This window comes from Clavelina lepadiformis, chromosome 5 (genome assembly GCF_947623445.1).
Source record: "Clavelina lepadiformis chromosome 5, kaClaLepa1.1, whole genome shotgun sequence".
Taxonomy (NCBI): domain Eukaryota; kingdom Metazoa; phylum Chordata; class Ascidiacea; order Aplousobranchia; family Clavelinidae; genus Clavelina; species Clavelina lepadiformis.
In genome coordinates this window covers 11,535,739-11,679,917 of record NC_135244.1, presented here as the reverse complement: position 1 = coordinate 11,679,917, position 144,179 = coordinate 11,535,739, and positions in this window count along the sequence as shown.

Sequence of the window (144,179 nt, the reverse complement as noted above, 5' to 3'; positions counted from 1 at the left end):
ACTATACATTAGTTATATAGGTCCGAAAAACTTCCTTGTGAAGAATATGGTGCAATATGTTTAATTCACATTACAAAAAGTTCTAACGTGTCTCAAGATGTTTATTAGAGTCTAATAAGAAAATAATAAAAGTATAACAGTCAACCAATAAAAGGTTTGTCTGTTATCGTTAGAAGAACTTAACTGAAACATTTGCACTATACATTAGTTATATAGGCCGAAAAAACTTCCTTGTAAACTATATCGTGCAAAATGTTTAATTCACATTACAAAAAGTTCTAACGGGTCTCAAAATGTTTATTAGAGTTTAATAAGTAAATAATAAAAATATAACAGTCAACCAATGAAAGGTTTGTCTGTTATCTTCTAAAGAACTTAACTAAAACATTTGCAATAAACATTAGTTTTATAGGTCCTAAAACGTGCCTTGTAGACTACTATATATAGTGCAAAATGTTTAATTCACATTGCAAAAAGTTCTAACGGGTCTCAAAATGTTTATTAGAGTCTAATAAGTAAATAATAAAATTATAACAGTTAACCAATAAAAGGTTTGTCTGTTATCGTTAAAAGAACTTAACTAAAATATTTGCACTATACATTAGTTATATAGGTCCTAAAAAGTGCCTTGTGAACTATATGGTGCAAAATGTTTAATTCACATTGCAAAACGTTCTAACGGGTCTCAAAATGTTTATTTGAGTCTACTAAGTAAATAATAAAAGTATAACAGCTAACCAATAAAATATTTCTCTGTTATCGTTAAAAGAACTTAACTAAAACATTTGCACTATACATTAGTTTTATAGGTCCTAAAACGTACCTTATGTACTACTTTATATGGTGCAAAATGTTTAATTTACATTGCAAAACGTTCTTACGGGTCTCAAAATGTTTATTAGAGTCCAATAAGTAAATAATAAAAGTATAACAGTTACCTAATGAAAGGTTTCTTTGTTATCGTTAAAAGAACTTAACTAAAACATTTGCACTATACATTAGTTATATAGGTCCTAAAACGTGCATTGTGAAAGATATGGTGCAAAATGTTTAATTCACCTTGCAAAACGTTTATTTGAGTCTAATAAGTAAATAATAAAAGTATAACAGTTAACCAATAAAAGTTTTGTCTGTTATCGTTAAACGAACTTAACTAAAACATTTGCACTATACATTAGTTATATAGGTCCAACAAACTGCCTTATAAACTATATGGTGCAAAATGTTTAATTCACATTGCAAAAAGTTCTAACGGGTCTCAAAATGTTTATTAGAGTCTAATAAGTAAATAATTAAAGTATAACAGTCAACCAATGAAAGGGTTCTCTGTTATTTTCTAAAGAACTTAACTAAAACATTTGCACTATACATTAGTTTTATAGGTCATAAAACGTGCCTTGTACACTACTCTATATGGTGCAAAATGTTTAATTCACATTACAAAAAGTTCTAACGGGTCTCAAAATGTTTATTAGAGTCTAATAAGTAAATAATAAAAGTATAACAGTTAACCAATAAAAGGTTTCTTTGTTATCGTTAAAAGAACTTAACTAAAACATTTGCACTATACATTAGTTATATAGGTCCTAAAACGTGCATTGTGAACGATATGGTGCAAAATGTTTAATTCACCTTGCAAAACGTTTATTTGAGTCTAATAAGTAAATAATACAAGTATAACAGTTAACCAATAAAAGTTTTGTCTGTTATCGTTAAAAGGACTTAACTAAAACATTTGCACTATACATTAGTTATATAGGTCCAAAAAATTCCTTGTAAACTATATCGTGCAAAATGTTTAATTCACATTACAAAACGTTCTAACGGGTCTCAAAATGTTTATTAGAGTCTAATAAGTAATTAATAAAAGTATAACAGTCAACCAATGAAAGGTTTGTCTGTTATCTTCATAAGAACTTAACTAAAACATTTGCACTATACATTAGTTAATAGGTCCTAAAAAATGCCTTGTGAACTATATGGTGCAAAATATTTAATTCACATTGCAAAACGTTCTAACGGGTCTCAAAAGGTTTATTAGAGTCTAATAAGTAAATAATAAAAGTATAACAGTCAACCAATGAAAGGTTTGTCTGTTATCTACTAAAGAACTTAACTAAAACATTTGCACTATACATTAGTTTTATAGGTCCTAAAACGTGCCTTGTGAACTACTGTATATGGTGCAAACTGTTTAGTTCACATTGCAAAACGTTCTTACGGGTCTCAATATTTTTATTAGAGTCTAATAAGTAAATAATAAAAGTATAACAGTCAACCAATGAAAGGTTTGTCTGTTATCTTCTAAAGAACTTAACTTAAACATTTGCATTATACATTAGTTATATAGGTCCTAAAAAGTGCTATGTGAACTATATGGTGCAAAATGTGTAATTCACATTGCAAAAAGGTCTAACGGGTTTCTAAATGTTTATTTGAGTCTAATAAGTAAATAATAAAAGTATAACAGCTAACCAATAAAAGATTTGTCTGTTATCATTAAAAGAACTTAACTAAAACATTTGCACTATACATTAGTTATATAGGTCCTATAAAGTGCCTTGTGAACTATATGGTGCAAAATGTTTAATTCACATTGCAAAAAGTTCTAACTTGTCTCAAGATGTTTATTAGAGTCTAATAAGGAAATAATAAAAGTATAACAGTTAACCAATAAAAGGTTTGTCTGTTATCGTTAAAAGAACTTAACTAAAACATTTGCACTATACATTAGTTATATAGGTCCAAAAAACTTCCTTGTAAACTATATCGTGCAAAATGTTTAATTCACATTACAAAAAGTTCTAACGGGTCTCAAAATGTTTATTAGAGTCTAATAAGTAAATAATAAAAGTATAACAGTCAACCAATGAAAGGTTTGTCTGTTATCTTCTAAAGAATTTAACTAAAACATTTGCACTATACATTAGTTTTATAGGTCATAAAACGTGCCTTGTACACTACTCTATATGGTGCAAAATGTTTAATTCACATTACAAAAAGTTCTAACGGGTCTCAAAATGTTTATTAGAGTCTAATAAGTAAATAATAAAAGTATAACAGTTAACCAATAAAAGGGTTCTCTGTTATCGTTAAAATAACTTTACTAAAACATTTGCACTATACATTAGTTTTACAGGTCCTAAAACGTACCTTATGTACTACTTTATATGGTGCAAAATGTTTAATTCACATTGCAAAACGTTCTTACGGGTCTCAAAATGTTTATTTGAGTCTAAAAAGTAAATAATAAAAGTATAACAGCTAACCAATAAAAGATTTGTCTGTTATCATTAAAAGAACTTAACTAAAACATTTGCACTATACATTAGTTATATAGGTCCTAAAAAGTGCCTTGTGAACTATATGGTGCAAAATGTTTAATTCACATTGCAAAACGTTCTAACGGGTCTCAAAATGTTTATTTGAGTCTACTAAGTAAATAATAAAAGTATAACAGCTAACCAATAAAAGATTTTTCTGTTATCGTTAAAAGAACTTAACTAAAACATTTGCACTATACATTAGTTTTATAGGTCCTAAAACGTACCTTATGTACTACTTTATATGGTGCAAAATGTTTAATTCACATTGCAAAACGTTCTTACGGGTCTCAAAATGTTTATTAGAGTCCAATAAGTAAATAATAAAAGTATAACAGTTACTTAATGAAAGGTTTCTTTGTTATCGTTAAAAGAACTTAACTAAAACATTTGCACTATACATTAGTTATATAGGTCCTAAAACGTGCATTGTGAACGATATGGTGCAAAATGTTTAATTCACCTTGCAAAACGTTTATTTGAGTCTAATAAGTAAATAATAAAAGTATAACAGTTAACCAATAAAAGTTTTGTCTGTTACACTGGTCAACAGCCAATTTGCTTCTGAAACGAATGAGGTCAATCTTGGCTAATTTGGGGTCACTGATCTCGAATATCAACTTTAAATTTGTTGATTAGCTCTAGTTTTTGAGATATGGCACCATGCCAAAATGTGCTTTACTTGCTAACGCGGAAAGAAGTGTGCGTTTATCTGTTGTAGCTTGCATCTGCCAGATAGAGTTGGGCACTTAATATATTTGTTTGAAGGTAGATGACGTTTCTATTCATATTATTTTTATTTTGACGTATGTTTGAGTTGGGTTGTTTGCTTGCTTCATGTGTGTAGTCTGAACTGCTCTTTCTGCAGATGCCTCGTAAATGCATAAAAAATGCAGACAATTTCTACTAGATTTGTGGTTAAATAACTTTTTCTTCACAAAAGCGAAGTATAACGGCTGTGGTCAGGAAAGCAAACCTTGTATTCAACTTGTATTTTGGATGTAAAGTTGGTGATCAGGACAAGAGTTGGGCCCCTCACATATGCTGTAACTCCAGTGGTGCAAATCTTTGGCAATGGCTAAACGGAAAAAGAAAATGTATGCCCTTTGCTGTTCCAATGGTTTTGAGAGAACCTACTGACCACATTAGCGATTACTACCTTTGCACGACCCCCCCCCCCCCGGTTTGTAAAGGTTTGTCGAGAAAGAAGAAGCAAAGTATTCAATACACAAATATTCCATCAGCAATTCGTCCCGTACCGCATGGAGAATTACTTCCTGTTCCTGAGGTACCTAAAGAATTCACGTTACGTTGAAACACTATCTTCCAAAGAACCACACCTTATAACTCAAAATGAATTGCACAATCTTATCCGGGATTTGGAACTACCAAAAGTTAAATCAGAAATTTAGACTTCAGCTCTAGACTACAGCAATGGAATCTTCTGGCAGAATCATCATCTTCGAAGACGGTAAATTTGATCAAGTGTTATTTGACAAAGAGAAAATTGCATGGGAAGCGTTTAAGTTGCAGGCCACAAAATTCTTGGGGAACAAAAGAGCTGACAACTACACGGAATTGGTGTAAATCTCATTAAAGCATACAGATGCATGGAGTGCAATATGTCACTGAAGATACACTTTTTGGACTCGCACCTGGATCTTTCCACCAAACTGTGGAGATGTTAGTGATTAGTATGGTGAGCGATTTCACCAATGCATATCTTCAATGCAAAAGAGGTACCATGGAAAACAGAATCAATCAATGCTTGCTCACTTTTGCTGGATGATATCTAGGGATGCTCCATTAACCGTATACGAGTTACAGGCCAAAAGGAATATAACAGATAAAATAGATTAGAAATTTATATTTGGAAAGTGGCAGTTATTTGTTGCATATGCTATGCTGAAATATAAACACATGCAATTATTACACTGTTTGTAGATTTTTACTGTTATGTTCAATAAAGTGCACCAAGGCTTGCCATCTTATAGATCAACATACAAAAATGAAAAAAAATTTTATCTTTTAAACTAGAGCTAATCAGCAATTTTAACCGACATTTTTGGATTCAGCGTCCAAAAATACATAAGAATCAATTGTTTTCTTAACAGAAGCAAAACATTTTTGAAAAATTGTTGACCAGTGTTATCGTTAAAAGGACTTAACTAAAACATTTGCACTATACATTAGTTATATAGGTCCAAAAAATTTCCTTGTAAACTATATGGTGCAAAATGTTTAATTCACATTACAAAAAGTTCTAACGGGTCTCAAAATGTTTATTAGAATCTAATAAGTAATTAATAAAAGTATAACAGTCAACCAATGAAAGGTTTGTCTGTTATCTTCATAAGAACTTAACTAAAACATTTGCACTATACATTAGTTTTATAGGTCCTAAAACGTGCCTTGTGAACTACTCTATATGGTGCAAAATGTTTAATTCACATTGCAAAAAGTTCTAACGGGTCTCAAAATGTTTATTAGAGTCTAATAAGTAAATAATAAAAGTATAACAGTTAACCAATTAAAGGGCTGTCTGTTGTCGTTAAAAGAACTTAACTAAAACATTTGCACTATACATTAGTTATATAGGTCCTAAAATATGCTTAGTGAACTATATGGTGCAAAATGTTTAATTCACATTGCAAAAAGTTCTAACGGGTCTCAAAATGTTTATTAGAGTCTAATAAGTAAATAATAAAAGTACAACAGTCAACCAATGAAAGGTTTGTCTGTTATCTTCTAAAGAACTTAACTAAAACATTTGCACTATACATTAGTTTTATAGGTCCTAAAACGTGTCTTGTGAACTACTGTATATGGTGCAAAATGTTTAATTCACATTGCAAAAAGTTCTAATGAGTCTCAAAACGTTTATTAGAGTCTAATACGTAAGTAATGAAAGTATAACAGTTAACCAATGAAAGGTTTTTTTGTTATCGTTAAAAGAATTTAACTAAAACATTTGCACTATACATTAGTTAATAGGTCCTAAAAAATGCCTTGTGAACTATATGGTGCAAAATATTTAATTCACATTGCAAAACGTTCTAACGGGTCTCAAAAGGTTTATTAGAGTCTAATAAGTAAATAATAAAAGTATAACAGTCAACCAATGAAAGGTTTGTCTGTTATCTACTAAAGAACTTAACTAAAACATTTGCACTATACATTAGTTTTATAGGTCCTAAAACGTGCCTTGTGAACTACTGTATATGGTGCAAACTGTTTAGTTCACATTGCAAAACGTTCTTACGGGTCTCAATATTTTTATTAGAGTCTAATAAGTAAATAATAAAAGTATAACAGTCAACCAATGAAAGGTTTGTCTGTTATCTTCTAAAGAACTTAACTTAAACATTTGCATTATACATTAGTTATATAGGTCCTAAAAAGTGCTATGTGAACTATATGGTGCAAAATGTGTAATTCACATTGCAAAAAGGTCTAACGGGTTTCTAAATGTTTATTTGAGTCTAATAAGTAAATAATAAAAGTATAACAGCTAACCAATAAAAGATTTGTCTGTTATCATTAAAAGAACTTAACTAAAACATTTGCACTATACATTAGTTATATAGGTCCTATAAAGTGCCTTGTGAACTATATGGTGCAAAATGTTTAATTCACATTGCAAAAAGTTCTAACTTGTCTCAAGATGTTTATTAGAGTCTAATAAGGAAATAATAAAAGTATAACAGTTAACCAATAAAAGGTTTGTCTGTTATCGTTAAAAGAACTTAACTAAAACATTTGCACTATACATTAGTTATATAGGTCCAAAAAACTTCCTTGTAAACTATATCGTGCAAAATGTTTAATTCACATTACAAAAAGTTCTAACGGGTCTCAAAATGTTTATTAGAGTCTAATAAGTAAATAATAAAAGTATAACAGTCAACCAATGAAAGGTTTGTCTGTTATCTTCTAAAGAACTTAACTAAAACATTTGCACTATACATTAGTTTTATAGGTCATAAAACGTGCCTTGTACACTACTCTATATGGTGCAAAATGTTTAATTCACATTACAAAAAGTTCTAACGGGTCTCAAAATGTTTATTAGAGTCTAATAAGTAAATAATAAAAGTATAACAGTTAACCAATAAAAGGGTTCTCTGTTATCGTTAAAATAACTTTACTAAAACATTTGCACTATACATTAGTTTTACAGGTCCTAAAACGTACCTTATGTACTACTTTATATGGTGCAAAATGTTTAATTCACATTGCAAAACGTTCTTACGGGTCTCAAAATGTTTATTTGAGTCTAAAAAGTAAATAATAAAAGTATAACAGCTAACCAATAAAAGATTTGTCTGTTATCATTAAAAGAACTTAACTAAAACATTTGCACTATACATTAGTTATATAGGTCCTAAAAAGTGCCTTGTGAACTATATGGTGCAAAATGTTTAATTCACATTGCAAAACGTTCTAACGGGTCTCAAAATGTTTATTTGAGTCTACTAAGTAAATAATAAAAGTATAACAGCTAACCAATAAAAGATTTTTCTGTTATCGTTAAAAGAACTTAACTAAAACATTTGCACTATACATTAGTTTTATAGGTCCTAAAACGTACCTTATGTACTACTTTATATGGTGCAAAATGTTTAATTCACATTGCAAAACGTTCTTACGGGTCTCAAAATGTTTATTAGAGTCCAATAAGTAAATAATAAAAGTATAACAGTTACTTAATGAAAGGTTTCTTTGTTATCGTTAAAAGAACTTAACTAAAACATTTGCACTATACATTAGTTATATAGGTCCTAAAACGTGCATTGTGAACGATATGGTGCAAAATGTTTAATTCACCTTGCAAAACGTTTATTTGAGTCTAATAAGTAAATAATAAAAGTATAACAGTTAACCAATAAAAGTTTTGTCTGTTACACTGGTCAACAGCCAATTTGCTTCTGAAACGAATGAGGTCAATCTTGGCTAATTTGGGGTCACTGATCTCGAATATCAACTTTAAATTTGTTGATTAGCTCTAGTTTTTGAGATATGGCACCATGCCAAAATGTGCTTTACTTGCTAACGCGGAAAGAAGTGTGCGTTTATCTGTTGTAGCTTGCATCTGCCAGATAGAGTTGGGCACTTAATATATTTGTTTGAAGGTAGATGACGTTTCTATTCATATTATTTTTATTTTGACGTATGTTTGAGTTGGATTGTTTGCTTGCTTCATGTGTGTAGTCTGAACTGCTCTTTCTGCAGATGCCTCGTAAATGCATAAAAAATGCAGACAATTTCTACTAGATTTGTGGTTAAATAACTTTTTCTTCACAAAAGCGAAGTATAACGGCTGTGGTCAGGAAAGCAAACCTTGTATTCAACTTGTATTTTGGATGTAAAGTTGGTGATCAGGACAAGAGTTGGGCCCCTCACATATGCTGTAACTCCAGTGGTGCAAATCTTTGGCAATGGCTAAACGGAAAAAGAAAATGTATGCCCTTTGCTGTTCCAATGGTTTTGAGAGAACCTACTGACCACATTAGCGATTACTACCTTTGCACGACCCCCCCCCCCCCCCCGGTTTGTAAAGGTTTGTCGAGAAAGAAGAAGCAAAGTATTCAATACACAAATATTCCATCAGCAATTCGTCCCGTACCGCATGGAGAATTACTTCCTGTTCCTGAGGTACCTAAAGAATTCACGTTACGTTGAAACACTATCTTCCAAAGAACCACACCTTATAACTCAAAATGAATTGCACAATCTTATCCGGGATTTGGAACTACCAAAAGTTAAATCAGAAATTTAGACTTCAGCTCTAGACTACAGCAATGGAATCTTCTGGCAGAATCATCATCTTCGAAGACGGTAAATTTGATCAAGTGTTATTTGACAAAGAGAAAATTGCATGGGAAGCGTTTAAGTTGCAGGCCACAAAATTCTTGGGGAACAAAAGAGCTGACAACTACACGGAATTGGTGTAAATCTCATTAAAGCATACAGATGCATGGAGTGCAATATGTCACTGAAGATACACTTTTTGGACTCGCACCTGGATCTTTCCACCAAACTGTGGAGATGTTAGTGATTAGTATGGTGAGCGATTTCACCAATGCATATCTTCAATGCAAAAGAGGTACCATGGAAAACAGAATCAATCAATGCTTGCTCACTTTTGCTGGATGATATCTAGGGATGCTCCATTAACCGTATACGAGTTACAGGCCAAAAGGAATATAACAGATAAAATAGATTAGAAATTTATATTTGGAAAGTGGCAGTTATTTGTTGCATATGCTATGCTGAAATATAAACACATGCAATTATTACACTGTTTGTAGATTTTTACTGTTATGTTCAATAAAGTGCACCAAGGCTTGCCATCTTATAGATCAACATACAAAAATGAAAAAAAATTTTATCTTTTAAACTAGAGCTAATCAGCAATTTTAACCGACATTTTTGGATTCAGCGTCCAAAAATACATAAGAATCAATTGTTTTCTTAACAGAAGCAAAACATTTTTGAAAAATTGTTGACCAGTGTTATCGTTAAAAGGACTTAACTAAAACATTTGCACTATACATTAGTTATATAGGTCCAAAAAATTTCCTTGTAAACTATATGGTGCAAAATGTTTAATTCACATTACAAAAAGTTCTAACGGGTCTCAAAATGTTTATTAGAATCTAATAAGTAATTAATAAAAGTATAACAGTCAACCAATGAAAGGTTTGTCTGTTATCTTCATAAGAACTTAACTAAAACATTTGCACTATACATTAGTTTTATAGGTCCTAAAACGTGCCTTGTGAACTACTCTATATGGTGCAAAATGTTTAATTCACATTGCAAAAAGTTCTAACGGGTCTCAAAATGTTTATTAGAGTCTAATAAGTAAATAATAAAAGTATAACAGTTAACCAATTAAAGGGCTGTCTGTTGTCGTTAAAAGAACTTAACTAAAACATTTGCACTATACATTAGTTATATAGGTCCTAAAATATGCTTAGTGAACTATATGGTGCAAAATGTTTAATTCACATTGCAAAAAGTTTTAACGGGTCTCAAAATGTTTATTAGAGTCTAATAAGTAAATAATAAAAGTACAACAGTCAACCAATGAAAGGTTTGTCTGTTATCTTCTAAAGAACTTAACTAAAACATTTGCACTATACATTAGTTTTATAGGTCCTAAAACGTGTCTTGTGAACTACTGTATATGGTGCAAAATGTTTAATTCACATTGCAAAAAGTTCTAATGAGTCTCAAAACGTTTATTAGAGTCTAATACGTAAGTAATGAAAGTATAACAGTTAACCAATGAAAGGTTTTTTTGTTATCGTTAAAAGAATTTAACTAAAACATTTGCACTATACATTAGTTAATAGGTCCTAAAAAATGCCTTGTGAACTATATGGTGCAAAATATTTAATTCACATTGCAAAACGTTCTAACGGGTCTCAAAAGGTTTATTAGAGTCTAATAAGTAAATAATAAAAGTATAACAGTCAACCAATGAAAGGTTTGTCTGTTATCTACTAAAGAACTTAACTAAAACATTTGCACTATACATTAGTTTTATAGGTCCTAAAACGTGCCTTGTGAACTACTGTATATGGTGCAAACTGTTTAGTTCACATTGCAAAACGTTCTTACGGGTCTCAATATTTTTATTAGAGTCTAATAAGTAAATAATAAAAGTATAACAGTCAACCAATGAAAGGTTTGTCTGTTATCTTCTAAAGAACTTATCTTAAACATTTGCATTATACATTAGTTATATAGGTCCTAAAAAGTGCTATGTGAACTATATGGTGCAAAATGTGTAATTCACATTGCAAAAAGGTCTAACGGGTTTCTAAATGTTTATTTGAGTCTAATAAGTAAATAATAAAAGTATAACAGCTAACCAATAAAAGATTTGTCTGTTATCATTAAAAGAACTTAACTAAAACATTTGCACTATACATTAGTTATATAGGTCCGAAAAACTTCCTTGTGAACTATATGGTGCAAAATGTTTAATTCACATTGCAATAAGTTCTAACTTGTCTCAAGATGTTTATTAGAGTCTAATAAGGAAATAATAAAAGTATAACAGTTAACCAATAAAAAGTTTGTCTGTTATCGTTAAAAGAACTTAACTAAAACATTTGCACTATACATTAGTTATATAGGTCCAAAAAACTTCCTTGTAAACTATATGGTGCAAAATGTTTAATTCACATTACAAAAAGTTCTAATGGGTCTCAAAATGTTTATTAGAGTCTAATAAGTAAATAATAAAAGTATAACAGTCAACCAATGAAAGGTTTTTCTGTTATCTTCTAAAGAACTTAACTAAAACATTTGCACTATACATTAGTTTTATAGGTCATAAAACGTGCCTTGTACACTACTCTATATGGTGCAAAATGTTTAATTCACATTACAAAAAGTTCTAACGGGTCTCAAAATGTTTATTAGAGTCTAATAAGTAAATAATAAAAGTATAACAGTTAACCAATAAAAGGGTTCTCTGTTATCGTTAAAATAACTTTACTAAAACATTTGCACTATACATTAGTTTTATAGGTCCTAAAACGTACCTTATGTACTACTTTATATGGTGCAAAATGTTTAATTCACATTGCAAAACGTTCTTACGGGTCTCAATATGTTTATTTGAGTCTAAAAAGTAAATAATAAAAGTATAACAGCTAACCAATAAAAGATTTGTCTGTTATCATTAACAGAACTTAACTAAAACATTTGCACTATACATTAGTTATATAGGTCCTAAAAAGTGCCTTGTGAACGATATGTTGCAAAATGTTTAATTCACATTGCAAAATGTTTATTAGAGTCTAACAAGTAAATAATAAAAGTATAACATCTAACCAATAAAAGATTTGTCTGTTATCATTAAAAGAACTTAACTAAAACATTTGCACTATACATTAGTTATATAGGTCCGAAAAACTTCCTTGTGAAGTATATGGTGCAAAATGTTTAATTCACATTGCAAAAAGTTCTAACTTGTCTCAAGATGTTTATTCGAGTCTAATAAGGAAATAATAAAAGTATAACAGTTAACCAATAAAAGGTTTGTCTGTTATGGTTAAAAGAACTTAACTAAAACATTTGCACTATACATTAGTTATGTAGGTCCAAAAAACGTCCTTGTAAACTATATGGTGCAAAATGTTTAATTTACATTGCAAAAAGTTCTAATGGGTCTCAAAATGTTTATTAGAGTCTAATAAGTAAATAATAAAAGTATAACAGTCAACCAATGAAAGGTTTGTCTGTTATCTTCAAAAGAACTTAACTAAAACATTTGCACTATACATTAGTTAATAGGTCCTAAAAAATGCCTTGTGAACTATATGGTGCAAAATATTTAATTCACATTGCAAAACGTTCTAACGGGTCTCAAAAGGTTTATTAGAGTCTAATAAGTAAATAATAAAAGTATAACAGTCAACCAATGAAAGGTTTGTCTGTTATCTACTAAAGAACTTAACTAAAACATTTGCACTATACATTAGTTTTATAGGTCCTAAAACGTGCCTTGTGAACTACTGTATATGGTGCAAACTGTTTAGTTCACATTGCAAAACGTTCTTACGGGTCTCAATATTTTTATTAGAGTCTAATAAGTAAATAATAAAAGTATAACAGTCAACCAATGAAAGGTTTGTCTGTTATCTTCTAAAGAACTTAACTTAAACATTTGCATTATACATTAGTTATATAGGTCCTAAAAAGTGCTATGTGAACTATATGGTGCAAAATGTGTAATTCACATTGCAAAAAGGTCTAACGGGTTTCTAAATGTTTATTTGAGTCTAATAAGTAAATAATAAAAGTATAACAGCTAACCAATAAAAGATTTGTCTGTTATCATTAAAAGAACTTAACTAAAACATTTGCACTATACATTAGTTATATAGGTCCGAAAAACTTCCTTGTGAACTATATGGTGCAAAATGTTTAATTCACATTGCAAAAAGTTCTAACTTGTCTCAAGATGTTTATTAGAGTCTAATAAGGAAATAATAAAAGTATAACAGTTAACCAATAAAAGGTTTGTCTGTTATCGTTAAAAGAACTTAACTAAAACATTTGCACTATACATTAGTTATATAGGTCCAAAAAACTTCCTTGTAAACTATATGGTGCAAAATGTTTAATTCACATTACAAAAAGTTCTAATGGGTCTCAAAATGTTTATTAGAGTCTAATAAGTAAATAATAAAAGTATAACAGTCAACCAATGAAAGGTTTTTCTGTTATCTTCTAAAGAACTTAACTAAAACATTTGCACTATACATTAGTTTTATAGGTCATAAAACGTGCCTTGTACACTACTCTATATGGTGCAAAATGTTTAATTCACATTACAAAAAGTTCTAACGGGTCTCAAAATGTTTATTAGAGTCTAATAAGTAAATAATAAAAGTATAACAGTTAACCAATAAAAGGGTTCTCTGTTATCGTTAAAATAACTTTACTAAAACATTTGCACTATACATTAGTTTTATAGGTCCTAAAACGTACCTTATGTACTACTTTATATGGTGCAAAATGTTTAATTCACATTGCAAAACGTTCTTACGGGTCTCAATATGTTTATTTGAGTCTAAAAAGTAAATAATAAAAGTATAACAGCTAACCAATAAAAGATTTGTCTGTTATCATTAACAGAACTTAACTAAAACATTTGCACTATACATTAGTTATATAGGTCCTAAAACGTGCCTTGTGAACTACAGTATATGGTGCAAAATGTTTAATTCACATTGCAAAAAGTTCTAACGAGTTTTAAAACGTTTATTAGAGTCTAATACGTAAATAATAAAATTATAACAGTCAACCAATGAAAGGTTTGTCTGTTATGGTTAAAATGACTTAACTAAAACATTTGCACTAAACATTAGTTATATAGCTCTTAAAAAGTGCCTTGTGAACTATATGGTGCAAAATGTGTAATTCACAATGCAAAAAGTTCTAACGTGTCTTAAAATGTTTATTAGAGTCTAATACGCATATAATAAATGTGTAACAGTTAACCAATGAAAGGTTTGTCTGTTATCTTTAAAATAATTTAACTAAAACATTTGCACTAAACATTAGTTATATAGGTCCTAAAACGTGCTTTGTGAACTACTGTATATGTTGCAAAATGTTTAATTCACATTGCAAAAAGTTCTAACGGGTTTCAAAATTTTTATTAGAGTCTAATAAGTAAATATTAAAAGTATAACAGCTAACCAATGAAAAGTTTCTCTGTTATCGTTAAAAGAACTTTAGTAAAACATTTGCACTATACATTAGTTATATAGGTCCTAAAAACAGTCTTGTGAACTATATATTGAAAAATGTTTAATTCACATTGCAAAAAGTTCTAACAAGTCTCAAAATGTTTATTAGAGTCTAATAAGTAAATAATAAAAGTATAACAGTTAACCAATGAAAAGTTTTTCTGTTATCGTTAAAAGAACTTTACTAAAACATTTGCACTATACATTAGTTATATAGGTCCTAAAAACAGTCTTGTGAACTATATAGTGCAAAATGTTTAATTCACATTGCAAAACGTTCTAACAAGTCTCAAAATGTTTATTAGATTCTAATAAGTAAATAATAAAAGTATAACAGTTAACCAATGAAAGGTTTTTTTGTTATCGTTAAAAGAATTTAACTAAAACATTTGCACTATACATTAGTTAATAGGGCCTAAAAAATGCCTTGTGAACTATATGGTGCAAAATATTTAATTCACATTGCAAAAAGTTTTAACGGGTCTCAAAAGGTTTATTAGAGTCTAATAAGTAAATAATAAAAGTATATCAGTCAACCAATGAAAGGTTTGTCTGTTATCTTCAAAAGAACTTAACTAAAACATTTGCAATAAACATTAGTTTTATAGGTTCTAAAACGTGCCTTGTAGACTACTCTATATGGTGCAAAATGTTTAATTCACATTGCAAAAAGTTCTAACGGGTCTCAAAATGTTTATTAGAGTCTAATAAGTAAATAATAAAAGTATAACAGTTAACCAATAAAAGGGTTCTCTGTTATCGTTAAAATAACTTTACTAAAACATTTGCACTATTTATTAGTTTTATAGGTCCTAAAACGTACCTTATGTACTACTTTATATGGTGCAAAATGTTTAATTCACATTGCAAAACGTTCTTACGGGTCTCAAAATGTTTATTTGAGTCTAAAAAGTAAATAATAAAAGTATAACAGCTAACCAATAAAAGATTTGTCTATTATCATTAAAAGAACTTAACTAAAACATTTGCACTATACATTAGTTATATAGGTCCTAAAAAGTGACTTGTGAACGATATGTTGCAAAATGTTTAATTCACATTGCAAAATGTTTATTTGAGTCTAACAAGTAAATAATAAAAGTATAACATCTAACCAATAAAAGATTTGTCTGTTATCATTAAAAGAACTTAACTAAAACATTTGCACTATACATTAGTTATATAGGTCCAAAAAACTTCCTTGTAAACTATATGGTGCAAAATGTTTAATTCACATTGCAAAAAGTTCTAACGGGTCTCAAAATGTTTATTAGAGTCTAATAAGTAAATAATAAAAGTATAACAATCAACCAATGAAAGGTTTGTCTGTTATCTTCAAAAGAACTTAACTAAAACATTTGCAATAAACATTAGTTATATAGGTCCTAAAAAGTGCCTTGTGAACTATATGGTGCAAAATGTTTAATTCACATTGCAAAAAGGTCTAACGGGTCTCAAAATGTTTATTAGAGTCTAATAAGTAAACAATAAAAGTATAACAGTTACCTAATGAAAGGTTTTTTTGTTATCGTTAGAAGAACTTAACTGAAACATTTGCACTATACATTAGTTATATAGGCCCAAAAAACTTCCTTGTAAACTATATGGTGCAAAATGTTTAATTCACATTACAAAAAGTTCTAACGGGTCTCAAAATGTTTATTAGAGTCTAATAAGTAAATAATAAAAGTATAACAGTCAACCAATGAAAGGTTTGTCTGTTATCTTCTAAAGAACTTAACTAAAACATTTGCAATAAACATTAGTTTTATAGGTCCTAAAACGTGCCTTGTAGACTACTCTATATGGTGCAAAATGTTTAATTCACATTGCAAAAAGTTCTAACGGGTCTCAAAATGTTTATTAGAGTCTAATAAGTAAATAATAAAATTATAACAGTTAACCAATAAAAGGTTTGTCTGTTATCGTTAAAAGAACTTAACTAAAATATTTGCACTATACATTAGTTATATAGGTCCTAAAAAGTGCCTTGTGAACTATATGGTGCAAAATGTTTAATTCACATTGCACAACGTTCTAACGGGTCTCAAAATGTTTATTTGAGTCTACTAAGTAAATAATAAAAGTATAACAGCTAACCAATAAAAGATTTCTCTGTTATCGTTAAAAGAACTTAACTAAAACATTTGCACTATACATTAGTTTTATAGGTCCTAAAACGTACCTTATGTACTACTTTATATGGTGCAAAATGTTTAATTCACATTGCAAAACGTTCTTACGGGTCTCAAAATGTTTATTAGAGTCCAATAAGTAAATAATAAAAGTATAACAGTTACCTAATGAAAGGTTTCTTTGTTATCGTTAAAAGAACTTAACTAAAACATTTGCACTATACATTAGTTATATAGGTCCTAAAACGTGCCTTGTGAACGATATGGTGCAAAATGTTTAATTCACCTTGCAAAACGTTTATTTGAGTCTAATAAGTAAATAATAAAAGTATAACAGTTAACCAATAAAAGTTTTGTCTGTTATCGTTAAAAGGACTTAACTAAAACATTTGCACTTTACATTAGTTATATAGGTCCAACAAACTGCCTTATAAACTATATGGTGCAAAATGTTTAATTCACATTACAAAAAGTTCTAACGGGTCTCAAAATGTTTATTAGAGTCTAATAAGTAAATAATTAAAGTATAACAGTCAACCAATGAAAGGTTTGTCTGTTATCTTCTAAAGAACTTAACTAAAACATTTGCTATAAACATTAGTTTTATAGGTCCGAAAACGTGCCTTGTAAACTACTGTATATGGTGCAAAATGTTTAATTCACATTGCAAAAAGTTCTAACGGGTCTCAAAATGTTTATTAGAGTCTAATAAGTAAATAATAAAAGTATAACAGTTAACCAATAAAAGGCTTGTCTGTTATCGTTAAAAGAACTTAACTAAAACATTTGCACTATACATTAGTTATATAGGTCCAAAAAACTTCCTTGTAAACTATATAGTGCAAAATGTTTAATTCACATTACAAAAAGTTTTAACGGGTCTCAAAATGTTTATTAGAGTCTAATAAGTAAATAATAAAAGTATAACAGTCAACCAATGAAAGGTTTGTCTGTTATCTTCTAAAGAACTTAACTAAAACATTTGCAATAAACATTAGTTTTATAGGTCCTAAAACGTGCCTTGTAGACTACTCTATATGGTGCAAAATGTTTAATTCACATTGCAAAAAGTTCTAACGGGTCTCAAAATGTTTATTAGAGTCTAATAAGTAAATAATAAAATTATAACAGTTAACCAATAAAAGGTTTGTCTGTTATCGTTAAAAGAACTTAACTAAAATATTTGCACTATACATTAGTTATATAGGTCCTAAAAAGTGCCTTGTGAACTATATGGTGCAAAATGTTTAATTCACATTGCACAACGTTCTAACGGGTCTCAAAATGTTTATTTGAGTCTACTAAGTAAATAATAAAAGTATAACAGCTAACCAATAAAAGATTTCTCTGTTATCGTTAAAAGAACTTAACTAAAACATTTGCACTATACATTAGTTTTATAGGTCCTAAAACGTACCTTATGTACTACTTTATATGGTGCAAAATGTTTAATTCACATTGCAAAACGTTCTTACGGGTCTCAAAATGTTTATTAGAGTCCAATAAGTAAATAATAAAAGTATAACAGTTACCTAATGAAAGGTTTCTTTGTTATCGTTAAAAGAACTTAACTAAAACATTTGCACTATACATTAGTTATATAGGTCCTAAAACGTGCCTTGTGAACGATATGGTGCAAAATGTTTAATTCACCTTGCAAAACGTTTATTTGAGTCTAATAAGTAAATAATAAAAGTATAACAGTTAACCAATAAAAGTTTTGTCTGTTATCGTTAAAAGGACTTAACTAAAACATTTGCACTTTACATTAGTTATATAGGTCCAACAAACTGCCTTATAAACTATATGGTGCAAAATGTTTAATTCACATTACAAAAAGTTCTAACGGGTCTCAAAATGTTTATTAGAGTCTAATAAGTAAATAATTAAAGTATAACAGTCAACCAATGAAAGGTTTGTCTGTTATCTTCTAAAGAACTTAACTAAAACATTTGCTATAAACATTAGTTTTATAGGTCCGAAAACGTGCCTTGTAAACTACTGTATATGGTGCAAAATGTTTAATTCACATTGCAAAAAGTTCTAACGGGTCTCAAAATGTTTATTAGAGTCTAATAAGTAAATAATAAAAGTATAACAGTTAACCAATAAAAGGCTTGTCTGTTATCGTTAAAAGAACTTAACTAAAACATTTGCACTATACATTAGTTATATAGGTCCAAAAAACTTCCTTGTAAACTATATAGTGCAAAATGTTTAATTCACATTACAAAAAGTTTTAACGGGTCTCAAAATGTTTATTAGAGTCTAATAAGTAAATAATAAAAATATAATAGTCAACCAATGAAAGATTTGTCTTTTATCTTCTAAAGAACTTAACTAAAATATTTGCAATAAACATTAGTTTTATAGGTCCTAAAACATGCCTTGTGCACTACTCTATATGGTGAAAAATGTTTAATTCACATTGCAAAAAGTTCTTACGGGTCTCAAAATGTTTATTAGAGTCTAATAAGTAAATAATAAAAGTATAACAGTTACCTAAAGAAAGGTTTCTTTGTTATCGTTAAAAGAACTTAACTAAAACATTTGCACTATACATTAGTTATATAGGTCCTAAAAAGTGCCTTGTGAACGATATGGTGCAAAATGTTTAATTCACATTGCAAAATGTTTATTTGAGTCTAATAAGTAAATAATAAAAGTATAACATCTAACCAATAAAAGATTTGTCTGTTATCATTAAAAGAACTTAACTAAAACATTTGCACTATACATTAGTTATATAGGTCCGAAAAATTTCCTTGTGAAGTATATGGTGCAAAATGTTTAATTCACATTGCAAAAAGATTTAACGTGTCTCAAGATGTTTATTAGAGTCTAATAAGGAAATAATAAAAGTATAACAGTTAACCAATAAAAGGTTTGTCTGTTATGGTTAAAAGAACTTAACTAAAACATTTGCACTATACATTAGTTATATAGGTCCAAAAAACTTCCTTGTAAACTATATGGTGCAAAATGTTTAATTCACATTGCAAAAAGTTCTAACGGGTCTCAAAATGTTTATTAGAGTCTAATAAGTAAATAATAAAAGTATAACAGTCAACCAATGAAAGGTTTGTCTGTTATGGTCAAAAGAACTTAACTAAAACATTTGCAATAAACATTAGTTTTATAGGTCCTAAAACGTGCCCTGTAGACTACTCTATATGGTGCAAAATGTTTAATTCACATTGCAAAAAGTTCTAACGGGTCTCAAAATGTTTATTAGAGTCTAATAAGTAAATAATAAAAGTATAACAGTTACCTAATGAAAGGTTTTTTTGTTATCGTTAAAAGAACTTAACTAAAACATTTGCACTATACATTAGTTATATAGGTCCTAAAAAGTGCCTTGTGAACTATATAGTGCAAAATGTTTAATTCACATTGCAAAAAGGTCTAACGGGTCTCAAAATGTTTATTTGAGTCTAATAAGTAAATAATAAAAGTATAACAGCTAACCAATAAAATATTTCTTTGTTATCGTTAAAAGAACTTAACTAAAACATTTGCACTATACATTAGTTTTATAGGTCCTAAAACATACCTTATGTACTACTTTATATGGTGCAAAATGTTTAATTCACATTGCAAAACGTTCTTACGGGTCTCAAAATGTTTATTTGAGTCTAATAAGTAAATAATAAAAGTATAACAGTTACCTAATGAAATGTTTGTCTGTTATCGTTAAAAGAACTTAACTAAAACATTTGCACTATACATTAGTTATATAGGTCCTAAAAAGTGCATTGTGAACGATATGGTGCAAAAAGTTTAATTCACATTGCAAAAGGGTTATTTGAGTCTAATAAGTAAATAATAAAAGTATAACAGCTAACCAATTAAAGATTTGTCTGTTATCATTAAAATAACTTAACTAAAACATTTGCACTATACATTAGTTATATAGGTCCGAAAAACTCCCGTGTGAAGTATATGGTGCAAAATGTTTAATTCACATTGCAAAAAGTTCTAACGTGTCTCAAGATGTTTATTTGAGTCTAATAAGTAAATAATAAAAGTATAACAGCTACCCAATAAAATATTTGTCTGTTATCGTTAAAAGAACTTAACTAAAACATTTGCACTATACATTAGTTATATAGGTCCAAAAAACTTCCTTGTAAACTATATGGTGCAAAATGTTTAATTCAGATTACAAAAAGTTCTAACGGGTCTCAAAATGTTTATTAGAGTCTAATAAGTAAATAATAAAAGTATAACAGTCAACCAATGAAAGGTTTGTCTGTTATCTTCTAAAGAACTTAACTAAAACATTTGCAATAAACATTAATTTTATAGGTCCAAAAAGTGCCTTGTACACTACTCTATATGGTGCAAAATGTTTAATTCACATTGCAAAAAGTTCTAACGGGTCTCAAAATGTTTATTAGAGTCTAATAAGTAAATAATAAAAGTATAACAGTTAACCAATGAAAGGTTTGTCTGTTATCGTTAAAAGAACTTAACTAAAACATTTGCACTATACATTAGTTATATAGGTCCAAAAAACTTCCTTGTAAACTATATGATGCAAAATATTTAATTCACATTACAAAAAGTTCTAACGGGTCTCAAAATGTTTATTAGAGTCTAATAAGTAAATAATAAAAGTATAACAGTCAACCAATGAAAGGTTTGTCTGTTATCTTCTAAAGAACTTAACTAACACATTTGCACTAAACATTAGTTTTATAAGTCCTAAAACGTGCCTTGTACACTACTCTATATGGTGCAAAATGTTTAATTCACATTGCAAAAAGTTCTAACGGGTCTCAAAAGGTTTATTAGAGTCTAATAAGTAAATAATAAAAGTATAACAGTCAACCAATGAAAGGTTTGTCTGTTATCTTCAAAAGAACTTAACTAAAACATTTGCACTATACATTAGTTTTATAGGTCCTAAAACGTGCCTTGTGAACTACAGTATATGGTGCAAAATGTTTAATTCACATTGCAAAAAGTTCTAACGAGTTTTAAAACGTTTATTAGAGTCTAATACGTAAATAATAAAATTATAACAGTCAACCAATGAAAGGTTGTCTGTTATGGTTAAAATGACTTAACTAAAACATTTGCACTAAACATTAGTTATATAGCTCTTAAAAAGTGCCTTGTGAACTATATGGTGCAAAATGTGTAATTCACAATGCAAAAAGTTCTAACGTGTCTTAAAATGTTTATTAGAGTCTAATACGCATATAATAAATGTGTAACAGTTAACCAATGAAAGGTTTGTCTGTTATCTTTAAAATAATTTAACTAAAACATTTGCACTAAACATTAGTTATATAGGTCCTAAAACGTGCTTTGTGAACTACTGTATATGTTGCAAAATGTTTAATTCACATTGCAAAAAGTTCTAACGGGTCTCAAAATTTTTATTAGAGTCTAATAAGTAAATATTAAAAGTATAACAGCTAACCAATGAAAAGTTTCTCTGTTATCGTTAAAAGAACTTAACTAAAATATTTGCACTATACATTAGTTATATAGGTCCTAAAAAAGTCTTGTGAACTATATATTGAAAAATGTTTAATTCACATTGCAAAAAGTTCTAACAAGTCTCAAAATGTTTATTAGAGTCTAATAAGTAAATAATAAAAGTATAACAGTTAACCAATGAAAAGTTTTTCTGTTATCGTTAAAAGAACTTTACTAAAACATTTGCACTATACATTAGTTATATAGGTCCTAAAAACAGTCTTGTGAACTATATAGTGCAAAATGTTTAATTCACATTGCAAAACGTTCTAACAAGTCTCAAAATGTTTATTAGAATCTAATAAGTAAATAATAAAAGTATAACAGTTAACCAATGAAAGGTTTTTTTGTTATCGTTAAAAGAATTTAACTAAAACATTTTCACTATACATTAGTTAATAGGGCCTAAAAAATGCCTTGTGAACTATATGGTGCAAAATATTTAATTCACATTGCAAAACGTTTTAACGGGTCTCAAAAGGTTTATTAGAGTCTAATAAGTAAATAATAAAAGTATATCAGTCAACCAATGAAAGGTTTGTCTGTTATCTTCAAAAGAACTTAACTAAAACATTTGCAATAAACATTAGTTTTATAGGTTCTAAAACGTGCCTTGTAGACTACTCTATATGGTGCAAAATGTTTAATTCACATTGCAAAAAGTTCTAACGGGTCTCAAAATGTTTATTAGAGTCTAATAAGTAAATAATAAAAGTATAACAGTTAACCAATAAAAGGGTTCTCTGTTATCGTTAAAATAACTTTACTAAAACATTTGCACTATACATTAGTTTTATAGGTCCTAAAACGTACCTTATGTACTACTTTATATGGTGCAAAATGTTTAATTCACATTGCAAAACGTTCTTACGGGTCTCAAAATGTTTATTTGAGTCTAAAAAGTAAATAATAAAAGTATAACAGCTAACCAATAAAATATTTGTCTATTATCTGTAAAAGAACTTAACTAAAACATTTGCACTATACATTAGTTATATAGGTCCTAAAAAGTGACTTGTGAACGATATGTTGCAAAATGTTTAATTCACATTGCAAAATGTTTATTTGAGTCTAACAAGTAAATAATAAAAGTATAACATCTAACCAATAAAAGATTTGTCTGTTATCATTAAAAGAACTTAACTAAAACATTTGCACTATACATTAGTTATATAGGTCCAAAAAACTTCCTTGTAAACTATATGGTGCAAAATGTTTAATTCACATTGCAAAAAGTTCTAACGGGTCTCAAAATGTTTATTAGAGTCTAATAAGTAAATAATAAAAGTATAACAATCAACCAATGAAAGGTTTGTCTGTTATCTTCGAAAGAACTTAACTAAAACATTTGCAATAAACATTAGTTATATAGGTCCTAAAAAGTGCCTTGTGAACTATATGGTGCAAAATGTTTAATTCACATTGCAAAAAGGTCTAACGGGTCTCAAAATGTTTATTAGAGTCTAATAAGTAAACAATAAAAGTATAACAGTTACCTAATGAAAGGTTTTTTTGTTATCGTTAGAAGAACTTAACTGAAACATTTGCACTATACATTAGTTATATAGGCCCAAAAAACTTCCTTGTAAACTATATGGTGCAAAATGTTTAATTCACATTACAAAAAGTTCTAACGGGTCTCAAAATGTTTATTAGAGTCTAATAAGTAAATAATAAAAGTATAACAGTCAACCAATGAAAGGTTTGTCTGTTATCTTCTAAAGAACTTAACTAAAACATTTGCAATAAACATTAGTTTTATAGGTCCTAAAACGTGCCTTGTAGACAACTCTATATGGTGCAAAATGTTTAATTCACATTGCAAAAAGTTCTAACGGGTCTCAAAATGTTTATTAGAGTCTAATAAGTAAATAATAAAATTATAACAGTTAACCAATAAAAGGTTTGTCTGTTATCGTTAAAAGAACTTAACTAAAATATTTGCACTATACATTAGTTATATAGGTCCTAAAAAGTGCCTTGTGAACTATATGGTGCAAAATGTTTAATTCACATTGCACAACGTTCTAACGGGTCTCAAAATGTTTATTTGAGTCTACTAAGTAAATAATAAAAGTATAACAGCTAACCAATAAAAGATTTCTCTGTTATCGTTAAAAGAACTTAACTAAAACATTTGCACTATACATTAGTTTTATAGGTCCTAAAACGTACCTTATGTACTACTTTATATGGTGCAAAATGTTTAATTCACATTGCAAAACGTTCTTACGGGTCTCAAAATGTTTATTAGAGTCCAATAAGTAAATAATAAAAGTATAACAGTTACCTAATGAAAGGTTTCTTTGTTATCGTTAAAAGAACTTAACTAAAACATTTGCACTATACATTAGTTATATAGGTCCTAAAACGTGCCTTGTGAACGATATGGTGCAAAATGTTTAATTCACCTTGCAAAACGTTTATTTGAGTCTAATAAGTAAATAATAAAAGTATAACAGTTAACCAATAAAAGTTTTGTCTGTTATCGTTAAAAGGACTTAACTAAAACATTTGCACTTTACATTAGTTATATAGGTCCAACAAACTGCCTTATAAACTATATGGTGCAAAATGTTTAATTCACATTACAAAAAGTTCTAACGGGTCTCAAAATGTTTATTAGAGTCTAATAAGTAAATAATTAAAGTATAACAGTCAACCAATGAAAGGTTTGTCTGTTATCTTCTAAAGAACTTAACTAAAACATTTGCTATAAACATTAGTTTTATAGGTCCGAAAACGTGCCTTGTAAACTACTGTATATGGTGCAAAATGTTTAATTCACATTGCAAAAAGTTCTAACGGGTCTCAAAATGTTTATTAGAGTCTAATAAGTAAATAATAAAAGTATAACAGTTAACCAATAAAAGGCTTGTCTGTTATCGTTAAAAGAACTTAACTAAAACATTTGCACTATACATTAGTTATATAGGTCCAAAAAACTTCCTTGTAAACTATATAGTGCAAAATGTTTAATTCACATTACAAAAATTTTTAACGGGTCTCAAAATGTTTATTAGAGTCTAATAAGTAAATAATAAAAGTATAACAGTCAACCAATGAAAGGTTTGTCTGTTATCTTCTAAAGAACTTAACTAAAACATTTGCAATAAACATTAGTTTTATAGGTCCTAAAACGTGCCTTGTAGACTACTCTATATGGTGCAAAATGTTTAATTCACATTGCAAAAAGTTCTAACGGGTCTCAAAATGTTTATTAGAGTCTAATAAGTAAATAATAAAATTATAACAGTTAACCAATAAAAGGTTTGTCTGTTATCGTTAAAAGAACTTAACTAAAATATTTGCACTATACATTAGTTATATAGGTCCTAAAAAGTGCCTTGTGAACTATATGGTGCAAAATGTTTAATTCACATTGCACAACGTTCTAACGGGTCTCAAAATGTTTATTTGAGTCTACTAAGTAAATAATAAAAGTATAACAGCTAACCAATAAAAGATTTCTCTGTTATCGTTAAAAGAACTTAACTAAAACATTTGCACTATACATTAGTTTTATAGGTCCTAAAACGTACCTTATGTACTACTTTATATGGTGCAAAATGTTTAATTCACATTGCAAAACGTTCTTACGGGTCTCAAAATGTTTATTAGAGTCCAATAAGTAAATAATAAAAGTATAACAGTTACCTAATGAAAGGTTTCTTTGTTATCGTTAAAAGAACTTAACTAAAACATTTGCACTATACATTAGTTATATAGGTCCTAAAACGTGCCTTGTGAACGATATGGTGCAAAATGTTTAATTCACCTTGCAAAACGTTTATTTGAGTCTAATAAGTAAATAATAAAAGTATAACAGTTAACCAATAAAAGTTTTGTCTGTTATCGTTAAAAGGACTTAACTAAAACATTTGCACTTTACATTAGTTATATAGGTCCAACAAACTGCCTTATAAACTATATGGTGCAAAATGTTTAATTCACATTACAAAAAGTTCTAACGGGTCTCAAAATGTTTATTAGAGTCTAATAAGTAAATAATTAAAGTATAACAGTCAACCAATGAAAGGTTTGTCTGTTATCTTCTAAAGAACTTAACTAAAACATTTGCTATAAACATTAGTTTTATAGGTCCGAAAACGTGCCTTGTAAACTACTGTATATGGTGCAAAATGTTTAATTCACATTGCAAAAAGTTCTAACGGGTCTCAAAATGTTTATTAGAGTCTAATAAGTAAATAATAAAAGTATAACAGTTAACCAATAAAAGGCTTGTCTGTTATCGTTAAAAGAACTTAACTAAAACATTTGCACTATACATTAGTTATATAGGTCCAAAAAACTTCCTTGTAAACTATATAGTGCAAAATGTTTAATTCACATTACAAAAAGTTTTAACGGGTCTCAAAATGTTTATTAGAGTCTAATAAGTAAATAATAAAAATATAATAGTCAACCAATGAAAGATTTGTCTTTTATCTTCTAAAGAACTTAACTAAAATATTTGCAATAAACATTAGTTTTATAGGTCCTAAAACATGCCTTGTGCACTACTCTATATGGTGAAAAATGTTTAATTCACATTGCAAAAAGTTCTTACGGGTCTCAAAATGTTTATTAGAGTCTAATAAGTAAATAATAAAAGTATAACAGTTACCTAAAGAAAGGTTTCTTTGTTATCGTTAAAAGAACTTAACTAAAACATTTGCACTATACATTAGTTATATAGGTCCTAAAAAGTGCCTTGTGAACTATATAGTGCAAAATGTTTAATTCACATTGCAAAAAGGTCTAACGGGTCTCAAAATGTTTATTTGAGTCTAATAAGTAAATAATAAAAGTATAACAGCTAACCAATAAAATATTTCTTTGTTATCGTTAAAAGAACTTAACTAAAACATTTGCACTATACATTAGTTTTATAGGTCCTAAAACATACCTTATGTACTACTTTATATGGTGCAAAATGTTTAATTCACATTGCAAAACGTTCTTACGGGTCTCAAAATGTTTATTTGAGTCTAATAAGTAAATAATAAAAGTATAACAGTTACCTAATGAAATGTTTGTCTGTTATCGTTAAAAGAACTTAACTAAAACATTTGCACTATACATTAGTTATATAGGTCCTAAAAAGTGCATTGTGAACGATATGGTGCAAAAAGTTTAATTCACATTGCAAAAGGGTTATTTGAGTCTAATAAGTAAATAATAAAAGTATAACAGCTAACCAATTAAAGATTTGTCTGTTATCATTAAAAGAACTTAACTAAAACATTTGCACTATACATTAGTTATATAGGTCCGAAAAACTCCCGTGTGAAGTATATGGTGCAAAATGTTTAATTCACATTGCAAAAAGTTCTAACGTGTCTCAAGATGTTTATTTGAGTCTAATAAGTAAATAATAAAAGTATAACAGCTACCCAATAAAATATTTGTCTGTTATCGTTAAAAGAACTTAACTAAAACATTTGCACTATACATTAGTTATATAGGTCCAAAAAACTTCCTTGTAAACTATATGGTGCAAAATGTTTAATTCAGATTACAAAAAGTTCTAACGTGTCTCAAAATGTTTATTAGAGTCTAATAAGTAAATAATAAAAGTATAACAGTCAACCAATGAAAGGTTTGTCTGTTATCTTCTAAAGAACTTAACTTAAACATTTGCAATAAACATTAATTTTATAGGTCCAAAAAGTGCCTTGTACACTACTCTATATGGTGCAAAATGTTTAATTCACATTGCAAAAAGTTCTAACGGGTCTCAAAATGTTTATTAGAGTCTAATAAGTAAATAATAAAAGTATAACAGTTAACCAATGAAAGGTTTGTCTGTTATCGTTAAAAGAACTTAACTAAAACATTTGCACTATACATTAGTTATATAGGTCCAAAAAACTTCCTTGTAAACTATATGATGCAAAATATTTAATTCACATTACAAAAAGTTCTAACGGGTCTCAAAATGTTTATTAGAGTCTAATAAGTAAATAATAAAAGTATAACAGTCAACCAATGAAAGGTTTGTCTGTTATCTTCTAAAGAACTTAACTAACACATTTGCACTAAACATTAGTTTTATAAGTCCTAAAACGTGCCTTGTACACTACTCTATATGGTGCAAAATGTTTAATTCACATTGCAAAAAGTTCTAACGGGTCTCAAAAGGTTTATTAGAGTCTAATAAGTAAATAATAAAAGTATAACAGTCAACCAATGAAAGGTTTGTCTGTTATCGTCAAAAGAACTTAACTAAAACATTTGCACTATACATTAGTTTTATAGGTCCTAAAACGTGCCTTGTGAACTACAGTATATGGTGCAAAATGTTTAATTCACATTGCAAAAAGTTCTAACGAGTTTTAAAACGTTTATTAGAGTCTAATACGTAAATAATAAAATTATAACAGTCAACCAATGAAAGGTTTGTCTGTTATGGTTAAAATGACTTAACTAAAACATTTGCACTAAACATTAGTTATATAGCTCTTAAAAAGTGCCTTGTGAACTATATGGTGCAAAATGTGTAATTCACAATGCAAAAAGTTCTAACGTGTCTTAAAATGTTTATTAGAGTCTAATACGCATATAATAAATGTGTAACAGTTAACCAATGAAAGGTTTGTCTGTTATCTTTAAAATAATTTAACTAAAACATTTGCACTAAACATTAGTTATATAGGTCCTAAAACGTGCTTTGTGAACTACTGTATATGTTGCAAAATGTTTAATTCACATTGAAAAAAGTTCTAACGGGTCTCAAAATTTTTATTAGAGTCTAATAAGTAAATATTAAAAGTATAACAGCTAACCAATGAAAAGTTTCTCTGTTATCGTTAAAAGAACTTTAGTAAAACATTTGCACTATACATTAGTTATATAGGTCCTAAAAACAGTCTTGTGAACTATATATTGAAAAATGTTTAATTCACATTGCAAAAAGTTCTAACAAGTCTCAAAATGTTTATTAGAGTCTAATAAGTAAATAATAAAAGTATAACAGTTAACCAATGAAAAGTTTTTCTGTTATCGTTAAAAGAACTTTACTAAAACATTTGCACTATACATTAGTTATATAGGTCCTAAAAACAGTCTTGTGAACTATATAGTGCAAAATGTTTAATTCACATTGCAAAACGTTCTAACAAGTCTCAAAATGTTTATTAGAATCTAATAAGTAAATAATAAAAGTATAACAGTTAACCAATGAAAGGTTTTTTTGTTATCGTTAAAAGAATTTAACTAAAACATTTGCACTATACATTAGTTAATAGGGCCTAAAAAATGCCTTGTGAACTATATGGTGCAAAATATTTAATTCACATTGCAAAACGTTTTAACGGGTCTCAAAAGGTTTATTAGAGTCTAATAAGTAAATAATAAAAGTATATCAGTCAACCAATGAAAGGTTTGTCTGTTATCTTCAAAAGAACTTAACTAAAACATTTGCAATAAACATTAGTTTTATAGGTTCTAAAACGTGCCTTGTAGACTACTCTATATGGTGCAAAATGTTTAATTCACATTGCAAAAAGTTTTAACGGGTCTCAAAATGTTTATTAGAGTCTAATAAGTAAATAATAAAAGTATAACAGTTAACCAATAAAAGGGTTCTCTGTTATCGTTAAAATAACTTTACTAAAACATTTGCACTATACATTAGTTTTATAGGTCCTAAAACGTACCTTATGTACTACTTTATATGGTGCAAAATGTTTATATCACATTGCAAAACGTTCTTACGGGTCTCAAAATGTTTATTTGAGTCTAAAAAGTAAATAATAAAAGTATAACAGCTAACCAATAAAAGATTTGTCTATTATCTGTAAAAGAACTTAACTAAAACATTTGCACTATACATTAGTTATATAGGTCCTAAAAAGTGACTTGTGAACGATATGTTGCAAAATGTTTAATTCACATTGCAAAATGTTTATTTGAGTCTAACAAGTAAATAATAAAAGTATAACATCTAACCAATAAAAGATTTGTCTGTTATCATTAAAAGAACTTAACTAAAACATTTGCACTATACATTAGTTATATAGGTCCAAAAAACTTCCTTGTAAACTATATGGTGCAAAATGTTTAATTCACATTGCAAAAAGTTCTAACGGGTCTCAAAATGTTTATTAGAGTCTAATAAGTAAATAATAAAAGTATAACAATCAACCAATGAAAGGTTTGTCTGTTATCTTCAAAAGAACTTAACTAAAACATTTGCAATAAACATTAGTTATATAGGTCCTAAAAAGTGCCTTGTGAACTATATGGTGCAAAATGTTTAATTCACATTGCAAAAAGGTCTAACGGGTCTCAAAATGTTTATTAGAGTCTAATAAGTAAACAATAAAAGTATAACAGTTACCTAATGAAAGGTTTTTTTGTTATCGTTAAAAGAACTTAACTAAAACATTTGCACTATACATTAGTTATATAGGTCCTAAAAAGTGCCTTGTGAACTATATGGTGCAAAATGTTTAATTCACATTGCAAAAAGGTCTAACGGGTCTCAAAATGTTTATTTGAGTCTAATAAGTAAATAATAAAAGTATAACAGCTAACCAATAAAATATTTCTCTGTTATCGTTAAAAGAACTTAACTAAAACATTTGCACTATACATTACTTTTATAGGTCCTAAAACATACCTTATGTACTACTTTATATGGTGCAAAATGTTTAATTCACATTGCAAAACGTTCTTACGGGTGTCAAAATGTTTATTTGAGTCTAATAAGTAAATAATAAAAGTATAACAGTTACCTAATGAAATGTTTGTCTGTTATCGTTAAAAGAACTTAACTAAAACATTTGCACTATACATTAGTTATATAGGTCCTAAAAAGTGCATTGTGAACGATATGGTGCAAAAAGTTTAATTCACATTGCAAAAGGGCTATTTGAGTCTAATAAGTAAATAATAAAAGTATAACAGCTAACCAATTAAAGATTTGTCTGTTATCATTAAAAGAACTTAACTAAAACATTTGCACTATACATTAGTTATATAGGTCCGAAAAACTCCCGTGTGAAGTATATGGTGCAAAATGTTTAATTCACATTGCAAAAAGTTCTAACGGGTCTCAAGATGTTTATTATAGTCTAATAAGTAAATAATAAAAGTATAACAGCTACCCAATAAAATATTTGTCTGTTATCGTTAAAAGAACTTAACTAAAACATTTGCATTATACATTAGTTATATAGGCCCAAAAAACTTCCTTGTAAACTATATGGTGCAAAATGTTTAATTCAGATTACAAAAAGTTCTAACGGGTCTCAAAATGTTTATTAGAGTCTAATAAGTAAATAATAAAAGTATAACAGTCAACCAATGAAAGGTTTGTCTGTTATCTTCTAAAGAACTTAACTAAAATATTTGCAATAAACATTAATTTTATAGGTCCAAAAAGTGCCTTGTACACTACTCTATATGGTGCAAAATGTTTAATTCACATTGCAAAAAGTTCTAACGGGTCTCAAAAGGTTTATTAGAGTCTAATAAGTAAATAATAAAAGTATAACAGTCAACCAATGAAAGGTTTGTCTGTTATCTTCAAAAGAACTTAACTAAAACATTTGCACTATACATTAGTTATATAGGTCCTAAAAACAGTCTTGTGAACTATATAGTGCAAAATGTTTAATTCACATTGCAAAACGTTCTAACAAGTCTCAAAATGTTTATTAGATTCTAATAAGTAAATAATAAAAGTATAACAGTTAACCAATGAAAGGTTTTTTTGTTATCGTTAAAAGAATTTAACTAAAACATTTGCACTATACATTAGTTAAAAGGGCCTAAAAAATGCCTTGTGAACTATATGGTGCAAAATATTTAATTCACATTGCAAAACGTTTTAACGGGTCTCAAAAGGTTTATTAGAGTCTAATAAGTAAATAATAAAAGTATAACAGTCAACCAATGAAAGGTTTGTCTGTTATCTTCAAAAGAACTTAACTAAAACATTTGCACTATACATTAGTTTTATAGGTCCTAAAACGTGCCTTGTGAACTACTGTATATGGTGCAAAATGTTTAATTCACATTGCAAAAAGTTCTAACGAGTTTTAAAACGTTTATTAGAGTCTAATACGTAAATAATAAAATTATAACAGTCAACCAATGAAAGGTTTGTCTTTTATGGTTAAAATGACTTAACTAAAACATTTGCACTAAACATTAGTTATATAGCTCTTAAAAAGTGCCTTGTGAACTATATGGTGCAAAATGTGTAATTCAAAATGCAAAAAGTTCTAACGTGTCTTAAAATGTTTATTAGAGTCTAATACGCATATAATAAATGTATAACAGTTAACCAATGAAAGGTTTGTCTGTTATCTTTAAAATAATTTAACTAAAACATTTGCACTAAACATTAGTTATATAGGTCCTAAAACGTGCTTTGTGAACTACTGTATATGTTGCAAAATGTTTAATTCACATTGCAAAAAGTTCTAACGGGTTTCAAAATTTTTATTAGAGTCTAATAAGTAAATATTAAAAGTATAACAGCTAACCAATGAAAAGTTTCTCTGTTATCGTTAAAAGAACTTTAGTAAAACATTTGCACTATACATTAGTTATATAGGTCCTAAAAACAGTCTTGTGAACTATATATTGAAAAATGTTTAATTCACATTGCAATAAGTTCTAACAAGTCTCAAAATGTTTATTAGATTCTAATAAGTAAATAATAAATATATAACAGTTACCTAATGAAAGGTTTTTTTGTTATCGTTAAAAGAACTTAACTAAAACATTTGCACTATACATTAGTTATATAGGTCCTAAAAAGTGCCTTGTGAACTATATGGTGCAAAATGTTTAATTCACATTGCAAAAAGGTCTAACGGGTCTCAAAATGTTTATTTGAGTCTAATAAGTAAATAATAAAAGTATAACAGCTAACCAATAAAATATTTCTCTGTTATCGTTAAAAGAACTTAACTAAAACATTTGCACTATACATTACTTTTATAGGTCCTAAAACATACCTTATGTACTACTTTATATGGTGCAAAATGTTTAATTCACATTGCAAAACGTTCTTACGGGTGTCAAAATGTTTATTTGAGTCTAATAAGTAAATAATAAAAGTATAACAGTTACCTAATGAAATGTTTGTCTGTTATCGTTAAAAGAACTTAACTAAAACATTTGCACTATACATTAGTTATATAGGTCCTAAAAAGTGCATTGTGAACGATATGGTGCAAAAAGTTTAATTCACATTGCAAAAGGGCTATTTGAGTCTAATAAGTAAATAATAAAAGTATAACAGCTAACCAATTAAAGATTTGTCTGTTATCATTAAAAGAACTTAACTAAAACATTTGCACTATACATTAGTTATATAGGTCCGAAAAACTCCCGTGTGAAGTATATGGTGCAAAATGTTTAATTCACATTGCAAAAAGTTCTAACGGGTCTCAAGATGTTTATTATAGTCTAATAAGTAAATAATAAAAGTATAACAGCTACCCAATAAAATATTTGTCTGTTATCGTTAAAAGAACTTAACTAAAACATTTGCATTATACATTAGTTATATAGGCCCAAAAAACTTCCTTGTAAACTATATGGTGCAAAATGTTTAATTCAGATTACAAAAAGTTCTAACGGGTCTCAAAATGTTTATTAGAGTCTAATAAGTAAATAATAAAAGTATAACAGTCAACCAATGAAAGGTTTGTCTGTTATCTTCTAAAGAACTTAACTAAAATATTTGCAATAAACATTAATTTTATAGGTCCAAAAAGTGCCTTGTACACTACTCTATATGGTGCAAAATGTTTAATTCACATTGCAAAAAGTTCTAACGGGTCTCAAAAGGTTTATTAGAGTCTAATAAGTAAATAATAAAAGTATAACAGTCAACCAATGAAAGGTTTGTCTGTTATCTTCAAAAGAACTTAACTAAAACATTTGCACTATACATTAGTTATATAGGTCCTAAAAACAGTCTTGTGAACTATATAGTGCAAAATGTTTAATTCACATTGCAAAACGTTCTAACAAGTCTCAAAATGTTTATTAGATTCTAATAAGTAAATAATAAAAGTATAACAGTTAACCAATGAAAGGTTTTTTTGTTATCGTTAAAAGAATTTAACTAAAACATTTGCACTATACATTAGTTAAAAGGGCCTAAAAAATGCCTTGTGAACTATATGGTGCAAAATATTTAATTCACATTGCAAAACGTTTTAACGGGTCTCAAAAGGTTTATTAGAGTCTAATAAGTAAATAATAAAAGTATAACAGTCAACCAATGAAAGGTTTGTCTGTTATCTTCAAAAGAACTTAACTAAAACATTTGCACTATACATTAGTTTTATAGGTCCTAAAACGTGCCTTGTGAACTACTGTATATGGTGCAAAATGTTTAATTCACATTGCAAAAAGTTCTAACGAGTTTTAAAACGTTTATTAGAGTCTAATACGTAAATAATAAAATTATAACAGTCAACCAATGAAAGGTTTGTCTTTTATGGTTAAAATGACTTAACTAAAACATTTGCACTAAACATTAGTTATATAGCTCTTAAAAAGTGCCTTGTGAACTATATGGTGCAAAATGTGTAATTCAAAATGCAAAAAGTTCTAACGTGTCTTAAAATGTTTATTAGAGTCTAATACGCATATAATAAATGTATAACAGTTAACCAATGAAAGGTTTGTCTGTTATCTTTAAAATAATTTAACTAAAACATTTGCACTAAACATTAGTTATATAGGTCCTAAAACGTGCTTTGTGAACTACTGTATATGTTGCAAAATGTTTAATTCACATTGCAAAAAGTTCTAACGGGTTTCAAAATTTTTATTAGAGTCTAATAAGTAAATATTAAAAGTATAACAGCTAACCAATGAAAAGTTTCTCTGTTATCGTTAAAAGAACTTTAGTAAAACATTTGCACTATACATTAGTTATATAGGTCCTAAAAACAGTCTTGTGAACTATATATTGAAAAATGTTTAATTCACATTGCAATAAGTTCTAACAAGTCTCAAAATGTTTATTAGATTCTAATAAGTAAATAATAAATATATAACAGTTAACCAATGAAAGGTTTTTCTGTTATCGTTAAAAGAACTTAACTAAAACATTTGCACTATACATTAGTTATATAGGTCATAAAAAGTGATTTGTGAACTACTGTATATGGTGCAAAATGATTAATTCACATTGAAAAAAGTTCTAAAGGGTCTCAAAATGTATATTAGAGTCTAATAAGTAAATAATATAAGTATAACAGTCAACCAATGAAAAATTTCTCTGTTATCGTTAAAAGAACTTAACTAAAACATTTGCACTTTACATTAGTTATATAGGTCCTAAAAAGTGACTTGTGAACTACTGTATATGGTGCAAAATGTTTAATTCACATTGAAAAAAGTTTTAACGGGTCACAAAATGTTTATTAGAATCTAATAAGTAAATAATAAAAGTATAACAGTCAACCAATAAAAGATTTGTCTGTTATCGTTAAAAAAACTTAACTAAACATTTGCACTATACATTAGTTTTATAGGACTTAAAAAGTGACTTGTGAACTACTGTATATGGTTCAAAATGTTTAATTCACATTGCAAAAACGTTCTAACGGGTCTCAAAATGTTTATTAGAGTCTAATAAGTAAATAATAAAAGTATAACAGTTAACCAATGAAAGGTTTGTCTGTTATCGTTAAAAGAACTTTACTAAAACATTTGCACTATACATTAGTTATATAGGTCCTAAAAAGTGCCTTATGAACTATATGGGACAAAATCTTTAATTCACATTGCAAAAAGTTCTAACGGGTCTCGAAATGTTTATTAGAGTCTAATAAGTAAATAATAAAAGTATAACAGTTAACCAATGAAAGGTTTGTCTGTTATTTTCAAAAGAACTTAACTAAAACATTTGCACTATACATTAGTTTTATAGGTCTTAAAACGTGACTTGTGAACTTGTATATGGTGCAAAATGTTTAATTCACATTGCAACAAGTTTTAACGTGTCTCAAAATGTTTATTAGAATCTAATAAGTAAATAATAAAAGTATAACAGTGAACCAATGAAAAGTTTGTCTGTTATCGTTAAAAGAACTTTAGTAAAACATTTGCACTTTACATTAGTTATATAGGTCCTAAAAAGTGACTTGTGAACTACTGTATATGGTGCAAAATGTTTAATTCACATTGAAAAAAGTTCTAACGGGTCACAAAATGTTTATTAGAATCTAATAAGTAAATAATAAAAGTATAACAGTCAACCAATAAAAGATTTGTCTGTTATCGTTAAAAGAACTTAACTAAAACATTTGCACTATACATTAGTTTTTTAGGACTTAAAAAGTGACTTGTGAACTACTGTATATGGTGCAAAATGTTTAATTCACATTGCAAAAAGTTCTAACGGGTCTCAAAATGTTTATTAGAATCTAATAAGTAAATAATAAAAGTATAACAGTTAACCAATGAAAGGTTTGTCTGTTATCGTTAAAAGAACTTTACTAAAACATTTGCACTATACATTAGTTATATAGGTCCTAAAAAGTGCCTTATGAACTATATGGGACAAAATCTTTAATTCACATTGCAAAAAGTTCTAACAGGTCTCAAATTGTTTATTAGAGTCTAATAAGTAAATAATTAAAGTATAACAGTCAACCAATGAAAGGTTTGTCTGTTATCTTCTAAAGAACTTAACTAAAACATTTGCAATAAACATTAGTTTTATAGGTCCGAAAACGTGCCTTGTAAACTACTCTATATGGTGCAAAATGTTTAATTCACATTGCAAAAAGTTCTAACGGGTCTCAAAATTTTTATTAGAGTCTAATAAGTAAATAATAAAAGTATAACAGTTAACCAATAAAAGGCTTGTCTGTTATCGTTAAAATAACTTAACTAAAACATTTGCGCTATACATTAGTTATATAGGTCCAAAAAACTTCCTTGTAAACTATATGGTGCAAAATGTTTAATTCACATTACAAAAAGTTTTAACGGGTCTCAAAATGTTTATTAAAGTCTAATAAGTAAATAATAAAAATATAATAGTCAACCAATGAAAGATTTGTCTGTTATCTTCTAAAGAACTTAACTGAAATATTAGCAATAAACATTAGTTTTATAGGTCCTAAAACATGCCTTGTGCACTACTCTATATGGTGCAAAATGTTTAATTCACATTGCAAAAAGTTCTTACGGGTCTCAAAATGTTTATTAGAGTCTAATAAGTAAATAATAAAAGTATAACAGTTACCTAATGAAAGGTTTTTTTGTTATCGTTAAAAGAACTTAACTAAAACATTTGCACTATACATTAGTTATATAGGTCCTAAAAAGTGCCTTGTGAACGATATGGTGCAAAATGTTTAATTCACATTGCAAAATGTTTATTTGAGTCTAATAAGTAAATAATAAAAGTATAACATCTAACCAATATAAGATTTGTCTGTTATCATTAAAAGAACTTAACTAAAACATTTGCACTATACATTAGTTATATAGGTCCAAAAAACTTCCTTGTAAATTATATGGTGCAAAATGTTTAATTCACATTACAAAAAGTTCTAACGGGTCTCAAAATGTTTATTAGAGTCTAATAAGTAAATAATAAAAGTATAACAGTCAACCAATAAAAGGTTTGTCTGTTATGGTTAAAAGAACTTAACTAAAACATTTGCACTATACATTAGTTATATAGGTCCAAAAAACTTCCTTGTAAACTATATGGTGCAAAATGTTTAATTCACATTACAAAAAGTTTTAACGGGTCTCAAAATGTTTATTAGAGTCTAATAAGTAAATAATAAAAGTATAACAGTCAACCAATGAAAGGTTTGTCTGTTATCTTCAAAAGAACTTAATTAAAACATTTGCAATAAACATTAGTTTTATAGGTCCTAAAATATGCCTTGTAGACTACTCTATATGGTGCAAAATGTTTAATTCACATTGCAAAAAGTTCTAACGGGTCTCAAAATGTTTATTAGAGTCTAATAAGTAAATAATAAAAGTATAACAGTTACCTAATGAAAGGTTTTTTTGTTATCGTTAAAAGAACTTAACTAAAACATTTGCACTATACATTAGTTATATAGGTCCAAAAAACTTCCTTGTAAACTATATGGTGCAAAATGTTTAATTCACATTACAAAAAGGTCTAACGGGTCTCAAAATGTTTATTTGAGTTTATAAGTAAATAATAAAAGTATAACAGTTACCTAATGAAATGTTTGTCTGTTATCGTTAAAAGAACTTAACTAAAACATTTGCACTATACATTAGTTATATAGGTCCTAAAAAGTGCATTGTGAACGATATGGTGCAAAATGTTTAATTCACATTGCAAAAGGGTTATTTGAGTCTAATAAGTAAATAATAAAAGTATAACAGCTAACCAATTAAAGATTTGTCTGTTATCATTAAAAGAACTTAACTAAAACATTTGCACTATACATTAGTTATATAGGTCCGAAAAACTCCCTTGTGAAGTATATGGTGCAAAATGTTTAATTCACATTGCAAAAAGTTCTAACGTGTCTCAAAATGTTTATTTGAGTCTAATAAGTAAATAATAAAAGTATAACAGCTAACCAATAAAAGATTTGTCTGTTATCTTCTAAAGAACTTAACTAAAACATTTGCAATAAACATTAGTTTTATAGGTCCTAAAACGTGCCTTGTGCACTACTCTATATGGTGCAAAATGTTTAATTCACATTGCAAAAAGTTCTAACGGGTCTCAAAATGTTTATTAGAGTCTAATAAGTAAATAATAAAAGTATAACAGTTAACCAATAAAAGGGCTGTCTGTTGTCGTTAAAAGAACTTAACTAAAACATTTGCACTATACATTAGTTATATAGGTCCTAAAAAGTGCTTTGTGAACTATATGGTGCAAAATGTTTAATTCACATTGCAAAAAGGTCTAATGGGTCTCAAAATGTTTATTAGAGTCTAATAAGTAAATAATAAAAGTATAACAGTTAACCAATAAAAGGTTTGTCTGTTATCGTTAAAAGAACTTAACTAAAACATTTGCACTATACATTAGTTACATAGGTCCGAAAAACTCCCGTGTGAAGTATATGGTGCAAAATGTTTAATTCACATTGCAAAAAGTTCTAACGTGTCTCAAGATGTTTATTTGAGTCTAATAAGTAAATAATAAAAGTATAACAGCTACCCAATAAAATATTTGTCTGTTATCGTTAAAAGAACTTAACTAAAACATTTGCACTATACATTAGTTATATAGGTCCAAAAAACTTCCTTGTAAACTATATGATGCAAAATATTTAATTCACATTACAAAAAGTTCTAACGGGTCTCAAAATGTTTATTAGAGTCTAATAAGTAAATAATAAAAGTATAACAGTCAACCAATGAAAGGTTTGTCTGTTATCTTCTAAAGAACTTAACTAACACATTTGCACTAAACATTAGTTTTATAAGTCCTAAAACGTGCCTTGTACACTACTCTATATGGTGCAAAATGTTTAATTCACATTGCAAAAAGTTCTAACGGGTCTCAAAATGTTTATTAGAGTCTAATAAGTAAATAATAAAAGTATAACAGTTAACCAATGAAAAGTTTCTCTGTTATCGTTAAAAGAACTTTACTAAAACATTTGCACTATACATTAGTTATATAGGTCCTAAAAACAGTCTTGTGAACTATATGGTGCAAAATGTTTAATTCACATTGCAAAACGTTCTAACAAGTCTCAAAATGTTTATTAGATTCTAATAAGTAAATAATAAAAGTATAACAGTTAACCAATGAAAGGTTTTTTTGTTATCGTTAAAAGAATTTAACTAAAACATTTGCACTATACATTAGTTAATAGGGCCTAAAAAATGCCTTGTGAACTATATGGTGCAAAATATTTAATTCACATTGCAAAACGTTTTAACGGGTCTCAAAAGGTTTATTAGAGTCTAATAAGTAAATAATAAAAGTATAACAGTCAACCAATGAAAGATTTGTCTGTTATCTTCAAAAGAACTTAACTAAAACATTTGCACTATACATTAGTTTTATAGGTCCTAAAACGTGCCTTGTGAACTACAGTATATGGTGCAAAATGTTTAATTCACATTGCAAAAAGTTCTAACGAGTTTTAAAACGTTTATTAGAGTCTAATACGTAAATAATAAAATTATAACAGTCAACCAATGAAAGGTTTGTCTGTTATGGTTAAAATGACTTAACTAAAACATTTGCACTAAACATTAGTTATATAGCTCTTAAAAAGTGCCTTGTGAACTATATGGTGCAAAATGTGTAATTCACAATGCAAAAAGTTCTAACGTGTCTTAAAATGTTTATTAGAGTCTAATACGCATATAATAAATGTATAACAGTTAACCAATGAAAGGTTTGTCTGTTATCTTTAAAATAATTTAACTAAAACATTTGCACTAAACATTAGTTACATAGGTCCTAAAACGTGCTTTGTGAACTACTGTATATGTTGCAAAATGTTTAATTCACATTGCAAAAAGTTCTAACGGGTTTCAAAATTTTTATTAGAGTCTAATAAGTAAATCTTAAAAGTATAACAGCTAACCAATGAAAAGTTTCTCTGTTATCGTTAAAAGAACTTTAGTAAAACATTTGCACTATACACTAGTTATATAGGTCCTAAAAACAGTCTTGTGAACTAAATATTGAAAAATGTTTAATTCACATTGCAAAAAGTTCTAACAAGTCTCAAAATGTTTATTAGATTCTAATAAGTAAATAATAAAAGTATAACAGTTAACCAATGAAAGGTTTTTTGTTATCGTTAAAAGAATTTAACTAAAACATTTGCACTATACATTAGTTAATAGGGCCTAAAAAATGCCTTGTGAACTATATGGTGCAAAATATTTAATTCACATTGCAAAACGTTTTAACGGGTCTCAAAAAGTTTATTAGAGTCTAATAAGTAAATAATAAAAGTATAACAGTCAACCAATGAAAGGTTTGTCTGTTATCTTCAAAAGAACTTAACTAAAATATTAGCAATAAACATTAGTTTTATAGGTCCTAAAACATGCCTTGTGCACTACTCTATATGGTGCAAAATGTTTAATTCACATTGCAAAACGTTCTTACGGGTCTCAAAATGTTTATTAGAGTCTAATAAGTAAATAATAAAAGTATAACAGTTACCTAATCAAAGGTTTCTTTGTTATCGTTAAAAGAACTTAACTAAAACATTTGCACTATACATTAGTTATATAGGTCCAAAAAATTTCCTTGTAAACTATATGGTGCAAAATGTTTAATTCACATTACAAAAAGGTCTAACGGGTCTCAAAATGCTTATTTGAGTCTAATAAGTAAATAATAAAAGTATAACAGTTACCTAATGAAATGTTTTCCTGTTATCGTTAAAAGAACTTAACTAAAACATTTGCACTATACATTAGTTATATAGGTCCTAAAAAGTGCATTGTGAACGATATGGTGCAAAATGTTTAATTCACATTGCAAAAGGGTTATTTGAGTCTAATAAGTAAATAATAAAAGTATAACAGCTAACCAATTAAAGATTTGTCTGTTATCATTAAAAGAACTTAACTAAAACATTTGCACTATACATTAGTTATATAGGTCCGAAAAACTCCCTTGTGAAGTATATGGTGCAAAATGTTTAATTCACATTGCAAAAAGTTCTAACGTGTCTCAAAATGTTTATTTGAGTCTAATAAGTAAATAATAAAAGTATAACAGCTAACCAAAAAAAGATTTGTCTGTTATCTTCTAAAGAACTTAACTAAAACATTTGCAATAAACATTAGTTTTATAGGTCCTAAAACGTGCCTTGTGCACTACTCTATATGGTGCAAAATGTTTAATTCACATTGCAAAAAGTTCTAACGGGTCTCAAAATGTTTATTAGAGTCTAATAAGTAAATAATAAAAGTATAACAGTTAACCAATAAAAGGGCTGTCTGTTGTCGTTAAAAGAACTTAACTAAAACATTTGCACTATACATTAGTTATATAGGTCCTAAAAAGTGCTTTGTGAACTATATGGTGCAAAATGTTTAATTCACATTGCAAAAAGTTCTAATGGGTCTCAAATTGTTTATTAGAGTCTAATAAGTAAATAATAAAAGTATAACAGTTAACCAATAAAAGGTTTGTCTGTTATCGTTAAAAGAACTTAACTAAAACATTTGCACTATACATTAGTTATATAGGTCCGAAAAACTCCCGTGTGAAGTATATGGTGCAAAAAGTTTAATTCACATTGCAAAAAGTTCTAACGTGTCTCAAGATGTTTATTTGAGTCTAATAAGTAAATAATAAAAGTATAACAGCTACCCAATAAAATATTTGTCTGTTATCGTTAAAAGAACTTAACTAAAACATTTGCACTATACATTAGTTATATAGGTCCAAAAAACTTCCTTGTAAACTATATGGTGCAAAATGTTTAATTCAGATTACAAAAAGTTCTAACGGGTCTCAAAATGTTTATTAGAGTCTAATAAGTAAATAATAAAAGTATAACAGTCAACCAATGAAAGGTTTGTCTGTTATCTTCCAAAGAACTTAACTAACACATTTGCACTAAACATTAGTTTTATAAGTCCTAAAACGTGCCTTGTACACTACTCTATATGGTGCAAAATGTTTAATTCACATTGCAAAAAGTTCTAACGGGTCTCAAAATGTTTATTAGAGTCTAATAAGTAAATAATAAAAGTATAACAGTTAACCAATGAAAAGTTTCTCTGTTATCGTTAAAAGAACTTTACTAAAACATTTGCACTATACATTAGTTATATAGGTCCTAAAAACAGTCTTGTGAACTATATGGTGCAAAATGTTTAATTCACATTGCAAAACGTTCTAACAAGTCTCAAAATGTTTATTAGATTCTAATAAGTAAATAATAAAAGTATAACAGTTAACCAATGAAAGGTTTTTTTGTTATCGTTAAAAGAATTTAACTAAAACATTTGCACTATACATTAGTTAATAGGGCCTAAAAAATGCCTTGTGAACTATATGGTGCAAAATATTTAATTCACATTGCAAAACGTTTTAACGGGTCTCAAAAGGTTTATTAGAGTCTAATAAGTAAATAATAAAAGTATAACAGTCAACCAATGAAAGATTTGTCTGTTATCTTCAAAAGAACTTAACTAAAACATTTGCACTATACATTAGTTTTATAGGTCCTAAAACGTGCCTTGTGAACTACAGTATATGGTGCAAAATGTTTAATTCACATTGCAAAAAGTTCTAACGAGTTTTAAAACGTTTATTAGAGTCTAATACGTAAATAATAAAATTATAACAGTCAACCAATGAAAGGTTTGTCTGTTATGGTTAAAATGACTTAACTAAAACATTTGCACTAAACATTAGTTATATAGCTCTTAAAAAGTGCCTTGTGAACTATATGGTGCAAAATGTGTAATTCACAATGCAAAAAGTTCTAACGTGTCTTAAAATGTTTATTAGAGTCTAATACGCATATAATAAATGTATAACAGTTAACCAATGAAAGGTTTGTCTGTTATCTTTAAAATAATTTAACTAAAACATTTGCACTAAACATTAGTTACATAGGTCCTAAAACGTGCTTTGTGAACTACTGTATATGTTGCAAAATGTTTAATTCACATTGCAAAAAGTTCTAACGGGTTTCAAAATTTTTATTAGAGTCTAATAAGTAAATCTTAAAAGTATAACAGCTAACCAATGAAAAGTTTCTCTGTTATCGTTAAAAGAACTTTAGTAAAACATTTGCACTATACATTAGTTATATAGGTCCTAAAAACAGTCTTGTGAACTAAATATTGAAAAATGTTTAATTCACATTGCAAAAAGTTCTAACAAGTCTCAAAATGTTTATTAGATTCTAATAAGTAAATAATAAAAGTATAACAGTTAACCAATGAAAGGTTTTTTTGTTATCGTTAAAAGAATTTAACTAAAACATTTGCACTATACATTAGTTAATAGGGCCTAAAAAATGCCTTGTGAACTATATGGTGCAAAATATTTAATTCACATTGCAAAACGTTTTAACGGGTCTCAAAAAGTTTATTAGAGTCTAATAAGTAAATAATAAAAGTATAACAGTCAACCAATGAAAGGTTTGTCTGTTATCTTCAAAAGAACTTAACTAAAATATTAGCAATAAACATTAGTTTTATAGGTCCTAAAACATGCCTTGTGCACTACTCTATGTGGTGCAAAATGTTTAATTCACATTGCAAAACGTTCTTACGGGTCTCAAAATGTTTATTAGAGTCTAATAAGTAAATAATAAAAGTATAACAGTTACCTAATCAAAGGTTTCTTTGTTATCGTTAAAAGAACTTAACTAAAACATTTGCACTATACATTAGTTATATAGGTCCAAAAAATTTCCTTGTAAACTATATGGTGCAAAATGTTTAATTCACATTACAAAAAGGTCTAACGGGTCTCAAAATGCTTATTTGAGTCTAATAAGTAAATAATAAAAGTATAACAGTTACCTAATGAAATGTTTTCCTGTTATCGTTAAAAGAACTTAACTAAAACATTTGCACTATACATTAGTTATATAGGTCCTAAAAAGTGCATTGTGAACGATATGGTGCAAAATGTTTAATTCACATTGCAAAAGGGTTATTTGAGTCTAATAAGTAAATAATAAAAGTATAACAGCTAACCAATTAAAGATTTGTCTTTTATCATTAAAAGAACTTAACTAAAACATTTGCACTATACATTAGTTATATAGGTCCGAAAAACTCCCTTGTGAAGTATATGGTGCAAAATGTTTAATTCACATTGCAAAAAGTTCTAACGTGTCTCAAAATGTTTATTTGAGTCTAATAAGTAAATAATAAAAGTATAACAGCTAACCAAAAAAAGATTTGTCTGTTATCTTCTAAAGAACTTAACTAAAACATTTGCAATAAACATTAGTTTTATAGGTCCTAAAACGTGCCTTGTGCACTACTCTATATGGTGCAAAATGTTTAATTCACATTGCAAAAAGTTCTAACGGGTCTCAAAATGTTTATTAGAGTCTAATAAGTAAATAATAAAAGTATAACAGTTAACCAATAAAAGGGCTGTCTGTTGTCGTTAAAAGAACTTAACTAAAACATTTGCACTATACATTAGTTATATAGGTCCTAAAAAGTGCTTTGTGAACTATATGGTGCAAAATGTTTAATTCACATTGCAAAAAGTTCTAATGGGTCTCAAATTGTTTATTAGAGTCTAATAAGTAAATAATAAAAGTATAACAGTTAACCAATAAAAGGTTTGTCTGTTATCGTTAAAAGAACTTAACTAAAACATTTGCACTATACATTAGTTATATAGGTCCGAAAAACTCCCGTGTGAAGTATATGGTGCAAAAAGTTTAATTCACATTGCAAAAAGTTCTAACGTGTCTCAAGATGTTTATTTGAGTCTAATAAGTAAATAATAAAAGTATAACAGCTACCCAATAAAATATTTGTCTGTTATCGTTAAAAGAACTTAACTAAAACATTTGCACTATACATTAGTTATATAGGTCCAAAAAACTTCCTTGTAAACTATATGGTGCAAAATGTTTAATTCAGATTACAAAAAGTTCTAACGGGTCTCAAAATGTTTATTAGAGTCTAATAAGTAAATAATAAAAGTATAACAGTCAACCAATGAAAGGTTTGTCTGTTATCTTCCAAAGAACTTAACTAACACATTTGCACTAAACATTAGTTTTATAAGTCCTAAAACGTGCCTTGTACACTACTCTATATGGTGCAAAATGTTTAATTCACATTGCAAAAAGTTCTAACGGGTCTCAAAATGTTTATTAGAGTCTAATAAGTAAATAATAAAAGTATAACAGTTAACCAATGAAAAGTTTCTCTGTTATCGTTAAAAGAACTTTACTAAAACATTTGCACTATACATTAGTTATATAGGTCCTAAAAACAGTCTTGTGAACTATATGGTGCAAAATGTTTAATTCACATTGCAAAACGTTCTAACAAGTCTCAAAATGTTTATTAGATTCTAATAAGTAAATAATAAAAGTATAACAGTTAACCAATGAAAGGTTTTTTTGTTATCGTTAAAAGAATTTAACTAAAACATTTGCACTATACATTAGTTAATAGGGCCTAAAAAATGCCTTGTGAACTATATGGTGCAAAATATTTAATTCACATTGCAAAACGTTTTAACGGGTCTCAAAAGGTTTATTAGAGTCTAATAAGTAAATAATAAAAGTATAACAGTCAACCAATGAAAGGTTTGTCTGTTATCTTCAAAAGAACTTAACTAAAACATTTGCACTATACATTAGTTTTATAGGTCCTAAAACGTGCCTTGTGAACTACTGTATATGGTGCAAAATGTTTAATTCACTTTGCAAAAAGTTGTTACGGGTCTCAAAATTTTTATTAGAGTCTAATAAGTAAATAATAAAAGTATAACAGTTACCTAATGAAAGGTTTCTTTGTTATCGTTAAAAGAACTTAACTAAAACATTTGCACTATACATTAGTTATATAGGTCCTAAAAAGTGCCTTGTGAACGATATGGTGCAAAATGTTTAATTCACATTGCAAAATGTTTATTTGAGTCTAATAAGTAAATAATAAAAGTATAACATCTAACCAATAAAAGATTTGTCTGTTATCATTAAAAGAACTTAACTAAAACATTTGCACTATACATTAGTTATATAGGTCCGAAAAATTTCCTTGTGAAGTATATGGTGCAAAATGTTTAATTCACATTGCAAAAAGTTCTAACGGGTCTCAAGATGTTTATTAGAGTCTAATAAGGAAATAATAAAAGTATAACAGTTAACCAATAAAAGGTTTGTCTGTTATGGTTAAAAGAACTTAACTAAAACATTTGCACTATACATTAGTTATATAGGTCCAAAAAACTTCCTTGTAAACTATATGGTGCAAAATGTTTAATTCACATTGCAAAAAGTTCTAACGGGTCTCAAAATGTTTATTAGAGTCTAATAAGTAAATAATAAAAGTATAACAGTCAACCAATGAAAGGTTTGTCTGTTATCTTCAAAAGAACTTAACTAAAACATTTGCAATAAACATTAGTTTTATAGGTCATAAAACGTGCCCTGTAGACTACTCTATATGGTGCAAAATGTTTAATTCACATTGCAAAAAGTTCTAACGGGTCTCAAAATGTTTATTAGAGTCTAATAAGTAAATAATAAAAGTATAACAGTTAACCAATGAAAGGTTTGTCTGTTATCGTTAAAAGAACTTAACTAAAACATTTGCACAATACATTAGTTATATAGGTCCAAAAAACTTCCTTGTAAACTATATGATGCAAAATATTTAATTCACATTACAAAAAGTTCTAACGGGTCTCAAAATGTTTATTAGAGTCTAATAAGTAAATAATAAAAGTATAACAGTCAACCAATGAAAGGTTTGTCTGTTATCTTCTAAAGAACTTAACTAACACATTTGCACTAAACATTAGTTTTATAAATCCTAAAACGTGCCTTGTACACTACTCTATATGGTGCAAAATGTTTAATTCACATTGCAAAAAGTTCTAACGGGTCTCAAAAGGTTTATTAGAGTCTAATAAGTAAATAATAAAAGTATAACAGTCAACCAATGAAAGGTTTGTCTGTTATCTTCAAAAGAACTTAACTAAAATATTAGCAATAAACATTAGTTTTATAGGTCCTAAAACATGCCTTGTGCACTACTCTATATGGTGCAAAATGTTTAATTCACATTGCAAAACGTTCTTACGGGTCTCAAAATGTTTATTAGAGTCTAATAAGTAAATAATAAAAGTATAACAGTTACCTAATCAAAGGTTTCTTTGTTATCGTTAAAAGAACTTAACTAAAACATTTGCACTATACATTAGTTATATAGGTCCAAAAAACTTCCTTGTAAACTATATGGTGCAAAATGTTTAATTCACATTACAAAAAGGTCTAACGGGTCTCAAAATGCTTATTTGAGTCTAATAAGTAAATAATAAAAGTATAACAGTTACCTAATGAAATGTTTTCCTGTTATCGTTAAAAGAACTTAACTAAAACATTTGCACTATACATTAGTTATATAGGTCCTAAAAAGTGCATTGTGAACGATATGGTGCAAAATGTTTAATTCACATTGCAAAAGGGTTATTTGAGTCTAATAAGTAAATAATAAAAGTATAACAGCTAACCAATTAAAGATTTGTCTGTTATCATTAAAAGAACTTAACTAAAACATTTGCACTATACATTAGTTATATAGGTCCGAAAAACTCCCTTGTGAAGTATATGGTGCAAAATGTTTAATTCACATTGCAAAAAGTTCTAACGTGTCTCAAAATGTTTATTTGAGTCTAATAAGTAAATAATAAAAGTATAACAGCTAACCAAAAAAAGATTTGTCTGTTATCTTCTAAAGAACTTAACTAAAACATTTGCAATAAACATTAGTTTTATAGGTCCTAAAACGTGCCTTGTGCACTACTCTATATGGTGCAAAATGTTTAATTCACATTGCAAAAAGTTCTAACGGGTCTCAAAATGTTTATTAGAGTCTAATAAGTAAATAATAAAAGTATAACAGTTAACCAATAAAAGGGCTGTCTGTTGTCGTTAAAAGAACTTAACTAAAACATTTGCACTATACATTAGTTATATAGGTCCTAAAAAGTGCTTTGTGAACTATATGGTGCAAAATGTTTAATTCACATTGCAAAAAGTTCTAATGGGTCTCAAATTGTTTATTAGAGTCTAATAAGTAAATAATAAAAGTATAACAGTTAACCAATAAAAGGTTTGTCTGTTATCGTTAAAAGAACTTAACTAAAACATTTGCACTATACATTAGTTATATAGGTCCGAAAAACTCCCGTGTGAAGTATATGGTGCAAAAAGTTTAATTCACATTGCAAAAAGTTCTAACGTGTCTCAAGATGTTTATTTGAGTCTAATAAGTAAATAATAAAAGTATAACAGCTACCCAATAAAATATTTGTCTGTTATCGTTAAAAGAACTTAACTAAAACATTTGCACTATACATTAGTTATATAGGTCCAAAAAACTTCCTTGTAAACTATATGGTGCAAAATGTTTAATTCAGATTACAAAAAGTTCTAACGGGTCTCAAAATGTTTATTAGAGTCTAATAAGTAAATAATAAAAGTATAACAGTCAACCAATGAAAGGTTTGTCTGTTATCTTCCAAAGAACTTAACTAACACATTTGCACTAAACATTAGTTTTATAAGTCCTAAAACGTGCCTTGTACACTACTCTATATGGTGCAAAATGTTTAATTCACATTGCAAAAAGTTCTAACGGGTCTCAAAATGTTTATTAGAGTCTAATAAGTAAATAATAAAAGTATAACAGTTAACCAATGAAAAGTTTCTCTGTTATCGTTAAAAGAACTTTACTAAAACATTTGCACTATACATTAGTTATATAGGTCCTAAAAACAGTCTTGTGAACTATATGGTGCAAAATGTTTAATTCACATTGCAAAACGTTCTAACAAGTCTCAAAATGTTTATTAGATTCTAATAAGTAAATAATAAAAGTATAACAGTTAACCAATGAAAGGTTTTTTTGTTATCGTTAAAAGAATTTAACTAAAACATTTGCACTATACATTAGTTAATAGGGCCTAAAAAATGCCTTGTGAACTATATGGTGCAAAATATTTAATTCACATTGCAAAACGTTTTAACGGGTCTCAAAAGGTTTATTAGAGTCTAATAAGTAAATAATAAAAGTATAACAGTCAACCAATGAAAGGTTTGTCTGTTATCTTCAAAAGAACTTAACTAAAACATTTGCACTATACATTAGTTTTATAGGTCCTAAAACGTGCCTTGTGAACTACTGTATATGGTGCAAAATGTTTAATTCACTTTGCAAAAAGTTGTTACGGGTCTCAAAATTTTTATTAGAGTCTAATAAGTAAATAATAAAAGTATAACAGTTACCTAATGAAAGGTTTCTTTGTTATCGTTAAAAGAACTTAACTAAAACATTTGCACTATACATTAGTTATATAGGTCCTAAAAAGTGCCTTGTGAACGATATGGTGCAAAATGTTTAATTCACATTGCAAAATGTTTATTTGAGTCTAATAAGTAAATAATAAAAGTATAACATCTAACCAATAAAAGATTTGTCTGTTATCATTAAAAGAACTTAACTAAAACATTTGCACTATACATTAGTTATATAGGTCCGAAAAATTTCCTTGTGAAGTATATGGTGCAAAATGTTTAATTCACATTGCAAAAAGTTCTAACGGGTCTCAAGATGTTTATTAGAGTCTAATAAGGAAATAATAAAAGTATAACAGTTAACCAATAAAAGGTTTGTCTGTTATGGTTAAAAGAACTTAACTAAAACATTTGCACTATACATTAGTTATATAGGTCCAAAAAACTTCCTTGTAAACTATATGGTGCAAAATGTTTAATTCACATTGCAAAAAGTTCTAACGGGTCTCAAAATGTTTATTAGAGTCTAATAAGTAAATAATAAAAGTATAACAGTCAACCAATGAAAGGTTTGTCTGTTATCTTCAAAAGAACTTAACTAAAACATTTGCAATAAACATTAGTTTTATAGGTCATAAAACGTGCCCTGTAGACTACTCTATATGGTGCAAAATGTTTAATTCACATTGCAAAAAGTTCTAACGGGTCTCAAAATGTTTATTAGAGTCTAATAAGTAAATAATAAAAGTATAACAGTTAACCAATGAAAGGTTTGTCTGTTATCGTTAAAAGAACTTAACTAAAACATTTGCACAATACATTAGTTATATAGGTCCAAAAAACTTCCTTGTAAACTATATGATGCAAAATATTTAATTCACATTACAAAAAGTTCTAACGGGTCTCAAAATGTTTATTAGAGTCTAATAAGTAAATAATAAAAGTATAACAGTCAACCAATGAAAGGTTTGTCTGTTATCTTCTAAAGAACTTAACTAACACATTTGCACTAAACATTAGTTTTATAAATCCTAAAACGTGCCTTGTACACTACTCTATATGGTGCAAAATGTTTAATTCACATTGCAAAAAGTTCTAACGGGTCTCAAAAGGTTTATTAGAGTCTAATAAGTAAATAATAAAAGTATAACAGTCAACCAATGAAAGGTTTGTCTGTTATCTTCAAAAGAACTTAACTAAAATATTAGCAATAAACATTAGTTTTATAGGTCCTAAAACATGCCTTGTGCACTACTCTATATGGTGCAAAATGTTTAATTCACATTGCAAAACGTTCTTACGGGTCTCAAAATGTTTATTAGAGTCTAATAAGTAAATAATAAAAGTATAACAGTTACCTAATCAAAGGTTTCTTTGTTATCGTTAAAAGAACTTAACTAAAACATTTGCACTATACATTAGTTATATAGGTCCAAAAAACTTCCTTGTAAACTATATGGTGCAAAATGTTTAATTCACATTACAAAAAGGTCTAACGGGTCTCAAAATGCTTATTTGAGTCTAATAAGTAAATAATAAAAGTATAACAGTTACCTAATGAAATGTTTTCCTGTTATCGTTAAAAGAACTTAACTAAAACATTTGCACTATACATTAGTTATATAGGTCCTAAAAAGTGCATTGTGAACGATATGGTGCAAAATGTTTAATTCACATTGCAAAAGGGTTATTTGAGTCTAATAAGTAAATAATAAAAGTATAACAGCTAACCAATTAAAGATTTGTCTGTTATCATTAAAAGAACTTAACTAAAACATTTGCACTATACATTAGTTATATAGGTCCGAAAAACTCCCTTGTGAAGTATATGGTGCAAAATGTTTAATTCACATTGCAAAAAGTTCTAACGTGTCTCAAAATGTTTATTTGAGTCTAATAAGTAAATAATAAAAGTATAACAGCTAACCAAAAAAAGATTTGTCTGTTATCTTCTAAAGAACTTAACTAAAACATTTGCAATAAACATTAGTTTTATAGGTCCTAAAACGTGCCTTGTGCACTACTCTATATGGTGCAAAATGTTTAATTCACATTGCAAAAAGTTCTAACGGGTCTCAAAATGTTTATTAGAGTCTAATAAGTAAATAATAAAAGTATAACAGTTAACCAATAAAAGGGCTGTCTGTTGTCGTTAAAAGAACTTAACTAAAACATTTGCACTATACATTAGTTATATAGGTCCTAAAAAGTGCTTTGTGAACTATATGGTGCAAAATGTTTAATTCACATTGCAAAAAGTTCTAATGGGTCTCAAATTGTTTATTAGAGTCTAATAAGTAAATAATAAAAGTATAACAGTTAACCAATAAAAGGTTTGTCTGTTATCGTTAAAAGAACTTAACTAAAACATTTGCACTATACATTAGTTATATAGGTCCGAAAAACTCCCGTGTGAAGTATATGGTGCAAAAAGTTTAATTCACATTGCAAAAAGTTCTAACGTGTCTCAAGATGTTTATTTGAGTCTAATAAGTAAATAATAAAAGTATAACAGCTACCCAATAAAATATTTGTCTGTTATCGTTAAAAGAACTTAACTAAAACATTTGCACTATACATTAGTTATATAGGTCCAAAAAACTTCCTTGTAAACTATATGGTGCAAAATGTTTAATTCAGATTACAAAAAGTTCTAACGGGTCTCAAAATGTTTATTAGAGTCTAATAAGTAAATAATAAAAGTATAACAGTCAACCAATGAAAGGTTTGTCTGTTATCTTCTAAAGAACTTAACTAAAACATTTGCAATAAACATTAATTTTATAGGTCCAAAAAGTGCCTTGTACACTACTCTATATGGTGCAAAATGTTTAATTCACATTGCAAAAAGTTCTAACGGGTCTCAAAATGTTTATTAGAGTCTAATAAGGAAATAATAAAAGTATAACAGTTAACCAACACAAGGTTTGTCTGTTATGGTTAAAAGAACTTAACTAAAACATTTGCACTATACATTAGTTATATAGGTCCAAAAAACTTCCTTGTAAACTATATGGTGCAAAATGTTTAATTCACATTGCAAAAAGTTCTAACGGGTCTCAAAATGTTTATTAGAGTCTAATAAGTAAATAATAAAAGTATAACAGTCAACCAATGAAAGGTTTGTCTGTTATCTTCAAAAGAACTTAACTAAAACATTTGCAATAAACATTAGTTTTATAGGTCTTAAAACGTGCCTTGTAGACTACTCTTTATGGTGCAAAATGTTTAATTCACATTGCAAAAAGTTCTAACGGGTCTCAAAATGTTTATTAGAGTCTAATAAGGAAATAATAAAAGTATAACAGTTACCTAATGAAAGGTTTTTTTGTTATCGTTAAAAGAACTTAACTAAAACATTTGCACTATACATTAGTTATATAGGTCCTAAAAAGTGCCTTGTGAACTATATGGTGCAAAATGTTTAATTCACATTGCAAAAAGGTCTAACGGGTCTCAAAATGTTTATTTGAATCTAATAAGTAAATAATAAAAGTATAACAGGTAACCAATAAAAGATTTGTCTGTTATCGTTAAAAGAACTTAACTAAAACATTTGCACTATACATTAGTAATATAGGTCCTAAAAAATGCCTTGTGAACGATATGGTGCAAAATGTTTAATTCACATTGCAAAAGGGTTATTTGAGTCTAATAAGTAAATAATAAAAGTATAACAGCTAACCAATTAAAGATTTGTCTGTTATCGTTGAAAGAACTTAACTAAAACATTTGCACTATACATTAGTTATATAGGTCCAAAAAACTTCCTTGTAAACTATATGATGCAAAATGTTTAATTCAGATTACAAAAAGTTCTAACGGGTCTCAAAATGTTTATTAGAGTCTAATAAGTAAATAATAAAAGTATAACAGTCAACCAATGAAAGGTTTGTCTGTTATCTTCTAAAGAACTTAACTAAAACATTTGCAATAAACATTAATTTTATAGGTCCAAAAAGTGCCTTGTAGACTACTCTATATGGTGCAAAATTTTTAATTCACATTGCAAAAAATTCTAAGGGGTCTCAAAATGTTTATTAGAGTCTAATAAGTAAATAATAAAAGTATAACAGTTAACCAATGAAAGGTTTGTCTGTTATCATTAAAAGAACTTAACTAAAACATTTGCACTATACATTAGTTATATAGGTCCTAAAAACAGCCTTGTGAACTATATAGTGCAAAATGTTTAATTCACATTGCAAAACGTTCTAACAAGTCTCAAAATGTTTATTAGGTTCTAATAAGTAAAAAATAAAAGTATAACAGTTAACCAATGAAAGGTTTTTTTGTTATCGTTAAAAGAATTTAACTAAAACATTTGCACTATACATTAGTTAATAGGTCCTAAAAAATGCCTTGTGAACTATATGGTGCAAAATATTTAATTCACATTGCAAAACGTTTTATTGGGTCTCAAAAGGTTTATTAGAGTCTAATAAGTAAATAATAAAAGTATAACAGTCAACCAATGAAAGGTTTGTCTGTTATCTTCAAAAGAACTTAACTAAAACATTTGCAATAAACATTAGTTTTATAGGTCTTAAAACGTGCCTTGTAGACTACTCTATATGGTGCAAAATGTTTAATTCACATTGCAAAAAGTTCTAACGGGTCTCAAAATGTTTATTAGAGTCTAATAAGGAAATAATAAAAGTATAACAGTTAACCAACACAAGGTTTGTCTGTTATGGTTAAAAGAACTTAACTAAAACATTTGCACTATACATTAGTTATATAGGTCCAAAAAACTTCCTTGTAAACTATATGGTGCAAAATGTTTAATTCACATTGCAAAAAGTTCTAACGGGTCTCAAAATGTTTATTAGAGTCTAATAAGTAAATAATAAAAGTATAACAGTCAACCAATGAAAGGTTTGTCTGTTATCTTCAAAAGAACTTAACTAAAACATTTGCAATAAACATTAGTTTTATAGGTCTTAAAACGTGCCTTGTAGACTACTCTTTATGGTGCAAAATGTTTAATTCACATTGCAAAAAGTTCTAACGGGTCTCAAAATGTTTATTAGAGTCTAATAAGGAAATAATAAAAGTATAACAGTTACCTAATGAAAGGTTTTTTTGTTATCGTTAAAAGAACTTAACTAAAACATTTGCACTATACATTAGTTATATAGGTCCTAAAAAGTGCCTTGTGAACTATATGGTGCAAAATGTTTAATTCACATTGCAAAAAGGTCTAACGGGTCTCAAAATGTTTATTTGAATCTAATAAGTAAATAATAAAAGTATAACAGCTAACCAATAAAAGATTTGTCTGTTATCGTTAAAAGAACTTAACTAAAACATTTGCACTATACATTAGTAATATAGGTCCTAAAAAATGCCTTGTGAACGATATGGTGCAAAATGTTTAATTCAAATTGCAAAAGGGTTATTTGAGTCTAATAAGTAAATAATAAAAGTATAACAGCTAACCAATTAAAGATTTGTCTGTTATCGTTGAAAGAACTTAACTAAAACATTTGCACTATACATTAGTTATATAGGTCCAAAAAACTTCCTTGTAAACTATATGATGCAAAATGTTTAATTCAGATTACAAAAAGTTCTAACGGGTCTCAAAATGTTTATTAGAGTCTAATAAGTAAATAATAAAAGTATAACAGTCAACCAATGAAAGGTTTGTCTGTTATCTTCTAAAGAACTTAACTAAAACATTTGCAATAAACATTAATTTTATAGGTCCAAAAAGTGCCTCGTAGACTACTCTATATGGTGCAAAATTTTTAATTCACATTGCAAAAAATTCTAAGGGGTCTCAAAATGTTTATTAGAGTCTAATAAGTAAATAATAAAAGTATAACAGTTAACCAATGAAAGGTTTGTCTGTTATCATTAAAAGAACTTAACTAAAACATTTGCACTATACATTAGTTATATAGGTCCAAAAAACTTCCTTGTAAACTATATGATGCAAAATATTTAATTCACATTGCAAAAAGTTCTAACGGGTCTCAAAATGTTTATTAGAGTCTAATAAGTAAATAATGAAAGTATAACAGTCAACCAATGAAAGGTTTGTCTGTTATCTTCTAAAGAACTTAACTAACACATTTGCACTAAACATTAGTTTTATAAGTCCTAAAACGTGCCTTGTACACTACTCTATATGGTGCAAAATGTTTAATTCACATTGCAAAAAGTTCTAACGGGTCTCAAAATGTTTATTAGAGTCTAATAAGTAAATAATAAAAGTATAACAGTTAACCAATGAAAAGTTTCTCTGTTATCGTTAAAAGAACTTTACTAAAACATTTGCACTATACATTAGTTATATAGGTCCTAAAAAGTGCTTAGTGAACTATATGGTGCAAAATGTTTAATTCACATTGCAAAAAGTTCTAACGGGTCTCAAAATGTTTATTAGAGTCTAATAAGTAAATAATAAAAGTATAACAGTCAACCAATGAAAGGTTTGTCTGTTATCTCCTAAAGAACTTAACTAAAACATTTGCACTATACATTAGTTTTATAGGTCCTAAAACGTGCCTTGTGAACTACTGTATATGGTGCAAAATGTTTAATTCACATTGCAAAAAGTTCTAATGAGTCTTAAAACGTTTATTAGAGTCTAATACGTAAATAATGAAAGTATAACAGTTAACCAATGAAAGGTTTTTTTGTTATCGTTAAAAGAATTTAACTAAAACATTTCACTATACATTAGTTAATAGGTCCTAAAAATTGCCTTGTGAACTATATGGTGCAAAATGTTTAATTCACATTGCAAAACGTTCTAACGGGTCTCAAAAGGTTTATTAGAGTCTAATAAGTAAATAATAAAAGTATAACAGTCAACCAATGAAAGGTTTGTCTGTTATCTTCTAAAGAACTTAACTAAAACATTTGCACTATACATTAGTTTTATAGGTCCTAAAACGTGCCTTGTGAACTACTGTATATGGTGCAAACTGTTTAGTTCACATTGCAAAACGTTCTTACGGGTCTCAATATTTTTATTAGAGTCTAATAAGTAAATAATAAAAGTATAACAGTCAACCAATGAAATGTTTGTTTGTTATCTTCATAAGAACTTAACTAAAACATTTGCACTATACATTAGTTATATAGGTCCTAAAAAGTGCCTTGTAAACTATATGGTGCAAAATGTGTAATTTACATTGCAAAAAGGTCTAACGGGTTTCAAAATGTTTATTTGAGTCTAATAAGTAAATAATAAAATTATAACAGCTAACCAATAAAATATTTGTCTGTTATCATTAAAAGAACTTAACTAAAACATTTGCACTATACATTAGTTATATAGGTCCGAAAAACTTCCTTGTGAAGTATATGGTGCAAAATGTTTTATTCACATTACAAAAAGTTCTAACGTGTCTCAAGATGTTTATTAGAGTTTAATAAGAAAATAATAAAAGTATAACAGTCAACCAATAAAAAGTTTGTCTGTTATCGTTAGAAGAACTTAACTAAAACATTTGCACTATACATTAGATTTATAGGTCCTAAAACGTGCCTTGTAGACTACTCTATATGGTGCAAAATGTTTAATTCACATTGCAAAAAGTTCTAACGGGTCCCAAAATGTTTATTAGAGTCTAATAAGAAAATAATAAAAGTATAACAGTTAACCAATAAAAGGTTTGTCTGTTATCGTTAAAAGAACTTAACTAAAATATTTGCACTATACATTAGTTATATAGGTCCTAAAAAGTGCCTTGTGAACTATATGGTGCAAAATGTTTAATTCACATTGCAAAACGTTCTAACGGGTCTCAAAATGTTTATTTGAGTCTACTAAGTAAATAATAAAAGTATAACAGCTAACCAATAAAATGTTTGTCTGTTATCGTTAAAAGAACTTAACTAAAACATTTGCACTATACATTAGTTTTATAGGTCCTAAAACGTGCCTTGTAGACTACTCTATATGGTGCAAAATGTTTAATTCACATTGCAAAACGTTCTTACGGGTCTCAAAATGTTTATTTGAGTCTAATAAGTAAATAATAAAAGTTTAACAGTTAACTAATGAAAGGTTTGTCTGTTATCGTTAAAATAACTTAACTAAAACATTTGCACTATACATTAGTTATATAGGTCCTAAAAAGTGCATTGTGAACGATATGGTGCAAAATGTTTAATTCACATTGCAAAAGGGTTATTTGAGTCTAATAAGTAAATAATAAAAGTATAACAGCTAACCAATTAAAGATTTGTCTGTTATCATTAAAAGAACTTAACTAAAACATTTGCACTATACATTAGTTATAAAGGTCCGAAAAACTCCCTTGTGAAGTATATGGTGCAAAATGTTTAATTCACATTGCAAAAAGTTCTAACTTGTCTCAAGATGTTTATTAGAGTCTAATAAGTAAATAATAAAAGTATAACAGCTAACCAATAAAATATTTGTCTGTTATCGTTAAAAGAACTTAACTAAAACATTTGCACTATACATTAGTTATATAGGTCCAAAAAACTTCCTTGTAAACTATATGGTGCAAAATGTTTAATTCACATTACAAAAAGTTCTAACGGGTCTCAAAATGTTTATTAGAGTCTAATAAGTAAATAATAAAAGTATAACAGTCAACCAATGAAAGGTTTGTCTGTTATCTTCTAAAGAACTTAACTAAAACATTTGCAATAAACATTAATTTTATAGGTCCAAAAAACAGTCTTGTGAACTATATAGTGCAAAATGTTTAATTCACATTGCAAAACGTTCTAACAAGTCTCAAAATGTTTATTAGATTCTAATAAGTAAATAATAAAAGTATAACAGTTAACCAATGAAAGGTTTTTTTGTTATCGTTAAAAAAATTTAACTAAAACATTTGCACTATACATTAGTTAATAGGGCCTAAAAAATGCCTTGTGAACTATATGGTGCAAAATATTTAATTCACATTGCAAAACGTTTTAACGGGTCTCAAAAGGTTTTTTGAGTCTAATAAGTAAATAATAAAAGTATAACAGTCAACCAATGAAATTTTTCCCTGTTATCTACTATAGAACTTAATTAAAAAATTTGCATTATGCATTAGTTTTATAGGTCCTAAAACGTGCCTTGTGAACTACTGTATATGGTGCAAAATGTTTAGTTCACAATGCAAAACGTTCTTACGGGTCTCAAAATGTTTATTAGAGTCTAATAAGTAAATAATAAAAGTATAACAGCTAACCAATAAAAGATTTCTCTGTTATCGTTAAAAGAACTTAACTAAAACATTTGCACTATACATTAGTTTTATAGGTCCTAAAACGTACCTTGTGAACGATATGGTGCAAAATGTTTAATTCACATTGCAAAATGTTTATTTGAGTCTAATAAGTAAATAATAAAAGTATAACAGCTAACCAATAAAAGATTTGTCTGTTATCATTAAAAGAACTTAACTAAAACATTTGCACTATACATTAGTTATATAGGTCCGAAAAACTTCCTTGTGAAGTATATGGTGCAAAATGTTTAATTCACATTACAAAAAGTTCTAACGTGTCTCAAGATGTTTATTAGAGTCTAATAAGGAAATAATAAAAGTATAACAGTTAACCAATAAAATGTTTGTCTGTTATCGTTAAAAGAACTTAACTAAAACATTTGCACTATACATTAGTTATATAGGTCCAAAAAATTTCCTTGTAAACTATATGGTGCAAAATGTTTAATTCACATTACAAAAAGTTCTAACGGGTCTCAAAATGTTTATTAGAATCTAATAAGTAAATAATAAAAGTATAACAGTCAACCAATGAAAGGTTTGTCTGTTATCTTCATAAGAACTTAACTAAAACATTTGCAATAAACATTAGTTTTATAGGTCCTAAAACGTGCCTTGTGAACTACTCTATATGGTGCAAAATGTTTAATTCACATTGCAAAAAGTTCTTACGGGTCTCAAAATGTTTATTAGAGTCTAATAAGTAAATAATAAAAGTATAACAGTTAACCAATTAAAGGGCTGTCTGTTGTCGTTAAAAGAACTTAACTAAAACATTTGCACTATACATTAGTTATATAGGTCCTAAAAAGTGCCTTGTGAACGATATGGTGCAAAATGTTTAATTCACATTGCAAAAAGTTCTAACGGGTCTCAAAATGTTTATTAGAGTCTAATAAGTAAATAATAAAAGTATAACAGTCAACCAATGAAAGGTTTGTCTTTTATCTTCTAAAGAACTTAACTAAAACATTTGCACTATACATTAGTTTTATAGGTCCTAAAACGTGCCTTGTGAACTACTGTATATGGTGCAAAATGTTTAATTCACATTGCAAAAAGTTCTAATGAGTCTTAAAACGTTTATTAGAGTCTAATACGTAAATAATGAAAGTATAACAGTTAACCAATGAAAGGTTTTTTTGTTATCGTTAAAAGAATTTAACTAAAACATTTGCACTATACATTAGTTAATAGGTCCAAAAAAAGCCTTGTGAACTATATGGTGCAAAATATTTAATTCACATTGCAAAAAGTTCTAACGGGTCCCAAAATGTTTATTAGAGTCTAATATGAAAATAATAAAATTATAACAGTTAACCAATTAAAGGGCTGTCTGTTGTCGTTAAAAGAACTTAACTAAAACATTTGCACTATACATTAGTTATATAGGTCCTAAAACGTGCCTTGTAGACTACTCTATATGGTGCAAAATGTTTAATTCACATTGCAAAAAGTTCTAACAGGTCCCAAAATGTTTATTAGAGTCTAATAAGAAAATAATAAAATTATAACAGTTAACCAATAAAAGGTTTGTCTGTTATCGTTAAAAGAACTTAACTAAAATATTTGCACTATACATTAGTTATATAGGTCCTAAAAAGTGCCTTGTGAACTATATGGTACAAAATGTTTAATTCACATTGCAAAACGTTCTAACGGGTCTCAAAATGTTTATTTGAGTCTACTAAGTAAATAATAAAAGTATAACAGCTAACCAATAAAAGATTTCTCTGTTATCGTTAAAAGAACTTAACTAAAACATTTGCACTATACATTAGTTATATAGGTCCTAAAACGTGCCTTGTAGACTACTCTATATGGTGCAAAATGTTTAATTCACATTGCAAAACGTTCTTACGGGTCTCAAAATGTTTATTTGAGTCTAATAAGTAAATAATAAAAGTATAACAGTTAACCAATGAAAGGTTTTTTTGTTATCGTTAAAAGAATTTAACTAAAACATTTGCACTATACATTAGTTAATAGGTCCTAAAAAATGCCTTGTGAACTATATGGTGCAAAATATTTAATTCACATTGCAAAACGTTCTAACGGGTCTCAAAAGGTTTATTAGAGTCTAATAAGTAAATAATAAAAGTATAACAGTCAACCAATGAAAGGTTTGTTTGTTATCTTCTAAAGAACTTAACTAAAACATTTGCACTATACATTAGTTTTATAGGTCCTAAAACGTGCCTTGTGAACTACTGTATATGATGCAAACTGTTTAGTTCACATTGCAAAACGTTCTTACGGGTCTCAATATTTTTATTAGAGTCTAATAAGTAAATAATAAAAGTATAACAGTCAACCAATGAAAGGTTTGTCTGTTATCTTCATAAGAACTTAACTAAAACATTTGCACTATACATTAGTTATATAGGTCCTAAAAAGTGCCTTGTAAACTATATGGTGCAAAATGTGTAATTCACATTGCAAAAAAATCTAACGGGTTTCGAAATGTTTATGTGAGTCTAATAAGTAAATAATAAAATTATAACAGCTAACCAATAAAAGATTTGTCTGTTATCATTAAAAGAACTTAACTAAAACATTTGCACTATACCTTAGTTATATAGGTCCGAAAAACTTCCTTGTGAAGTATATGGTGCAAAATGTTTAATTCACATTGCAAAATGTTTATTTGAGTCTAACAAGTAAATAATAAAAGTATAACATCTAACCAATAAAAGATTTGTCTGTTATCATTAAAAGAACTTAACTAAAACATTTGCACTATACATTAGTTATATAGGCCCAAAAAACTTCCTTGTAAACTATATGGTGCAAAATGTTTAATTCACCATACAAAAAGTTCTAACGGGTCTCAAAATGTTTATTAGAGTCTAATAAGTAAATAATAAAAGTATAACAGTCAACCAATGAAAGGTTTGTCTGTTATCTTCTAAAGAACTTAACTAAAACATTTGCAATAAACATTAGTTTTATAGGTCCTAAAACGTGCCTTGTAGACTACTCTATATGGTGCAAAATGTTTAATTCACATTGCAAAAAGTTCTAACGGGTCTCAAAATGTTTATTAGAGTCTAATAAGAAAATAATAAAATTATAACAGTTAACCAATAAAAGGTTTGTCTGTTATCGTTAAAAGAACTTAACTAAAATATTTGCACTATACATTAGTTATATAGGTCCTAAAAAGTGCCTTGTGAACTATATGGTGCAAAATGTTTAATTCACATTGCAAAACGTTCTAACGGGTCTCAAAATGTTTATTTGAGTCTACTAAGTAAATAATAAAAGTATAACAGCTAACCAATAAAAGATTTCTCTGTTATCGTTAAAAGAACTTAACTAAAACATTTGCACTATACATTAGTTTTATAGGTCCTAAAACGTACCTTATGTACTACTTTATATGGTGCAAAATGTTTAAATCACATTGCAAAACGTTCTTACGGGTCTCAAAATGTTTATTAGAGTCCAATAAGTAAATAATAAAAGTATAACAGTTACCTAATGAAAGGTTTCTTGGTTATCGTTAAAAGAACTTAACTAAAACATTTGCACTATACATTAGTTATATAGGTCCTAAAACGTGCATTGTGAACGATATGGTGCAAAATGTTTAATTCACCTTGCAAAACGTTCTAACGGGTCTCAAAATGTTTATTAGAGTCTAATAAGTAAATAATAAAAATATAATAGTCAACCAATGAAAGATTTGTCTGTTATCTTCTAAAGAACTTAACTAAAATATTTGCAATAAACATTAGTTTTATAGGTCCTAAAACATGCCTTGTGCACTACTCTGTATGGTGCAAAATGTTTAATTCACATTGCAAAAAGTTCTAACGGGTCTCAAAATTTTTATTAGATTCTAATAAGTAAATAATAAAAGTATAACAGTTAACCAATAAAAGGCTTGTCTGTTATCGTTAAAAGAACTTAACTAAAACATTTGCACTATACATTAGTTATATAGGTCCAAAAAACTTCCTTGTAAACTATATAGTGCAAAATGTTTAATTCACATTACAATAAGTTTTAACGGGTCTCAAAATGTTTATTAGAGTCTAATAAGTAAATAATAAAAGTATAACAGTTACCTAATGAAAGGTTTCTTTGTTATCGTTAAAAGAACTTAACTAAAACATTTGCACTATACATTAGTTATATAGGTCCTAAAAAGTGCCTTGTGAACGATATGGTGCAAAATGTTTAATTCACATTGCAAAATGTTTATTTGAGTCTAATAAGTAAATAATAAAAGTATAACATCTAACCAATAAAAGATTTGTCTGTTATCATAAAAAGAACTTAACTAAAACATTTGCACTATACATTAGTTATATAGGTCCTAAAAATTTCCTTGTGAAGTATATGGTGCAAAATGTTTAATTCACATTGCAAAAAGTTCTAACGTGTCTCAAGATGTTTATTAGAGTCTAATAAGGAAATAATAAAAGTATAACAGTTAACCAATAAAAGGTTTGTCTGTTATGGTTAAAAGGACTTAACTAAAACATTTGCACTATACATTAGTTATATAGGTCCAAAAAACTTCCTTGTAAACTATATGGTGCAAAATGTTTAATTCACATTGCAAAACGTTCTAACGGGTCTCAAAATGTTTATTAGAGTCTAATAAGTAAATAATAAAAGTATAACAGTCAACCAATGAAAGGTTTGTCTGTTATCTTCAAAAGAACTTAACTAAAACATTTGCAATAAACATTAGTTTTATAGGTCCTAAAACGTGCCTTGTAGACTACTCTATATGGTGCAAAATGTTTAATTCACATTGCAAAAAGTTCTAACGGGTCTCAAAATGTTTATTAGAGTCTAATAAGTAAATAATAAAAGTATAACAGTTACCTAATGAAAGGTTTTTTTGTTATCGTTAAAAGAACTTAACTAAAACATTTGCACTATACATTAGTTATATAGGTCCTAAAAAGTGCCTTGTGAACTATATGGTGCAAAATGTTTAATTCACATTGCAAAAAGGTCTAACGGGTCTCAAAATGTTTATTTGAATCTAATAAGTAAATAATAAAAGTATAACAGCTAACCAATAAAATATTTCTCTGTTATCGTTAAAAGAACTTAACTAAAACATTTGCACTATACATTAGTTTTATAGGTCCTAAAACATACCTTATGTACTACTTTATATGGTGCAAAATGTTTAATTCACATTGCAAAACGTTCTTACGGGTCTCAAAATGTTTATTTGAGTCTAATAAGTAAATAATAAAAGTATAACAGTTACCTAATGAAATGTTTGTCTGTTATCGTTAAGGGAACTTAACTAAAACATTTGCACTATACATTAGTTATATAGGTCCTAAAAAGTGCCTTGTGAACGATATGGTGCAAAATGTTTAATTCACATTGCAAAAGGGTTATTTGAGTCTAATAAGTAAATAATAAAAGTATAACAGCTAACCAATTAAAGATTTGTCTGTTATCGTTAAAAGAACTTAACTAAAACATTTGCACTATACATTAGTTATATAGGTCCAAAAAACTTCCTTGTAAACTACTTGATGCAAAATGTTTAATTCAGATTACGAAAAGTTCTAACGGGTCTCAAAATGTTTATTAGAGTCTAATAAGTAAATAATAAAAGTATAACAGTCAACCAATGAAAGGTTTGTCTGTTATCTTCTAAAGAACTTAACTAAAACATTTGCAATAAACATTAATTTTATAGGTCCAAAAAGTGCCTTGTACACTACTCTATATGGTGCAAAATGTTTAATTCACATTGCAAAAAGTTCTAACGGGTCTCAAAATGTTTATTAGAGTCTAATAAGTAAATAATAAAAGTATAACAGTTAACCAATGAAAAGTTTCTCTGTTATCGTTAAAAGAACTTTACTAAAACATTTGCACTATACATTAGTTATATAGGTCCTAAAAACAGCCTTGTGAACTATATAGTGCAAAATGTTTAATTCACATTGCAAAACGTTCTAACAAGTCTCAAAATGTTTATTAGGTTCTAATAAGTAAATAATAAAAGTATAACAGTTAACCAATGAAAGGTTTTTTTGTTATCGTTAAAAGAATTTAACTAAAACATTTGCACTATACATTAGTTAATAGGTCCTAAAAAATGCCTTGTGAACTATATGGTGCAAAATATTTAATTCACATTGCAAAACGTTTTAACGGGTCTCAAAAGGTTTATTAGAGTCTAATAAGTAAATAATAAAAGTATAACAGTCAACCAATGAAAGGTTTGTCTGTTATCTTCAAATAAACTTAACTAAAACATTTGCAATAAACATTAGTTTTATAGGTCTTAAAACGTGCCTTGTAGACTACTCTATATGGTGCAAAATGTTTAATTCACATTGCAAAAAGTTCTAACGGGTCTCAAAATGTTTATTAGAGTCTAATAAAGAAATAATAAAAGTATAACAGTTAACCAATAAAAGGTTTGTCTGTTATGGTTAAAAGAACTTAACTAAAACATTTGCACTATACATTAGTTATATAGGTCCAAAAAACTTCCTTGTAAACTATATGGTGCAAAATGTTTAATTCACATTGCAAAAAGTTCTAACGGGTCTTAAAATGTTTATTAGAGTCTAATAAGTAAATAATAAAAGTATAACAGTCAACCAATGAAAGGTTTGTCTGTTATCTTCAAAAGAACTTAACTAAAACATTTGCAATAAACATTAGTTTTATAGGTCTTAAAACGTGCCTTGTAGACTACTCTATATGGTGCAAAATGTTTAATTCACATTGCAAAAAGTTTTAACGGGTCTCAAAATGTTTATTAGAGTCTAATAAGTAAATAATAAAAGTATAACAGTTACCTAATGAAAGGTTTTTTTGTTATCGTTAAAAGAACTTAACTAAAACATTTGCACTATACATTAGTTATATAGGTCCTAAAAAGTGCCTTGTGAACTATATGATGCAAAATGTTTAATTCACATTGCAAAAAGGTCTAATGGGTCTCAAAATGTTTATTTGAATCTAATAAGTAAATAATAAAAGTATAACAGCTAACCAATAAAAGATTTTACTGTTATCGTTAAAAGAACTTAACTAAAACATTTGCACTATACATTAGTTTTATAGGTCCTAAAACATACCTTATGTACTACTTTATATGGTGCAAAATGTTTAATTCACATTGCAAAACGTTCTTACGGGTCTCAAAATGTTTATTTGAGTCTAATAAGTAAATAATAAAAGTATAACAGTTACCTAATGAAATGTTTGTCTGTTATCGTTAAGGGAACTTAACTAAAACATTTGCACTATACATTAGTAATATAGGTCCTAAAAAATGCCTTGTGAACGATATGTTGCAAAATGTTTAATTCACATTGCAAAAAGTTCTAACGTGTCTCAAGATGTTTATTTGAGTCTAATAAGTAAATTATAAAAGTATAACAGCTAACCAATAAAATATTTGTCTGTTATCGTTAAAAGAACTTAACTAAAACTTTTGCACTATACATTAGTTATATAGGTCCAAAAAACTTCCTTGTAAACTATATGATGCAAAATGTTTAATTCAGATTACAAAAAGTTCTAACGGGTCTCAAAATGTTTATTAGAGTCTAATAAGTAAATAATAAAAGTATAACAGTCAACCAATGAAAGGTTTGTCTGTTATCTTCTAAAGAACTTAACTAAAACATTTGCAATAAACATTAATTTTATAGGTCCAAAAAGTGCCTTGTACACTACTCTATATGGTGCAAAATTTTTAATTCACATTGCAAAAAGTTCTAAGGGGTCTCAAAATGTTTATTAGAGTCTAATAAGTAAATAATAAAAGTATAACAGTTAACCAATGAAAGGTTTGTCTGTTATCATTAAAAGAACTTAACTAAAACATTTGCACTATACATTAGTTATATAGGTCCAAAAACTTCCTTGTAAACTATATGATGCAAAATATTTAATTCACATTGCAAAAAGTTCTAACGGGTCTCAAAATGTTTATTAGAGTCTAATAAGTAAATAATGAAAGTATAACAGTCAACCAATGAAAGGTTTGTCTGTTATCTTCTAAAGAACTTAACTAACACATTTGCACTAAACATTAGTTTTATAAGTCCTAAAACGTGCCTTGTACACTACTCTATATGGTGCAAAATGTTTAATTCACATTGCAAAAAGTTCTAACGGGTCTCAAAATGTTTATTAGAGTCTAATAAGTAAATAATAAAAGTATAACAGTTAACCAATAAAAAGTTTCTCTGTTATCGTTAAAAGAACTTTACTAAAACATTTGCACTATACATTAGTTATATAGGTCCTAAAAAGTGCCTTGTGAACTATATGGTGCAAAATGTTTAATTCACATTGCAAAAAGTTCTAACGGGTCTCAAAATGTTTATTAGAGTCTAATAAGTAAATAATAAATGTATAACAGTTACCTAATGAAAGGTTTTTTTGTTATCGTTAAAAGAACTTAACTAAAACATTTGCACTATACATTAGTTATATAGGTCCTAAAAAGTGCCTTGTGAACTATATGGTGCAAAATGTTTAATTCACATTGCAAAAAGGTCTAACGGGTCTCAAAATGTTTATTAGTGTCTAATAAGTAAATAATAAAAGTATAACAGTTACCTAATGAAAGGTTTTTTTGTTATCGTTAAAAGAACTTAACTAAAACATTTGCACTATACATTAGTTATATAGGTCCTAAAAAGTGCCTTGTGAACTATATGGTGCAAAATGTTTAATTCACATTGCAAAAAGGTCTAACGGGTCTCAAAATGTTTATTTGAATTTAATAAGTAAATAATAAAAGTATAACAGCTAACCAATAAAATATTTCTCTGTTATCGTTAAAAGAACTTAACTAAAACATTTGCACTATACATTAGTTTTATAGGTCCTAAAACATACCTTATGTACTACTTTATATGGTGCAAAATGTTTAATTCACATTGCAAAACGTTCTTACGGGTCTCAAAATGTTTATTTGAGTCTAATAAGTAAATAATAAAAGTATAACAGTTACCTAATGAAATGTTTGTCTGTTATCGTTAAGGGAATTTAACTAAAACATTTGCACTATACATTAGTAATATAGGTCCTAAAAAGTGCCTTGTGAACGATATGGTGCAAAATGTTTAATTCACATTGCAAAAGGGTTATTTGAGTCTAATAAGTAAATAATAAAAGTATAACAGCTAACCAATTAAAGATTTGTCTGTTATCGTTAAAAGAACTTAACTAAAACATTTGCACTATACATTAGTTATATAGGTCCAAAAAACTTCCTTGTAAACTATTTGATGCAAAATGTTTAATTCAGATTACGAAAAGTTCTAACGGGTCTCAAAATGTTTATTAGAGTCTAATAAGTAAATAATAAAAGTATAACAGTCAACCAATGAAAGGTTTGTCTGTTATCTTCTAAAGAACTTAACTAAAACATTTGCAATAAACATTAATTTTATAGGTCCAAAAAGTGCCTTGTACACTACTCTATATGGTGCAAAATGTTTAATTCACATTGCAAAAAGTTCTAACGGGTCTCAAAATGTTTATTAGAGTCTAATAAGTAAATAATAAAAGTATAACAGTTAACCAATGAAAGGTTTGTCTGTTATCATTAAAAGAACTTAACTAAAACATTTGCATTATACATTAGTTATATAGGTCCAAAAAACTTCCTTGTAAACTATATGATGCAAAATATTTAATTCACATTGCAAAAAGTTCTAACGGGTCTCAAAATGTTTATTAGAGTCTAATAAGTAAATAATGAAAGTATAACAGTCAACCAATGAAAGGTTTGTCTGTTATCTTCTAAAGAACTTAACTAACACATTTGCACTAAACATTAGTTTTATAAGTCCTAAAACGTGCCTTGTACACTACTCTATATGGTGCAAAATGTTTAATTCACATTGCAAAAAGTTCTAACGGGTCTCAAAATGTTTATTAGAGTCTAATAAGTAAATAATAAAAGTATAACAGTCAACCAATGAAAGGTTTGTCTGTTATCTTCAAATAAACTTAACTAAAACATTTGCAATAAACATTAGTTTTATAGGTCTTAAAACGTGCCTTGTAGACTACTCTATATGGTGCAAAATGTTTAATTCACATTGCAAAAAGTTCTAACGGGTCTCAAAATGTTTATTAGAGTCTAATAAGGAAATAATAAAAGTATAACAGTTAACCAATAAAAGGTTTGTCTGTTATGGTTAAAAGAACTTAACTAAAACATTTGCACTATACATTAGTTATATAGGTCCAAAAAACTTCCTTGTAAACTATATGGTGCAAAATGTTTAATTCACATTGCAAAAAGTTCTAACGGGTCTCAAAATGTTTATTAGAGTCTAATAAGTAAATAATAAAAGTATAACAGTCATCCAATGAAAGGTTTGTCTGTTATCTTCGAAAGAACTTAACTAAAACATTTGCAATAAACATTAGTTTTATAGGTCTTAAAACGTGCCTTGTAGACTACTCTATATGGTGCAAAATGTTTAATTCACATTGCAAAAAGTTCTAATGGGTCTCAAAATGTTTATTAGAGTCTAATAAGTAAATAATAAAAGTATAACAGTTACCTAATGAAAGGTTTTTTTTTTATCGTTAAAAGAACTTAACTAAAACATTTGCACTATACATTAGTTATATAGGTCCTAAAAAGTGCCTTGTGAACTATATGGTGCAAAATGTTTAATTCACATTGCAAAAAGGTCTAACGGGTCTCAAAATGTTTATTTGAATCTAATAAGTAAATAATAAAAGTATAACAGCTAACCAATAAAAGATTTGTCTGTTATCGTTAAGGGAACTTAACTAAAACATTTGCACTATACATTAGTAATATAGGTCCTAAAAAATGCCTTGTGAATGATATGTTGCAAAATGTTTAATTCACATTGCAAAAGGGTTATTTGAGTCTAATAAGTAAATAATAAAAGTATAACAGCTAACCAATAAAATATTTGTCTGTTATCGTTAAAAGAACTTAACTAAAACATTTGCACTATACATTAGTTATATAGGTCCAAAAAACTTCCTTGTAAACTATATGATGCAAAATGTTTAATTCAGATTACAAAAAGTTCTAACGGGTCTCAAAATGTTTATTAGAGTCTAATAAGTAAATAATAAAAGTATAACAGTCAACCAATGAAAGGTTTGTCTGTTATCTTCTAAAGAACTTAACTAAAACATTTGCAATAAACATTAATTTAATAGGTCCAAAAAGTGCCTTGTACACTACTCTATATGGTGCAAAATGTTTAATTCACATTGCAAAAAGTTCTAAGGGGTCTCAAAATGTTTATTAGAGTCTAATAAGTAAATAATAAAAGTATAACAGTTAACCAATGAAAGGTTTGTCTGTTATCATTAAAAGAACTTAACTAAAACATTTGCACTATACATTAGTTATATAGGTCCAAAAACTTCCTTGTAAACTATATGATGCAAAATATTTAATTCACATTGCAAAAAGTTCTAACGGGTCTCAAAATGTTTATTAGAGTCTAATAAGTAAATAATGAAAGTATAACAGTCAACCAATGAAAGGTTTGTCTGTTATCTACTAAAGAACTTAACTAACACATTTGCACTAAACATTAGTTTTATAAGTCCTAAAACGTGCCTTGTACACTACTCTATATGGTGCAAAATGTTTAATTCACATTGCAAAAAGTTCTAACGGGTCTCAAAATGTTTATTAGAGTCTAATAAGTAAATAATAAAAGTATAACAGTTAACCAATAAAAAGTTTCTCTGTTATCGTTAAAAGAACTTTACTAAAACATTTGCACTTTACATTAGTTATATAGGTCCTAAAAAGTGCTTAGTGAACTATATGGTGCAAAATGTTTAATTCACATTGCAAAAAGTTCTAACGGGTCTCAAAATGTTTATTAGAGTCTAATAAGTAAATAATAAAAGTATAACAGTCAACCAATGAAAGGTTTGTCTGTTATCTTCTAAAGAACTTAACTAAAACATTTGCACTATACATTAGTTTTATAGGTCCTAAAACGTGCCTTGTGAACTACTGTATATGGTGCAAAATGTTTAATTCACATTGCAAAAAGTTCTAATGAGTCTTAAAACGTTTATTAGAGTCTAATACGTAAATAATGAAAGTATAACAGTTAACCAATGAAAGGTTTTTTTGTTATCGTTAAAAGAATTTAACTAAAACATTTGCACTATACATTAGTTAATAGGTCCTAAAAAATGCCTTGTGAACTATATGGTGCAAAATATTTAATTCACATTGCAAAACGTTCTAACGGGTCTCAAAAGGTTTATTAGAGTCTAATAAGTAAATAATAAAAGTATAACAGTCAACCAATGAAAGGTTTGTCTGTTATCTTCAAAAGAACTTAACTAAAACATTTGCAATAAACATTAGTTTTATAGGTCCTAAAACGTGCCTTGTAGACTACTCTATATGGTGCAAAATGTTTAATTCACATTGCAAAAAGTTCTAACGGGTCTCAAAATGTTTATTAGAGTCTAATAAGTAAATAATAAAAGTATAACAGTCAACCAATGAAAGGTTTTTTTGTTATCGTTAAAAGAACTTAACTAAAACATTTGCACTATACATTAGTTATATAGGTCCTAAAAAGTGCCTTGTGAACTATATGGTGCAAAATGTTTAATTCACATTGCAAAAAGGTCTAACGGGTCTCAAAATGTTTATTTGAATCTAATAAGTAAATAATAAAAGTATAACAGCTAACCAATAAAATATTTCTCTGTTATCGTTAAAAGAACTTAACTAAAACATTTGCACTATACATTAGTTTTATAGGTCCTAAAACATACCTTATGTACTACTTTATATGGTGCAAAATGTTTAATTCACATTGCAAAACGTTCTTACGGGTCTCAAAATGTTTATTTGAGTCTAATAAGTAAATAATAAAAGTATAACAGTTACCTAATGAAATGTTTGTCTGTTATCGTTAAGGGAACTTAACTAAAACATTTGCACTATACATTAGTAATATAGGTCCTAAAAAGTGCCTTGTGAACGATATGGTGCAAAATGTTTAATTCACATTGCAAAAGGGTTATTTGAGTCTAATAAGTAAATAATAAAAGTATAACAGCTAACCAATTAAAGATTTGTCTGTTATCATTAAAAGAACTTAACTAAAACATTTGCACTATACATTAGTTATATAGGTCCGAAAAACTCCCTTGTGAAGTATATGGTGCAAAATGTTTAATTCACATTGCAAAAAGTTGTAACGTGTCTCAAGATGTTTATTTGAGTCTAATAAGTAAATAATAAAAGTATAACAGCTAACCAATAAAATATTTGTCTGTTATCGTTAAAAGAACTTAACTAAAACATTTGCACTATACATTAGTTATATAGGTCCAAAAAACTTCCTTGTAAACTATATGATGCAAAATGTTTAATTCAGATTACGAAAAGTTCTAACGGGTCTCAAAATGTTTATTAGAGTCTAATAAGTAAATAATAAAAGTATAACAGTCAACCAATGAAAGGTTTGTCTGTTATCTTCTAAAGAACTTAACTAAAACATTTGCAATAAACATTAATTTTATAGGTCCAAAAAGTGCCTTGTACACTACTCTATATGGTGCAAAATGTTTAATTCACATTGCAAAAAGTTCTAAGGGGTCTCAAAATGTTTATTAGAGTCTAATAAGTAAATAATAAAAGTATAACAGTTAACCAATGAAAGGTTTGTCTGTTATCATTAAAAGAACTTAACTAAAACATTTGCACTATACATTAGTTATATAGGTCCAAAAAACTTCCTTGTAAACTATATGATGCAAAATATTTAATTCACATTGCAAAAAGTTCTAACGGGTCTCAAAATGTTTATTAGAGTCTAATAAGTAAATAATGAAAGTATAACAGTCAACCAATGAAAGGTTTGTCTGTTATCTTCTAAAGAACTTAACTAACACATTTGCACTAAACATTAGTTTTATAAGTCCTAAAACGTGCCTTGTACACTACTCTATATGGTGCAAAATGTTTAATTCACATTGCAAAAAGTTCTAACGGGTCTCAAAATGTTTATTAGAGTCTAATAAGTAAATAATAAAAGTATAACAGTTAACCAATGAAAAGTTTCTCTGTTATCGTTAAAAGAACTTTACTAAAACATTTGCACTATACATTAGTTATATAGGTCCTAAAAACAGCCTTGTGAACTATATAGTGCAAAATGTTTAATTCACATTGCAAAACGTTCTAACAAGTCTCAAAATGTTTATTAGGTTCTAATAAGTAAATAATAAAAGTATAACAGTTAACCAATGAAAGGTTTTTTTGTTATCGTTAAGAGAATTTAACTAAAACATTTGCACTATACATTAGTTAATAGGTCCTAAAAAATGCCTTGTGAACTATATGGTGCAAAATATTTAATTCACATTGCAAAACGTTTTAACGGGTCTCAAAAGGTTTATTAGAGTCTAATAAGTAAATAATAAAAGTATAACAGTCAACCAATGAAAGGTTTGTCTGTTATCTTCAAAAGAATTTAACTAAAACATTTGCACTATACATTAGTTAATAGGTCCTAAAAAATGCCTTGTGAACTATATGGTGCAAAATATTTAATTCACATTGCAAAACGTTTTAACGGGTCTCAAAAGGTTTATTAGAGTCTAATAAGTAAATAATAAAAGTATAACAGTCAACCAATGAAATTTTTCCCTGTTATCTACTATAGAACTTAACTAAAAAATTTGCATTATGCATTAGTTTTATAGGTCTTAAAACGTGCCTTGTAGACTACTCTATATGGTGCAAAATGTTTAATTCACATTGCAAAAAGTTCTAACGGGTCTCAAAATGTTTATTAGAGTCTAATAAGTAAATATTAAAAGTATAACAGTTACCTAATGAAAGGTTTTTTTGTTATCGTTAAAAGAACTTAACTAAAACATTTGCACTATACATTAGTTATATAGGTCCTAAAAAGTGCCTTGTGAACTATATGGTGCAAAATGTTTAATTCACATTGCAAAAAGGTCTAACGGGTCTCAAAATGTTTATTAGAGTCTAATAAGTAAATAATGAAAGTATAACAGTCAACCAATGAAAGGTTTGTCTGTTATCTTCTAAAGAACTTAACTAACACATTTGCACTAAACATTAGTTTTATAAGTCCTAAAACGTGCCTTGTACACTACTCTATATGGTGCAAAATGTTTAATTCACATTGCAAAAAGTTCTAATGAGTCTTAAAACGTTTATTAGAGTCTAATACGTAAATAATGAAAGTATAACAGTTAACCAATGAAAGGTTTTTTTGTTATCGTTAAAAGAATTTAACTAAAACATTTGCACTATACATTAGTTAATAGGTCCTAAAAAATGCCTTGTGAACTATATGGTGCAAAATATTTAATTCTCATTGCAAAACGTTCTAACGGGTCTCAAAAGGTTTATTAGAGTCTAATAAGTAAATAATAAAAGTATAACAGTCAACCAATGAAAGGTTTGTCTGTTATCTTCTAAAGAACTTAACTAAAACATTTGCACTATACATTAGTTTTATAGGTCCTAAAACGTGCCTTGTGAACTACTGTATATGGTGCAAACTGTTTAGTTCACATTGCAAAACGTTCTTACGGGTCTCAATATTTTTATTAGAGTCTAATAAGTAAATAATAAAAGTATAACAGTCAACCAATGAAAGGTTTGTCTGTTATCTTCATAAGAACTTAACTAAAACATTTGCACTATACATTAGTTATATAGGTCCTAAAAAGTGCCTTGTAAACTATATGGTGCAAAATGTGTAATTCACATTGCAAAAAGGTCTAACGGGTTTCAAAATGTTTATTTGAGTCTAATAAGTAAATAATAAAAGTATAACAGCTAACCAATAAAAGATTTGTCTGTTATCATTAAAAGAACTTAACTAAAACATTTGCACTATACATTAGTTATATAGGTCCGAAAAACTTCCTTGTGAAGTATATGGTGCAAAATGTTTAATTCACATTGCAAAATGTTTATTTGAGTCTAACAAGTAAATAATAAAAGTATAACATCTAACCAATAAAAGATTTGTCTGTTATCATTAAAAGAACTTAACTAAAACTTTTGCACTATACATTAGTTATATAGGTCCGAAAAACTTCCTTGTGAAGTATATGGTGCAAAATGTTTAATTCACATTGCAAAAAGTTCTAAGGTGTCTCAAGATGTTTATTAGAGTTTAATAAGAAAATAATAAAAGTATAACAGTCAACCAATAAAAGGTTTGTCTGTTATCGTTAGAAGAACTTAACTAAAACATTTGCACTATACATTAGTTATATAGGCCCAAAAAACTTCCTTGTAAACTATATGGTGCAAAATGTTTAATTCACATTACAAAAAGTTCTAACGGGTCTCAAAATGTTTATTAGAGTCTAATAAGTAAATAATAAAAGTATAACAGTCAACCAATGAAAGGTTTGTCTGTTATCTTCTAAAGAACTTAACTAAAACATTTGCAATAAACATTAGTTTTATAGGTCCTAAAACGTGCCTTGTAGACTACTCTATATGGTGCAAAATGTTTAATTCACATTGCAAAAAGTTCTAACGGGTCTCAAAATGTTTATTAGAGTCTAATAAGAAAAAATAAAATTATAACAGTTAACCAATAAAAGGTTTGTCTGTTATCGTTAAAAGAACTTAACTAAAATATTTGCACTATACATTAGTTATATAGGTCCTAAAAAGTGCCTTGTGAACTATATGGTGCAAAATGTTTAATTCACATTGCAAAACGTTCTAACGGGTCTCAAAATGTTTATTAGAGTCTACTAAGTAAATAATAAAAGTATAACAGCTAACCAATAAAAGATTTGTCTGTTATCGTTAAAAGAACTTAACTAAAACATTTGCACTATACATTAGATTTATAGGTCCTAAAACGTACCTTATGTACTACTTTATATGGTGCAAAATGTTTAATTCACATTGCAAAACGTTCTTACGGGTCTCAAAATGTTTATTAGAGCCCAATAAGTAAATAATAAAAGTATAACAGTTACCTAATGAAAGGTTTTTTTGTTATCGTTAAAAGAACTTAACTAAAACATTTGCACTATACATTAGTTATATAGGTCCTAAAACGTGCATTGTGAACGATATGGTGCAAAATGTTTATTTCACCTTGCAAAACGTTTATTTGAGTCTAATAAGTAAATAATAAAAGTATAACAGTTAACCAATAAAAGTTTTGTCTGTTATCGTTAAAAGGACTTAACTAAAACATTTGCACTATACATTAGTTATATAGGTCCAACAAGCTGCCTTATAAACTATATGGTGCAAAATGTTTAATTCACATTGCAAAAAGTTCTAACGGGTCTCAAAATTTTTATTAGATTCTAATAAGTAAATAATAAAAGTATAACAGTTAACCAATAAAAGGTTTGTCTGTTATCGTTAAAAGAACTTAACTAAAACATTTGCACTATACATTAGTTATATAGGTCCAAAGAACTTCCTTGTAAACTATATAGTGCAAAATGTTTAATTCACATTACAATAAGTTTTAACGGGTCTCAAAATGTTTATTGGAGTCTAATAAGTAAATAATAAAAGTATAACAGTTACCTAATGAAAGGTTTCTTTGTTATCGTTAAAAGAACTTAACTAAAACATTTGCACTATACATTAGTTATATAGGTCCTAAAAAGTGCCTTGTGAACGATATGGTGCAAAATGTTTAATTCACATTGCAAAATGTTTATTTGAGTCTAATAAGTAAATAATAAAAAAATAACATCTAACCAATAAAAGATTTGTCTGTTATCATTAAAAGAACTTAACTAAAACATTTGCACTATACATTAGTTATATAGGTCCTAAAAATTTCCTTGTGAAGTATATGGTGCAAAATGTTTAATTCACATTGCAAAAAGTTCTAACGTGTCTCAAGATGTTTATTATAGTCTAATAAGGAAATAATAAAAGTATAACAGTTAACCAATAAAAGGTTTGTCTGTTATGGTTAAAAGGACTTAACTAAAAGATTTGCACTATACATTAGTTATATAGGTCCTAAAACATACCTTATGTACTACTTTATATGGTGCAAAATGTTTAATTCACATTGCAAAACGTTCTTACGGGTCTCAAAATGTTTATTTGACTCTAATAAGTAAATAATAAAAGTATAAAAGTTACCTAATGAAATGTTTGTTTGTTATCGTTAAGGGAACTTAACTAAAACATTTGCACTATACATTAGTAATATAGGTCCTAAAAAGTGCCTTGTGAACGATATGGTGCAAAATGTTTAATTCACATTGCAAAAGGGTTATTTGAGTCTAATAAGTAAATAATAAAAGTATAACAGCTAACCAATTGAAGATTTGTCTGTTATCATTAAAAGAACTTAACTAAAACATTTGCACTATACATTAGTTATATAGGTCCGAAAAACTCCCTTGTGAAGTATATGGTGCAAAATGATTAATTCACATTGCAAAAAGTTCTAACGTGTCTCAAGATGTTTGTTTGAGTCTAATAAGTAAATAATAAAAGTATAACAGCTAACCAGTAAAATATTTGTCTGTTATCGTTAAAAGAACTTAACTAAAACATTTGCACTATACATTAGTTATATAGGTCCAAAAAACTTCCTTGTAAACTATATGATGCAAAATGTTTAATTCACATTGCAAAAAGTTCTAACGGGTCTCAAAATGTTTATTAGAGTCTAATAAGTAAATAATAAAAGTATAACAGTCAACCAATGAAAGGTTTGTCTGTTATCTTCTAAAGAACTTAACTAAAACATTTGCAATAAACATTAATTTTATAGGTCCAAAAAGTGCCCTGTACACTACTCTATATGGTGCAAAATGTTTAATTCACATTGCAAAAAGTTCTAACAAGTCTCAAAATGTTTATTAGAGTCTAATAAGTAAATAATAAAAGTATAACAGTTAACCAATGAAAGGTTTGTCTGTTATCATTAAAAGAACTTAACTAAAACATTTGCACTATACATTAGTTATATAGGTCCAAAAAAATTCCTTGTAAACTATATGATGCAAAATATTTAATTCACATTGCAAAAAGTTCTAACGGGTCTCAAAATGTTTATTAGAGTCTAATAAGTAAATAATGAAAGTATAACAGTCAACCAATGAAAGGTTTGTCTGTTATCTTCTAAAAAACTTAACTAACACATTTGCACTAAACATTAGTTTTATAAGTCTTAAAACGTGCCTTGTACACTACTCTATATGGTGCAAAATGTTTAATTCACATTGCAAAACGTTCTAACAAGTCTCAAAATGTTTATTAGAGTCTAATAAGTAAATAATAAAAGTATAACAGTTAACCAATGAAAGGTTTTTTTGTTATCGTTAAAAGAATTTAACTAAAACATTTGCACTATACATTAGTTAATAGGTAATAAAAAATGCCTTGTGAACTATATGGTGCAAAATATTTAATTCACATTGCAAAACGTTTTAACGGGTCTCAAAAGGTTTATTAGAGTCTAATAAGTAAATAATAAAAGTATAACAGTCAACCAATGAAAGGTTTGTCTGTTATCTTCAAAAGAACTTAACTAAAACATTTGCAATAAACATTAGTTTTATAGGTCTTAAAACGTGCCTTGTAGACTACTCTATATGGTGCAAAATGTTTAATTCACATTGCAAAAAGTTCTAACGGGTCTCAAAATGTTTATTTGAGTCTAATAAGTAAATAATAAAAGTATAACAGCTAACCAATAAAATATTTGTCTGTTATCGTTAAAAGAACTTAACTAAAACATTTGCACTATACATTAGTTATATAGGTCCAAAAAACTTCCTTGTAAACTATATGATGCAAAATGTTTAATTCAGATTACAAAAAGTTCTAACGGGTCTCAAAATGTTTATTAGAGTCTAATAAGTAAATAATAAAAGTATAACAGTTACCTAATGAAAGGTTTTTTTGTTATCGTTAAAAGAACTTAACTAAATTATTTGCACTATACATTAGTTATATAGGTCCTAAAAAGTGCCTTGTGAACTATATGGTGCAAAATGTTTAATTCACATTGCAAAAGAGTTATTTGAGTCTAATAAGTAAATAATAAAAGTATAACAGCTAACCAATTAAAGATTTGTCTGTTATCATTAAAAGAACTTAACTAAAAGATTTGCACTATACATTAGTTATATAGTTCCGAAAAACTCCCTTGTGAAGTATATGGTGCAAAATGTTTAATTCACATTGCAAAAAGTTCTAACGTGTCTCAAGATGTTTATTTGAGTCTAATAAGTAAATTATAAAAGTATAACAGCTAACCAATAAAATATTTGTCTGTTATCGTTAAAAGAACTTAACTAAAACATTTGCACTATACATTAGTTATATAGGTCCAAAAAACTTCCTTGTAAACTATATGATGCAAAATGTTTAATTCAGATTACAAAAAGTTCTAACGGGTCTCAAAATGTTTATTAGAGTCTAATAAGTAAATAATAAAAGTATAACAGTCAACCAATGAAAGGTTTGTCTGTTATCTTCTAAAGAACTTAACTAAAACATTTGCAATAAACATTAATTTTATAGGTCCAAAAAGTGCCTTGTACACTACTCTATATGGTGCAAAATGTTTAATTCACATTGCAAAAAGTTCTAAGGGGTTTCAAAATGTTTATTAGAGTCTAATAAGTAAATAATAAAAGTATAACAGTTAACCAATGAAAGGTTTGTCTGTTATCATTAAAAGAACTTAACTAAAACATTTGCACTATACATTAGTTATATAGGTCCAAAAAACTTCCTTGTAAACTATATGATGCAAAATGTTTAATTCACATTGCAAAAAGTTCTAACGGGTCTCAAAATGTTTATTAGAGTCTAATAAGTAAATAATAAAAGTATAACAGTCAACCAATGAAAGGTTTGTCTGTTATCTTCTAAAGAACTTAACTAAAACATTTGCAATAAACATTAATTTTATAGGTCCAAAAAGTGCCCTGTACACTACTCTATATGGTGCAAAATGTTTAATTCACATTGCAAAAAGTTCTAACAAGTCTCAAAATGTTTATTAGAGTCTAATAAGTAAATAATAAAAGTATAACAGTTAACCAATGAAAGGTTTGTCTGTTATCATTAAAAGAACTTAACTAAAACATTTGCACTATACATTAGTTATATAGGTCCAAAAAAATTCCTTGTAAACTATATGATGCAAAATATTTAATTCACATTGCAAAAAGTTCTAACGGGTCTCAAAATGTTTATTAGAGTCTAATAAGTAAATAATGAAAGTATAACAGTCAACCAATGAAAGGTTTGTCTGTTATCTTCTAAAAAACTTAACTAACACATTTGCACTAAACATTAGTTTTATAAGTCCTAAAACGTGCCTTGTACACTACTCTATATGGTGCAAAATGTTTAATTCACATTGCAAAACGTTCTAACAAGTCTCAAAATGTTTATTAGAGTCTAATAAGTAAATAATAAAAGTATAACAGTTAACCAATGAAAGGTTTTTTTGTTATCGTTAAAAGAATTTAACTAAAACATTTGCACTATACATTAGTTAATAGGTAATAAAAAATGCCTTGTGAACTATATGGTGCAAAATATTTAATTCACATTGCAAAACGTTTTAACGGGTCTCAAAAGGTTTATTAGAGTCTAATAAGTAAATAATAAAAGTATAACAGTCAACCAATGAAAGGTTTGTCTGTTATCTTCAAAAGAACTTAACTAAAACATTTGCAATAAACATTAGTTTTATAGGTCTTAAAACGTGCCTTGTAGACTACTCTATATGGTGCAAAATGTTTAATTCACATTGCAAAAAGTTCTAACGGGTCTCAAAATGTTTATTTGAGTCTAATAAGTAAATAATAAAAGTATAACAGCTAACCAATAAAATATTTGTCTGTTATCGTTAAAAGAACTTAACTAAAAGATTTGCACTATACATTAGTTATATAGTTCCGAAAAACTCCCTTGTGAAGTATATGGTGCAAAATGTTTAATTCACATTGCAAAAAGTTCTAACGTGTCTCAAGATGTTTATTTGAGTCTAATAAGTAAATTATAAAAGTATAACAGCTAACCAATAAAATATTTGTCTGTTATCGTTAAAAGAACTTAACTAAAACATTTGCACTATACATTAGTTATATAGGTCCAAAAAACTTCCTTGTAAACTATATGATGCAAAATGTTTAATTCAGATTACAAAAAGTTCTAACGGGTCTCAAAATGTTTATTAGAGTCTAATAAGTAAATAATAAAAGTATAACAGTCAACCAATGAAAGGTTTGTCTGTTATCTTCTAAAGAACTTAACTAAAACATTTGCAATAAACATTAATTTTATAGGTCCAAAAAGTGCCTTGTACACTACTCTATATGGTGCAAAATGTTTAATTCACATTGCAAAAAGTTCTAAGGGGTTTCAAAATGTTTATTAGAGTCTAATAAGTAAATAATAAAAGTATAACAGTTACCTAATGAAAGGTTTTTTTGTTATCGTTAAAAGAACTTAACTAAATTATTTGCACTATACATTAGTTATATAGGTCCTAAAAAGTGCCTTGTGAACTATATGGTGCAAAATGTTTAATTCACATTGCAAAAGAGTTATTTGAGTCTAATAAGTAAATAATAAAAGTATAACAGTCAACCAATGAAAGGTTTGTCTGTTATCTTCTAAAGAACTTAACTAAAACATTTGCAATAAACATTAATTTTATAGGTCCAAAAAGTGCCCTGTACACTACTCTATATGGTGCAAAATGTTTAATTCACATTGCAAAAAGTTCTAACAAGTCTCAAAATGTTTATTAGAGTCTAATAAGTAAATAATAAAAGTATAACAGTTAACCAATGAAAGGTTTGTCTGTTATCATTAAAAGAACTTAACTAAAACATTTGCACTATACATTAGTTATATAGGTCCAAAAAAATTCCTTGTAAACTATATGATGCAAAATATTTAATTCACATTGCAAAAAGTTCTAACGGGTCTCAAAATGTTTATTAGAGTCTAATAAGTAAATAATGAAAGTATAACAGTCAACCAATGAAAGGTTTGTCTGTTATCTTCTAAAAAACTTAACTAACACATTTGCACTAAACATTAGTTTTATAAGTCTTAAAACGTGCCTTGTACACTACTCTATATGGTGCAAAATGTTTAATTCACATTGCAAAACGTTCTAACAAGTCTCAAAATGTTTATTAGAGTCTAATAAGTAAATAATAAAAGTATAACAGTTAACCAATGAAAGGTTTTTTTGTTATCGTTAAAAGAATTTAACTAAAACATTTGCACTATACATTAGTTAATAGGTAATAAAAAATGCCTTGTGAACTATATGGTGCAAAATATTTAATTCACATTGCAAAACGTTTTAACGGGTCTCAAAAGGTTTATTAGAGTCTAATAAGTAAATAATAAAAGTATAACAGTCAACCAATGAAAGGTTTGTCTGTTATCTTCAAAAGAACTTAACTAAAACATTTGCAATAAACATTAGTTTTATAGGTCTTAAAACGTGCCTTGTAGACTACTCTATATGGTGCAAAATGTTTAATTCACATTGCAAAAAGTTCTAACGGGTCTCAAAATGTTTATTTGAGTCTAATAAGTAAATAATAAAAGTATAACAGCTAACCAATAAAATATTTGTCTGTTATCGTTAAAAGAACTTAACTAAAACATTTGCACTATACATTAGTTATATAGGTCCAAAAAACTTCCTTGTAAACTATATGATGCAAAATGTTTAATTCAGATTACAAAAAGTTCTAACGGGTCTCAAAATGTTTATTAGAGTCTAATAAGTAAATAATAAAAGTATAACAGTTACCTAATGAAAGGTTTTTTTGTTATCGTTAAAAGAACTTAACTAAATTATTTGCACTATACATTAGTTATATAGGTCCTAAAAAGTGCCTTGTGAACTATATGGTGCAAAATGTTTAATTCACATTGCAAAAGAGTTATTTGAGTCTAATAAGTAAATAATAAAAGTATAACAGCTAACCAATTAAAGATTTGTCTGTTATCATTAAAAGAACTTAACTAAAAGATTTGCACTATACATTAGTTATATAGTTCCGAAAAACTCCCTTGTGAAGTATATGGTGCAAAATGTTTAATTCACATTGCAAAAAGTTCTAACGTGTCTCAAGATGTTTATTTGAGTCTAATAAGTAAATTATAAAAGTATAACAGCTAACCAATAAAATATTTGTCTGTTATCGTTAAAAGAACTTAACTAAAACATTTGCACTATACATTAGTTATATAGGTCCAAAAAACTTCCTTGTAAACTATATGATGCAAAATGTTTAATTCAGATTACAAAAAGTTCTAACGGGTCTCAAAATGTTTATTAGAGTCTAATAAGTAAATAATAAAAGTATAACAGTCAACCAATGAAAGGTTTGTCTGTTATCTTCTAAAGAACTTAACTAAAACATTTGCAATAAACATTAATTTTATAGGTCCAAAAAGTGCCTTGTACACTACTCTATATGGTGCAAAATGTTTAATTCACATTGCAAAAAGTTCTAAGGGGTTTCAAAATGTTTATTAGAGTCTAATAAGTAAATAATAAAAGTATAACAGTTAACCAATGAAAGGTTTGTCTGTTATCATTAAAAGAACTTAACTAAAACATTTGCACTATACATTAGTTATATAGGTCCAAAAAACTTCCTTGTAAACTATATGATGCAAAATGTTTAATTCACATTGCAAAAAGTTCTAACGGGTCTCAAAATGTTTATTAGAGTCTAATAAGTAAATAATAAAAGTATAACAGTCAACCAATGAAAGGTTTGTCTGTTATCTTCTAAAGAACTTAACTAAAACATTTGCAATAAACATTAATTTTATAGGTCCAAAAAGTGCCCTGTACACTACTCTATATGGTGCAAAATGTTTAATTCACATTGCAAAAAGTTCTAACAAGTCTCAAAATGTTTATTAGAGTCTAATAAGTAAATAATAAAAGTATAACAGTTAACCAATGAAAGGTTTGTCTGTTATCATTAAAAGAACTTAACTAAAACATTTGCACTATACATTAGTTATATAGGTCCAAAAAAATTCCTTGTAAACTATATGATGCAAAATATTTAATTCACATTGCAAAAAGTTCTAACGGGTCTCAAAATGTTTATTAGAGTCTAATAAGTAAATAATGAAAGTATAACAGTCAACCAATGAAAGGTTTGTCTGTTATCTTCTAAAAAACTTAACTAACACATTTGCACTAAACATTAGTTTTATAAGTCCTAAAACGTGCCTTGTACACTACTCTATATGGTGCAAAATGTTTAATTCACATTGCAAAACGTTCTAACAAGTCTCAAAATGTTTATTAGAGTCTAATAAGTAAATAATAAAAGTATAACAGTTAACCAATGAAAGGTTTTTTTGTTATCGTTAAAAGAATTTAACTAAAACATTTGCACTATACATTAGTTAATAGGTAATAAAAAATGCCTTGTGAACTATATGGTGCAAAATATTTAATTCACATTGCAAAACGTTTTAACGGGTCTCAAAAGGTTTATTAGAGTCTAATAAGTAAATAATAAAAGTATAACAGTCAACCAATGAAAGGTTTGTCTGTTATCTTCAAAAGAACTTAACTAAAACATTTGCAATAAACATTAGTTTTATAGGTCTTAAAACGTGCCTTGTAGACTACTCTATATGGTGCAAAATGTTTAATTCACATTGCAAAAAGTTCTAACGGGTCTCAAAATGTTTATTTGAGTCTAATAAGTAAATAATAAAAGTATAACAGCTAACCAATAAAATATTTGTCTGTTATCGTTAAAAGAACTTAACTAAAAGATTTGCACTATACATTAGTTATATAGTTCCGAAAAACTCCCTTGTGAAGTATATGGTGCAAAATGTTTAATTCACATTGCAAAAAGTTCTAACGTGTCTCAAGATGTTTATTTGAGTCTAATAAGTAAATTATAAAAGTATAACAGCTAACCAATAAAATATTTGTCTGTTATCGTTAAAAGAACTTAACTAAAACATTTGCACTATACATTAGTTATATAGGTCCAAAAAACTTCCTTGTAAACTATATGATGCAAAATGTTTAATTCAGATTACAAAAAGTTCTAACGGGTCTCAAAATGTTTATTAGAGTCTAATAAGTAAATAATAAAAGTATAACAGTCAACCAATGAAAGGTTTGTCTGTTATCTTCTAAAGAACTTAACTAAAACATTTGCAATAAACATTAATTTTATAGGTCCAAAAAGTGCCTTGTACACTACTCTATATGGTGCAAAATGTTTAATTCACATTGCAAAAAGTTCTAAGGGGTTTCAAAATGTTTATTAGAGTCTAATAAGTAAATAATAAAAGTATAACAGTTAACCAATGAAAGATTTGTCTGTTATCCTTAAAAGAACTTAACTAAAACATTTGCACTATACATTAGTTATATAGGTCCAAAAAACTTCCTTGTAAACTATATGATGCAAAATGTTTAATTCACATTGCAAAAAGTTCTAACGGGTCTCAAAATGTTTATTAGAGTCTAATAAGTAAATAATAAAAGTATAACAGTCAACCAATGAAAGGTTTGTCTGTTATCTTCTAAAGAACTTAACTAAAACATTTGCAATAAACATTAATTTTATAGGTCCAAAAAGTGCCCTGTACACTACTCTATATGGTGCAAAATGTTTAATTCACATTGCAAAAAGTTCTAACAAGTCTCAAAATGTTTATTAGAGTCTAATAAGTAAATAATAAAAGTATAACAGTTAACCAATGAAAGGTTTGTCTGTTATCATTAAAAGAACTTAACTAAAACATTTGCACTATACATTAGTTATATAGGTCCAAAAAAATTCCTTGTAAACTATATGATGCAAAATATTTAATTCACATTGCAAAAAGTTCTAACGGGTCTCAAAATGTTTATTAGAGTCTAATAAGTAAATAATGAAAGTATAACAGTCAACCAATGAAAGGTTTGTCTGTTATCTTCTAAAAAACTTAACTAACACATTTGCACTAAACATTAGTTTTATAAGTCCTAAAACGTGCCTTGTACACTACTCTATATGGTGCAAAATGTTTAATTCACATTGCAAAACGTTCTAACAAGTCTCAAAATGTTTATTAGAGTCTAATAAGTAAATAATAAAAGTATAACAGTTAACCAATGAAAGGTTTTTTTGTTATCGTTAAAAGAATTTAACTAAAACATTTGCACTATACATTAGTTAATAGGTAATAAAAAATGCCTTGTGAACTATATGGTGCAAAATATTTAATTCACATTGCAAAACGTTTTAACGGGTCTCAAAAAGGTTTATTAGAGTCTAATAAGTAAATAATAAAAGTATAACAGTCAACCAATGAAAGGTTTGTCTGTTATCTTCAAAAGAACTTAACTAAAACATTTGCAATAAACATTAGTTTTATAGGTCTTAAAACGTGCCTTGTAGACTACTCTATATGGTGCAAAATGTTTAATTCACATTGCAAAAAGTTCTAACGGGTCTCAAAATGTTTATTTGAGTCTAATAAGTAAATAATAAAAGTATAACAGCTAACCAATAAAATATTTGTCTGTTATCGTTAAAAGAACTTAACTAAAACATTTGCACTATACATTAGTTATATAGGTCCAAAAAACTTCCTTGTAAACTATATGATGCAAAATGTTTAATTCAGATTACAAAAAGTTCTAACGGGTCTCAAAATGTTTATTAGAGTCTAATAAGTAAATAATAAAAGTATAACAGTTACCTAATGAAAGGTTTTTCTGTTATCGTTAAAAGAACTTAACTAAATTATTTGCACTATACATTAGTTATATAGGTCCTAAAACATACCTTATGTACTACTTTATATGGTGCAAAATGTTTAATTCACATTGCAAAACGTTCTTACGGGTCTCAAAATGTTTATTTGAGTCTAATAAGTAAATAATAAAAGTATAACAGTTACCTAATGAAATGTTTGTCTGTTATCGTTAAGGGAACTTAACTAAAACATTTGCACTATACATTAGTAATATAGGTCCTAAAAAGTGCCTTGTGAACGATATGGTGCAAAATGTTTAATTCACATTGCAAAAGAGTTATTTGAGTCTAATAAGTAAATAATAAAAGTATAACAGCTAACCAATTAAAGATTTGTCTGTTATCATTAAAAGAACTTAACTAAAAGATTTGCACTATACATTAGTTATATAGTTCCGAAAAACTCCCTTGTGAAGTATATGGTGCAAAATGTTTAATTCACATTGCAAAAAGTTCTAACGTGTCTCAAGATGTTTATTTGAGTCTAATAAGTAAATTATAAAAGTATAACAGCTAACCAATAAAATATTTGTCTGTTATCGTTAAAAGAACTTAACTAAAACATTTGCACTATACATTAGTTATATAGGTCCAAAAAACTTCCTTGTAAACTATATGATGCAAAATGTTTAATTCAGATTACAAAAAGTTCTAACGGGTCTCAAAATGTTTATTAGAGTCTAATAAGTAAATAATAAAAGTATAACAGTCAACCAATGAAAGGTTTGTCTGTTATCTTCTAAAGAACTTAACTAAAACATTTGCAATAAACATTAATTTTATAGGTCCAAAAAGTGCCTTGTACACTACTCTATATGGTGCAAAATGTTTAATTCACATTGCAAAAAGTTCTAAGGGGTTTCAAAATGTTTATTAGAGTCTAATAAGTAAATAATAAAAGTATAACAGTTAACCAATGAAAGATTTGTCTGTTATCATTAAAAGAACTTAACTAAAACATTTGCACTATACATTAGTTATATAGGTCCAAAAAACTTCCTTGTAAACTATATGATGCAAAATGTTTAATTCACATTGCAAAAAGTTCTAACGGGTCTCAAAATGTTTATTAGAGTCTAATAAGTAAATAATAAAAGTATAACAGTCAACCAATGAAAGGTTTGTCTGTTATCTTCTAAAGAACTTAACTAAAACATTTGCAATAAACATTAATTTTATAGGTCCAAAAAGTGCCCTGTACACTACTCTATATGGTGCAAAATGTTTAATTCACATTGCAAAAAGTTCTAACAAGTCTCAAAATGTTTATTAGAGTCTAATAAGTAAATAATAAAAGTATAACAGTTAACCAATGAAAGGTTTGTCTGTTATCATTAAAAGAACTTAACTAAAACATTTGCACTATACATTAGTTATATAGGTCCAAAAAAATTCCTTGTAAACTATATGATGCAAAATATTTAATTCACATTGCAAAAAGTTCTAACGGGTCTCAAAATGTTTATTAGAGTCTAATAAGTAAATAATGAAAGTATAACAGTCAACCAATGAAAGGTTTGTCTGTTATCTTCTAAAAAACTTAACTAACACATTTGCACTAAACATTAGTTTTATAAGTCCTAAAACGTGCCTTGTACACTACTCTATATGGTGCAAAATGTTTAATTCACATTGCAAAACGTTCTAACAAGTCTCAAAATGTTTATTAGAGTCTAATAAGTAAATAATAAAAGTATAACAGTTAACCAATGAAAGGTTTTTTTGTTATCGTTAAAAGAATTTAACTAAAACATTTGCACTATACATTAGTTAATAGGTAATAAAAAATGCCTTGTGAACTATATGGTGCAAAATATTTAATTCACATTGCAAAACGTTTTAACGGGTCTCAAAAGGTTTATTAGAGTCTAATAAGTAAATAATAAAAGTATAACAGTCAACCAATGAAAGGTTTGTCTGTTATCTTCAAAAGAACTTAACTAAAACATTTGCAATAAACATTAGTTTTATAGGTCTTAAAACGTGCCTTGTAGACTACTCTATATGGTGCAAAATGTTTAATTCACATTGCAAAAAGTTCTAACGGGTCTCAAAATGTTTATTTGAGTCTAATAAGTAAATAATAAAAGTATAACAGCTAACCAATAAAATATTTGTCTGTTATCGTTAAAAGAACTTAACTAAAACATTTGCACTATACATTAGTTATATAGGTCCAAAAAACTTCCTTGTAAACTATATGATGCAAAATGTTTAATTCAGATTACAAAAAGTTCTAACGGGTCTCAAAATGTTTATTAGAGTCTAATAAGTAAATAATAAAAGTATAACAGTTACCTAATGAAAGGTTTTTTTGTTATCGTTAAAAGAACTTAACTAAATTATTTGCACTATACATTAGTTATATAGGTCCTAAAAAGTGCCTTGTGAACGATATGGTGCAAAATGTTTAATTCACATTGCAAAAGAGTTATTTGAGTCTAATAAGTAAATAATAAAAGTATAACAGCTAACCAATTAAAGATTTGTCTTTTATCATTAAAAGAACTTAACTAAAACATTTGCACTATACATTAGTTATATAGTTCCGAAAAACTCCCTTGTGAAGTATATGGTGCAAAATGTTTAATTCACATTGCAAAAAGTTCTAACGTGTCTCAAGATGTTTATTTGAGTCTAATAAGTAAATTATAAAAGTATAACAGCTAACCAATAAAATATTTGTCTGTTATCGTTAAAAGAACTTAACTAAAACATTTGCACTATACATTAGTTATATAGGTCCAAAAAACTTCCTTGTAAACTATATGATGCAAAATGTTTAATTCAGATTACAAAAAGTTCTAACGGGTCTCAAAATGTTTATTAGAGTCTAATAAGTAAATAATAAAAGTATAACAGTCAACCAATGAAAGGTTTGTCTGTTATCTTCTAAAGAACTTAACTAAAACATTTGCAATAAACATTAATTTTATAGGTCCAAAAAGTGCCTTGTACACTACTCTATATGGTGCAAAATGTTTAATTCACATTGCAAAAAGTTCTAAGGGGTTTCAAAATGTTTATTAGAGTCTAATAAGTAAATAATAAAAGTATAACAGTTAACCAATGAAAGGTTTGTCTGTTATCATTAAAAGAACTTAACTAAAACATTTGCACTATACATTAGTTATATAGGTCCAAAAAACTTCCTTGTAAACTATATGATGCAAAATATTTAATTCACATTGCAAAAAGTTCTAACGGGTCTCAAAATGTTTATTAGAGTCTAATAAGTAAATAATGAAAGTATAACAGTCAACCAATGAAAGGTTTGTCTGTTATCTTCTAAAGAACTTAACTAACACATTTGCACTAAACATTAGTTTTATAAGTCCTAAAACGTGCCTTGTACACTACTCTATATGGTGCAAAATGTTTAATTCACATTGCAAAAAGTTCTAACGGGTCTCAAAATGTTTATTAGAGTCTAATAAGTAAATAATAAAAGTATAACAGTTAACCAATGAAAATTTTCTCTGTTATCGTTAAAAGAACTTTACTAAAACATTTGCACTATACATTAGTTATATAGGTCCTAAAAACAGTCTTGTGAACTATATAGTGCAAAATGTTTAATTCACATTGCAAAACGTTCTAACAAGTCTCAAAATGTTTATTAGAGTCTAATAAGTAAATAATAAAAGTATAACAGTTAACCAATGAAAGGTTTTTTTGTTATCGTTAAAAGAACTTAACTAAAACATTTGCACTATACATTAGTTAATAGGTCCTAAAAAATGCCTTGTGAACTATATGGTGCAAAATATTTAATTCACATTGCAAAACGTTTTAACGGGTCTCAAAAGGTTTATTAGAGTCTAATAAGTAAATAATAAAAGTATAACAGTCAACCAATGAAATTTTTCTTTGTTATCTACTATAGAACTTAACTAAAAAATTTGCATTATGCATTAGTTTTATAGGTCCTAAAACGTGCCTTGTGAACTACTGTATATGGTGCAAAATGTTTAGTTCACATTGCAAAACGTTCTTACGGGTCTCAAAATGTTTATTAGAGTCAAATAAGTAAATAATAAAAGTATAACAGTTACCTAATGAAAGGTTTTTTTGTTATCGTTAAAAGAACTTAACTAAAACATTTGCACTATACATTAGTAATATATGTCCGAAAAACTTCCTTGTGAACTATATGGTGCAAAATGTTTATTTCACAATGCAAAAAGTTCTAACTTGTCTCAAGATGTTTATTAGAGTCTAATAAGGAAATAATAAAAGTATAACAGTTAACCAATGAAAGGTTTGTCTGTTATCGTTAAAAGAACTTAACTAAAACATTTGCACTATACATTAGTTATATAGGTCCTAAAAAGTGCCTTGTGAACTATATGGTGCAAAATGTTTAATTCACATTGCAAAAAGGTCTAACGGGTTTCAAAATGTTTATTTGAGTCTAATAAGTAAATAATAAAAGTATAACAGCTAACCAAGAAAAGATTTCTCTGTTATCGTTAAAAGAACTTAACTAAAACATTTGCACCATACATTAGTTTTATAGGTCCTAAAACGTACCTTGTGAACGATATGGTGCAAAATGTTTAATTCACATTGCAAAATGTTTATTTGAGTCTAATAAGTAAATAATAAAAGTATAACAGCTAACCAATAAAAGATTTGTCTGTTATCATTAAAAGAACTTAACTAAAACATTTGCACTATACATTAGTTATATAGGTCCGAAAAACTTCCTTCTGAAGTATATGGTGCAAAATGTTTAATTCACATTACAAAAAGTTCTAACGTGTCTCAAGATGTTTATTAGAGTCTAATAAAGAAATAATAAAAGTATAACAGTTAACCAATAAAATGTTTGTCTGTTATCGTTAAAAGAACTTAACTAAAACATTTGCACTATACATTAGTTATATAGCTCCAAAAAATTTCCTTGTAAACTATATGGTGCAAAATGTTTAATTCACATTACAAAAAGTTCTAACGGGTCTCAAAATGTTTATTAGAATCTAATAAGTAAATAATAAAAGTACAACAGTCAACCAATGAAAGGTTTGTCTGTTATCTTCATAAGAACTTAACTAAAACATTTGCAATAAACATTAGTTTTATAGGTCCTAAAACGTGCCTTGTGAACTACTCTATATGGTGCAAAATGTTTAATTCACATTGCAAAAAGTTCTTACGGGTCTCAAAATGTTTATTAGAGTCTAATAAGTAAATAATAAAAGTATAACAGTTAACCAATAAAAGGGCTGTCTGTTGTCGTTAAAAGAACTTAACTAAAACATTTGCATTATACATTAGTTATATAGGTCCTAAAAAGTGCTTAGTGAACTATTAGGTGCAAAATGTTTAATTCACATTGCAAAAAGTTCTAACGGGTCTCAAAATGTTTATTAGAGTCTAATAAGTAAATAATAAAAGTATAACAGTCAACCAATGAAAGGTTTGTCTGTTATCTTCTACAGAACTTAAATAAAACATTTGCACTATACATTAGTTTTATAGGTCCTAAAACGTGCCTTGTAAACTACTGTATATGGTGCAAAATGTTTAATTCACATTGCAAAAAGTTCTAACGAGTCTTAAAACGTTTGTTAGAGTCTAATAAGTAAATAATAAAAGTATAACCGTTAACCAATGAAAGGTTTTTTTGTTATCGTTAAAAGAATTTAACTAAAACATTTGCACTATACATTAGTTAATAAGTCCTAAAAAATGCCTTGTGAACTATATGGTGCAAAATATTTAATTAACATTGCAAAACGTTCTAACGGGTCTCAAAAGGTTTATTAGAGTCTAATAAGTAAATAATAAAAGTATAACAGTCAACCAAGGAAAGTTTGTCTGTTATCTTCTAAAGAACTTAACTAAAACATTTGCACTATACATTAGTTTTATAGGTCCTAAAACGTGCCTTGTGAACTACTGTATATGGTGCAAAATGTTTAGTTCACATTGCAAAACGTTCTTACGGGTCTCAATATTTTTATTAGAGTCTAATAAGTAAATAATAAAAGTATAACAGTTACCTAATGAAAGGTTTTTTTGTTATCGTTAAAAGAACTTAACTAAAACATTTGCACTATACATTAGTTATATAGGTCCTAAAAAGTGTTTTGTGAACTATATGGTGCAAAATGTGTAATTCACATTGCAAAAAGGTCTAACGGGTTTCAAAATGTTTATTTGAGTCTAATAAGTAAATAATAAAAGTATAAGAGCTAACCAATAAAAGATTTGTCTGTTATCATTAAAAGAACTTAACTAAAACATTTGCACTATACATTAGTAATATATGTCCGAAAAACTTCCTTGTGAACTATATGGTGCAAAATGTTTAATTCACATTGCAAAAAGTTCTAACTTGTCTCAAGATGTTTATTAGAGTCTAATAGAGAAATAATAAAAGTATAACAGTTAACCAATGAAAGGTTTGTCTGTTATCGTTAAAAGAACTTAACTAAAACATTTGCACTATACATTAGTTATATAGGTCCAAAAAACTTCCTTGTAAACTATATGGTGCAAAATGTTTAATTCACATTACAAAAAGTTCTAACGGGTCTCAAAATGTTTATTAGAGTCTAATAAGTAAATAATAAAAGTATAACAGTCAACCAATGAAAGGTTTGTCTGTTATCTTCTAAAGAACTTAACTAAAACATTTGCACTATACATTAGTTTTATAGGTCATAAAACGTGCCTTGTACACTACTCTATATGGTGCAAAATGTTTAATTCACATTGCAAAAAGTTCTAACGGGTCTCAAAATGTTTATTATAGTCTAATAAGTAAATAATAAAAGTATAACAGTTAACCAATAAAAGGTTTGTCTGTTATCGTTAAAAGAACTTAACTAAAACATTTGCACTATACATTAGTTATATAGGTCCAAAAAACTTCCTTGTAAACTATATGGTGCAAAATGTTTAATTCACATTACAAAAAGTTCTAACGGGTCTCAAAATGTTTATTAGAGTCTAATAAGTAAATAATAAAAGTATAACAGTCAACCAATGAAAGGTTTGTCTGTTATCTTCAAAAGAACTTAACTAAAACATTTGCACTATACATTAGTTATAGAGGTCCTAAAAACTTCCTTGTAAACTATATGGTGCAAAATGTTTAATTCACATTGCAAAAAGTTCTAACGGGTCTCAAAATGTTTATTAGAGTCTAATAAGTAAACAATAAAAGTATAACAGTCAACCAATAAAAGGTTTGTCTGTTATCTTCAAAAGAACTTAACTAAAACATTTGCACTATACATTAGTTTTATAGGTCCTAAAACGTGCCTTGTGAACTACTGTATATGGTGCAAAATGTTTAATTCACATTGCAAAACGTTCTAACGAGTCTGAAAACGTTTATTAGAGTCTAATACGTAAATAATAAAAGTATAACAGTTAACCAATGAAAGGTTTTTTTGTTATCGTTAAAAGAATTTAACTAAAACATTTGCAATATACATTAGTTAATAGGTCCTAAAAAATGCCTTGTGAACTATATGGTGCAAAATATTTAATTCACATTGCAAAACGTTCTAACGGGTCTCAAAAGGTTTATTAGAGTCTAATAAGTAAATAATAAAAGTATACCAGTCAACCAATGAAAGGTTTGTCTGTTATGTTCTAAAGAACTTAACTAAAACATTTGCACTATACATTAGTTTTATAGGTCCTAAAACGTGCCTTGTGAACTACTGTATATGGTGCAAAATGTTTAGTTCACATTGCAAAACGTTCTTACGGGTCTCAATATTTTTATTAGAGTCTAATAAGTAAATAATAAAAGTATAACAGTTACCTAATGAAAGGTTTTTTTGTTATCGTTAAAAGAACTTAACTAAAACATTTGCACTATACATTAGTTATATAGGTCCTAAAAAGTGCCTTGTGAACTATATGGTGCAAAATGTGTAATTCACATTGCAAAAAGGTCTAACGGGTTTCAAAATGTTTTTTTGAGTCTAATAAGTAAATAATAAAAGTATAACAGCTAACCAATAAAAGATTTCTCTGTTATCATTAAAAGAACTTAACTAAAACATTTGCACTATACATTAGTTATAAATGTCCGAAAAACTTCCTTGTGAACTATATGGTGCAAAATGTTTAATTCACATTGCAAAAAGTTCTAACTTGTCTCAAGATGTTTATTAGAGTCTAATAAGGAAATAATAAAAGTATAACAGTTAACCAATAAAACGTTTGTCTGTTATCGTTAAAAGAACTTAACTAAAACATTTGCACTATACATTAGTTATATAGGTCCAAAAAACTTCCTTGTAAACTATATGGTGCAAAATGTTTAATTCACATTACAAAAAGTTCTAATGGGTCTCAAAATGTTTATTAGAGTCTAATAAGTAAATAATAAAAGTATAACAGTCAACCAATGAAAGGTTTGTCTGTTATCTTCTAAAGAACTTAACTAAAACATTTGCACTATACATTAGTTATAGAGGTCCTAAAAACTTCCTTGTAAACTATATGGTGCAAAATGTTTAATTCACATTGCAAAAAGTTCTAACGGGTCTCAAAATGTTTATTAGAGTCTAATAAGTAAATAATAAAAGTATAACAGTCAACCAATAAAAGGTTTGTCTGTTATCTTCAAAAGAACTTAACAAAAACATTTGCACTATACATTAGTTTTATAGGTCCTAAAACGTGCCTTGTGAACTACTGTATATGGTGCAAAATGTTTAATTCACATTGCAAAAAGTTCTAACGAGTTTTAAAACGTTTATTAGAGTCTAATACGTAAATAATAAAATTATAACAGTCAACCAATGAAAGGTTTGTCTGTTATGGTTAAAATGACTTAACTAAAACATTTGCACTAAACATTAGTTATATAGCTCTTAAAAAGTGCCTTGTGAACTATATGGTTCAAAATGTGTAATTCACAATGCAAAAAGTTCTAACGTGTCTTAAAATGTTTATTAGAGTCTAATACGCATATAATAAATGTATTACAGTCAACCAATGAAAGGTTTGTCTGTTATCTTTAAAATAATTTAACTAAAACATTTGCACTAAACATTAGTTATATAGGTCCTAAAACGTGCTTTGTGAACTACTGTATATGTTGCAAAATGTTTAATTCACATTGCAAAAAGTTCTAACGGGTTTCAAAATTTTTATTAGAGTCTAATAAGTAAATATTAAAAGTATAACAGCTAACCAATGAAAAGTTTCTCTGTTATCGTTAAAAGAACTTAACTAAAACATTTGCACTATACATTAGTTATATAGGTCCTAAAAACAGTCTTGTGAACTATATATTGAAAAATGTGTAATTCACATTGCAAAAAGTTCTAACAAGTCTCAAAATGTTTATTAGATTCTAATAAGTAAATAATAAATATATAACAGTTAACCAATGAAAGGTTTTTCTGTTATCGTTAAAAGAACTTAACTAAAACATTTGCACTATACATTAGTTATATAGGTCATAAAAAGTGATTTGTGAACTACTGTATATGGTGCAAAATGATTAATTCACATTGAAAAAAGTTCTAAAGGGTCTCAAAATGTTTATTAGAGTCTAATAAGTAAATAATATAAGTATAACAGTCAACCAATGAAAAGTTTCTCTGTTATCGTTAAAAGAACTTAACTAAAACATTTGCACTTTACATTAGTTATATAGGTCCTAAAAAGTGACTTGTGAACTACTGTATATGGTGCAAAATGTTTAATTCACATTGAAAAAAGTTTTAACGGGTCACAAAATGTTTATTAGAATCTAATAAGTAAATAATAAAAGTATAACAGTCAACCAATAAAAGATTGGTCTGTTATCGTTAAAAGAACTTAACTAAAACATTTGCACTATACATTAGTTTTATAGGACTTAAAAAGTGACTTGTGAACTACTGTATATGGTGCAAAATGTTTAATTCACATTGCAAAAAGTTCTAACGGGTCTCAAAATGTTTATTAGAGTCTAATAAGTAAATAATAAAATTATAACAGTTAACCAATGAAAGGTTTCTCTGTTATCGTTAAAAGAATTTATCTAAAACATTTGCACTATACATTAGTTAGTAGGGCGTAAAAAATGTCTTGTGAACTATTTGGTGCAAAATGTTTAATTCACATTGCAAAACGTTCTAACGGGTCTCAAAATGTTTATTAGAGTCTAATAAGTAAATAATAAAAGTATAACAGTTAACCAATGAAAGGTTTGTCTGTTATCGTTAAAAGAACTTTACTAAAACATTTGCACTATACATTAGTTATATAGGTCCTAAAAAGTGCCTTATGAACTATATGGGACAAAATCTTTAATTCACATTGCAAAAAGTTCTAACGGGTCTCAAAATGTTTATTAGAGTCTAATAAGTAAATAATAAAAGTATAACAGTTAACCAATGAAAGGTTTGTCTGTTATCTTCAAAAGAACTTAACTAAAACATTTGCACTATACATTAGTTTTATAGGTCTTAAAACGTGACTTGTGAACTTGTATATGGTGCAAAATGTGTAATTCACATTGCAACAAGTTTTAACGGGTCACAAAATGTTTATTAGAATCTAATAAGTAAATAATAAAAGTATAACAGTGAACCAATAAAAGATTTGTCTGTTATCGTTAAAAGAACTTAACTAAAACATTTGCACTATACATTAGTTATATAGGTCCAAAAAACTTTCTTGTAAACTATATGGTGCAAAATGTTTAATTCACATTGCAAAAAGTTCTAACGGGTTTTAAAATGTTTACTAGGGTCTAATAAATAAATAATAAAAGTATAACAGTTAACCAATAAAAGGTTTGTCTGTTATCGTTAAAAGAACTTAACTAAAACATTTGCACTATACATTAGTTATATAGGTCCAAAAAACTTCCTTGTAAACTATATGGTGCAAAATGTTTAATTCACATTACAAAAAGTTCTAACGGGTCTCAAAATGTTTATTAGAGTCTAATAAGTAAATAATAAAAGTATAACAGTCAACCAATAAAAGATTTGTCTGTTATCGTTAAAAGAACTTAACTAAAACATTTGCACTATACATTAGTTGTATAGGACTTAAAAAGTGACTTGTGAACTACTCTATATGGTGCAAAATGTTTAATTCACATTGCAAAAAGGTCTAACGGATCTCAAAATGTTTATTAGAGTCTAATAAGTAAATAATAAAAGTATAACAGTTAACCAATAAAAGGTTTGTCTGTTATCGTTAAAAGAACTTAACTAAAACATTTGCACTATACATTAGTTATATAGGTCCAAAAAACTTCCTTGTAAACTATATGGTGCAAAATGTTTAATTCACATTACAAAAAGTTCTAACGGGTCTCAAAATGTTTATTAGAGTCTAATAAGTAAATAAAAAAAGTATAACAGTCAACCAATAAAAGATTTGTCTGTTATCGTTAAAAGAACTTAACTAAAACATTTGCACTATACATTAGTTGTATAGGACTTAAAAAGTGACTTGTGAACTACTGTATATGGTGCAAAATGTTTAATTCACATTGCAAAAGGTTCCAACGAGTCTTAAAATGTTTATTAGAGTCTAATAAGTAAATAATAAAAGTATAACAGTGAACCAATAAAAGATTTGTCTGTTATCGTTAAAAGAACTTAACTAAAACATTTGCACTATACATTAGTTATATAGGTCCTTCAAAGTGTCTTGTGAACTATATAGTGCAAAATGTTTAATTCACATTGAAAAAAGTTTTAACAAGTCTCAAAATGTTTATTAGAATCTAATAAGTAAATAATAAAAGTATAACAGTTAACCAATAAAAGGGCTGTCTGTTGTCGTTAAAAGAACTTAACTAAAACATTTGCACTATACATTAGTTATATAGGTCCTAGAAAGTGCTTTGTGAACTATATGGTGCAAAATGTTTAATTCACATTGCAAAAAGTTCTAACGGGTCTCAAAGTGTTTATTAGAGTCTAATAAGTAAATAATAAAAGTATAACAGTCAACCAATGAAAGGTTTGACTGTTATCTTCTAAAGAACTTAACTAAAACATTTGCACTATACATTAGTTTTATAGGTCCAAAAACGTGCCTTGTGAACTACTGTATATGGTGCAAAATGTTTAATTCACATTGCAAAACGTTTATTTGAGTCTAATAAGTAAATAATAAAAGTATAACAGTTAACCAATAAAAGTTTTGTCTGTTATCGTTAAAAGGACTTAACTAAAACATTTGCACTATACATTAGTTATATAGGTCCAACAAACTGCCTTATAAACTATATGGTGCAAAATGTTTAATTCACATTACAAAAAGTTTAACGGGTCTCAAAATGTTTATTAGAGTCTAATAAGTAAATAATAAAAATATAATAGTCAACCAATGAAAGATTTGTCTGTTATTTTCTAAAGAACTTAACTAAAATATTTGCAATAAACATTAGTTTTATAGGTCCTAAAACATGCCTTGTGCACTACTCTGTATGGTGCAAAATGTTTAATTCACATTGCAAAAAGTTCTAACGGGTCTCAAAATTTTTATTAGATTCTAATAAGTAAATAATAAAAGTATAACAGTTAACCAATAAAATATTTCTCTGTTATCGTTAAAAGAACTTAACTAAAACATTTGCACTATACATTAGTTATATAGGTCCAAAAAACTTCCTTGTAAACTATATAGTGCAAAATGTTTAATTCACATTACAATAAGTTTTAACGGGTCTCAAAATGTTTATTAGAGTCTAATAAGTAAATAATAAAAGTATAACAGTTACCTAATGAAAGGTTTCTTTGTTATCGTTAAAAGGACTTAACTAAAACATTTGCACTATACATTTGTTATATAGGTCCTAAAAAGTGCCTTGTGAACGATATGGTGCAAAAAGTTTAATTCACATTGCAAAATGTTTATTTGAGTCTAATAAGTAAATAATAAAAGTATAACATCTAACCAATAAAAGATTTGTCTGTTATCATTAAAAGAACTTAACTAAAACATTTGCACTATACATTAGTTATATAGGTCCTAAAAATTTCCTTGTGAAGTATATGGTGCAAAATGTTTAATTCACATTGCAAAAAGTTCTAACGTGTCTCAAGATGTTTATTAGAGTCTAATAAGGAAATATTAAAAGTATAACAGTTAACCAATAAAAGGTTTGTCTGTTATGGTTAAAAGAACTTAACTAAAACATTTGCACTATACATTAGTTATATAGGTCCAAAAAACTTCCTTGTAAACTATATGGTGCAAAATGTTTAATTCACATTGCAAAAATTTCTAACGGGTCTCAAAATGTTTATTAGAGTCTAATAAGTAAATAATAAAAGTATAACAGTCAACCAATGAAAGGTTTGTCTGTTATCTTCAAAAGAACTTAACTAAAACATTTGCAATAAACATTAGTTTTATAGGTCCTAAAACGTGCCTTGTAGACTATTCTATATGGTGCCAAATGTTTAATTCACATTGCAAAAAGTTCTAACGGGTCTCAAAATGTTTATTAGAGTCTAATAAGTAAATAATAAAAGTATAACAGTTACCTAATGAAAGGTTTTTTTGTTATCGTTAAAAGAACTTAACTAAAACATTTGCACTATACATTAGTTATATAGGTCCTAAAAAGTGCCTTGTGAACTAGATGGTGCAAAATGTTTAATTCACATTGCAAAAAGGTCTAACGGGTCTCAAAATGTTTATTTGAATCTAATAAGTAAATAATAAAAGTATAACAGCTAACCAATAAAAGATTTGTCTGTTATTATTAAAAGAACTTAACTAAAACATTTGCACTATACATTAGTTTTATAGGTCCTAAAACGTACCTTGTGAACGATATGGTGCAAAATGTTTAATTCACATTGCAAAATGTTTATTTGAGTCTAATAAGTAAATAATAAAAGTATAACAGCTAACCAATAAAAGATTTGTCTGTTATCATTAAAAGAACTTAACTAAAACATTTGCACTATACATTAGTTATATAGGTCCGAAAAACTTCCTTGTGAAGTATATGGTGCAAAATGTTTAATTCACATTACAAAAAGTTCTAACGTGTCTCAAGATGTTTATTAGAGTCTAATAAAGAAAAAAAAAAGTATAACAGTTAACCAATAAAAGGTTTGTCTGTCATCGTTAAAAGAACTTAACTAAAACATTTGCACTATACATTAGTTATATAGCTCCAAAAAATTTCCTTGTAAACTATATGGTGCAAAATGTTTAATTCACATTACAAAAAGTTCTAACGGGTTTCAAAATGTTTATTAGAATCTAATAAGTAAATAATAAAAGTATAACAGTCAACCAATGAAAGGTTTGTCTGTTATCTTCATAAGAACTTAACTAAAACATTTGCAATAAACATTAGTTTTATAGGTCCTAAAACGTTCCTTGTGAACTACTCTATATGGTGCAAAATGTTTAATTCACATTGCAAAAAGTTCTTACGGGTCTCAAAATGTTTATTAGAGTCTAATAAGTAAATAATAAAAGTATAACAGTTAACCAATAAAAGGGCTGTCTGTTGTCGTTAAAAGAACTTAACTAAAACATTTGCATTATACATTAGTTATATAGGTCCTAAAAAGTGCTTAGTGAACTATATGGTGCAAAATGTTTAATTCACATTGCAAAAAGTTCTAACGGGTCTCAAAATGTTTATTAGAGTCTAATAAGTAAATAATAAAAGTATAACAGTCAACCAATGAAAGGTTTGTCTGTTATCTTCTAAAGAACTTAACTAAAACATTTGCACTATACATTAGTTTTATAGGTCCTAAAACGTGCCTTGTGAACTACTGTATATGGTGCAAAATGTTTAATTCACATTGCAAAAAGTTCTAACGAGTCTTAAAACGTTTGTTAGAGTCTAATAAGTAAATAATAAAAGTATAACAGTTAACCAATGAAAGGTTTTTTTGTTATCGTTAAAAGAATTTAACTAAAACATTTGCACTATACATTAGTTAATAAGTCCTAAAAAATGCCTTGTGAACTATATGGTGCAAAATATTTAATTCACATTGCAAAACGTTCTAACGGGTCTCAAAAGGTTTATTAGAGTCTAATAAGTAAATAATAAAAGTATAACAGTCAACCAAGGAAAGTTTGTCTGTTATCTTCTAAAGAACTTAACTAAAATATTTGCACTATAAATTAGTTTTATAGGTCCTAAAACGTGCCTTGTGAACTACTGTATATGGTGCAAAATGTTTAGTTCACATTGCAAAACGTTCTTACGGGTCTCAATATTTTTATTAGAGTCTAATAAGTAAATAATAAAAGTATAACAGTTACCTAATTAAAGGTTTTTTTGTTATCGTTAAAAGAACTTAACTAAAACATTTGCACTATACATTAGTTATATAGGTCCTAAAAAGTGCCTTGTGAACTATATGGTGCAAAATGTGTAATTCACATTGCAAAAAGGTCTAACGGGTTTCAAAATGTTTATTTGAGTCTAATAAGTAAATAATAAAAGTATAACAGCTAACCAATAAAAGATTTGTCTGTTATTATTAAAAGAACTTAACTAAAACATTTGCACTATACATTAGTTTTATAGGTCATAAAACGTGCCTTGTACACTACTCTATATGGTGCAAAATGTTTAATTCACATTGCAAAAAGTTCTAACGGGTCTCAAAATGTTTATTAGAGTCTAATAAGTAAATGATAAAAGTATAACAGTTAACCAATAAAAGGTTTGTCTGTTATCGTTAAAAGAACTTAACTAAAACATTTGCACTATACATTAGTTATATAGGTCATAAAAAGTGATTTGTGAACTACTGTATATTGTGCAAAATGATTAATTCACATTGAAAAAAGTTCTAAAGGGTCTCAAAATGTTTATTAGAGTCTAATAAGTAAATAATATAAGTATAACAGTCAACCAATGAAAAGTTTCTCTGTTATCGTTAAAAGAACTTAACTAAAACATTTGCACTTTACATTAGTTATATAGGTCCTAAAAAGTGACTTGTGAACTACTGTATATGGTGCAAAATGTTTAATTCACATTGAAAAAAGTTTTAACGGGTCACAAAATGTTTATTAGAATTTAATAAGTAAATAATAAAAGTATAACAGTCAACCAATAAAAGATTGGTCTGTTATCGTTAAAAGAACTTAACTAAAACATTTGCACTATACATTAGTTTTATAGGACTTAAAAAGTGACTTGTAAACTACTGTATATGGTGCAAAATGTTTAATTCACATTGCAAAAAGTTCTAACGGGTCTCAAAATGTTTATTAGAGTCTAATAAGTAAATAATAAAATTATAACAGTTAACCAATGAAAGGTTTCTCTGTTATCGTTAAAAGAATTTATCTAAAACATTTGCACTATACATTAGTTAGTAGGGCGTAAAAAATGTCTTGTGAACTATATGGTGCAAAATCTTTAATTCACATTGCAAAAAGTTCTAACGGGTCTCAAAATGTTTATTAGAGTCTAATAAGTAAATAATAAAATTATAACCGTTAACCAATGAAAGGTTTGTCTGTTATCTTCAAAAGAACTTAACTAAAACATTTGCACTATACATTAGTTTTTTAAGTCTTAAAACGTGACTTGTGAACTTGTATATGGTGCAAAATGTGTAATTCACATTGCAACAAGTTTTAACGGGTCACAAAATGTTTATTAGAGTCTAATAAGTAAATAATAAAAGTATAACAGTGAACCAATAAAAGATTTGTCTGTTATCGTTAAAAGAACTTAACTAAAACATTTACACTATACATTAGTTATATAGGTCCAAAAAACTTCCTTGTAAACTATATGGTGCAAAATGTTTAATTCACATTGCAAAAAGTTCTAACGGGTCTCAAAATGTTTATTAGAGTCTAATAAGTAAATAATAAAAGTATAACAGTTAACCAATAAAAGGTTTGTCTGTTATCGTTAAAAGAACTTAACTAAAACATTTGCACTATACATTAGTTTTATAGGTCATAAAACGTGCCTTGTACACTACTCTATATGGTGCAAAATGTTTAATTCACATTGCAAAATGTTCTAACGGGTCTCAAAATGTTTATTAGAGTCTAATAAGTAAATAATAAAAGTATAACAGTTAACCAATAAAAGGTTTGTCTGTTATCTTCTAAAGAACTTAACTAAAACATTTGCACTATACATTAGTTATATAGGTCCAAAAAACTTCCTTGTAAACTATATGGTGCAAAATGTTTAATTCACATTACAAAAAGTTCTAACGAGTTTCAAAATGTTTATTAGAGTCTAATAAGTAAATAATAAAAGTATAACAGTCAACCAATGAAAGGTTTGTCTGTTATCTTCAAAAGAACTTAACTAAAACATTTGCACTATGCATTAGTTATAGAGGTCCTAAAAACTTCCTTGTAAACTATATGGTGCAAAATGTTTAATTCACATTGCAAAAAGTTCTAACGGGTCTCAAAATGTTTATTAGAGTCTAATAAGTAAATAATAAAAGTATAACAGTCAACCAATAAAAGGTTTGTCTGTTATCTTCAAAAGAACTTAACTAAAACATTTGCACTATACATTAGTTTTATAGGTCCTAAAACGTGCCTTGTGAAATACTGTATATGGTGCAAAATGTTTAATTCACATTGCTAAAAGTTCTAACGAGTCTTAAAACGTTTATTAGAGTCTAATACGTAAATAATAAAAGTATAACAGTTAACCAATGAAAGGTTTTTTTGTTATCGTTAAAATAATTTAACTAAAACCTTTGCACTATACATTAGTTAATAGGTCCTAAAAAATGCCTTGTGAACTATATGGTGCAAAATATTTAATTCACATTGCAAAACGTTCTAACGGGTCTCAAAAGGTTTATTAGAGTCTAATAAGTAAATAATAAAAGTATAACAGTCAACCAATGAAAGGTTTGTCTGTTATCTTCTAAAGAACTTAACTAAAACATTTACACTATACATTAGTTTTATAGGTCCTAAAACGTGCCTTGTGAACTACTGTATATGGTGCAAAATGTTTAGTTCACATTGCAAAACGTTCTTACGGGTCTCAATATTTTTATTAGAGTCTAATAAGTAAATAATAAAAGTATAACAGTTACCTAATGAAAGGTTTTTTTGTTATCGTTAAAAGAACTTAACTAAAACATTTGCACTATACATTAGTTATATAGGTCCTAAAAAGTGCCTTGTGAACTATATGGTGCAAAATGTGTAATTCACATTGCAAAAAGGTCTAACGAATTTCAAAATGTTTATTTGAGTCTAATAAGTTAATAATAAAAGTATAACAGTCAACCAATGAAAGGTTTGTCTGTTATCTTCAAAAGAACTTAACTAAAATATTTGCACTATGCATTAGTTATAGAGGTCCTAAAAACTTCCTTGTAAACTATATGGTGCAAAATGTTTAATTCACATTGCAAAAAGTTCTAACGGGTCTCAAAATGTTTATTAGAGTCTAATAAGTAAATAATAAAAGTATAACAGTCAACCAATAAAAGGTTTGTCTGTTATCTTCAAAAGAACTTAACTAAAACATTTGCACTATACATTAGTTTTATAGGTCCTAAAACGTGCCTTGTGAAATACTGTATATGGTGCAAAATGTTTAATTCACATTGCAAAAAGTTCTAACGAGTCTTAAAACGTTTATTAGAGTCTAATACGTAAATAATAAAAGTATAACAGTTAACCAATGAAAGGTTTTTTTGTTATCGTTAAAAGAATTTAACTAAAACATTTGCACTATACATTAGTTAATAGGTCCTAAAAAATGCCTTGTGAACTATATGGTGCAAAATATTTAATTCACATTGCAAAACGTTCTAACGGGTCTCAAAATGTTTATTAGAGTCTAATAAGTAAATAATAAAAGTATAACAGTCAACCAATGAAAGGTTTGTCTGTTATCTTCTAAAGAACGTAACTAAAACATTTACACTATACATTAGTTTTATAGGTCCTAAAACGTGCCTTGTGAACTACTGTATATGGTGCAAAATGTTTAGTTCACATTGCAAAACGTTCTTACGGGTCTCAATATTTTTATTAGAGTCTAATAAGTAAATAATAAAAGTATAACAGTTACCTAATGAAAGGTTTTTTTGTTATCGTTAAAAGAACTTAACTAAAACATTTGCACTATACATTAGTTATATAGGTCCTAAAAAGTGCCTTGTGAACTATATGGTGCAAAATGTGTAATTCACATTGCAAAAAGTTCTAACGGGTTTCAAAATGTTTATTTGAGTCTAATAAGTAAATAATAAAAGTATAACAGCTAACCAATAAAAGATTTCTCTGTTATCATTAAAAGAACTTAACTAAAACATTTGCACTATACATTAGTTATATATGTCCGAAAAACTTCCTTGTGAACTATATGGTGCAAAATGTTTAATTCACATTGCAAAAAGTTCTAACTTGTCTCAAGATGTTTATTAGAGTCTAATAAGGAAATAATAAAAGTATAACAGTTAACCAATAAAACGTTTGTCTGTTATCGTTAAAAGAACTTAACTAAAACATTTGCACTATACATTAGTTATATAGGTCCAAAAAACTTCCTTGTAAACTATATGGTGCAAAATGTTTAATTCACATTACAAAAAGTTCTAACGGGTCTCAAAATGTTTATTAGAGTCTAATAAGTAAATAATAAAAGTATAACAGTCAACCAATGAAAGGTTTGTCTGTTATCTTCTAAAGAACTTATCTAAAACATTTGCACTATACATTAGTTTTATAGGTCATAAAACGTGCCTTGTAAACTACTCTATATGGTGCAAAATGTGCAATTCACATTGCAAAAAGTTCTAACGGGTCTCAAAATGTTTATTAGAGTCTAATAAGTAAATAATAAAAGTATAACAGTCAACCAATGAAAGGTTTGTCTGTTATCTTCTAAAGAACTTAACTAAAACATTTGCACTATACATTAGTTATAGAGGTCCTAAAAACTTCCTTGTAAACTATATGGTGCAAAATGTTTAATTCACATTGCAAAAAGTTCTAACGGGTCTCAAAATGTTTATTAGAGTCTAATAAGTAAATAATAAAAGTATAACAGTCAACCAATAAAAATTTTGTCTGTTATCTTCAAAAAAACTTAACTAAAACATTTGCACTATACATTAGTTTTATAGGTCCTAAAACGTGCCTTGTGAACTACTGTATATGGTGCAAAATGTTTAATTCACATTGCAAAAAGTTCTAACGAGTTTTAAAACGTTAATTAGATTCTAATACGTAAATAATAAAATTATAACAGTCAACCAATGAAAGGTTTGTCTGTTATGGTTAAAATGACTTAACTAAAACATTTGCCCTAAACATTAGTTATATAGCTCTTAAAAAGTGCATTGTGAACTATATGGTGCTAAATGTGTAATTCACAATGCAAAAAGTTCTAACGTGTCTTAAAATGTTTATTAGAGTCTAATACGCATATAATAAATGTATAAAAGTTAACCAATGAAAGGTTTGTCTGTTATCTTTAAAATAGTTTAACTAAAACATTTGCACTAAACATTAGTTATATAGGTCCTAAAACGTGCTTTGTGAACTCATGTATATGTTGCAAAATGTTTAATTCACATTGCAAAAAGTTCTAACGGGTTTCAAAATGTTTATTAGAGTCTAATAAGTAAATATTAAAAGTATAACAGCTAACCAATGAAAAGTTTCTCTGTTATCGTTAAAAGAACTTTAGTAAAACATTTGCACTATACATTAGTTATATAGGTCCTAAAAACAGTCTTGTGAACTATATATTGAAAAATGTGTAATTCACATTGCAAAAAGTTCTAACAAGTCTCAAAATGTTTATTAGATTCTAATAAGTAAATAATAAATATATAACAGTTAACCAATGAAAGGTTTTTCTGTTATCGTTAAAAGAACTTAACTAAAACATTTGCACTATACATTAGTTATATAGGTCATAAAAAGTGATTTGTGAACTACTGTATATTCTGCAAAATGATTAATTCACATTGAAAAAAGTTCTAAAGGGTCTCAAAATGTTTATTAGAGTCTAATAAGTAAATAATATAAGTATAACAGTTAACCAATGAAAAGTTTCTCTGTTATCGTTAAAAGAACTTAACTAAAACATTTGCACTATACATTAGTTATATAGGTCCTAAAAAGTGACTTGTGAACTACTGTATATGGTGCAAAATGTTTAATTCACATTGAAAAAAGTTTTAACGGGTCACAAAATGTTTATTAGAATCTAATAAGTAAATAATAAAAGTATAACAGTCAACCAATAAAAGATTGGTCTGTTATCGTTAAAAGAACTTAACTAAAACATTTGCACTATACATTAGTTTTATAGGACTTAAAAAGTGACTTGTAAACTACTGTATATGGTGCAAAATGTTTAATTCACATTGCAAAAAGTTCTAACGGGTTTCAAAATGTTTATTAGAGTCTAATAAGTAAATAATAAAATTATAACAGTTAACCAATGAAAGGTTTTTTTGTTATCGTTAAAAGAATTTATCTAAAACATTTGCACTATACATTAGTTAGTAGGGCGTAAAAAATGTCTTGTGAACTATATGGTGCAAAATGTTTAATTCACATTGCAAAACGTTCTAACGGGTCTCAAAATGTTTATTAGAGTCTAATAAGTAAATAATAAAAGTATAACAGTTAACCAATGAAAGGTTTGTCTGTTATCGTTAAAAGAACTTTACTAAAACATTTGCACTATACATTAGTTATATAGGTCCTAAAAAGTGCCTTATGAACTATATGGGACAAAATGTTTAATTCACATTGCAAAAAGTTCTAACGGGTCTCAAAATGTTTATTAGAGTCTAATAAGTAAATAATAAAAGTATAACAGTTAACCAATGAAAGGTTTGTCTGTTATCTTCAAAAGAACTTAACTAAAACATTTGCACTATACATTAGTTTTTTAAGTCTTAAAACGTGACTTGTGAACTTGTATATGGTGCAAAATGTGTAATTCACATTGCAACAAGTTTTAACGGGTCACAAAATGTTTATTAGAGCCTAATAAGTAAATAATAAAAGTATAACAGTGAACCAATAAAAGATTTGTCTGTTATCGTTAAAAGAACTTAACTAAAACATTTGCACTATACATTAGTTATATAGGTCCAAAAAACTTCCTTGTAAACTATATGGTGCAAAATGTTTAATTCACATTGCAAAAAGTTCTAACGGGTCTCAAAATGTTTATTAGAGTCTAATAAGTAAATAATAAAAGTATAACAGTTAACCAATAAAAGGTTTGTCTGTTATCGTTAAAAGAACTTAACTAAAACATTTGCACTATACATTAGTTTTATAGGTCATAAAACGTGCCTTGTACACTACTCTATATGGTGCAAAATGTTTAATTCACATTGCAAAAAGTTCTAACGGGTCTCAAAATGTTTATTAGAGTCTAATAAGTAAATAATAAAAGTATAACAGCTAACCAATAAAAGGTTTGTCTGTTATCGTTAAAAGAACTTAACTAAAACTATTGCACTATACATTAGTTATATAGGTCCAAAAAACTTCCTTGTAAACTATATGGTGCAAAATGTTTAATTCACATTACAAAAAGTTCTAACGGGTTTCAAAATGTTTATTAGAGTCTAATAAGTAAATAATAAAAGTATAACAGTCAACCAATAAAAATTTTGTCTGTTATCTTCAAAAAAACTTAACTAAAACATTTGCACTATACATTAGTTTTATAGGTCCTAAAACGTGCCTTGTGAACTACTGTATATGGTGCAAAATGTTTAATTCACATTGCAAAAAGTTCTAACGAGTTTTAAAACGTTTATTAGATTCTAATACGTAAATAATAAAATTATAACAGTCAACCAATGAAAGGTTTGTCTGTTATGGTTAAAATGACTTAACTAAAATATTTGCCCTAAACATTAGTTATATAGCTCTTAAAAAGTGCCTTGTGAACTATATGGTGCAAAATGTGTAATTCACAATGCAAAAAGTTCTAACGTGCCTTAAAATGTTTATTAGAGTCTAATACGCATATAATAAATGTATAACAGTTAACCAATGAAAGGTTTGTCTGTTATCTTTAAAATAATTTAACTAAAACATTTGCACTAAACATTAGTTATATAGGTCCTAAAACGTGCTTTGTGAACTACTGTATATGTTGCAAAATGTTTAATTCACATTGCAAAAAGTTCTAACGGGTTTCAAAATTTTTATTAGAGTCTAATAAGTAAATATTAAAAGTATAACAGCTAACCAATGAAAAGTTTCTCTGTTATCGTTAAAAGAACTTTAGTAAAACATTTGCACTATACATTAGTTATATAGGTCCTAAAAACAGTCTTGTGAACTATATATTGAAAAATGTTTAATTCACATTGCAAAAAGTTCTAACAAGTCTCAAAATGTTTATTAGATTCTAATAAGTAAATAATAAATATATAACAGTTAACCAATGAAAGGTTTTTCTGTTATCGTTAAAAGAACTTAACTAAAACATTTGCACTATACATTAGTTATATAGGTCATAAAAAGTGATTTGTGAACTACTGTATATTGTGCAAAATGATTAATTCACATTGAAAAAAGTTCTAAAGGGTCTCAAAATGTTTATTAGAGTCTAATAAGTAAATAATATAAGTATAACAGTCAAACAATGAAAAGTTTCTCTGTTATCGTTAAAAGAATTTAACTAAAACATTTGCACTTTACATTAGTTATATAGGTCCTAAAAAGTGACTTGTGAACTACTGTATATGGTGCAAAATGTTTAATTCACATTGAAAAAAGTTTTAACGGGTCACAAAATGTTTATTAGAATCTAATAAGTAAATAATAAAAGTATAACAGTCAACCAATGAAATTTTTCCCTGTTATCTACTATAGAAGTTAACTAAAAAATTTGCACTATGCATTAGATTTATAGGTCCTAAAACGTGCCTTGTGAACTACTGTATATGGTGCAAAATGTTTAGTTCACATTGCAAAACGTTCTTACGGGTCTCAAAATGTTTATTAGAGTCTAATAAGTAAATAATAAAAGTATAACAGTTACCTAATGAAAGGTTTTTTTGTTATCGTTAAAAGACCTTAACTAAAACATTTGCACTATACATTAGTTTTATAGGTCCTAAAACGTACCTTGTGAACTATATGGTGCAAAATGTTTAATTCACATTGCAAAATGTTTATTTGAGTCTAATAAGTAAATAATAAAAGTATAATAGCTAACCAATAAAAGATTTGTCTGTTATCATTAAAAGAACTTAACTAAAACATTTGCACTATACATTAGTTATATAGGTCCGAAAAACTTCCTTGTGAAGTATATGGTGCAAAATGTTTAATTCACATTGCAAAACGTTCTAACGAGTCTTAAAACGTTTTATAGAGTCTAATACGTAAACAATAAAATTATAACAGTCAACCAATGAAATTTTTCCCTGTTATCTACTGTAGAACTTAACTAAAAATTTGCACTATACATTAGTTATATAGGTCCTAAAAACAGTCTTGTGAACTATATGGTGCAAAATGTTTAATTCACATTGCAAAACGTTCTAACAAGTCTCAAAATGTTTATTAGATTCTAATAAGTAAATAATAAAAGTATAACAGTTAACCAATGAAATTTTTTTTTGTTATCGTTAAAAGAACTTAACTAAAACATTTGCACTATACATTAGTTAATAGGGCGTGAAAAATGCCTTGTGAACTATATGGTGCAAAATATTTAATTCACATTGCAAAACGTTCTAACGGGTCTCAAAAGGTTTATTAGAGTCTAATAAGTAAATAATAAAAGTATAACAGTCAACCAATTAAATTTTTCCCTGTTATCTACTATAGAACTTAACTAAAAAATTTGCACTATGCATTAGTTTTATAGGTCCTAAAAAGTGCCTTATGAACTATATGGGACAAAATGTTTAATTCACATTGCAAAAAGTTCTAACGGGTCTCAAAATGTTTATTAGAGTCTAATAAGTAAATAATAAAAGTATAACAGTTAACCAATGAAAGGTTTGTCTGTTATCTTCAAAAGAACTTAACTAAAACATTTGCACTATACATTAGTTTTTTAAGTCTTAAAACGTGACTTGTGAACTTGTATATGGTGCAAAATGTGTAATTCACATTGCAACAAGTTTTAACGGGTCACAAAATGTTTATTAGAGTCTAATAAGTAAATAATAAAAGTATAACAGTGAACCAATAAAAGATTTGTCTGTTATCGTTAAAAGAACTTAACTAAAACATTTGCACTATACATTAGTTATATAGGTCCAAAAAACTTCCTTGTAAACTATATGGTGCAAAATGTTTAATTCACATTGCAAAAAGTTCTAACGGGTCTCAAAATGTTTATTAGAGTCTAATAAGTAAATAATAAAAGTATAACAGTTAACCAATAAAAGGTTTGTCTGTTATCGTTAAAAGAACTTAACTAAAACATTTGCACTATACATTAGTTTTATAGGTCATAAAACGTGCCTTGTACACTACTCTATATGGTGCAAAATGTTTAATTCACATTGCAAAAAGTTCTAACGGGTCTCAAAATGTTTATTAGAGTCTAATAAGTAAATAATAAAAGTATAACAGCTAACCAATAAAAGGTTTGTCTGTTATCGTTAAAAGAACTTAACTAAAACTATTGCACTATACATTAGTTATATAGGTCCAAAAAACTTCCTTGTAAACTATATGGTGCAAAATGTTTAATTCACATTACAAAAAGTTCTAACGGGTTTCAAAATGTTTATTAGAGTCTAATAAGTAAATAATAAAAGTATAACAGTCAACCAATAAAAATTTTGTCTGTTATCTTCAAAAAAACTTAACTAAAACATTTGCACTATACATTAGTTTTATAGGTCCTAAAACGTGCCTTGTGAACTACTGTATATGGTGCAAAATGTTTAATTCACATTGCAAAAAGTTCTAACGAGTTTTAAAACGTTTATTAGATTCTAATACGTAAATAATAAAATTATAACAGTCAACCAATGAAAGGTTTGTCTGTTATGGTTAAAATGACTTAACTAAAATATTTGCCCTAAACATTAGTTATATAGCTCTTAAAAAGTGCCTTGTGAACTATATGGTGCAAAATGTGTAATTCACAATGCAAAAAGTTCTAACGTGCCTTAAAATGTTTATTAGAGTCTAATACGCATATAATAAATGTATAACAGTTAACCAATGAAAGGTTTGTCTGTTATCTTTAAAATAATTTAACTAAAACATTTGCACTAAACATTAGTTATATAGGTCCTAAAACGTGCTTTGTGAACTACTGTATATGTTGCAAAATGTTTAATTCACATTGCAAAAAGTTCTAACGGGTTTCAAATATTTTATTAGAGTCTAATAAGTAAATATTAAAAGTATAACAGCTAACCAATGAAAAGTTTCTCTGTTATCGTTAAAAGAACTTTAGTAAAACATTTGCACTATACATTAGTTATATAGGTCCTAAAAACAGTCTTGTGAACTATATATTGAAAAATGTTTAATTCACATTGCAAAAAGTTCTAACAAGTCTCAAAATGTTTATTAGATTCTAATAAGTAAATAATAAATATATAACAGTTAACCAATGAAAGGTTTTTCTGTTATCGTTAAAAGAACTTAACTAAAACATTTGCACTATACATTAGTTATATAGGTCATAAAAAGTGATTTGTGAACTACTGTATATTGTGCAAAATGATTAATTCACATTGAAAAAAGTTCTAAAGGGTCTCAAAATGTTTATTAGAGTCTAATAAGTAAATAATATAAGTATAACAGTCAAACAATGAAAAGTTTCTCTGTTATCGTTAAAAGAATTTAACTAAAACATTTGCACTTTACATTAGTTATATAGGTCCTAAAAAGTGACTTGTGAACTACTGTATATGGTGCAAAATGTTTAATTCACATTGAAAAAAGTTTTAACGGGTCACAAAATGTTTATTAGAATCTAATAAGTAAATAATAAAAGTATAACAGTCAACCAATGAAATTTTTCCCTGTTATCTACTATAGAAGTTAACTAAAAAATTTGCACTATGCATTAGATTTATAGGTCCTAAAACGTGCCTTGTGAACTACTGTATATGGTGCAAAATGTTTAGTTCACATTGCAAAACGTTCTTACGGGTCTCAAAATGTTTATTAGAGTCTAATAAGTAAATAATAAAAGTATAACAGTTACCTAATGAAAGGTTTTTTTGTTATCGTTAAAAGAACTTAACTAAAACATTTGCACTATACATTAGTTTTATAGGTCCTAAAACGTACCTTGTGAACTATATGGTGCAAAATGTTTAATTCACATTGCAAAATGTTTATTTGAGTCTAATAAGTAAATAATAAAAGTATAATAGCTAACCAATAAAAGATTTGTCTGTTATCATTAAAAGAACTTAACTAAAACATTTGCACTATACATTAGTTATATAGGTCCGAAAAACTTCCTTGTGAAGTATATGGTGCAAAATGTTTAATTCACATTGCAAAACGTTCTAACGAGTCTTAAAACGTTTTATAGAGTCTAATACGTAAACAATAAAATTATAACAGTCAACCAATGAAATTTTTCCCTGTTATCTACTGTAGAACTTAACTAAAAATTTGCACTATACATTAGTTATATAGGTCCTAAAAACAGTCTTGTGAACTATATGGTGCAAAATGTTTAATTCACATTGCAAAACGTTCTAACAAGTCTCAAAATGTTTATTAGATTCTAATAAGTAAATAATAAAAGTATAACAGTTAACCAATGAAATTTTTTTTTGTTATCGTTAAAAGAACTTAACTAAAACATTTGCACTATACATTAGTTAATAGGGCGTGAAAAATGCCTTGTGAACTATATGGTGCAAAATATTTAATTCACATTGCAAAACGTTCTAACGGGTCTCAAAAGGTTTATTAGAGTCTAATAAGTAAATAATAAAAGTATAACAGTCAACCAATTAAATTTTTCCCTGTTATCTACTATAAAACTTAACTAAAAAATTTGCACTATGCATTAGTTTTATAGGTCCTAAAACGTGCCTTGTGAACTACTGTATATGGTGCAAAATATTTAATTCACATTGCAAAACGTTCTAACGGGTCTCAAAAGGTTTATTAGAGTCTAATAAGTAAATAATAAAATTATAACAGTCAACCAATTAAATTTTTCCCTGTTATCTACTATAGAACTTAACTAAAACATTTGCACTATGCATTAGTTATATAGGTCCTAAAAAGTGCCTTGTGAACTATATGTTGCAAAATGTTTAATTCACATTGCAAAAAGGTCTAACGGGTTTCAAAATGTTTATTTGAGTCTAATAAGTAAATAATAAAAGTATAACAGCTAACCAATAAAATAATTCTCTGTTATCGTTAAAAGAACTTAACTAAAACATTTGCACTATACATTAGATTTATAGGTCCTTAAACGTACCTTGTGAACGATATGGTGCAAAATGTTTAATTCACTTTGCAAAATGTTTATTTGAGTCTAATAAGTAAATAATGAAAGTATAATAGCTAACCAATAAAAGATTTGTCTGTTATCATTAAAAGAACTTAAATAAAACATTTGCACTATACATTAGTTATATAGGTCCGAAAAACTTCCTTGTAAACTATATGGTGCAAAATGTTTAATTCACATTGCAAAACGTTCTAACGTGTCTCAAGATGTATATTAGAGTCTAATAAGTAAATAATAAAAGTATAACAGTTAACCAATGAAAGGTTTGTCTGTTATCGTTAAAATAATTTAACTAAAACATTTGCACTATACATTAGTTTTATAGGTCCTAAAAAGTGCCTTGTGAACTATATGGTGCAAAATGTTTAATTCACATTACAAAAAGGTCTAACGGGTTTCAAAATGTTTATTTGAGTCTAATACGTAAATAATAAAAGTATAACAGCTAACCAATACAAGATTTCTCTGTTATCGTTAAAAGAACTTAACTAAAACATTTGCACTATACATTAGTTTTATAGGTCCTAAAACGTACCTTGTGAACTATATGGTGCAAAATGTTTAATTCACATTGCAAAATGTTTATTTGAGTCTAATAAGTAAATAATAAAAGTATAACAGTCAACCAATAAAGGTTTTGTCTGATATCTTCTAAAGAACTTAACTAAAACATTTGCACTATACATTAGTTTTATAGGTCCTAAAACGTGCCTTGTGAACTACTGTATATGGTGCAAAATGTTCAATTCACATTGCAAAAAGTTCTAACGTGTCTTAAAACGTTTATTAAAGTCTAATACGTAAATATTAAAATTATAACAGTTAACCAATGAAAGGTTTGTCTGTTATCGTTAAAATAACTTAACTAAAACATTTGCACTAAACATTAGTTATATAGGTCCTAAAAATTGCCTTGTGAACTATATGGTGCAAAATGTGTAATTCACAATGCAAAAAGTTCTAACGTGTCTTAAAATGTTTATTAGAGTCTAATACGCATATAATAAAAGTATAACAGTTAACCAATAAAAGGTTTGTCTGTTATCGTTAAAATAATTTAACTAAAACATTTGCACTAAACATTAGTTATATAGGTCCTAAAACGTGCTTTGTGAACGATATGGTGCAAAATGTTTAATTCACATTGCAAAAAGTTCTAACAAGTCTCAAAATGTTTATTAGAGTCTAATAAGTAAATAATAAATATATAACAGTTAACCAATGAAAGGTTTGTCTGTTATCTTCTAAAGAACTTAACTAAAACATTTGCACTATACATTAGTTTTATAGGTCCTAAAACGTGCCTTGTGAACTACTGTATGGTGCAAAATGTTTAATTCACATTGCAAAAAGTTCTAACGAGTCTTAAAACGTTTATTAGAGTCTAATACGTAAATAATAAAAGTATAACAGTTAACCAATGAAAAGTTTGTCTGTTATCGTTAAAAGAACTTAACTAAAACATTTGCACTAAACATTAGTTATATAGGTCTTAAAACGTGCCTTGTGAACTATATGGTGCAAAATGTGTAATTCACATTGCAAAAAGTTCTAACGTGTCTTAAAATGTTTATTAGAGTCTAATACGCATATAATAAAAGTATAACAGTTAACCAATGAAAGGTTTGTCTGTTATCGTTAAAATAATTTAACTAAAACATTTGCACTATACATTAGTTTTATAGGTCCTAAAAAGTGCCTTGTGAACTATATGGTGCAAAATATTTAATTCACATTGCAAAAAGGTCTAACGGGTTTCAAAATGTTTATTTGAGTCTAATACGTAAATAATAAAAGTATAACAGCTAACCAATAAAAGATTTCTCTTTTATCGTTAAAAGAACTTAACTAAAACATTTGCACTATACATTAGTTTTATAGGTCCTAAAACGTACCTTGTGAACTATATGGTGCAAAATGTTTAATTCACATTGCAAAATGTTTATTTGAGTCTAATAAGTAAATAATAAAAGAATAACAGTCAACCAATAAAGGTTTTGTCTGATATCTTCTAAAGAACTTAACTAAAACATTTGCACTATACATTAGTTTTATAGGTCCTAAAACGTGCCTTGTGAACTACTGTATATGGTGCAAAATGTTCAATTCACATTGCAAAAAGTTCTAACGTGTCTTAAAACGTTTATTAGAGTCTAATACGTAAATATTAAAATTATAACAGTTAACCAATGAAAGGTTTGTCTGTTATCGTTAAAATAACTTAACTAAAACATTTGCACTAAACATTAGTTATATAGGTCCTAAAAATTGCCTTGTGAACTATATGGTGCAAAATGTGTAATTCACAATGCAAAAAGTTCTAACGTGTCTTAAAATGTTTATTAGAGTCTAATACGCATATAATAAAAGTATAACAGTTAACCAATGAAAGGTTTGTCTGTTATCGTTAAAATAATTTAACTAAAACATTTGCACTAAACATTAGTTATATAGGTCCTAAAACGTGCTTTGTGAACGATATGGTGCAAAATGTTTAATTCACATTGCAAAAAGTTCTAACAAGTCTCAAAATGTTTATTAGATTCTAATAAGTAAATAATAAATATATAACAGTTAACCAATGAAATTTTTCCCTGTTATCTACTAAAGAACTTAACTAAAACATTTGCACTATACATTAGTTTTATAGGTCCTAAAACGTGCCTTGTGAACTACTGTATGGTGCAAAATGTTTAATTCACATTGCAAAAAGTTCTAACGAGTCTTAAAACGTTTATTAGAGTCTAATACGCATATAATAAAAGTATAACAGTTAACCAATGAAAGGTTTGTCTGTTATCGTTAAAATAATTTAACTAAAACATTTGCACTAAACATTAGTTATATAGGTCCTAAAACGTGCCTTGTGAACTACTGTATATGTTGCAAAATGTTTAATTCACATTGCAAAAAGTTCTAACGGGTCTCAAAATGTTTATTAGAGTCTAATAAGTAAATAATAAAAGTATAACAGTTAACCAATGAAAAGTTTCTCTGTTATCGTTAAAAGAACTTTACTAAAACATTTGCACTAAACATTAGTTATATAGGTCCTAAAAACATTCTTGTGAACTATATAGTGCAAAATGTTTAATTCACATTGCAAAACGTTCTAACAAGTCTCAAAATGTTTATTAGATTTTAATAAGTAAATAATAAAAGTATAACAGTTAACCAATGAAAGGTTTTTTTGTTATCGTTAAAAGAATTTAACTAAAACATTTGCACTATACATTAGTTAATAGGGCCTAAAAATGCCTTGTGAACTATATGGTGCAAAATGTTTAATTCACATTGCAAAACGTTCTAACGGGTCTCAAAATGTTTATTAGAGTCTAATAAGTAAATAATAAAAGTATAACAGTTAACCAATGAAAAGGTTGTCTGTTATCGTTAAAAGAACTTAACTAAAACATTTGCACTATACATTAGTTATATAGGTCCTAAAAAGTGCCTTGTGAACTATATGTTGCAAAATGTTTAATTCACATTGCAAAAAGGTCTAACGGGTTTCAAAATGTTTATTTGAGTCTAATAAGTAAATAATAAAAGTATAACAGCTAACCAATAAAATATTTCTCTGTTATCGTTAAAAGAACTTAACTAAAACATTTGCACTATACATTAGATTTATAGGTCCTTAAACGTACCTTGTGAACGATATGGTGCAAAATGTTTAATTCACTTTGCAAAATGTTTATTTGAGTCTAATAAGTAAATAATGAAAGTATAATAGCTAACCAATAAAAGATTTGTCTGTTATCATTAAAAGAACTTAACTAAAACATTTGCACTATACATTAGTTATATAGGTCCGAAAAACTTCCTTGTAAACTATATGGTGCAAAATGTTTAATTCACATTGCAAAACGTTCTAACGTGTCTCAAGATGTATATTAGAGTCTAATAAGTAAATAATAAAAGTATAACAGTTAACCAATGAAAGGTTTGTCTGTTATCGTTAAAATAATTTAACTAAAACATTTGCACTATACATTAGTTTTATAGGTCCTAAAAAGTGCCTTGTGAACTATATGGTGCAAAATATTTAATTCACATTGCAAAAAGGTCTAACGGGTTTCAAAATGTTTATTTGAGTCTAATACGTAAATAATAAAAGTATAACAGCTAACCAATACAAGATTTCTCTGTTATCGTTAAAAGAACTTAACTAAAACATTTGCACTATACATTAGTTTTATAGGTCCTAAAACGTACCTTGTGAACTATATGGTGCAAAATGTTTAATTCACATTGCAAAATGTTTATTTGAGTCTAATACGTAAATAATAAAAGTATAACAGCTAACCAATACAAGATTTCTCTGTTATCGTTAAAAGAACTTAACTAAAACATTTGCACTATACATTAGTTTTATAGGTCCTAAAACGTGCCTTGTGAACTACTGTATATGGTGCAAAATGTTCAATTCACATTGCAAAAAGTTCTAACGTGTCTTAAAACGTTTATTAAAGTCTAATACGTAAATATTAAAATTATAACAGTTAACCAATGAAAGGTTTGTCTGTTATCGTTAAAATAACTTAACTAAAACATTTGCACTAAACATTAGTTATATAGGTCCTAAAAATTGCCTTGTGAACTATATGGTGCAAAATGTGTAATTCACAATGCAAAAAGTTCTAACGTGTCTTAAAATGTTTATTAGAGTCTAATACGCATATAATAAAAGTATAACAGTTAACCAATGAAAGGTTTGTCTGTTATCGTTAAAAAAATTTAACTAAAACATTTGCACTAAACATTAGTTATATAGGTCCTAAAACGTGCTTTGTGAACGATATGGTGCAAAATGTTTAATTCACATTGCAAAAAGTTCTAACAAGTCTCAAAATGTTTATTAGAGTCTAATAAGTAAATAATAAATATATAACAGTTAACCAATGAAAGGTTTGTCTGTTATCTTTTAAAGAACTTAACTAAAACATTTGCACTATACATTAGTTTTATAGGTCCTAAAACGTGCCTTGTGAACTACTGTATGGTGCAAAATGTTTAATTCACATTGCAAAAAGTTCTAACGAGTCTTAAAACGTTTATTAGAGTCTAATACGTAAATAATAAAAGTATAACAGTTAACCAATGAAAAGTTTGTCTGTTATCGTTAAAAGAACTTAACTAAAACATTTGCACTAAACATTAGTTATATAGGTCTTAAAACGTGCCTTGTGAACTATATGGTGCAAAATGTGTAATTCACATTGCAAAAAGTTCTAACGTGTCTTAAAATGTTTATTAGAGTCTAATACGCATATAATAAAAGTATAACAGTTAACCAATGAAAGGTTTGTCTGTTATCGTTAAAATAATTTAACTAAAACATTTGCACTCTACATTAGTTTTATAGGTCCTAAAAAGTGCCTTGTGAACTATATGGTGCAAAATATTTAATTCACATTGCAAAAAGGTCTAACGGGTTTCAAAATGTTTATTTGAGTCTAATACGTAAATAATAAAAGTATAACAGCTAACCAATAAAAGATTTCTCTGTTATCGTTAAAAGAACTTAACTAAAACATTTGCACTATACATTAGTTTTATAGGTCCTAAAACGTACCTTGTGAACTATATGGTGCAAAATGTTTAATTCACATTGCAAAATGTTTATTTGAGTCTAATAAGTAAATAATAAAAGTATAACAGTCAACCAATAAAGGTTTTGTCTGATATCTTCTAAAGAACTTAACTAAAACATTTGCACTATACATTAGTTTTATAGGTCCTAAAACGTGCCTTGTGAACTACTGTATATGGTGCAAAATGTTCAATTCACATTGCAAAAAGTTCTAACGTGTCTTAAAACGTTTATTAGAGTCTAATACGTAAATATTAAAATTATAACAGTTAACCAATGAAAGGTTTGTCTGTTATCGTTAAAATAACTTAACTAAAACATTTGCACTAAACATTAGTTATATAGGTCCTAAAAATTGCCTTGTGAACTATATGGTGCAAAATGTGTAATTCACAATGCAAAAAGTTCTAACGTGTCTTAAAATGTTTATTAGAGTCTAATACGCATATAATAAAAGTATAACAGTTAACCAATGAAAGGTTTGTCTGTTATCGTTAAAATAATTTAACTAAAACATTTGCACTAAACATTAGTTATATAGGTCCTAAAACGTGCTTTGTGAACGATATGGTGCAAAATGTTTAATTCACATTGCAAAAAGTTCTAACAAGTCTCAAAATGTTTATTAGATTCTAATAAGTAAATAATAAATATATGACAGTTAACCAATGAAATTTTTCCCTGTTATCTACTAAAGAACTTAACTAAAACATTTGCACTATACATTAGTTTTATAGGTCCTAAAACGTGCCTTGTGAACTACTGTATGGTGCAAAATGTTTAATTCACATTGCAAAAAGTTCTAACGAGTCTTAAAACGTTTATTAGAGTCTAATACGTAAATAATAAAAGTATAACAGTTAACCAATGAAAAGGTTGTCTGTTATCGTTAAAAGAACTTAACTAAAACATTTGCACTAAACATTAGTTATATAGGTCTTAAAACGTGCCTTGTGAACTATATGGTGCAAAATGTGTAATTCACATTGCAAAAAGTTCTAACGTGTCTTAAAATGTTTATTAGAGTCTAATACGCATATAATAAAAGTATAACAGTTAACCAATGAAAGGTTTGTCTGTTATCGTTAAAATAATTTAACTAAAACATTTGCACTAAACATTAGTTATATAGGTCCTAAAACGTGCCTTGTGAACTACTGTATATGTTGCAAAATGTTTAATTCACATTGCAAAAAGTTCTAACGGGTCTCAAAATGTTTATTAGAGTCTAATAAGTAAATAATAAAAGTATAACAGTTAACCAATGAAAAGTTTCTCTGTTATCGTTAAAAGAACTTTACTAAAACATTTGCACTAAACATTAGTTATATAGGTCCTAAAAACATTCTTGTGAACTATATAGTGCAAAATGTTTAATTCACATTGCAAAACGTTCTAACAAGTCTCAAAATGTTTATTAGATTTTAATAAGTAAATAATAAAAGTATAACAGTTAACCAATGAAAGGTTTTTTTGTTATCGTTAAAAGAATTTAACTAAAACATTTGCACTATACATTAGTTAATAGGGCCTAAAAAATGCCTTGTGAACTATATGGTGCAAAATGTTTAATTCACATTGCAAAACGTTCTAACGGGTCTCAAAATGTTTATTAGAGTCTAATAAGTAAATAATAAAAGTATAACAGTTACCTAATGAAAGGTTTTTTTGTTATCGCTAAAAGAACTTAACTAAAACATTTGCACTATACATTAGTTATGTAGGTCCTAAAAAGTGCCTTGTGAACTATATGGTGCAAAATGTTTAATTCACATTGAAAAAAGTTCTAACGGGTCTCAAAATGTTTATTAGAGTCTAATAAGTAAATAATAAAAGTATAACAGTTAACCAATGAAAGGTTTGTCTGTTATCGTTAAAATAATTTAACTAAAACATTTGCACTAAACATTAGTTATATAGGTCCTAAAACGTGCTTTATAAACTACTGTATATGTTGCAAAATGTTTAATTCACATTGCAAAAAGTTTTAACGGGTCTCAAAACGTTTATTAGGGTCTAATAAAAAAATAATAAAAGTATAACAGTCAACCAATAAAAGGTTTGTCTGTTATCTTCTAAAGAACTTAACTAAAACATTTGCAATATACATTAGTTTTATAGGTCCTAAAACGTACCTTGTGCACTACTCTATATAATGCAAAATGTTTAATTCACAATGCAAAAAAGTCTAACGGGTCTCAAAATGTTTATTAGAGTCTAATAAGTAAATAATAAAAGTATAACAGTTAACCAATAAAAGGTTTGTCTGTTATCGTTAAAAGAACTTAACTAAAACATTTGCACTATACATTAGTTATATAGGTCCAAAAAACTTCCTTGTGAACTATATGGTGCAAAATGTTTAATTCACATTAAAAAAAGTTCTAACGGGTCTCAAAATGTTTATTAGAGTCTAATAAGTAAATAATAAAAGTATAACAGTCAACCAATAAAAGATTTGTCTGTTATCGTTAAAAGAACTTAACTAAAACATTTGCACTATACATTAGTTATGTAGGATTTAAAAAGTGACTTGTGAACTACTGTATATGGTGCAAAATGTTTAATTCACATTGCAAAAGGTTCCAACGGATCTCCAAATGTTTATTAGAGTCTAATAAGTAAATAATAAAAGTATAACAGTTAACCAATAAAAGATTTGTCTGTTATCGTTAAAAGAACTTAACTAAAATATTTGCACTATACATTAGTTATATAGGTCCTTCAAAGTGTCTTGTGAACTATATAGTGCAAAATGATTAATTCACATTGAAAAAAGTTTTAACAGGTCTCAAAATATTTATTAGAGTCTAATAAGTAAATAATAAAAGTATAACAATTAACCAATAAAAGGGCTGTCTGTTGTCGTTAAAAGAACTTAACTAAAACATTTGCACTATACATTAGTTATATAGGTCCTAGAAAGTGCTTTGTGAACTATATGGTGCAAAATGTTTAATTCACATTGCAAAAAGTTCTAACGGGTCTCAAGGTGTTTATTAAAGTCTAATAAGTAAATAATAAAAGTATAATAGCTAACCAATGAAAGGTTTGACTGTTATCTTCTAAAGAACTTAACTAAAACATTTGCACTATACATTAGTTTTATAGGTCCTAAAACGTGCCTTGTGAACTACTGTATATGGTGCAAAATGTTTAATTCACATTGCAAAAAGTTCTAACGAGTCTTAAAACGTTTATTAGAGTCTAATACGTAAATAATAAAAGTATAACAGTCAACCAATAAAAAGTTTGTCTGTTATCTTCTAAAGAACTTAACTAAAACATTTGAACTCTACATTAGTTTTATAGGTCCTAAAACGTGCCTTGTGAACTACTGTATATGGTGCAAAATGTTCAATTCACATTGCAAAAAGTTCTAACGAGTCTTAAAACGTTTATTAGAGTCTAATACGTAAATAATAAAAGTATAACAGTTAACCAATGAAAGGTTTGTCTGTTATCGTTAAAAGAACTTAACTAAAACATTTGCACTAAACATTAGTTATATAGGTCTTAAAACGTGCCTTGTGAACTATATAGTGCAAAATGTGTAATTCACATTGAAAAAAGTTCTAACGTGTCTTAAAATGTTTATTAGAGTCTAATACGCATATAATAAAAGTATAACAGTTAACCAATGAAAGGTTTGTCTGTTATCGTTAAAATAATTTAACTAAAACATTTGCACTATACATTAGTTTTATAGGTCCTAAAACGTGCCTTGTGAACTACTGTATATGGTGCAAAATGTTTAATTCACATTGCAAAAAGTTCTAACGAGTCTTAAAACGTTTATTAGAGTCTAATACGTAAATAATAAAAGTATAACAGTCAACCAATGAAATTTTTCCCTTTTATCTACTATAGAACTTAACTAAAAAATTTGAACTATACATTAGTTATATAGGTCCTAAAAACAGTCTTGTGAACTATATAGTGCAAAATGTTTAATTCACATTGCAAAACGTTCTAACAAGTCTCAAAATGTTTATTAGATTCTAATAAGTAAATAATAAAAGTATAACAGTTAACCAATGAAAGATTTTTTTGTTATCGTTAAAAGAATTTAACTAAAACATTTGCACTATACATTAGTTAATAGGGCCTAAAAAATGCCTTGTGAACTATATGGTGCAAAATATTTAATTCACATTGCAAAACGTTCTAACGGGTCTCAAAAGGTTTATTAGAGTCTAATAAGTAAATAATAAAATTATAACAGTCAACCAATGAAATTTATCCCTGTTATCTACTATAGAACTTAACTAAAAAATTTGCACTATACATTAGTTATATAGGTCCTAAAAACAGTCTTGTGAACTATATAGTGCAAAATGTTTAATTCACATTGCAAAACGTTCTAACAAGTCTCAAAATGTTTATTAGATTCTAATAAGTAAATAATAAAAGTATAACAGTTAACCAATGAAAGATTTTTTTGTTATCGTTAAAAGAATTTAACTAAAACATTTGCACTATACATTAGTTAATAGGGCCTAAAAAATGCCTTGTGAACTATATGGTGCAAAATATTTAATTCACATTGCAAAACGTTCTAACGGGTCTCAAAAAGTTTATTAGAGTCTAATAAGTAAATAATAAAAGTATAACAGTCAACCAATGAAATTTTTCCCTGTTATCTACTATAGAACTTAACTAAAAAATTTGCACTATGCATTAGTTTTATAGGTCCTAAAACGTGCCTTGTGAACTACTGTATATGGTGCAAAATGTTTAGTTCACATTGCAAAACGTTCTTACGGGTCTCAAAATGTTTATTAGAGTCTAATAAGTAAATAATAAAAGTATAACAGTTACCTAATGAAAGGTTTGTTTGTTATCGTTAAAAGAACTTAACTAAAACATTTGCACTATACATTAGTTATATAGGTCCTAAAAAGTGCCTTGTGAACTATATGGTGCAAAATGTTTAATTCACATTGCAAAAAGGTCTAACGGGTTTCAAAATGTTTATTTGAATCTAATAAGTAAATAATAAAAGTATAACAGCTAACCAATAAAAGATTTCTCTGTTATCGTTAAAAGAACTTAACTAAAACATTTGCACTATACATTAGTTTTATAGGTCCTAAAACGTACCTTGTGAACTATATGGTGCAAAATGTTTAATTCACATTGCAAAATGTTTATTTGAGTCTAATAAGTAAATAATAAAAGTATAATAGCTAACCAATAAAAGATTTGTCTGTTATCATTAAAATAACTTAACTAAAACTTTTGCACTATACATTAGTTATATAGGTCCGAAAAACTTCCTTGTGAAGTATATGGTGCAAAATGTTTAATTCACATTGCAAAACGTTCTAACGAGTCTTAAAACGTTTATTAGATTCTAATACGTAAATAATAAAATTATAACAGTCAACCAATGAAAGGTTTGTCTGTTATCGTTAAAAGAACTTAACTAAAACATTTGCACTAAACATTAGTTATATAGGTCTTAAAACGTGCCTTGTGAACTATATGGTGCAAAATGTGTAATTCACATTGCAAAAAGTTCTAACGTGTCTTAAAATGTTTATTAGAGTCTAATACGTAAATAATAAAATTATAACAGTCAACCAATGAAATTTTTCCCTGTTATCTACTATATAACTTAACTAAAAAATTTGCACTATACATTAGTTATATAGGTCCTAAAAACAGTCTTGTGAACTATATAGTGCAAAATGTTTAATTCACATTGCAAAACGTTCTAACAAGTCTCAAAATGTTTATTAGATTCTAATAAGTAAATAATAAAAGTATAACAGTTAACCAATGAAAGATTTTTTTGTTATCGTTAAAATAATTTAACTAAAACATTTGCACTATACATTAGTTAATAGGGCCTAAAAAATGCCTTGTGAACTATATGGTGCAAAATATTTAATTCACATTGCAAAACGTTCTAACGGGTCTCAAAAGGTTTATTAGAGTCTAATAAGTAAATAATAAAATTATAACAGTCAACCAATGAAATTTTTCCCTGTTATCCACTATAGAACTTAACTAAAAAATTTGCACTATACATTAGTTATATAGGTCCTAAAAACAGTCTTGTGAACTATATAGTGCAAAATGTTTAATTCACATTGCAAAACGTTCTAACAATTCTCAAAATATTTATTAGATTCTAATAAGTAAATAATAAAAGTATAACAGTTAACCAATGAAAGATTTTTTTGTTATCGTTAAAAGAATTTAACTAAAACATTTGCACTATACATTAGTTAATAGGGCCTAAAAAGTGCCTTGTGAACTATATGGTGCAAAATATTTAATTCACATTGCAAAACGTTCTAACGGGTCTCAAAAGGTTTATTAGAGTCTAAAAAGTAAATAATAAAAGTATAACAGTCAACCAATGAAATTTTTCCCTGTTATCTACTATAGAACTTAACTAAAAAATTTGCACTATGCATTAGTTTTATAGGTCCTAAAACGTGCCTTGTGAACTACTGTATATGGTGCAAACTGTTTAGTTCACATTGCAAAACGTTCTTACGGGTCTCAAAATGTTTATTAGAGTCTAATAAGTAAATAATAAAAGTATAACAGTTACCTAATGAAAGGTTTGTTTGTTATCGTTAAAAGAACTTAACTAAAACATTTGCACTATACATTAGTTATATAGGTCCTAAAAAGTGCCTTGTGAACTATATGGTGCAAAATGTTTAATTCACATTGCAAAAAGGTCTAACGGGTTTCAAAATGTTTATTTGAATCTAATAAGTAAATAATAAAAGTATAACAGCTAACCAATAAAAGATTTCTCTGTTATCGTTAAAAGAACTTAACTAAAACATTTGCACTATACATTAGTTTTATAGGTCCTAAAACGTACCTTGTGAACTATATGGTGCAAAATATTTAATTCACATTGCAAAATGTTTATTTGAGTCTAATAAGTAAATAATAAAAGTATAATAGCTAACCAATAAAAGATTTGTCTGTTATCATTAAAATAACTTAACTAAAACATTTGCACTATACATTAGTTATATAGGTCCGAAAAACTTCCTTGTGAAGTATATGGTGCAAAATGTTTAATTCACATTGCAAAACGTTCTAACGAGTCTTAAAACGTTTATTAGATTCTAATACGTAAATAATAAAAGTATAACAGTCAACCAATGAAAGGTTTGTCTGTTATCGTTAAAAGAACTTAACTAAAACATTTGCACTAAACATTAGTTATATAGGTCTTAAAACGTGCCTTGTGAACTATATGGTGCAAAATGTGTAATTCACATTGCAAAAAGTTCTAACCTGTCTTAAAATGTTTATTAGAGTCTAATACGCATATAATAAAAGTATAACAGTCAACCAATGAAAGGTTTGTCTGTTATCGTTAAAATAATTTAACTAAAACATTTGCACTATACATTAGTTTTATAGGTCCTAAAAAGTGCCTTGTGAACTATATGGTGCAAAATATTTAATTCACATTGCAAAAAGGTCTAATAGGTTTCAAAATGTTTGTTTGAGTCTAATAAGTAAATAATAAAAGTATAACAGCTAACCAAAAAAAGATTTCTCTGTTATCGTTAAAAGAACTTAACTAAAACATTTGCACTATACATTAGTTTTACAGGTCCTAAAACGTACCTTGTGAACTATATGGTGCAAAATGTTTAATTCACATTGCAAAATGTTTATTTGAGTCTAATAAGTGAATAATAAAAGTATAACAGTCAACCAATAAAAGGTTTGTCTGTTATCTCCTAAAGAACTTAACTAAAACATTTGCACTATACATTAGTTTTATAGGTCCTAAAACGTGCCTTGTGAACTACTGTATATGGTGCAAAATGTTCAATTCACATTGTAAAAAGTTCTAACGGGTCTTAAAACGTTTATTAGAGTCTAATACGTAAATAATAAAATTATAATAGTCAACCAATGAAAGGTTTGTCTGTTATCGTTAAAAGAACTTAACTAAAACATTTGCACTAAACATCAGTTATATAGGTCTTAAAAAGTGCCTTGTGAACTATATGGTGCAAAATGTGTAATTCACAATGCAAAAAGTTCTAACGTGTTTTAAAATGTTTATTAGAGTCTAATACGCATATAATGAAAGTATAACAGTTAACCAATGAAAGTTTTGTCTGTTATCGTTAAAATAATTTAACTAAAACATTTGCAATAAACATTAGTTTTATAGGTCCTAAAACGTACCTTGTGCACTACTCTATAAGGTGCAAAATGTTTAATTCACATTGCAAAAAGGTCTAACGGGTCTCAAAATGTTTATTAGAGTCTAATAAGTAAATAATAAAAGTATAACAGTTAACCAATAAAAGGTTTGTCTGTTATCGTTAAAAGAACTTAACTAAAACATTTGCACTATACATTAGTTATATAGGTCCAAAAAACTTCCTTGTAAACTATATGGTGCAAAATGTTTAATTCACATTACAAAAAGTTCTAACGGGTCTCAAAATGTTTATTAGAGTCTAATAAGTAAATAATAAAAGTATAACAGTCAACCAATAAAAGATTTGTCTGTTATCGTTAAAAGAACTTAACTAAAACATTTGCACTATACATTAGTTATATAGGACTTAAAAAGTGACTTGTGAACTACTGTATATGGTGCAAAATGTTTAATTCACATTGCAAAAGGTTTCAACGGGTCTCCAAATGTTTATTAGAGTCTAATAAGTAAATAATAAAAGTATAACAGTGAACCAATAAAAGATTTGTCTGTTATCGTTAAAAGAACTTAACTAAAACATTTGCACTATACATTAGTTATATAGGTTCTTCAAAGTGTCTTGTGAACTATATAGTGCAAAATGATTAATTCACATTGCAAAAAGTTTTAACAGGTCTCAAAATGTTTATTAGAGTCTAATAAGTAAGTAATAAAAGTATAACAGTTAACCAATAAAAAGGCTGTCTGTTGTCGTTAAAAGAACTTAACTAAAACATTTGCACTATACATTAGTTATATAGGTCCTAGAAAGTGCTTTGTGAACTATATGGTGCAAAATGTTTAATTCACATTGCAAAAAGTTCTAACGGGTCTCAAAGTGTTTATTAGAGTCTAATAAGTAAATAATAAAAGTATAATAGCTAACCAATGAAAGGTTTGACTGTTATCTTCTAAAGAACTTAACTAAAACATTTGCAATATACATTAGTTTTATAGGTCCTAAAACGTGCCTTGTGAACTACTGTATATGGTGCAAAATGTTTAATTCACATTGCAAAAAGTTCTAACGAGTCTTAAAACGTTTATTAGAGTCTAATACGTAAATAATAAAAGTATAACAGTCAACCAATAAAAGGTTTGTCTGTTATCTTCTAAAGAACTTAACTAAAACATTTGCACTCTACATTAGTTTTATAGGTCCTAAAACGTGCCTTGTGAACTACTGTGTATGGTGCAAAATGTTCAATTCACATTGCAAAAAGTTCTAACGAGTCTTAAAACGTTTATTAGAGTCTAATACGTAAATAATAAAAGTATAACACTTAACCAATGAAAGGTTTCTCTGTTATCGTTAAAAGAACTTAACTAAAACATTTGCACTAAACATTAGTTATATAGGTCTTAAAACGTGCCTTGTGAACTATATGGTGCAAAATGTGTAATTCACATTGCAAAAAGTTCTAACGTGTCTTAAAATGTTTATTAGAGTCTAATACGCATATAATAAAAGTATAACAGTTAACCAATGAAAGGTTTGTCTGTTATCGTTAAAATAATTGAACTAAAACATTTGCATTATACATTAGTTTTATAGGTCCTAAAACGTGCCTTGTGAACTACTGTATATGTTGCAAAATGTTTAATTCACATTGCAAAAAGTTCTAACGAGTCTTAAAACGTTTATTAGAGTCTAATACGTAAATAATAAAATTATAACAGTCAACCAATGAAATTTTTCCCTGTTATCTACTATAGAACTTAACTAAAAAATTTGCACTATACATTAGTTATATAGGTCCTAAAAACAGTCTTGTGAACTATATAGTGCAAAATGTTTAATTCACATTGCAAAACGTTCTAACAAGTCTCAAAATGTTTATTAGATTCTAATAAGTAAATAATAAAAGTATAACAGTTAACCAATGAAAGATTTTTTTGTTATCGTTAAAAGAATTTAACTAAAACATTTGCACTATACATTAGTTAATAGGGCCTAAAAAATGCCTTGTGAACTATATGGTGCAAAATATTTAATTCACATTGCAAAACGTTCTAACGGGTCTCAAAAGGTTTATTAGAGTCTAATAAGTAAATAATAAAAGTATAACAGTCAACCAATGAAATTTTTCCCTGTTATCTACTATAGCACTTAACTAAAAAATTTGCACTATGCATTAGTTTTATAGGTCCTAAAACGTGCCTTGTGAACTACTGTATATGGTGCAAAATGTTTAGTTCACATTGCAAAACGTTCTTACGGGTCTCAAAATGTTTATTAGAGTCTAATAAGTAAAAAATAAAAGTATAACAGTTACCTAATGAAAGGTTTGTTTGTTATCGTTAAAAGAACTTAACTAAAACATTTGCACTATACATTAGTTATATAGGTCCTAAAAAGTGCCTTGTGAACTATATGGTGCAAAATGTTTAATTCACATTGCAAAAAGGTCTAACGGGTTTCAAAATGTTTATTTGAGTCTAATAAGTAAATAATAAAAGTATAACAGTTACCTAATGAAAGGTTTTTTTGTTATCGTTAAAAGAACTTAACTAAAACATTTGCACTATACATTAGTTATATAGGTCCTAAAACGTACCTTGTGAACTATATGGTGCAAAATGTTTAATTCACATTGCAAAATGTTTATTTGAGTCTAATAAGTAAATAATAAAAGTATAATAGCTAACCAATAAAAGATTTGTCTGTTATCATTAAAAGAACTTAACTAAAACATTTGCACTATACATTAGTTATATAGGTCCGAAAAACTTCCTTGTGAAGTATATGGTGCAAAATGTTTAATTCACATTGCAAAACGTTCTAACGAGTCTTAAAACGTTTATTAGAGTCTAATACGTAAATAATAAAATTATAACAGTCAACCAATGAAAAGTTTGTCTGTTATCGTTAAAAGAACTTAACTAAAACATTTGCACTAAACATTAGTTATATAGGTCTTAAAACGTGCCTTGTGAACTATATGGTGCAAAATGTGTAATTCACATTGCAAAAAGTTTTAACGTGTCTTAAAATGTTTATTAGAGTCTAATACGCATATAATAAAAGTATAACAGTTAACCAATGAAAGGTTTGTCTGTTATCGTTAAAATAATTTAACTAAAACATTTGCACTATACATTAGTTTTATAGGTCCTAAAAAGTGCCTTGTGAACTATATGGTGCAAAATATTTAATTCACATTGCAAAAAGTTCTTACGGGTCTCAAAATGTTTATTTGAGTCTAATAAGTAAATAATAAAAGTATAACAGCTAACCAATAAAAGATTTCTCTGTTATCGTTAAAAGAACTTAACTAAAACATTTGCACTATACATTAGTTTTATAGGTCCTAAAACGTACATTGTGAACTATATGGTGCAAAATGTTTAATTCACATTGCAAAATGTTTATTAGAGTCTAATAAGTAAATAATAAAAGTATAACAGTCAACCAATAAAAGGTTTGTCTGTTATCTTCTAAAGAACTTAACTAAAACATTTGCACTATACATTAGTTTTATAGGTCCTAAAACGTGCCTTGTACACTAGTCTATATGGTGCAAAATGTTTAATTCACATTGCAAAACGTTCTAACGGGTCTCAAAATGTTTATTAGAGTCTAATAAGTAAATAATAAAAGTATAACAGTTAACCAATAAAAGGTTTGTCTGTTATCGTTAAAAGAACTTAACTAAAACATTTGCAATATACATTAGTTATATAGGTCCAAAAAACTTCCTTGTAAACTATATGGTGCAAAATGTTTAATTCACATTAAAAAAAGTTCTAACGGGTCTCAAAATGTTTATTAGAGTCTAATAAGTAAATAATAAAAGTATAACAGTCAACCAATAAAAGGTTTGTCTGTTATCTTCTAAAGAACTTAACTAAAACATTTGCAATAAACATTAGTTTTATAGGTCCTAAAACGTACCTTGTGCACTACTCTATATGGTGCAAAATGTTTAATTCACATTGCAAAAAGGTCTAACGGGTCTTAAGGTGTTTATTAGAGTCTAATAAGTAAATAATAAAAGTATAATAGCTAACCAATGAAAGGTTTGACTGTTATCTTCTACAGAACTTAACTAAAACATTTGCACTATACATTAGTTTTATAGGTCCTAAAACGTGCCTTGTGAACTACTGTATATGGTGCAAAATGTTTAATTCACATTGCAAAAAGTTCTAACGAGTCTTAAAACGTTTATTAGAGTCTAATACGTAAATAATAAAAGTATAACAGTCAACCAATAAAAAGTTTGTCTGTTATCTTCTAAAGAACTTAACTAAAACATTTGAACTCTACATTAGTTTTATAGGTCCTAAAACGTGCCTTGTGAACTACTGTATATGGTGCAAAATGTTCAATTCACATTGCAAAAAGTTCTAACGAGTCTTAAAACGTTTATTAGAGTCTAATACGTAAATAATAAAAGTATAACAGTTAACCAATGAAAGGTTTGTCTGTTATCGTTAAAATAATTTAACTAAAACATTTGCACTCTACATTAGTTTTATAGGTCCTAAAACGTGCCTTGTGAACTACTGTATATGTTGCAAAATGTTTAATTCACATTGCAAAAAGTTCTAACGAGTCTTAAAACGTTTATTAGAGTCTAATACGTAAATAATAAAATTATAACAGTCAACCAATGAAATTTTCCCTGTTATCTACAATAGAACTTAACTAAAAAATTTGCACTATACATTAGTTAAATAGGTCCTAAAAACAGTCTTGTGAACTATATGGTGCAAAATGTTTAATTCACATTGCAAAACGTTCTAACAAGTCTCAAAATGTTTATTAGATTCTAATAAGTAAATAATAAAAGTATAACAGTTAACCAATGAAAGATTTTTTTGTTATCGTTAAAAGAACTTAACTAAAACATTTGCACTATACATTAGTTAATAGGGCCTAAAAAATGCCTTGTGAACTATATGGTGCAAAATATTTAATTCACATTGCAAAACGTTCTAACGGGTCTCAAAAGGTTTATTAGAGTCTAATAAGTAAATAATAAAAGTATAACAGTCAACCAATGAAATTTTTCCCTGTTATCTACTATAGCACTTAACTAAAAAATTTGCACTATGCATTAGTTTTATAGGTCCTAAAACGTGCCTTGTGAACTACTGTATATGGTGCAAAATGTTTAGTTCACATTGCAAAACGTTCTTACGGGTCTCAAAATGTTTATTAGAGTCTAATAAGTAAATAATAAAAGTATAACAGTTACCTAATGAAAGGTTTGTTTGTTATCGTTAAAAGAACTTAACTAAAACATTTGCACTATACATTAGTTATATAGGTCCTAAAAAGTGCCTTGTGAACTATATGGTGCAAAATGTTTAATTCACATTGCAAAAAGGTCTAACGGGTTTCAAAATGTTTATTTGAGTCTAATAAGTAAATAATAAAAGTATAACAGTTAACCAATAAAAGGTTTGTCTGTTATCGTTAAAAGAACTTAACTAAAACATTTGCACTATACATTAGTTATATAGGTCCAAAAAACTTCCTTGTAAACTATATGGTGCAAAATGTTTAATTCACATTACAAAAAGTTCTAACGGGTCTCAAAATGTTTATTAGAGTCTAATAAGTAAATAATAAAAGTATAACAGTCAACCAATAAAAGATTTGTCTGTTATCGTTAAAAGAACTTAACTAAAACATTTGCACTATACATTAGTTATATAGGACTTAAAAAGTGACTTGTGAACTACTGTACATGGTGCAAAATGTTTAATTCACATTGCAAAAGGTTCCAACGGGTCTCCAAATGTTTATTAGAGTCTAATAAGTAAATAATAAAAGTATAACAGTCAACCAATAAAAGATTTGTCTGTTATCGTTAAAAGAACTTAACCAAAACATTTGCATTATACATTAGTTATATAGGTTCTTCAAAGTGTCTTGTGAACTATATAGTGCAAAATGTTTAATTCATATTGAAAAAAGTTTTAACAGGTCTCAAAATGTTTATTAGAGTCTAATAAGTAAATAATAAAAGTATAACAGTTAACCAATAAAAGGGCTGTCTGTTGTCGTTAAAAGAACTTAACTAAAACATTTGCACTATACATTAGTTATATAGGTCCTAGAAAGTGCTTTGTGAACTATATGGTGCAAAATGTTTAATTCACATTGCAAAAAGGTCTAACGGGTCTTAAGGTGTTTATTAGAGTCTAATAAGTAAATAATAAAAGTATAATAGCTAACCAATGAAAGGTTTGACTGTTATCTTCTACAGAACTTAACTAAAACATTTGCACTATACATTAGTTTTATAGGTCCTAAAACGTGCCTTGTGAACTACTGTATATGGTGCAAAATGTTTAATTCACATTGCAAAAAGTTCTAACGAGTCTTAAAACGTTTATTAGAGTCTAATACGTAAATAATAAAAGTATAACAGTCAACCAATAAAAAGTTTGTCTGTTATCTTCTAAAGAACTTAACTAAAACATTTGCACTATACATTAGTTTTATAGGTCCTAAAACGTGCCTTGTGAACTACTGTATATGGTGCAAAATGTTCAATTCACATTGCAAAAAGTTCTAACGAATCTTAAAACGTTTATTAGAGTCTAATACGTAAATAATAAAAGTATAACAGTTAACCAATGAAAGGTTTGTCTGTTATCGTTAAAAGAACTTAACTAAAACATTTGCACTAAACATTAGTTATATAGGTCTTAAAACGTGCCTTGTGAACTATATGGTGCAAAATGTGTAATTCACATTGCAAAAAGTTCTAACGTGTCTTAAAATGTTTATTAGAGTCTAATACGCATATAATAAAAGTATAACAGTTAACCAATGAAAGGTTTGTCTGTTATCGTTAAAATAATTGAACTAAAACATTTGCACTATACATTAGTTTTATAGGTCCTAAAACGTGCCTTGTGAACTACTGTATATGTTGCAAAATGTTTAATTCATATTGCAAAAAGTTCTAACGAGTCTTAAAACGTTTATTAGAGTCTAATACGTAAATAATAAAATTATAACAGTCAACCAATGAAATTTTTCCCTGTTATCTACTATAGAACTTAACTAAAAAATTTGCACTATACATTAGTTATATAGGTCCTAAAAACAGTCTTGTGAACTATATAGTGCAAAATGTTTAATTCACATTGCAAAACGTTCTAACAAGTCTCAAAATGTTTATTAGATTCTAATAAGTAAATAATAAAAGTATAACAGTTAACCAATGAAAGATTTTTTTGTTATCGTTAAAAGAATTTAACTAAAACATTTGCACTATACATTAGTTAATAGGGCCTAAAAAATGCCTTGTGAACTATATGGTGCAAAATATTTAATTCACATTGCAAAACGTTCTAACGGGTCTCAAAAGGTTTATTAGAGTCTAATAAGTAAATAATAAAAGTATAACAGTCAACCAATAAAAAGTTTGTCTGTTATCTTCTAAAGAACTTAACTAAAACATTTGAACTCTACATTAGTTTTATAGGTCCTAAAACGTGCCTTGTGAACTACTGTATATGGTGCAAAATGTTCAATTCACATTGCAAAAAGTTCTAACGAATCTTAAAACGTTTATTAGAGTCTAATACGTAAATAATAAAAGTATAACAGTTAACCAATGAAAGGTTTGTCTGTTATCGTTAAAAGAACTTAACTAAAACATTTGCACTAAACATTAGTTATATAGGTCTTAAAACGTGCCTTGTGAACTATATGGTGCAAAATGTGTAATTCACATTGCAAAAAGTTCTAACGTGTCTTAAAATGTTTATTAGAGTCTAATACGCATATAATAAAAGTATAACAGTTAACCAATGAAAGGTTTGTCTGTTATCGTTAAAATAATTGAACTAAAACATTTGCACTATACATTAGTTTTATAGGTCCTAAAACGTGCCTTGTGAACTACTGTATATGTTGCAAAATGTTTAATTCATATTGCAAAAAGTTCTAACGAGTCTTAAAACGTTTATTAGAGTCTAATACGTAAATAATAAAATTATAACAGTCAACCAATGAAATTTTTCCCTGTTATCTACTATAGAACTTAACTAAAAAATTTGCACTATACATTAGTTATATAGGTCCTAAAAACAGTCTTGTGAACTATATAGTGCAAAATGTTTAATTCACATTGCAAAACGTTCTAACAAGTCTCAAAATGTTTATTAGATTCTAATAAGTAAATAATAAAAGTATAACAGTTAACCAATGAAAGATTTTTTTGTTATCGTTAAAAGAATTTAACTAAAACATTTGCACTATACATTAGTTAATAGGGCCTAAAAAATGCCTTGTGAACTATATGGTGCAAAATATTTAATTCACATTGCAAAACGTTCTAACGGGTCTCAAAAGGTTTATTAGAGTCTAATAAGTAAATAATAAAAGTATAACAGTCAACCAATGAAATTTTTCCCTGTTATCTACTATAGCACTTAACTAAAACATTTGCACTATGCATTAGTTTTATAGGTCCTAAAACGTGCCTTGTGAACTACTGTATATGGTGCAAAATGTTTAGTTCACATTGCAAAACGTTCTTACGGGTCTCAAAATGTTTATTAGAGTCTAATAAGTAAATAATAAAAGTATAACAGTTACCTAATGAAAGGTTTGTTTGTTATCGTTAAAAGAACTTAACTAAAACATTTGCACTATACATTAGTTATATAGGTCCTAAAAAGTGCCTTGTGAACTATATGGTGCAAAATGTTTAATTCACATTGCAAAAAGGTCTAACGGGTTTCAAAATGTTTATTTGAGTCTAATAAGTAAATAATAAAAGTATAACAGCTAACCAATAAAAGATTTCTCTGTTATCGTTAAAAGAACTTAACTAAAACATTTGCACTATACATTAGTTTTATAGGTCCTAAAACGTACCTTGTGAACTATATGGTGCAAAATGTTTAATTCACATTGCAAAATGTTTATTTGAGTCTAATAAGTAAATAATAAAAGTATAATAGCTAACCAATAAAAGATTTGTCTGTTATCATTAAAAGAACTTAACTAAAACATTTGCACTATACATTAGTTATATAGGTCCGAAAAACTTCCTTGTGAAGTATATGGTGCAAAATGTTTAATTCACATTGCAAAACGTTCTAACGAGTCTTAAAACGTTTATTAGAGTCTAATACGTAAATAATAAAATTATAACAGTCAACCAATGAAAAGTTTGTCTGTTATCGTTAAAAGAACTTAACTAAAACATTTGCACTATACATTAGTTATATAGGTCTTAAAACGTGCCTTGTGAACTATATGGTGCAAAATGTGTAATTCACATTGCAAAAAGTTCTAACGTGTCTTAAAATGTTTATTAGAGTCTAATACGCATATAATAAAAGTATAACAGTTAACCAATGAAAGGTTTGTCTGTTATCGTTAAAATAATTTAACTAAAACATTTGCACTATACATTAGTTTTATAGGTCCTAAAAAGTGCCTTGTGAACTATATGGTGCAAAATATTTAATTCACATTGCAAAAAGTTCTTACGGGTCTCAAAATGTTTATTTGAGTCTAATAAGTAAATAATAAAAGTATAACAGTCAACCAATAAAAGGTTTGTCTGTTATCTTCTAAAGAACTTAACTAAAACATTTGCACTATACATTAGTTTTATAGGTCCTAAAACGTGCCTTGTACACTAGTCTATATGGTGCAAAATGTTTAATTCACATTGCAAAAAGTTCTAACGTGTCTCAAAATGTTTATTAGAGTCTAATAAGTAAATAATAAAAGTATAACAGTGAACCAATAAAAGGTTTGTCTGTTATCGTTAAAAGAACTTAACTAAAACATTTGCAATATACATTAGTTATATAGGTCCAAAAAACTTCCTTGTAAACTATATGGTGCAAAATGTTTAATTCACATTACAAAAAGTTCTAACGGGTCTCAAAATGTTTATTAGAGTCTAATAAGTAAATAATAAAAGTATAACAGTCAACCAATAAAAGGTTTGTCTGTTATCTTCTAAAGAACTTAACTAAAACATTTGCAATAAACATTAGTTTTATAGGTCCTAAAACGTACCTTGTGCACTACTCTATATGGTTCAAAATGTTTAATTCACATTGCAAAAAAGTCTAACGGGTCTCAAAATGTTTATTAGAGTCTAATAAGTAAATAATAAAAGTATAACAGTTAACCAATAAAAGGTTTGTCTGTTATCGTTAAAAGAACTTAACTAAAACATTTGCACTATACATTAGTTATATAGGTCCAAAAAACTTCCTTGTAAACTATATGGTGCAAAATGTTTAATTCACATTGCAAAAAGGTCCAACGGGTCTCAAAATGTTTATTAGAGTCTAATAAGTAAATAATAAAAGTATAACAGTTACCTAATGAAAGGTTTGTTTGTTATCGTTAAAAGAACTTAACTAAAACATTTGCACTATACATTAGTTATATAGGTCCTAAAAAGTGCCTTGTGAACTATATGGTGCAAAATGTTTAATTCCTATGCAAAAAGGTCTAACGGGTTTCAAAATGTTTATTTGAGTCTAATAAGTAAATAATAAAAGTATAACAGCTAACCAATAAAAGATTTCTCTGTTATCGTTAAAAGAACTTAACTAAAACATTTGCACTATACATTAGTTTTATAGGTCCTAAAACGTACCTTGTGAACTATATGGTGCAAAATGTTTAATTCACATTGCAAAATGTTTATTTGAGTCTAATAAGTAAATAATAAAAGTATAATAGCTAACCAATAAAAGATTTGTCTGTTATCATTAAAAGAACTTAACTAAAACATTTGCACTATACATTAGTTATATAGGTCCGAAAAACTTCCTTGTGAAGTATATGGTGCAAAATGTTTAATTCACATTGCAAAAAGTTCTAACGAGTCTTAAAACGTTTATTAGAGTCTAATACGTAAATAATAAAATTATAACAGTCAACCAATGAAAAGTTTGTCTGTTATCGTTAAAAGAACTTAACTAAAACATTTGCACTATACATTAGTTATATAGGTCTTAAAACGTGCCTTGTGAACTATATGGTGCAAAATGTGTAATTCACATTGCAAAAAGTTCTAACGTGTCTTAAAATGTTTATTAGAGTCTAATACGCATATAATAAAAGTATAACAGTTAACCAATGAAAGGTTTGTCTGTTATCGTTAAAATAATTTAACTAAAACATTTGCACTATACATTAGTTTTATAGGTCCTAAAAAGTGCCTTGTGAACTATATGGTGCAAAATATTTAATTCACATTGCAAAAAGTTCTTACGGGTCTCAAAATGTTTATTTGAGTCTAATAAGTAAATAATAAAAGTATAACAGTCAACCAATAAAAGGTTTGTCTGTTATCTTCTAAAGAACTTAACTAAAACATTTGCAATAAACATTAGTTTTATAGGTCCTAAAACGTGCCTTGTACACTAGTCTATATGGTGCAAAATGTTTAATTCACATTGCAAAAAGTTCTAACGGGTCTCAAAATGTTTATTAGAGTCTAATAAGTAAATAATAAAAGTATAACAGTGAACCAATAAAAGGTTTGTCTGTTATCGTTAAAAGAACTTAACTAAAACATTTGCAATATACATTAGTTATATAGGTCCAAAAAACTTCCTTGTAAACTATATGGTGCAAAATGTTTAATTCACAATGCAAAAAGTTCTAACGGGTCTCAAAATGTTTATTAGAGTCTAATAAGTAAATAATAAAAGTATAACAGTCAACCAATAAAAGGTTTGTCTTTTATCTTCTAAAGAACTTAACTAAAACATTTGCAATAAACATTAGTTTTATAGGTCCTAAAACGTACCTTGTGCACTACTCTATATGGTGCAAAATGTTTAATTCACATTGCAAAACGTTCTAACGGGTCTCAAAAGGTTTATTAGAGTCTAATAAGTAAATAATAAAATTATAACAGTCAACCAATGAAATTTTTCCCTGTTATCTACTATAGAACTTAACTAAAAAATTTGCACTATGCATTAGTTTTATAGGTCCTAAAACGTGCCTTGTGAACTACTGTATATGGTGCAAAATGTTTAGTTCACATTGCAAAACGTTCTTACGGGTCTCAAAATGTTTATTAGAGTCTAATAAGTAAATAATAAAAGTATAACAGTTACCTAATGAAAGGTTTGTTTGTTATCGTTGAAAGAACTTAACTAAAACATTTGCACTATACATTAGTTATATAGGTCCTAAAAAGTGCCTTGTGAATTATATGGTGCAAAATGTTTAATTCACATTGCAAAAAGGTCTAACGGGTTTCAAAATGTTTATTTGAGTCTAATAAGTAAATAATAAAAGTATAACAGTTAACCAATAAAAGATTTCTCTGTTATCGTTAAAAGGACTTAACTAAAACATTTGCACTATACATTAGTTTTATAGGTCCTAAAACGTACCTTGTGAACTATATGGTGCAAAATGTTTAAATCACATTGCAAAATGTTTATTTGAGTCTAATAAGTAAATAATAAAAATATAATAGCTAACCAATAAAAGATTTGTCTGTTATCATTAAAATAACTTAACTAAAACATTTGCACTATACATTAGTTATATAGGTCCGAAAAACTTCCTTGTGAAGTATATGGTGCAAAATGTTTAATTCACATTGCAAAACGTTCTAACAAGTCTTAAAACGTTTATTAGAGTCTAATACGTAAATAATAAAATTATAACAGTTAACCAATGAAAGGTTTGTCTGTTATCGTTAAAATAATTTAACTAAAACATTTGCACTATACATTAGTTTTATAGGTCCTAAAAAGTGCCTTGTGAACTATATAGTGCAAAATCTTTAATTCACATTGCAAAAAGGTCTAACTGGTTTCAAAATGTTTATTTGAGTCTAATAAGTAAATAATAAAAGTATAACAGCTAACCAAAAAAATATTTCTCTGTTATCGTTAAAAGAACTTAACTAAAACATTTGCACTATACATTAGTTTTACAGGTCCTAAAACGTACATTGTGAACTATATGGTGCAAAATGTTTAATTCACTTTGCAAAATGTTTATTTGAGTCTAATAAGTAAATAATAAAAGTATAACAGTCAACCAATAAAAGGTTTGTCTGTTATCTTCTAAAGAACTTAACTAAAACATTTGCACTATACATTAGTTTTATAGGTCCTAAAACGTGCCTTGTACACTAGTTTATATGGTGCAAAATGTTTAATTCACATTGCAAAAAGTTCTAACGGGTCTCAAAATGTTTATTAGAGTCTAATAAGTAAATAATAAAAGTATAACAGTTAACCAATAAAAGGTTTGTCTGTTATCGTTAAAAGAACTTAACTAAAACATTTGCAATATACATTAGTTATATAGGTCCAAAAAACTTCCTTGTAAACTATATGGTGCAAAATGTTTAATTCACATTACAAAAAATTCTAACGGGTCTCAAAATGTTTATTAGAGTCTAATAAGTAAATAATAAAAGTATAACAGTCAACCAATAAAAGGTTTGTCTGTTATCTTCTAAAGAACTTAACTAAAACATTTGCAATAAACATTAGTTTTATAGGTCCTAAAACGTACCTTGTGCACTACTCTATATGGTGCAAAATGTTTAATTCACATTGCAAAAAGGTCTAACGGGTCTGAAAATGTTTATTAGAGTCTAATAAGTAAATAATAAAAGTATAACAGTTAACCAATAAAAGGTTTGTCTGTTATCGTTAAAAGAACTTAACTAAAACATTTGCACTATACATTAGTTATATAGGTCCAAAAAACTTCCTTGTAAACTATATGGTGCAAAATGTTTAATTCACATTACAAAAAGTTCTAACGGGTCTCAAAATGTTTATTAGAGTCTAATAAGTAAGTAATAAAAGTATAACAGTGAACCAATAAAAGATTTGTCTGTTATCGTTAAAAGAACTTAACTAAAACATTTGCACTATACATTAGTTATATAGGTTCTTCAAAGTGTCTTGTGAACTATATAGTGCAAAATGTTTAATTCATATTGAAAAAAGTTTTAACAGGTCTCAAAATGTTTATTAGAGTCTAATAAGTAAATAATAAAAGTATAACAGTTAACCAATAAAAGGGCTGTCTGTTGTCGTTAAAAGAACTTAACTAAAACATTTGCACTATACATTAGTTATATAGGTCCTAGAAAGTGCTTTGTGAACTATATGGTGCAAAATGTTTAATTCACATTGCAAAAAGTTCTAACGGGTCTCAAGGTGTTTATTAGAGTCTAATAAGTAAATAATAAAAGTATAATAGCTAACCAATGAAAGGTTTGACTGTTATCTTCTAAAGAACTTAACTAAAACATTTGCACTATACATTAGTTTTATAGGTCCTAAAACGTGCCTTGTGAACTACTGTATATGGTGCAAAATGTTTAATTCACATTGCAAAAAGTTCTAACGAATCTTAAAACGTTTATTAGAGTCTAATACGTAAATAATAAAAGTATAACAGTCAACCAATAAAACGTTTGTCTGTTATCTTCTAAAGAACTTAACTAAAACATTTGAACTCTACATTAGTTTTATAGGTCCTAAAACGTGCCTTGTGAACTACTGTATATGGTGCAAAATGTTCAATTCACATTTCAAAAAGTTCTAACGAGTCTTAAAACGTTTATTAGAGTCTAATACGTAAATAATAAAAGTATAACAGTTAACCAACGAAAGGTTTGTCTGTTATCGTTAAAAGAACTTAACTAAAACATTTGCACTAAACATTAGTTATATAGGTCTTAAAACGTGCCTTGTGAACTATATGGTGCAAAATGTGTAATTCACATTGCAAAAAATTCTAACGTGTCTTAAAATGTTTATTAGAGTCTAATAC